Source organism: Ursus maritimus, unplaced genomic scaffold, assembly GCF_017311325.1.
Source record: "Ursus maritimus isolate PB19 unplaced genomic scaffold, ASM1731132v1 scaffold_24, whole genome shotgun sequence".
Taxonomy (NCBI): domain Eukaryota; kingdom Metazoa; phylum Chordata; class Mammalia; order Carnivora; family Ursidae; genus Ursus; species Ursus maritimus.
Genome location: NW_024424897.1, coordinates 4,669,832 through 4,771,342, shown reverse-complemented (window position 1 = coordinate 4,771,342; position 101,511 = coordinate 4,669,832). Strand labels below are relative to the sequence as shown.

General features: G+C 52.4%; 1 protein-coding gene and 1 long non-coding RNA gene across 4 annotated transcripts; both read left to right on the top strand.

Annotated features, from left to right (window-relative positions):
- Positions 1–17,388: 17,388 nt before the first annotated feature.
- SEC14L1 (SEC14 like lipid binding 1) lies at positions 17,389–75,392 on the top strand. 3 transcript variants are annotated; one of them, XM_040640152.1, is made up of 18 exons: positions 17,390–17,544; positions 18,668–18,772; positions 19,566–19,658; positions 45,210–45,359; positions 45,478–45,609; positions 47,418–47,546; positions 48,607–48,841; positions 50,109–50,218; positions 51,800–51,989; positions 53,702–53,790; positions 54,423–54,493; positions 55,412–55,583; positions 55,894–56,028; positions 58,021–58,155; positions 60,212–60,463; positions 61,548–61,726; positions 61,977–62,078; positions 75,156–75,392. In XM_040640152.1, the coding sequence occupies exons 3-18, from the start codon at positions 19,596–19,598 to the stop codon at positions 75,259–75,261; spliced, it is 2,250 nt and encodes a 749-aa protein (XP_040496086.1). In that variant the 5' UTR covers positions 17,390–17,544; positions 18,668–18,772; positions 19,566–19,595; the 3' UTR covers positions 75,262–75,392. The 3 variants fall into 3 exon arrangements, with proteins under 3 accessions (XP_040496085.1, XP_040496086.1, XP_040496084.1); XM_040640150.1 differs by lacking the exon at positions 75,156–75,392 and adding an exon at positions 70,432–72,457; XM_040640151.1 differs by lacking the exons at positions 18,668–18,772; positions 75,156–75,392 and adding an exon at positions 70,432–72,457 and having other exon boundaries at positions 17,389–17,544.
- Positions 75,393–98,392: 23,000 nt separating this feature from the next.
- Positions 98,393–99,909, top strand: LOC121104919. Its single transcript, XR_005837267.1, has 2 exons — positions 98,393–99,069; positions 99,522–99,909. It is a non-coding gene; the product is annotated as an uncharacterized LOC121104919 (long non-coding RNA).
- The last annotated feature ends 1,602 nt before the right edge of the window (positions 99,910–101,511 follow it).

Genomic DNA, 101,511 nt, shown 5'->3' with positions numbered 1-101,511 from the left:
GGGGCGGAGGCGCTTGCGGGACCCGGTCCTTATCCTTACCTTCTCAGGGCGGCAAATCAGTGTGTGCAAATGTGCAAACACGCCTAGGGTTGGTTCCTCGCTGTGTGTGAGTGACAGGTCCGTAAAAGAGGAGCGCGCGCTGCGTGCAGACGGTGCGATTCCATCTGTGAAGGTCGCGGACGGCAACACCAGGCTGCGGTGCAGAAGAAGACGTTCGCTCTGGGATGTGGGTGATGGGAGGAGGGTGAGGGGCTTCTGGCGGGCGGCCATGGCAGAGCTCTTGGCCGGGGCTGTGGTCACCCATGTGCATCTCTTCGTGGTATCCATCCACCTGTTTGCTGAGGGTCTGTGATTCTGCTTGAATGCTACACTTCGATAAAAGATTACTTAAAAGTATTATGTACAGGGCCGCCTGGCGGGCTCAGTCATTAAGCGTCTGCCTTCGGCTCAGGGCGTGATCCCAGAGTCCTGGGATCGAGCCCCGCATCAGGCTCCCTGCTTGTCGGGAAGCCTGCTTCTCCCTCTCCCACTCCCCTTGCTTGTGTTCCCTCTCTCACGATCTCTATCAAATAAATAAATTAAAAAGAAAAAAAATATCATGTACAGTATGGTCCTGTCTCCTCAGTTGAAGATACGTGTGCAGGGGCTCCTGGGTAGCTTAGTTGGTTAAGCGTCAGACTTTTGGTTTCGGCTCAGGTCCCGATCTCAGGGTCGTGGCATTGAGCCCTGTGTTGAGCACCTGGTGGGGTACGTTCAAAAAGATGAATTAAAAGCGCTAAAGGGGCATCTGGGTGGCTCAGTTGGTTGGGTTTCTGCCTTCTGCTCGGGTCATGGTCTAGGAGTCCTGGGATCCAGCCCCAGGTCGGGCTCTCTGCTTAGTGGGGAGTCTGCTTCTCCCTCTGTCCCTCCCCCTACTCATGCGCTCTCTCTCTCTCTCTTTCTCTCAAATCTTTAAAAAAAAAAAAAAAAAGCACTTAAGCCTTGAGCAGACCACCACCTGTTGTCCCTCCCCTTGGAAACTCACGTGCTCCTTCCAGGCATGCAGAACAATCTTCTTTTTATCCAGGAAAACAGATTTTTCTGCTTAAAATTTTGATCCAACCGTATTTTTTTTTAAAGATTTTATTTATTTATTTGACAGAGAGAGAGCACAAGCAGGGGGAGCAGCAGGCAGAGGGAGAAGCAGGCTCCCCGTTGAGCTGGGAGCCCGACACGGGGCTCGATCCCAGGATCCTGGGATCATGACCTGAACTGAAGGCAGACGCCCAACCAACTGAGCCACCCAGGCGCCCCAAGTGGGACCTTTTTTACAATACCGTGTGGCCCACCTGGATATCTGTGATAAATGGCATTATCGTGGAGGTTGTGGGAGCCGCTCCCTCCACCCCACCTCGGGATTCAGGAGTCAGGCACAAACTTCAAACCAGTGAGTCCCAGCGGGCTCCCAGTTTCTGGAGGCTCATATCCATCAACAGCTGCAGCAAAGCTCTTCTCGGCTCCTAACTTCAGAGCTGTTTTCTTGTTTTGTCTGTAATCATTCACTCCGGAAAACGGTCCCCTTCCGGCTCTTTCCTGGGTCTGACGTCCACCAGCAGCTACCACTAAACTGCTAGACGCGAATGTGGGCTCTTCGCACGGGGAATGTCAGCCGGAGCGTCTCCTCAAGGACCCCACCCGTTTCAGACCCTTTTGGGAACCAGACCCTCGTTCTCGGCTCTGTGTACAGCGTGTGGGTGGGAGTGGCTCTCGGGGCCCTCACCCTCAGTGGCTACAGCCCCTCTGGGATGCTGCCCACCTCCCCAGGAGAGGGACGTTGTGAGCTCGGACTACCCTGGGAGTTGTCACCAAAGCAGCGTGTTCTCTCGCTTTTCAAAACCCAGAAAGCAAGTCACTGTTTCCCAAATGAAAAGGAACAAACTTAGCACTGGGAGAGGTCGTGGGAGATGTTTTCCAAGTATCTGAGAGTGCTTGGCAGAACAAAGCAGGAGCACTTACATGTAAAATCCTCTCCATCAAGGCCTGTTTTGAAGTCGGTTCATTGTGCAGGAAAGAAAACTAAAAGGAAGAAATGAAAGAGTTTGACTCTTACGTCTTTATAAACCCTACAAAAACCCACATAGCTGTAAAGATGCCAAAGAGCCCATGGGGGGGGGGGGTGGTTCTTGCTGCTGGAGGGCCTGAGAGATCACCGCCTGAGGCAGAAGCTTGTGAGAGCTTGAATAACAGTATGAGCAAAACCCGACCCAGAATCCGGAGGAAGGGGGATTAATTCTGACCTTTGCATCTAGGTGTTTCGTGGGGGAACTGAGCCGTGAGGGACGGGGTGGGATTTCATAGAGTAGCTCCTAGGACAAAAGCCCTTCCAGGTGGGAGAGGCTCAAAGTTCTAGAGGGGGTGAGAGGGAAAGAGACACAGGACGGCGCGTCCTCCAGCAGCAGCATGATGGACTCGGCTCTTGGGGCAGAGTTAAACCGAAATCAGGTATTTTTATTGCTGTTTTTGGATCGTGCTTTACAAGTCTGAGAACTAACACGAACATAAATTTGCTACAAGCTTAGGGTTTTTTTGTTTGAAATTCAAAGACATTTTTATCAGCGACAGCACATTCGAACAACCGTGGAACGCCACAGACTTTTCCACGACCTCCCCTCCCGTTCCTCCAAGGAGCTACCAGGCAGGATACTCGGTCTTCCACTGTAGAATTCACCCCTCTTCGTGGACAGTGTGGTTGTGAGAAGGGTTGAGGCTGCGGGTAGGGGGAGTTTTGGGACTGTGATTTCAGGCCAACACCCCGTCTTTACAAAATTAAATACTCAGCATCCTTTTTATGCCATAATTGGTGATCTCGGGGTCTGTTAAGCACCACCTACCCCACTGTTTCCAGCCTCTCTCTCTTCTTTGCAGTAAATGCTGGTGAACTAATCTGTGTGCAAAGACACTTTGTGGGTGTGTGCAGAAGCCCAACCAACATCTTTGCAAGATTGATATTTTTAAAAGCCCTAATAAGCTCTTCTCATCGGCTGAATGAATGTTTTGACAGCCTAATGGCGATCGATGTTTTCTACAGCTTTCAGACAGAGCTGCTGAATTATAGAGTAACTTCACGGATCAAGCCCTAGATGAGAATTTTCTCCATAGAGTTGGCCCGTCCCCAGTGATTGCTCAGGAAAACCCATCCCCCTGTTGGCCCTGGCCATCTCCTGCGGGAAGAAACATCGTAGGGCTGAGGGGTTAGACAGGCCTTCAGTACCATGGAGCTGGAGGCAAAGGGTTAAGTTTGGGGGTGTCAGATCTCTGAGACTCCCTAAGACCCCTGCTCGGCCCCTCCCTCTTATTCCCAACTCTTGAGAATCTACATAGAATGGTGGAATGGGCCTCGCTAGGACCAGAAGACCAGCCGTTGTACCAGCCTGGCGCTGACGTTCTCTGGAACCTACGACCAGAAGGCCTGAGGTTTGGAGGCCAAGGAGCAAGACCAGTCTTCATCTTGGTCAGCCGCAGGGTCAACTGGATGGCAGGGATAATGCGATGTTTCCAATCTGGGCATACTGAGAAGGCCCACAGGTCCACCTGGCGTAGGTAGGGCTCCCCGGTGCCTCGGGAGCTGGGGGTACGTGGCTGCTCAGAGCCATAAAGAGTGGGTGCGGCAGACAGCACTTTGGGAGGGTCTGTAAAGGCTGCTTCTTTCTTCGACCTAATGCCTCTGACCCAGGCATGCTCTCAAGGGGTCCATCCCTACAGAGAGGCCTTGTCTCCCTCTCTCTCCTCAATAATTACAAATTGATTATCTTAAAATTTACCATCCAACCAGGTCACTTCTGCGAGTGACAGGGGGGCATTATGAATAATGACCTTGAGTCAACAGGCGTCCACGGACATCGTCTCCAACCGGGCCGTCTGTCACCCTAATTAGAAGGGAAGAAGAAGGGGCGCCTGGGTGGCACAGCGGTTAAGCGTCTGCCTTTGGCTCAGGGCGTGATCCCGGCGTTATGGGATCGAGCCCCACATCAGGCTCCTCTGCTATGAGCCTGCTTCTTCCTCTCCCACTCCCCCTGCTTGTGTTCCCTCTCTCGTTGGCTGTCTCTATCTCTGTCGAATGAATAAATAAATAAAATCTTTAAAAAAAAAAAAAAGAAGGGAAGAAGAGGGAAGGAATGTGAATGAGGCCCATTCATCTGTACCCATGTCGGGCTGTCCTTTGAGCCCCACACGTTCCAAGTGACAATGGACACTTCTCTGTTATGGAGGACGATCCCCGGCGCCACTGAGTCCAATGGTAACAAAGGACAGGCATTTCCAGCTGCTGTTCCAGAAATGGCATTTACCCAAGGAGAGCCCTGGCCCCAGCCAGAGCAGGTCATCTTTCCTACGTCAAGGTTATGATTGCACAGCCATGCGAACTTCTTCCACCTCATTGTTCTAACGTGCATGTGGGCGGTGTGCCTAGAAGCTGTGGTCCCTGATTCCTGCCATCCGCATCGCCTCTGTCCCAGCACACAAGGAGCACAGGCTTTGATGGACAAGGTAATCCCAGGGGGTTTAGAACAGGAAAGAAATAACTAGTACCTTCCAGTAACCATCCCATCCCCTTCAACAAGAGGAAGCCTGCGCTGGCGGTGCTGTCTTCCCACGCAGATCCCGAGAGCCAGATTAACATCCCGGAGAACGAGCCTGTGCGTGCAGTGATGGCAGAAGGAAAAGAGAGTGTACGAGATCACGTGGCCACCTCTCCTTAGGGGTTCTGGGTGAATTGCAGGCTTCTGTCCCACCCTGAGACAAACAGCTTCCCTTCTTTTTTTTAAGATTATTTATTTATTTGTCAAGAGACAGAGAGAGAGGGAGAGAGAGTGCAAGAGTTGGGGAGGGGCAGAGGGAGAGAGAATCTCAAGCAGACTCTAGCTGAGTGCGGAACCCGACACCCCAAGCTCATGGCCTGAGCCAAAATCAAGAGTCGGTTGCTTAACCGACTGAGCCACGCAGACGCCCCAAACAGCTGCTGCTTTCAGGAGTTGAAATGATGAGGCTCGCATCAGTGCATTAGCTGGAGAAAAAGCTCGCGACGGAGCCTGTACCCTGTGGGAGAGCAGATAGGGCTGTTGCATGGCATGCCAGCTCTCCGGCCGGACCCAAAGCAGGCTTTCTTGCATCCACCTGCAGCATGAAGGGGTATTTGGTGAAATCATTCATGCTGACTGATTGCAAAATAGCATCTACAAGAGCAGGTAATTAACAACCTCGTCTGTAAGGAGAGGGCCAGTCTGGCTTGTGCTGAAGGGCCCTTCCACGGTAACGGTTCGTACTGGACATCAGCCAACTGTGCTCACACCTGCTGGGCCCCCTCGCTCCGCTGCAAAGGCAGGATTATTAGACAGATTCGAGCCCGTGCAGACACGTTCTGATCCCAAGCCAGCGAGGAGGCGACAGCTTTGAAAAACAGGAACAGTGTCAAGAACGTGACTGTGGAGACTTTTCCCAGGCCTCACTGACCCTCGGGCTACATTTGCCCCTTACTGACAATATTTCCTTTTATTGCACCGAAAACAATTTCGGCTCATTTGTTACACTTTCCGAGAGTTCATCAACTGAAGATTAGAGTGGACAAGCACAGGGAGGAGGAAGTTTTTCTGGACTCCCTTAGGGTCCCCGGCTAGGTCTGAAAATGAAACTGACAAAGACAGTCACAGGAGAAAACATACATGATTATTTAATAGCAGTTTTATGGGACATGGGAGCTGTCATAAGGGAGTGAAGACTTGAAGAAGCAGTTAAATCTGAGTTGCTGTTTTTAAGATTTGATTTTTAAGTAATCTCTACCCCCAACGTGGGGCTCGATCTCACGACCCTGAGATCAAGAGTTGCACGCTCCACCCACCTAGCCAGCTGGGCGCCCCAAACCTGAGCATTTTTGTGCGGGCTTTGATGCTAAGTGGATGGTCGTGGAGGAATGTGATAGGTCAAAGAATCTGAGGTAAGGGGCGGTAAACTGGGGTAGGCTCAGCAAGGCCTGTTGGCTGGGATTCCTCCCCGCATCCCCCCGTCATCGGAGGTAAGGAGGCTCCTTTGCCCTGGGTGTATGGAGGGCAGCTCTCATGGCAGGATTTTATGACCTGTGTCAGGGGAGAAGTGGGGAAAGGTCGGAATGAACGTCCTGTTCTGTGTTCTCGAATCCCTTCCGCGTGCAATATTTAATGTGGTAAGGTGCTATATTTGGGGGCAGTATGTCCTGAACCCCATCCTGAGCATACTCTTAAAAGTGTGAATGTGCAGGACCCATCAAAACATGTGCCTCTAGGAATGGCCTGATCGATCTCCTGGCTTTGCCTCAAGCATCTGAGCTCAGCTAGGGTCTAACTGGGTCATGTTGCGATGCCATTTCCGGTGGACCAGGACACAGAGGCATGACTTCCAAGCGTGTATCTTTGATCTACTCCCCACTGTACTCTGAGGCTGCCCCAGGGGTTTTGAACCTTCTCTCCACACTCTGCTTGTACTCAGATTTCCAGATTGTAGGTATCCCCTTTCCAGTGTAGACACGTAAAACCCGCTGGGGCTCCGAGGTGTGATTTAGAGTCAACTAATTGCATGCTCCTGTAGGAGGCTTTGATTCGGAACTGACTTATGTGGAGGCAGGGGACAGGGCATCGTGTTGTTGGCATGGGTTGTTGGCAGAGCCAGCCCACTTCTGGAGGCGGGAGCCAAGGCAGCAACATCCTGACTTGGCAGCTTCCTAACCCCGGGGAGGTGCAGCCGGGAGCTGGTCCTTCAGTGTGACTCGGGGGTTGGTTGTTCCTGGAAGCCCGCCCAGTGCCTGCCTCTCTGGCGGTCTCGACAGTTCTGCGAGCTCCCTGCCCCTTCAGAAGTCCCTTTGGCTTGAACACCTGAAGGAGATTCTATTGTCGAACCCCCGGCTGATACAAAAGGAGCAAGGACAGCAGAGGGCAGGGAAAACGATGTTCAGCATATGGTAGAAGAGTCAAGAAAGAGGTTTAGGAAATTGACAAATACTTTGAATAATGGTCATACCCCGCGCACCACCTCCAACCCTTATAAAAACTCTGTTAGGTATTACTATTCCTGTTTTACAGACGAGCAATAGTCTCAGAATGGTTAAGGGACCTGCCCCAGGCCACACAGCCTTCAACCTTGACTCAGGAATTTGAACCCAGATCCTTTTGCTCAAAACCCAGGATCTCTCACTCTGTTCTGCCCCGGCCAGCCCTGCGTGCAGAAGGGAGTGGAAACTCCCGTCCCGTTGTTTCCTCCTCTCGACTTCCCCTTCTCCCACCCCCGTCTGAGGCACACGACAGTTCATGTGTGCATGGGCTCCACAGGCTTGCGGGCCTTCATCAGTCAGGAGCAGAACATGCTTCAGAAAACACCGCAAAGGGTCCGCCACTGTGGGGGAGGCGGGGGAGGGGGGAGGCGGGGCGGGGAAGGGGGTTCCCAGCAGCTTTTTCCTTTCTGCATAAGGCAGTTGCACTGTTGGAATTTTTTACAGGAAGCAAGTGTATCACTTATGTAATCAGACATCAAAATTAGCACTGCCGAAGAGTGATGGAAAAGCACCAAGACATAAATTGTGCTTCTTATGGCGTGGTGGGATTATAGGTGATTTTTATTTTCTTCTTTATGTATTTCTGCATTTAAACATGTTTCAAAAATGAGGATGTGCTCAGGTTGCTTTTAGCCACAAGGAACAGAAAACCCATCATCAAACCGGATTGCCCAATGAGGACGCGGATGGGTCGCAGGACTCAATGTCTAGCAGACCGAGGAGGGCCCCCGCACGTGACCAGGGCATGTCACCGAAGACTCCCTCTGCTTCTTCCTCCTCTCGTCTCTGTGGCCCCAGCATCCTCCCCAGCAAACGCTGGCTCCCCTCGTGCACACAGCACCCCTGGAGCCATCCCAGGAATGAGAGCAGGCACAACGGTGTCCACACACAGAAATAGGGGACTTCTGTTTAGGTGTCTCCTTTGTCCAAGTGCAGGGACTCTTCCGGAACCCCCGGCAGACTCCGCTGCAGGTCTCACCGGTCAGAAACGGCTGACGCGCTCACTCCTGAACCAGCCCCTGGCGGAAGGGTTGCTTTAGCCTCGCCTGCTGTACCTGGCTGGAGCTGGGGCAGCACCCCGCTTTCCCGGGAGCCCCGGAATGCGGACGAGGGCAAATGCCTGAATAAAGGCGGGCTTTAGGAGCCAAGACATGGGGACGCGGATGCCGTGTGGAGAGTCTCCTATGGCAGATATTGTTTTATTATTTAAAACACTACACTAATTTTTAAAAATTTAAAATTACCCTTGTGTGGTTGGACCCGCGTTGAGGGCGTTGGTGGGAACTGTGTGGCTGGGTCTACTCTGTTTATGTAACCTGTTGCTCCTAAGAGAAGGTAATCATGGCCTTAGCAGCAACAAAAGCCCTGTGCTGCTTCTGCTCCAGGATATTGTATTCTCTCTGGGGACATCAGGAACTGAACGGGACCCACCTGGCAGTCGTGGGGCCCGCAATTCTGTAGGTCCATCTGTCACTTGGGTCACGTGAGCCAGACCACCAACGGGGGGTCCCCAGGCTCAGCTAAGAAGGTCTCTGACTCAGGGTGTCAAGGCTCAAAATTACGTTTTGTCCTTGGCCATGAAGAGTGCTAAGCTTTGCCGGACATTACTTGCTGCAGCCTTCTTCAGTGTTAAAGGCTTGGCCAAGATGAATGAGGGGTCTTGGATGTGCTCCAGGTCCCAGCGTTGCAAATCTGAGAGTCGAGGTAGCAGAAGCCACTTGGAGGCCCCTTGGGTTTTCCTGAGTCCATAAACTTCCTCAAGGTTGTTTTTTTGTTTTTGTTTTTTTCAACTGAGTCTCAACCAGCTGCCGGGAAATCATTGTTTCCTTTCTACTCGCAGAGTTGCTCAACTGTTTAAGGCAAGAGATGCAGAAGTTAAGACAGTGGGTTCAAAGTCTTCCGTCAGCGAGGAAGCTGTACTCCGCACGGAGATTCGAATTGTCCTCAGTCTTGGCTGCTAGGACATAAGAATAAGTGGGTTTATTTTTTTATTTTTCTGTAAGTTAGAAAAAATTTTTTTAAAGTAATCTCTACACCCAACATGGGGCTGGAACTTACAACCCCGAGATCAAGAGTTGCACGCTCTCCCGACTGAGCCAGCTGGGCACCCCACTTTTCTTTTTCTTTAAATCCACGTATTCTTGGGGTGCCCGGCTGACTCAGTCGGGAGAGCACGCGACTCGATCTCGGGGTTGTGAGTTCGAGCCCCACGCTGGGTAGAGATTACTTAAAAAAAAAAAAAAAAGAATGAAAGGAAAAGAAAGAAAGTTTCCTATTATTTTTGCCAAGTTAAGGGTACCTTTAATTTCACTCAGTATTCTAACGACTGAGCCACCCAGGCGCCCCTCACTCAGCATTTTAAAACTTGAACGTAATCCCTCGCTTGCAAATTGTGAAGTTTTTTCCCTCCATTATGTCACGTGCTAGGCACCCGAGGATCCCCATGATTATAAATCTCAGAACGACAGATGGTTGGAAGAATAGACGGAACCTGAAAAAGTCATACAGGATCCTGCCAGTTGTTATTTGAAGAATTTATAAGTCAAGACCATTCGAACTGCTACTCAGGGCCCATGTGGAAAGGCTTGAAGGCCAGAGATGTTCCTGGTTCGCTCGCTCGGCAGAATGTCCGAGGATGTCCGGGCGCCCACAGCCACCAGGGGTTCGCGCACAGCCAGGTGGACACCACCTGCTGTCTCACACGCCTTATGTGCTTATGGCTGATGGGCTTTTCACCATGACACCTGGGCATACAAATCTCGAAGCTGGGGAACTGGAAGAAAGAACAAAGTGCAAAGAAACTGAGTGAAGCAGAGAGAAGTGAATGCAACGGAAATACCCCTGTGAGCACTGGAGTCAGTGTTGGGTTCAGATTCTCTGCCCTGGAAATTACTTACCCTGGGTGTACCTCGGTGTCCCCATCTGTAAAATGGGCTCTCCTGAGGATCGGTGATGAGGCGTGTTAAGCGCTTAGCACTGGCCCAATATAGTTGGTCGGTGGCAGAGGAGCTGTTTTTGTTGTCCCCCAGAGCTCTTCATTTAACTAAATTAAATAGGGCACCGTATTTAGATGTCATTTGGGGGGAGAGGCACGGTCAGCTGGCTCCAAAGTTCTGAACTCTCTGGAGGGATTCAACAACCTGGCCTCCTTGTGCCTTGATTTCCCTGAGTATGGAATAAACTCAGGTTGCCAGCGTCACGAGGGTTCCCGGAAGACTCTCCGGAGCTGCCAGGAGGCTGGTCCCCAGAGAAGTCCTTGGTGTGACTGCCTGTGACAGGTGCATGTGCCAAACCTCTGAATAAGGCCAGCCCGGATGCAGAGGCCAGCCTTGGTCACCAAGGACAGTGATGTCTTTGTCCTCAGGCTGCGGGGGCTTCCTGAGCCTGGTGGTAAAAAGTCCCCTCTCCCTGCTGTGTAAAGTTCAAAGGTATACCTTGTGTCCCTGGGGGTGTGGAGGAAAGATGCACGGGTCTTGGTTTTGCGTCAGCGTGCTTTCTGGGAAACAGTAGAACACCCCCCCCCCCGCACCCCGCCAATGTCCTGGAGGCAGCTACAGGCCATGCCTTGGCAAGAGCACCGAGGCAGGCCTGGGAGGCACGGTCCCTTTTAGGGATGGTTATGCATTCACACGTTAGCATTTTAGAGTCAGGTGGGCTCTCCGAACTTGGAGGGTGGCAGGGGCTCTCGTGCCCAGCTAAGGAAGACAACTGTCTCTGCGTGCGCTCCCTGACACCTTCAAGTCCTCTGTGGCTTATACTTATGGAAGGTGGTTTACTAAGAAAGAGGTAACGTCTGTGCTCACAGCCATTCACGTGAGGACTGGTCTTTTGATCAGCACTCTTCGTATTATTTTTCTGTTTGGGAGAAATTTCAGACGGGGAAGGACTTAGGTAAATAAATAGAGGATGATACTAGTAACCAACCAAAGGGGTAGGCAGAGCGATAATAATCTATGGTTACAGAATGTTTCGGAGGCAGAGATGTGAGATGCCTGGCTATGAAGCGTTTACATGGAGCCTAACCATTTACAGCGATTTCACGAACATTTTCTTATCTAAGCTTTACAACCCAGTGAGATACATTTTCTGACACCAAATTGCATCAACATCCAATTAAAAAAAAATTTTTTTTTTCCTTTGGAAGAGAAAGATCTTAAAAGCAGCTCTGGGCTACAGAGATGGTTCCGTCAGGCACTGCCAAGGTGGAAAGGGCTGAGAAATGGAATTTTCAGCGAGGTGTGAAATGAGCGGATGTGTGGTTCTCAGCGGGAGGTCACAGAACATTCTGGAGGCAGAGCTGTGGGATGCCTGGCTGTGGGTTGCACTCCAAATGAGGAATTGAACAGAAACACCCCGCCCCCCCCACACCAAAAGCCAAAAGCCTTGGGGGGACAGGAGATTTCGGGGTCTGAGGTGACCCTCTCTTTCACCCATGTCAAAGAGAAAGTGGGAGAGGTCTGGGCCCTCTCTGTCTCTTCTCTGGGAGGTCCTCTCTGCCCACAGGACTGAAAGTGGAGCAAGCTGTTCTCTTCCCTGTGTGGCCTTGGGGAAAATGGACCATTGCTCCAACTTAGGGTGCTCTGCTTCTTATCCTTCACTCGGTGTCGTCTCGTTGTGTGACCTCTGGTCTGTCCCTTGTTGGCATTCTGTTGCTCCTGCCAGGCCAACTCCTCCTCCATCTTGTGTGACCAGCAGAGGAGCTGCCCGGGGAGCATTTGCTGACCAGCTAAGTCCTGATCTAGCCTACCAGAGAAGCGCCACACAGCTGCATCGGGGTCGCAGAAGCGAGGACTCTATTTTGTGAAACAAACAAACCCAAAAGAAGTATAATGGGGTTGGCTATTTTTAGGTCTCTGAGCTGCAAGCCGGAAGGCCTTGGGTCATCCTTTGTTGTCCTAAATCTCATTGGATGAGTGCTGTGCTTCCTTTCACGCTGGGCTGCTTCCCTAGGCTCGGGGTCCTAGCTTGGTGACACAGAGGGCAGAATAGTGTGGGGAGAGTGGGGCGCCTGGGTGGCGCAGTCGTTAAACGTCTGCCTTCAGCTCAGGGCGTGATCCCAGGGCTCTGGGATCGAGTCCCACATCAGGCTCCTCCCCTGGGAGCCTGCTTCTTCCTCTCCCACTCCCCCCTGCTGTGTTCCCTCTCTCGCTGGCTGTTTCTCTGTCAAATAAATAAATAAAATCTTAAAAAAAAAAAAAAAAGAATAGTGTGGGGAGAGCACTACCCCCAAGGATGCTTCCGCTCAGTCCACGGGATGGAGGGATGTGTTTAATGCACTCAGAATAAAGATCTCATGTCCGGGTCATGACTTCCACCCATCCGATATTTAATAGGGTTCTGGAAAATGGTGGGTGCCATGACAAGGAGAAGAAAATGAGTAGATATGGTCCTAGGACCCAAGCAACCTACAATTTGATGACACACAGACCGATTCTTCTGCAATCCCATTGAAGGCAGTAGGCCTTAAACGGAAGTGCCAAGTTCGTAGGCATATAGAAAAAGAAGAGGTGACAGGAAAGGCTTTAGGGAGGGCGACTGAACTTCCAGCTACGTCTTCACTGTTTCCACGTCTCCCTGTGCAGCAGGCTGAGCCCCTGGAAGGCATATCTGCTTCTGTATAGTGTATCTTCCCGCACTCCTGGGCTTGGTGTGGCGTCTGAATACATTAAGGAGATGAAAAAATGTTTGCCTAGTTAACAAAGGGACGAATAAATGAACAGAGTGGAGGTGGAAAAAAAAATCATTCTGGACAAAGGAAAGCTGGGGGCAAGATTTATAGAAGATCTCAGATGGTAGGCTCTGAGGCTTCAATTTATTTCTGTCGTCAATGTAGTTTTTGAGCCAAGGTGTGAGTCTGTGTTTGTGTTTTTTGGAAAGAGAATTCTGCCAGCGGCATTAAGAGAGCCCGGGCAGAAGGAAGACTTTTTGGCAGCAAACCCAACTAAGGAAAGGGGAGCTTCGCCTCTCCGGATTGAAATGAGGTATTTTAGAAATGTGTAAGGTCAGATGGTAACTTTTGCAGAACTGCCTTCCTGGCCTGAAGTTTTCCCAGGTTGGGAATGAGGCAAGGGTGTGAGCTCAGGCCACTGCATGACCGCCAGAGCTCAATTAGGAAGTGGCCCTGGGAGTAAGCTACATTTTCCATACTTTTCCGGGCTGGAAACTTTGCCAGACGGCCCGTGTCAGGGGAAACTGTCATGTTTTGCAAGGCTGTCTTGCACCATCAAATGAGAAGGTAATCTCTTCCAGGCGTGGAAGAGAGCGGACACGTCCCTGGGACTGACCGACGTGCAAGGGGCAAATGCCGGGGTGGTTCGGGCCACCGGAGAATAAGATTAAGTACCACTGTGCCTCTCACACAGCCTAGATGCTTAATTGACGCTCTTAGTTACATTCGAAGGGATCATTCAGACCTTATTTCCTGTTTCTTTGGTGGTGGGGAAGAGGTTGGGCTCTGCAGGCTGAAGTTTGAGCTAAGACTGTCACTTGCCTCCCAGGGTCTCTCCTGCAGTGACCCTCCCCTGAATCTATACCCACAATCTTCTCGGTGTCACCAACTTCCCATGCTTCCCTTGGGATGACTCCTGAGAGCGCTAAGAGCAATGGAGAAGATGTGGCCGAAGGGACAAGGACGGTGTCCCCAGCTCCGGTTAATCCTGTTGAGGAAGATGTAACCGCCACAGCGTCGGCGGCCAGGCAGGCGTGAGCAGGCCATTGATACCACGTCCTGACCACATCAGCCCGCGGTGGCCCCGTGGAATGGCAGCTTCAGCTGCCAGCTCCTAGTGGTGACTCAGCTGAGCAGCCCAAAGGAGCCAGAGGGTGTCTCCGTGGATGCCAGAACCTGGGAATCTTCGGTCTCCATCCCAGGGCACCCGTCAAGGCTTCCAGCCACCAAAGGAGAGGTGACAACAGATAGGTGAGGAGTTTACGAGGAAAAATGCTCATCGAGCTGGGGCCTCACTCAGGGTGTCTTAGGATACTCTCACAGTATGACTTTCAAGAGAGTCTTGGGGTGCCTGGGTGGCACAGTGGTTAAGCGTCTGCCTTCGGCTCAGGGCGTGATCCTGGCATTCTGGGATCGAGCCCCACATCAGGCTCTTCCGCTATGAGCCTGCTTCTTCCTCTCCCACTCCCCCTGCTTGTGTTCCCTCTCTCGCTGGCTGTCTCTCTCTGTCAAATAAATAAATAAAATCTTTAAAAAAAAAAGAGAGAGAGTCTGAGGAAGAGAGCAGGGATGCTGTCGCAGACGAGGGAGGCCACATCGTGTCATCCCCACCAGTGTTTCGAGGACCCCCAGTCCTGCCCTTTGCTCTGCTTGTTATGCACACACACATCGCATAGACGAAGTGTCGTTCAGGGAGGGGTGTTTGATCCTCTTTGCCCTCTCCTCCTACCTGCTGGCTGGGGGTCGAGCTGACGTTGAGATAAGGGCGTAGCAGCAAGACAGAAGGAACCCATGGCCCTGATGATGAGAAATGAGACGACCTGAATCCTCATAGCTTTACTGTCAGGACTCCCGTGTCAACATGACTGACTATTTATCTAGAGAATTCTTGCCCGGGGATGATAAGACTATAAACCAATAAAAACCTTCACTGTTTGCTTCAGGATACTCATGAAAAATAATGTCTTCTAACAAAAGATGGCTCATCTTGGCAAACAACCCCCTCTCAGGAGGACAGATTGCTCACCTGGCCAAACAGCTTGTTTATCAGACAACTGTTTACTTATCAAGACTAGAATCTTCAAGAACTTCTGCTTGTTGTGTCCACCAGGCCTCAACAACTACATCACAAATTGGCCTGGCCCTTTTTGGGCCTCAGCTTTGAGAGACCTGCCTTGAACACTTAAGCTGAGACCTGTACACCCTGAAATGTCTCCCTGACCTCGCCCAGCTGACGCACCAAGAGTGTCTCCAGGCTGACTCTGGTCCAGGTGGAGCTCTCCCCTGCTGTTGTTGCTTCGACCACCTTAGCCTTGGTTCATCAGCACATTATTCTGATGGTCCTTTGGGGAAGCTGGCAATTGATATTGGTGATGGAGGTGCCATACCAGCCGTCAACCTTGTTCACGGGTGAGGGACATACACTTCAGTTTTGTCATGACACTTTGACTTTGGGGTTCTGGTCACTGGCCGCCAAACCTGATCCCCTTTCTTCTCTGCTTTCCCCTCTACACCGTACTCATCTTTATGCCTCACGCGGGGTCTGCCATATAGTCAGAGCTCCGCATGCGTGTGCTCACAGGACGGAGACTGCTTCTTTTTATTTAACTCTGTAGTATGTCGCTCAGTGGAGTTTCTTGTAGGTGTTGGACACTTGTGCAATAAAACTGATTTAAAACCAATCAAACAGTACCATAATTTATACATCTAAACAAGTGTTGTTTCCTTCAAGTTAGATTCCTTGGGAGTCTGTTCTTGTATCTCAATGATACTACTATTGCTTGAGACGTTTTCAAATACCTCTTTTGTAAGTATGTCTTGATCTGACAGCCTCAGTGGTGACAGACCATCTTTTTTTCTCTGAAAAATGTTTTATTATTGGTAATTACAAACATAGACAAAAGTGGACACAATCATACAATGAACAATTATCAACTTAGGACCAGTCTTATTTCATCTAAGTCCTTACTCCCTCTTCTCCCCACCTGGCTTATTTTGAAGGTAATCCTAGACAGCACAGCATTTCACTCCAAAATATTTCAGTGTGTCCCTAAAAGACAGGGCTTCTTTCAAAAATGTTAGCCATAATACCATATCCCGCTTAAAGAATTAGTAACTTTTTAGTATTATTGTATGTTGAAAGTGTTTAAGCTCCCTGGTTTCATAACACTTTATTTTATTTGCGAAAATCAGGATGGGATAAGTTCGTATACTGCAATTGGTCGATGTCTCAGGTCTGTTTTTCCCGAAAAGTTTCAATTGAAGTGTGCTGTATACAGACAAAAGTTCAGGAGTCCTCAGTGTATGGCTCAGTGATTTCCCAACTTCTTTTAGGCCTTCCCCCCTTTTTTTCCTTTGGAATTTATCTGATAAAGAATGTGTTTGTCATGCAGGGTTTCCCACAGCTGATGCTTGGGCAATTGTTTCCCCATGGTATCATTTGCCATGTTCCTCTGTTCTCTGTCCCCTGTAAATGGGTGGTTACACCTACAGGCTTATCAGATCAGGTCAGTTTTCACCAAGACCGTTTCATAGGTGCTGCTGTTTACACCTACCAGGAGGCTCATCATTCCTGGGATGTCTCTTTTTGAAAGCATCTTTCGAAGGTGGGTGTGATTTTTACAAACAGGCAAAAGCCAGTCGGAGCTGAGAGTAGTGAGCAGTGTGGGTGCTCAAGCTGGAAAATGATGGTTTGCGAAGAACAAGGTGTGATCAAGTTATCAATGATGTTCTTGTGTGGCTGCTGAACTGGCCCTGAAGGAAATTCCAAAGCAGTTCCGAAAATGGGCTGTGCGATGGCAGAGCATCCAATGTGCATCCACCCAGGTGACTAATGCAAAGGGCACAGCAGTGACACCGCCGGAGAAATTGCGTGTGGGCTGTAAAGCCAGCCTCGCTGTGTGGGTGGACGTGCGCGATGGCCTTCTCCAGTCCTTCACCCCCCTTAAAGACCCGCGTCTCAGCGTGCATCACACTCGTGCTTCAGAGCTGGCGCTGGAACCGCGCTGTCCCGCTGGAACGCAGCCCTCCTGGTCTCGAGGGGCTGACCTGGCCCCACGTCAGTTGCACCGCGGGGTCCGGACGTGTTGACAAGATGATGCTCGGTTCCACCCAGCCCCTCCCAAGCCCTGGCACTCGCCTCAGCTGCATTACTCGGCGAGAATGTGGTCAGGGCACTGCAGGGGGAGGCCTACCGCTCCTGAGCAGTGCGCAAAAAATGAGGAGGCACTGGACCTCCGGCGCCGGTCAGACCTCGGGGCAGCGCCCTGGCTCCGGCCCCGGGCAGCCACAAAACCAGAAGGCCGGGCCGGGACCCGCCAGCTCCAACTCAGCGAAACTCTCCGCCAGACTCGCGGCCCTCTTTGGCGTCTCGCTCCGCCCCCCACCCTAGCCCCGCCCCGTGACGCAACAGGGCGGAGCCAGCGGCCTCCGTGAGACCAGCCCGTGCGTCAGGGCCGGCGCCAGCGCCGAGCTCCTCCCACGCCTGCCGGCCCCCGAGATGGCGCCTGCGCAGCGCGGCTCCGCCCGGGTTGTGTCCCCCTCCCCCTCCCCTAGCAACGGTCGTCGCGCCCGCCTCCGTCCTTCGGCCGCACTCGCGCACGCGCGCTCCTTCCGGCCGCCGGGCCCCGCCCTCCCCGTCACCCGTAACAACCACTCGAGCCTCGCCGCGCCCCTCCCGCTCCCGCCCCCCCACCCCGTCCACTCCCCGGAACCGGCGGCGGAGCTGCGGCCGCCGGCAGTGGAACGGCGACGGCACCACGGAGCCGCCGGGATGAGCGCCCCCCCCCGCCCCGCGTCCCGGGCCCGGCCTTTCTGACAAGAGGTAGGCACGCGTTGTCGCGGCGGGCTCCGAGCGCGCCCCCGGCCCGGCCCCTCCCAGCGCCGCGGGGCTCTTCGCGGCCCCTCGGCTTCCTTGGCCCCGGCGGGAGCGAGCCCCGCCGCCCCTGCCGCCGTCGCTGTCCCGGTAGCCCCCGTAGACCCCTCTTTCGCACTCCGGGAGCCCTCCCTGCGGGTAGTAGAGTTTGGGGTCCAAGCCCGCCCTCGGTTCCCCACCTCCGGGCCGGCCGGGGCGGGGGGCCCGCGGGGGCCGCCGCGCTGGACCTCCCACCCCCGCCGACCGGCCCGAGGGCCCGGCCGCCCCTCCGCCTGCGCGCGGTGGACTCTCTAGGTCTGGCCATTGGCTAATTTTTAAGCACCAATTGTCATGCAATAGAGGCTGCCCTGGTCCAGGATGCCACTTGGCCGTTGTTAACTCCGGATTCCCACTTAGGACGTTTCTCTGGACCTGAGCATCCGAAGCTGGGCAGTGGCAGGAGTTCAGAAGCTCGTGAATTAGCAGGTTCCCAGAGTAGTCACTCTGGGTTCTTCCGGGCAGTGGAATCCTGAATGGGTGTTAGAGTATCTTCACCGAGCATTCTGCTTTTTAAGTCTCCCCCAACCCCCGCATCCCTTTTTATACCCTGTAACCAGCCTCTCCGTCTCTGGGAGATGCTCTAAAGTTAATTTCCCAGTTTTAAAATTGTGCACCAGCATTGTCAGGTTTGCAGAACGAAATAGAACGCGGTCCCCGCGCATCAGGACCTGCCGGTCCCAGAATCAATATTAATGCCGGCTTCCAGGGCAGTGAGGTAGGAGGACTCCGGAGTTTGGCTCTGAGTGTCATGATTTCAGAGTTGGAAGTCCTTCGAGATTATCTCACCCAAAACCTCATTTCACAGAGGTGAAACTGAGTCCGAGGGAAGTCAAATGACTGGTTTGAGGTCACGGGGAGTAATTCTGTAGCAGCTTTCAGACTGCCAGTGCTGTTGTCCAAGGTAACCTGTTCTTACAGAGAGATATGCTAAACAAATACACCAGAGAGAGTTCCAGACCTGGTTAAATGTAATAATATAGATAGGAATCTTCTGAAATAAAATATATCTCCATATATTTTTTTTAAATTACAGCTAGACTTTGGGCTCCTTGAGGATATTCCATTTTGTACATTTGGACATCCTCTGACCATATTCAGCATGAAGTAACATTCTTAATGATTATTCTCAGCAGGACAGGTAGGCTCTTTGGATTTATTTTTCTTCCTCACTTTTAAATAGGGAAGTACAGTCAGGCAGAGGACTCCAAAAAAAAAAAAATGTGTTTTTCAGAAAAATGCGTGTAGGTTGGCACTGGAGTGGGAGTAGGTACCTTGCAGGAGGATTCCTTCCTCTGGGAAGTAGGGTCCAGCATTTAGTGGATTATTGACAGATCTCACAGCTGTTTGAGGCTGGAGGTTCCACCCCACCAGAGTGTGTGGTGTTGCTGCCATTCGGAAACAGGTCTCTGCAATTGTAGTCTACGCAGTTAGAAAACCAGGATTGACAAGTTTACTTTGAAGCTAGCTTTTGAGGAGTATTCCATAATTTGAGATACAATAGTATTTTTTTTTCCGTTGTAATTTTTGTGTGTCTCCAGACTTAGGTGCCATCATTTTTATTTGGCTTCTTGTAGAAGTTGTGGAAGAGAAAATGATTCAAGAACTAATAATTGGATCATAACATTTCAGCGCTGGGAAGAACTGGGATCCTGCACCCAGCCCAGCCCCTGGAGAGGCCCCAGGAGGCAGAGCAGAGCTGTTTCCCTCATGACACTTGGACTTCCTTCACCTTTTCTTACTGTCTTATTTCCTTCTCTCTCCTTGTATAGTCCAAATGTCATCTTTGGGTTTTTGTGTGTAGAGAATTACGTGACCTATTGAGGTCCCTTTCTACAGTTAGACTGTGGTATGATGAGTAAATGCAGACTTAATTTTTCCCAGGCTTAATCATGGGTTTTTTTTTTTTAATCATATATATTTGTGTTTTGCAGGTGTGAGAGGGTTGCTATTGTGTTACAATCATGGTGCAGAAATACCAGTCACCAGTGAGGGTGTATAAACACCCCTTTGAATTAATTATGGCTGTAAGTACTTTCCATTTTAATTTAGTCTTTGGCTTCTTTTTTTTTTAAGTATTCAAATTTGATGATCTGTAAACGGATGTTTATTTTATAATTTTGTCTCCGTTGCTCCGCTTTTACTTATTCTGTTTTTATGCTTATGATCTGGATCTAGAGTTCGTGAAATGTTTTTAAACCGTAAATCTCTCAAAATCAAAAGGTGCATGTTTGTTTTTTAAAAATGCACCTCAGGTTAATATGTGAGTTTGAGTTAATTCTCTCTTTGAAAACACAGAAGTGGGATTCTGACTAAATACTTCTGGATTTTGCTCTTTTTGTTTGGTGAAGTCGAAAAGGGACGTGGAGAGTGGTTTTCCCCTCTGCTGCTGCTTTGGAAGCGCAGTCCGGTAGCCCGTGGATTCCCTTGCACAGCAGTGAGCACTACGGAATGGAGTTTGATTTAGATTATTCTAAGGCCTCTGCCGAATGAGTTTTTTCCCCCTGACATCAAGTTCATGAGGCATAGTAGAATTCCACAAATGGGGTAACCAAAGTCTTCATTTTCTTTGTTATTTATCTGAAGAGTTTGGCTGAAAATAAGCGTTTCATTAGATTGTAAAACAAATCTTTCCTAATCACTTTCAGAATATTCTTGGGTATTCCTTCTTTTCCTTTCTTTTCTGTGTTACTGTTAAGGTATAATATAAGCTATGTACAGGAAATGCTTTTGCGTGGACATAGCGATGAAAATGCCAAACTGGACCAAGGTCAAGATCCAGAACATACCAGCCCAGCCAGAAATCCCACTTGCCCCCTCCCTCCCAGCTCAGAGTTGGCCGCTGCTCTGACTTCGAACACTGTTGACGAGTGTTGGCTGTTTCTGTTCTATGTTTAACTAGAACCTCAGGTGTTTTTGCATCTGGCTGCTTCTGTGCAGCCTTGTTTGTGAGATTTATCCAGAGCAATATAGTTTTGAAAAATAACCCCCAAAATGCAAGTCCTCTCGAGAAAACGATTTAGATTTAGGGAGATTTTAAAAATTGGGCTCTAATTTACACACAGTGAGCTGGTCCCGTTAGGTGTGCAGTTGGATCAGTGTGGATGACAGAGTGACCCGGATCGCTGTCAGGACGCAGGACCTTTCCACCCAGTACCTCAGGAAGTCCCCTGTGCCTCTTCTCGGTCAGTGTGAGGTGTTGCGGGTTTTCCTTTTGGCATGGGGGTGGTGTTTTTAGTTCTGTGTTTCCCTTTTTTTTTTTTTTTTTTGGAAGATTTTAAGTATTCTGTACACTCTGTGCGGGGCTCGAACTTACAACCCCTAGATCGAGAGTCGCGTGTTTGACCGATGGAGCCAGCCAGGCACCGCCGCGTTTCCCTTAAATACTAAGACTGTTTGTTAATGGTTTATCAGAAAGGCTTGTTTCCTGTCTGCATGTTATGCGCGCTGCCTTGGCTTTTGGTCTCTGCAGCAGAGAGCCACTCCAGAGGGCTTGAGAGGGGGTATTGTCCGCGGGAGCACGTGTGGTGTGCTGGGGCGATGTGCATCGCACAGAAACGCAGGAATGCGAGCTGCCTGGGCTGAGCTCCAAGAACCTGGCATTGGAAGGTGGTTCCCGGCAGCTCTGGGGAACCTCGGCTGCCGTGTCCCTGGAACTTCACCCCGTGGGACTCTGCCTCACTCCGGAGGGGGGAGCCTCTCTTCCCCTTCTCCTCCTGGTCCGCCGCTTTGCTCCCTCCTGGTTTTCCCTCCCCTGTGGCTTCAGCTCTTGTGCGGTTTTAGCTATTCAAAGCCCCTCCAGCCCTAGTTCAACTTTGTGGCGTTTCTTGTTGAATTCTTTCAGTTTCTAAGTGACCGAGTCTTGTCATGTTTCCCGGGTCAGATTCTAGAGAGACTCCATCTGGGCATCTCTCCCCTGGAGTGAGGATGTAGGTTATTGGCCTCTGTGGATTATTTGCCCAGGGTTGGTGGCCCAACCCTTTCAGTTGGCAGAGGCTGGTGGGGTTGGGGGAGAGGTGTGGGGAGCAGTGGAGCCCAGTGGCCTCCCGTGGCCCCCTGTGAGGCTGAGAAGTGCCCCAGGGGCTGGGCCAGGCTGGGTCGGCTCGGCTCGGGAGCACAGGAGCCGGGAGAGGTGCGTTCTGTTTTCTAAAACATTAAGTTCGATCTTAAAAGCTCAGTGCAACCCTGATTGTGTGAGGCAAAGGTTTTTTGGTCTCTTCTGCGGACACTAGATTAATAAAGAGGAGTTTTAATTGTCTAATGATCAGCTTCCTTATTTTTCTTACTTGACTGTTTTCAAAATGGTGAAGTTTGTCCTGCCCATTTTATGTGTGGATTTCCAGGAGAATTTGAGATTCAAGTTCTGAACACACCCCCCCCCCAGGCTTTTAAAATTAACTGTTTTAAATTGCTTTTGTTTTGAGGCAAGTAGTCATTTTCTTTTGGGTTGTGGAAAATATTTTTTAATCTGAAAATGAAATATGTTCTCCTTCCAGAATTAGATAGAAGCTAGAATGTTTTAAGTCCTTAGTGATTTTTGTGTGGTGTCATTGGCCACTTTTCAGACTGAAATTGTACATCATGAAATTCTCTTTATTTACCTTGCTTTATTATTATTTTTTTCATTGAGGAGAAACAGTAGTATAATAGACTTAGGCTGGAAATATTCTTTGCAGTTCTTCAGAGTGAGGAGAGACAGTTAAAGCAGGAACAGAACTATAGCTTCAAGGGTTTTTTTTTTTTTTTTAAGATTTTATTTTTAAGTGCGCTCCACACTCAGTTTGGGGCTCAAACCCACATGGATCCAAGAGTCCCATGCCCTATGGACTGAGCCAGCCAGGTGCCCCTCAAGGGCAAGGGTTTTGAGAGAGCACCACAGTGAGGGCTGGGTAGTGGTGGGAGTGCTGGGTGGGTGGTCGGCCTGGGGAATGGGTATGAGGCTCCAAGTCCTGCTTCACGGGAGTCGGGGGTCAGAGGGGGAGGAGACTGTTGGGGGAAATGCCACTCAGTGAACACATGCCCTTGTCTGTCAGCCAGGCGTGTGACTGAGTTTAGTATGGCCAGAAAATGGCTTAGGTGGAGAATGCCTAGTGTAAATAGCGACATCACAGTGGGCATCAAATTTGTTCATTGCACTTGATCGATTTAGTGAAAATTTATCATTTGTTTTGGGATCTGTATACCCGTAGCATGAAGAAATCACATCGATGTTCTCATTGACTCATTTGAGTTAAATGGCACACGAGCAAGATGGAGGTGGAGTTTTCCAGCAGGCCCTTGTGGCATTTTAAGGGCTTGCTTTTGTGAGACATTTGCCCAGAAACAGCATGTTGGAGCTTCGGTGAAGTGGAGAAACGGCCTGAAAGCCCCTCTCTCCCCTTGGAGGGTGAGGAGCCCGAGGCGCACTTAGTGGCAGAGATCTGCTTCCCCAGTCCTTCCTCATGCCCTGCAGGGGCTTCCGAAGGTTCTTGTTCCCCAGGATGCCTCTGCCTTGTCCAGTCTCTGCACGTTGGGAGGGGTAGTGAATCCCTGCAGGACACTTAAAAGATCTGGGGTCTTGCCTGGGCGGAGCAAGGGGAATCCCACAAAGCAGGAGCTTGGCATGGGAGGGAGGACCCTGTCGTGCTTGTGGGAGTGTTTCATGTTGACATTTCTGGGAGAAAACACAGTTTTAAAAGACGAAACTTTTTTTTTAAAGATTTTATTTATTTATTCGACAGAGATAGAGACAGCCAGCGAGAGAGGGAACACAAGCAGGGGGAGTGGGAGAGGAAGAAGCAGGCTCATAGCAGAAGAGCCTGATGTGGGGCTCGATCCCAGAACGCCGGGATCACGCCCTGAGCCGAAGGCAGACGCTTAACCGCTGTGCCACCCAGGCGCCCCAAGACGAAGCATTTTTAAGCACAGCTTTCCCCCTTCTGACCTCACAGGCCTCTTAGTACCAGCCCGAGGAGGGGCGAAGGAGCTAGTGAGCGGGTGGTAGAGATGTGCAGCAGGGCGCCCGGGAGAGGGTCTGGTCTGGTACCTCCGGGTGCGGGGAGGGGGCCGCCCGCCGTGCTCTGTGGCCCGGAGAGCTCGGCGCCAGCGCGTACAAGTGGGGCGAGGACTGGCCTCTCCTCCCTTTCGGCCCCAGGACAGCTGTCGTTTTGACCCGCTGGAGCGCGTGATGGGAGAGGCCCTGCTGCGTGCCCTGCTGCCCCCCAGCTGCCCCCCGCACTAGCACCGTGCGCCTGGGCTCTGCTCTCAGGAGCACCGGCCTCCTTCCAGGGCTCCCGCCTCCCCCGCCATCTGCGGCCCAGCAGGCAGAGATTGTGCCCTCGGGTCCGCATTTCTGATCCTTTCTGTCCTGGCACTCCCCGAGTGAGTTTTCTTGTTTGGTCTTTTACGCCTTCGGGTCATCCCGCGTTCTGCTGCCAGACGCCCTGTCCACTTGGCAGTCCTGTTTGAGTGACCTCTATATCGGTGTCACCCGCTGTGCTCTTCCTCGAGGCTCTTCCTGTCCTCCCCTCTCTGTTTAACCTTACTTCACAAACATGAATTTTTAAATCTATTCCGTGCTGTTCTGCCACGCAGTGTTTTTCCGGCCCTTCTACCCTTTCGACACTTCCTTCCTCACCGTGGCTGCCTGCTTTTCCCCGTCTGTTTCTTTGAGTCTCGGTCCTGCTGACCTAGCCCGCTTCCCCAGGCCTCTGCGGGGCCGCTCGCCTCTCTTTCCCTTGCCTCCGACTCCTTTCCATCAGGGTCGTCAGGGTTAGCTACTTCCGCTGCTGACCGCAGTTCCTTGTATTCTCAGGGCTCCAGACAGTATGGCCAATGTTCCCCGGGGCGGTGACTTTGCGGATTCTTTCCCGTTCCCTCAAGTGTTGCTGCCGAGCGTGGAGTAGCCTCTCGGATTGCACTTGGTCCGCTGACGTCTGTGCGCAGGAGCTTTGCGTGTGAGGACTTGGGAAGTGGGTCTGATGGGAACTCCGATCTAAAATGTAACTCTGTGGTCTGTTTTCAGACAAGAGATTTACGTTTTCTCCATGAAAAAGAAGTAACGCACTGTGATCCTTCAATTAACCAATACTTCCCTTAGGAGCAGAGCCCTTTCGTGATGAATTTGACTTTTTTTTTTTTTACATCTTCCTAAATCACGCGAAGGTCTGTTGACAGGCACCTGCCTGGCGGTTGAGGCAGTGTGCTTTCGGAGGTTGACCAAACGCAGAAGCTACTGGCCACTGTACAGTCGTCGGTTAAATGGCCCACCGCCATGAAATTTGCTTTTGCTCTCCTCTCTCTCTTACTTTTGTTTGTTTCATTCTTTGTGTTTTTAGCCCCTTTTCCCCTTCCTCAGGTGTCTCCCGGCTTCCCGCTAAGACCAGATGATGAAGGCAGGAGGGAGGGATTTGCTGTGAGTTGGGTACACATCTAGTCCCTGCCACAAACTGCTGGGTGACCCAGTGACTAGGCCAGTCACCTAGGAGTAAGGCCGTGGTGAGGAGGTGCTGGAATTAGCCCGCAGATAGGGAAGTAGGGAGGACAGGGCCTAGCGATGTCCGCGCCCTCCCCTCTTCCTTCTTTACCTCCAGCCCTTTGCCTACCTCCAAATACTAGGTGAAATGAATCAGTAAGTAAATGACTTCTCTGCATGTGTGTATTTCTTTTATTTTTAAGATTTCTTTTAGGTTAAACAGGCATTTGTACTTTTATTAGGCTTTAGTCCATCCATTCAAATTTCCTCTATCAAAACAGGAGGGGACACCTTTGGGGACCCCAGGTAGACTTGTGTGTATGACTGCAGTGTGAGAAGAGCCCCACGTTGAGTTGAACCGAGCCTGGTCTTTCTGGGGTGAGAGCGAGGTGTGCAGAAATCCGAGAAATAGAGTGCTTTCTGAGGAGGAGGCCTGGCACACAAGCCACCCCACTTCCAGATTTTTCCTCGGGTTGGTTGGGGCGGAAGAGCATAAGTCCTGCTGGAACCCGGACTTGCTTTGTCCTTGTTCACTCTTTCTGGCAACTGGCTGCCTCCTCCCAAAGAAATTTTGAGCCCCTGTCCCACTTTCACCGTTCCCCTCTGACCCAAGTTGCGTGCATGTCCCCCGTCCCACTTTCACAGTTCCCCTCTGACCCAAGTCGCGTGCACGTCCCCCGTCCCACTTTCACCGTTCCCCTCTGACCCAAGTCGCGTGCACGTCCCTCGTCCCACTTTCACCGTCCACCTCTGACCCAAGTCGCGTGCACATTGGGTTTTGAGCAGCGTTTTAGTTTGAAGTGTTGTCATCCTGTCTCTCATTGTTCTTCTCGAAGCACGTCTTCTTCCTCTCATCCTAGATTCGTCCCTGGGCCTTTTGGCGTCCCCGACTCTGGTTTCTTAGTTTCTCGTGGTGATATTGAAATACATCCTCTTGTTGATCGAGGCGGCATTAGATCTTCAGGCAGCCTAGTAGGCAGTAAGATTTGTTTTTACTCAGAGGGGAATAAGCAGTGTTCCTGTGTTTTGGGTAGCCGACTTTAAACAATTTATTCAAGTCTAGGAAAGGAGGGAAATGATCCAATTTCTCTGATGGGGTCTTAAATCCTGGTCAATTTTCAGTGGGGTGACGTTGTAGTCTTCTCCTTTATGGGGTGTTTGACTGCCATAGTGTGAGTCCTATTGCATTTCATACAAGCTGGGGTGTGATTAGTCAGGCTTACTTGGTTTTGGAAATGGACAATTATAGTACACTTTCATTACATGCTGCTTTGTATAGAACTAGGCATTTTCCCTTCTTTTACACCCACTTGCCAACACATTATGCATTCTGAATTATTTTTAATGTGCTAGGGTGAAGACAGTTGTGGTGCAGTAGGAAATATTCAAAGGAGAAATAAAGCAGGATCTGACTCAGCTCCTTGCCTCTTTGATTTACCTGTTTTTGTGTAAACAGAAAATACCAGACAAAAACCCCAAAACCTTGTATTATGGACATTTTCAAGCATAGAGAGGGTGCAGTGTCCAGTCAATGCCACGGGCCTATCACCCTGCTCCGGCAGGAACAGCGCTTACCACTAACTATTGTGTCATCTGTCACACACACACACACACACACACAGGCACACACTTTTTTCTTTTCCTGCTGTATTTAGAACAGCTTTCAGGCATCTTGTGAACTCATCCATAACCCCTTCAGCATGTCTCTCTAACCAGTAAACACGATTGCCATGTCATCATCACATTTCACGAAAACACTGTGTTCAGACTTCTCTCGACTGTCTAGAACGATGTCTTTTCAGAAGTTGTTTGGTTCCCGCTCTTGGTTTTTGTGTCTTTAGTCTCCACGCTTCTCCCATATTCTCCCTTCCCTTTGTTTCCTTTCATGCCCTCGCTTTGTTAGAGAAACTGGGTCATCGTCCAGTCCCGTCCCCTTAACCTTTGGCTGACTTAATTGTTCACGGTGGCAGATAGGAGCAGGTGCAGCCTCGAATCAGTTCAGCGACTCGGAGCAGCTCTGTTGAAATGCTTGGTGATGGAGACGGGCTTTATTTGTTTAGTGGTGAAAACCTGCTGCTCCTCTCCGGTCCCAGTGACCCTCTTCAAGAATGTTGAATTGCAAATAAGATGCAGAATATTCTTTCCCAAATTAAACTGGGTCTATTTACAGTTACTTTTTAACCCACTTCATTGGTCCTAATGTTTTACACAGAAAGCAGGTGAAAGGAGTTCACGTTTTGGCAGGTCTGATCGAGAGGTTTTGGGTACAGCGCGAGCAGCAGTGCTGCTGGAGGCCGGGCTGGGGGTTAGTGGGGGGGCAGTGGTCTGGGGGGTCTGGCTCTTGGTGCTTCATCCTTTTGAGCCCTGGGTAGGGATATCAGGCTGGTTGGAGAAGCGTCCACAGAAAAGTTCACTGAAGAGAGGACTTGGCTTGCCTGGTGTCGTAACTGATTCTTCTTTCTTGATTTTAACCTATACAAGAGGGAAACAGTTTTGTGTATTTCTAGGGAGTGATTTTACATGAGATCATATACTGCGTTCAAATTTTTTTGCAAGGTACAATTTGATGTTAGAAGAGCTAGCTTTTTTTTTTTTTTGGAGAAGTTTATGTATATATGGTTATCACTCTGTATAAGGTAACCGCTTTGTGTGTCTTGCTGTGTACTGAATCCTTTTTCCATTCAGAAATCTTGCCATCTGTGTCCTGGCTCCCCTGCACGTTTTCACACTAGAGTATTGGGAGCGCACTTGGCATTATTGATAAGCGTCCAGTGTGTGAGTGTCTTGCATATTTGATTAGAGATTAGAGGCTGCATGTGGAACTCTCCAGCCTGCCCTTCTGACCGACCTTGTCTCTCTCTCCCCACTTCCATGCCTTCGGGGGCAGATGGACTCCTCTTTCTCCTCTAACGATACTCGTTTTGCTATTTTGGGACCGCCGGTTGTATATACTGTGTTTTCTGGTCTCATAAACATCATGGTGTTTTAAGTGGTAGTTAATGCTAGTTTAGAACTATCCAGTTCTCTCTCACCTGACATCTTTTCCTGGGCAGCCTCATTTAAACCCATGGCTTCAACTGTTACTTTATAAACAGAAGATCTCAAAGTTTATCTTCAGCCTAGACCCCCACTCAGGAGCTTCCAGATTCCTAGCCAGCTGCCTGCCAGGACATCTCCACTTGACTACGTACAAATTTAGCATCACTGAAACAGAATCCGCTCCCTCCTCCTGTCCGCGCCAAGAACACAGCCTAACAGAAAACAAATACACAAAAAACAAACCAAAAAAACCCCAATTAAGTGCTGCTCTGAAGCTCTGCCTTTTCCTGTGATCTGCTGCTTCTGACAAGTGCCACCGCCATGTGGCCTGCCCTGCCCTCAGACCAGAGCCCTTGGCGTCCCTGGCTGCCTTCCCTGCTCACCCCTTAGGCTCAGTGATGACCAGACCCTCCCCTGTCCAGAATGTCCCCCGAACCATTCCGTTTTCCTCCCTCCCTCTCTTTCTTTCTTTTCTTTCTTTCTTTTCTTTCTTTCTTTCTTTCTTTCTTTCTTTCTTTCTTTCTTCTTTTTTTTTAAAGTATTATGTATTTAAGTCATCTCTACACCCCATGCGGGGCTTGAACTCACAACCCTGAGGTCAAGAGTCTCGTACATGCTCCTCCGACCGAGCCAGCCAGGCGCCCCACTCGAGCTGTTTCTGAATCTCCGATTGTGTTGGCTTCTCTCCGATGACAGGTCCTGGCATCCTGTTCCAGGCCTCTGGACTCGGACTCCTGACCCCATCTCACCACCTAGTCTTCTCTGGGCTGCTGCCAGGGGCTCTGATTGTAAATCGGAACGCGTACCGTGTTGGAGTTCTTAGGTGTCTGTCCCGCACCTTCAAAGTGAGGCTCGAGTTGGTACCCAGCTTGGTACCCGGGGCCCTTCCCCATCTCCTCCTGCCTCTCTCCCCAGCCTCGTCTCCCCATGAGCCCCCCAGGTTTGCTGCGCATCCAGTTATATTGGACCAGTTGGAGTTTCATCAGTCTGCTGTTATTTCCCATGGCCTCTGTGCCTTTCTGCAGACTGCCTGGAATGCCTCCCTCCCTCCTTCCCACCTGGCTGACTCTAACTGGTCAGACTCACTTCTTCTAGGTGGGGTTCTCGCTCTGTGCTTCCATGGCCCACTGTCATCTCACTGGTCTCTCCACCTTCAGCTTGTAACCTGAGCGTAGAGTAAGCTCTCAGAAATAGATTTGTCTAAAGAATAAGTCAGTCTTGGAATACATGCTTGTGTTCCTGCGATACTCCTGCTTCTGGTAATGAAAATTTTGACAAAAGGTCACATGGGATCATATTCGGAGGTATTTACTTGGAGGTATTTACTACTTATACTTGAATCTTATTTTGAAGGGATCTGACTCAAATCATCTTTTGTGGTTAAAACAGAGTCCATATTCAGTGAACTGAAGTTTATAATCACTATAGTTGACTAAAAAATGTGTTCTGGTTTATGTGTCATTTGGTGTTTTGGGTGGCTTTTCTCCCATAGTGATGAATACCAGGTATAAAAGAATTTCATTTCCGTGGTTCCCCTATAGAGCATAAAATTCACTTAAAAATTATTGACTCTGATAATATGGCATTCTAATTTTTTTTTTGAGATATCTTCAGGTTTAAACCTGAAAGGTCAATTATTATATGACTCTTTTTTTTTTCCTTAATGAGTAAGTTATTCTGTAACATTGGGTTGTCCTCATCATAAATGTGTGTTCTCTTTCTTTTTCCTAACTTAATCCCCATATATGTCTTAAAAACCAGGCCCAGAACTAAGAGCTGTAAGGCACAGATTTTAAGTAGTAAATTCATTGACGAGATCATTGGTCGTGTTGCAGGATTTATGCTATTAATATTTAGAACTCTTCCACAAACACCTGTTACCTTCGTTTTACTTTTAACACCAAGTTGGTTTAGAATGCAAATTCTAGCAATTCTAAGTTGTGATTCTCTCCCGACTGGGGCTGTTCTGCGAGTGGGCTCCGCGGCGTGGCATCACAGCCCTGCAGGTGCTTCTGGTACGGCTCAGGCTTGAGGACCGCCGGTGTAGCTCTGCTTCAGTAGCATTTATAGCCAAGGGATGGGAGGAAGGAAGGTTGATTTCAGTTATAACTTTGAAATGTTTTGAAAGGACTAGCTGCTTGAGCAGGCTGTGTCGTAGAGACTCTTACTACATGGTGTGCTCTCTCGAAGGCTCTAGCGTGCCGATGGGGAGACCATCGATTGGCTCTATAGGCTTCTTCAGACCGTGCTGCAGTTTGTTTAGTGGTAGCGAAGTTACGAGCGTGTGTTTCTTTGAATGTACCTTAATTTAATTATTTGTATGACTTTGCTCATTTTCAGGTAGAGTTGATTTGTACTATATTTTATTGTGGTGAAATATACAATAATATCGGATCTACCGTTTTAACCCTTTCCAAGTGGACAATTCAGTGTGCTAAGTTGTTCGTGTCGTGGTGCGACCCATCACTGCCGTCCCTCCCCAGAACTTTTTTACCTTCCCACACAGGAACTTTGTACCCATTAAACACCAGCTCCCCATCCCCCATCCCCTGGCAAACACCCTGCCCCTTTTTACTTTCTGTTTCCGACTAGAGCTATGACTGTTCCTTACGTGAGTGGAATCCTACGACATTTGTCCTTTTGTGATTTGTTTATTTTCCTCAGCATCGTGTCTTCACGGGTCGTGCATGTTGCAGCAGGTGTCAGAATTCCTTTCCTTTTTAAGGCGGAATAATCTGTTGGACGTACATACCGCGTTTTGTCTCTCTGTTGACCCAGCAGTGAGCACTCGGGTTGCTTCCACTTTTTGGCTATTGTGTTTACTGTACACTCTGAAGATCTAGTTTTTGACTCTAATATCAACCAAAAAAATGCATATCTCTCTAGGTTTCTTTTTTTGTCCTTTATATTGTTAGATTCTAGATCCAAAAGACAACTTCCTTGAAGAATTCTACCACTGAATTTGGCTCCGTCTGTTCGAAGTGTATCTGTAATTTACATCTCACGGTTGCTGTTGCTGTTGGTTTCTGAGGAAGAACAGCATCTAACAGCAGGTGTAGAGCCACTGAAATACAACGGTGGGCTCCTGCCGTACGGGCAGAGAAGCAGCAGAGAGAATAGGGGAGCAGGCGCTGGAAGGTCTAGGAGGTGCGACTTGTAGCACAGACCTCTGATAAATAGTGCACGACAGTTGTGTTCCTGACGGACTGAAACAGCTCCTCCTTTCAGCCTACTGATGATGGAGTTTTTATTCTGGTTCATGAAACCGGATAATATTTCCATAGCTCATTACATTCTTTTATGTGGGCAAACACATGGCATCTTTCAAAGCTGACAGCTGCATTTCCCTGGAACACCAGATGCTTTTCTGAAGTCCACGGATTTATTTTTTACACTCTGGAAAGTAAAACAGTACTCTGCCAAATCCAACTTGATTTGAACAGGAATATGCAAAACTGCTATTTTTGTTGCCACCTATACTCTGTTTGCTGTTTATTAGACCAAACAGTTTATGGATTAGGAATGGTTTTGGTAAGTCATGGTGTGTCCTGGATGCCATTGGATCACGCATGGATCCGTCATGTGATTGCACATGAAAACCTGAGAGAAGAGAAACCTTCATAGCACTCCAGACACTCTTGTTTGCCTGGGGCTTGAGTAATTGCGGCCTGTGAAACATTTGACCTTCAAGATTTATTGACAGAGGTATCTTAAGTATAATACAAAATCTACTTAAAAGATGTGTATACCTCTGTTTTTTCTTTTTTTTCTTTTTTTTTTTTTTTAAAGATTTTATTTATTTATTTATTCAACAGAGATAGAGACAGCCAGCGAGAGAGGGAACACAAGCAGGGGGAGTGGGAGAGGAAGAAGCAGGCTCCTAGCGGAGGAGCCTGATGTGGGGCTCGATCCCGTAACGCCGGGATCACGCCCTGAGCCGAGGCAGACGCTTAACCGCTGTGCCACCCAGGCGCCCCACCTCTGTTTTTTCTAACCACAATTGACCCTTGAACACAGGGGTTAGGGGCACAGACCCCCCCCCCACGATGCAGTTAAAAAGCTGCATATAACTTTTGATTGTCCAAAAACTGAACTACTAATAGCCCACTGCTGACCGAAGCCTTACTGACCACATAAGCAGTTGATTAATGCAGCTTTTGTGTATGTATCATATACCATATTCCTACAATCAAATAAGGTAAAGAAAAAATGTTAAGAAAGTCATAAGAAAAATACATTTACCATACTGTACTGTATTTATTGAAAAAAATCTGTGTACATATGGACCTGCACAGTTCCAACTTGTGTTCAAGGGTCAACTGTAGTGTCCTTTAATTCTCTAATAGGGATTGGTTAATGTTGTGCTTTTTATTTTGACAGTCAAAAAAAAAATTAAAAAACCACACTGAGATCATCTCGATGCCTGACATAGCTAAGTGCTATCGAACAGAACAGGGTTTGCTTTTACGTTTATTTGGGGGTGCCAGATAATACTGTTTTAATGGTTGAAAGCAAATAGAAACAGAATTGAGGTGGAATTAATACGTAGAAGATGTCTTTGAGCCAAGTATAGGCAAAGGTACCTTGCAGACGGGGCCGTACAGATACAGGTTTGACTAAAGAAAGCGGTGGGCCTGGTGGGTCACCTGCAGCCTCTCCCAGCGGGCCTTCAGGTCTGAGAGCGCTGTGCCCTGGCCACCGGTTTGTGTCTTCGCTGAAGGAGAAATGGGCTCCAACAAGTTGTCACCCTTCCTGGTAAACGTATGTCGTGGGTTTTATAATTGTATGAGCTTTTACCTAGTTTGTACGTATTTAAGTAACATAATCTGTTACTTAATATACATATAATATATATATGGTATATATAAATACTATACTAATATATATTATGTGTATGTAGTATTTTAGTGTACATTATATATATACTTAAATATATACTTATATTATAATATATTTAATACGTAACTGGTCAACACCAAAGGTCCAAAGAAACTTCTCTCTCTTATTAAAAGGGGTTTGTACATTATTCAAGCTCTGTACGCAGTTACTAGGAGTTAGATTTTGCTCTACTTGCATGGACCTGTGTCAGCCAAGTCCTTAAGGGGGGTTTTGTTGGAAACCCAAACTGAGGTTGAAAACAACTAGAGGTTGTGGGGAAGGGGTGCTTCACTTGATGGCTCATTGGCCCAATTGTTTTATTTTTTTATTGTTATTTTTTAAAGATTTTATTTATTTATTTGACAGAGAGAGCCAGCCAGGGAGAGAGGGAACACAGGCAGGGGGAGTGGGAGAGGGAGAAGCAGGCTCCCAGCGGAGAAGCCCGATGTGGGGCTCAATATCCCAGAACGCCGGGATCACGCCCTGAGCCAAAGGCAGACGCTTAAGGACTGAGCCACCCAGGCGCCCCTGGCCCAATTGTTTTAAATAACAGTGGGCAACCGGTCTACACAATGAACCCATAGTGGTAATTTGTTTGACTGTCCTTTGACTTGATTGGTGAGACTGAGAATGGAAAAGATGGATGGTGCTGCTCTCCACTGCTGGGTCTGACTTAGAGCTGTGGAAATTCACACAGTGTACACATTTTGATTGTGTCACCTTAAGTGGGAAGTGTGTGTGTGTGGATCCTTTTATATTTATGATTCTTAAAATCATGTTTCCTTTTCATGAAAGGAATTTTTGAGTGTTTTGTAAACGGTCCTCAAATACAACTGTATCGTATTTTTAACTTTAAAAGTTTAAAACTTTGGGGCATCTGACCGGCTCAGTTGGAAGGGCATGTGACTCTTGATCTTGGGGTTGTAAGTTCAAGCCCCACAGTGGGTATAGAGATTACTTAAAAATAAAATCTTAAAAAATAATGGATACACTGTGTTAATTTCCACGGATGTAAGTTAAACCCAGAAGAAGTTGAGGATGCTGCCAGTATCTCATATTGCTTACACTTACTTTGTGGGTAGGGCCCCCACCAGCTTTGTTTGGATATAATTGACATTTAACATTTTTTCTTGTGATAATTTTTAAGATGTACTCTTAGTAGCTTTCAAATATGCAGTACAGTATTATTAATTATAATCACTGTGCTGGACATTACATCCCCAGGACTTATCTGTTTTTTTTTCTTTTTAAAGATTATTTATTTGAGAGAGAACGCACGTGCCCTTGAGCAGGGGGTAGGGCAGAGGGGGAGACAGAGAGAGAGAATCCCCAGGCAGACTCCCCACTGAGCAAGGAGCCAGCTTGGGGCTTGATCTCATGACCCTGAGATCCTGACCTGGACACTTAACTGACTGACTGACTGAGCCACCAAGGGGCCCTCCCCCCTTTAAGTAAACTCTATATCCTACGTGGGACTTTAACTCATGGCCCTGAGGTCAGGGGTCACACGTTCCACCAACTGACACCTGAAGTGTGTACTTTTTGGAGTAGGTCTTCTCTTATTCCACTGTACAAATGAGAAAACAGAGGTGGAGATTGCTAGTCCAGTGGTGGTCCTTGACCTGGCCGTCTCGCCCAGTGACCTTGGTGCCGCCTGTAGTTCAGAGCTGGCCAGCAGGCAGCCGGCTCACCTCCAGACGAACCCGGATCTTACCGGCCAGCCGCTGACCCTCGGCCCTTGCCTCTCCTGATTCTGGACAGGGCCGGTTTGTGGTCTTTGCTTTAAAATTCCTCTCCCTTCCTCCTCCTGGTCCTCCCTCTGATCCGTCTGTGTCTGACCCGGTTTCCTGCGGGGCAATAAAACTTCGCCCTCCAGTGCCCTATCTCCCAGTCTTTTCTCTTTTCTTTAACAGAAGCCTCTTGCTCTCATAGGTGGGCGCCGCTGGCTTTCAGATCAAGGCCTGTTGACTCCAGAGCCAAAGCTCCGCATAGGGTCTGTGGTGTGCCTGCCTGGTTTGTGTCTTAGTCGTGAGGGGACAGTGCTGCAAGAGTGGAGGGCAGGGACACCGTGGGGTAGCCGAGTCGAATACCTGGTAGTTGGCGGGGTCGGGGCTCGGGGTGGATCGAAAGTTGCTAGCACTCTGCATTTAAAATAGTCCATTTGAAAAATAAATGTGAATAAAATAAAACCGTCCATCTGAGGCCGTAAGTGCTCGTGCAGCATCGTGTGTTCGGTCAACGGTCGTGCGCGATGAGCCGGGGCAGGCTCTGGCGCCCGGTGGACGGTTCTCGGCTCTCGGAGCCGGAGACGGTGGGAGCAGCAGATTCGTGTTTACGTTTCCTCAGGTCACAGTGGGAGCTGAGCGATTCGTTTCCCGACGTGAGTTCTTTCCCTTCCAGGTATATTGTATTTCCTCATTCTGTGGAAAACGTTAATGCCGTTAACATCAGGCCTGATTCAGGGCTGCCAGTAACCGAAACCTTTTCAGAGAGCACCTTGTTCCCCGGCACCTCCCCGCCAGCCCCCCGTGCATTTCATGAAAGTTCTCTTCCCAGCTCCGGTTCTGTTTATCTTCAGGGCCATATTTTCTGCTCCCAGTAACTGAGTATTGTATATAGCTAATAATCAGTTATTTCACCAGCTAAATCCATTGATTTCTTGTATTTATTTCATATTACAGAGGGAATATTTTATCTGCAATGCCTAAAGTGAAATAAAGATGATTTCTATCTTTATCTTCTGTTTGCCTTTTCTTTTCCTTATAGAAAGAGGGAGACCTGTATGGTAGTATTTATACCAAGTTTTTTGTTTTAATTGACTATTTATAAACTTAACATTGTTTGTTTTTTAAAGATTTTATTTATTTATTTGAGAGAGATCGCGCGTGCACACAATTGGGGGGATGGGCAAGAGGCAGAGGGAGAAGCAGACTCCCCACTGAGCTGGGAGCCCGCCGTGGGGCTCCATCCCCGGGATCATGACCTGAGCCGAAGGCGGCCGCCCAGCCGACTGAGCTGCCCAGGCGCCCTTGCATTTTTTAATGGTGAATGGTGTCGCATCTTTGCGGAGCCGGGTTTTCGCTGGTAGCTACGCTAAAAAGCCATTGCCACATGAGAATCCGTGAGCCACAGGAAACCAGAGTAGGGGTGTCCACTGTGATTCCAAGCCTCCGTAGTACCCAAGTACACGCTCACAAGTAATCCTGGGTATTTAGGAGGGAAACGAAAACATGTTTTCCCTCAACTTAGATGTGTTATTGTTTCGGATGGTTACCAAGTTATTAGGACACAAATGCTTTTTAGGTTGTTTGGACCTAATAATAAATGGTATTTCTTTTGGCTTTGGGGCACCGTGGAAAAGTTACTGAGTATCAAGGGTGCTGTGAAGGGAAATTTGGAAAAATCTCTCACATAGGGCCCCCTGTGACCATGCCTAAGGACGAATAGTCAGAAATGTCATCAGTGATTATCTTTAAACAGTAAACAAACTGAAATCATCCCCAGGCTATTGCATGAGATGTCAGTCTTGAGCTCCTTTCAGAAATCGGACGCAGTTGAACCAGTGCGGGCCCTAGCTTTCTAGTCTAGGCGAAAAAGCAGAGGGTGCAGTTAGTCAAGCACGCTAGATCTACTTGGAACTTTATCTGAAAGCTCAAGAGCTCTGTATCAGTCTCTTAAATTGTGTTAACAAAAGTGTCCAGGTAGTCTTTTTTTTTTTTTTTTTTAAGATTTTATTTATTTATTTGACAGAGAGAGACAGCCAGCGAAAGGGGGAACACAAGCAGGGGGAGTGGGAGAGGAAGAAGCAGGCTCCTAGCAGAGAAGCCTGATGTGGGGCTCGATCTCAGAACACTGGGATCACGCCCCGAGCCGAAGGCAGACGCTTAACGACTGAGCCACCAGGCGCCCCAGAAGTTTCCAGGTAGTCTTGACCGGAAATTCTTAAAAGGAATACGTTACAAGTACTGTAAGAGTATTCTAGAAGACCTTACTAAATCAAGGCTTTAGCTGGCCAGTTGGCTGCATACCTCAAGGAGAGAAGGAAATGGTTTGATGTTTGTCTTTAACCAGGAACAACTGAAACGATCCTGCTGTTCTGAGTTGGTAGCCTTGCACCAGCCAAGTGTAAACATGCTGGGGTTTTTTTTTTAAGATTTTATTTATTTCTTTGAGAGAGAGAGCACGTGCACAAGCTGGGGGAGGGGCAGAGGGACGGGAAAAGCGGACTTCCCACTGAGCAGGTGCCTGCCTGCTCCATCCCAGGACTCCAGGATCATGACCTGAGCCGAAAGCAGTCACTTCACCGACTGAGCCACCCAGAAGCCCCTCTATTTTTTTTTTTTTTAATTACGTAAGCTCTACATTGAACGTGGAGCTTAACTCATGACCCTGAGATCAGGAGTCACACGCTCTACCGACTGAGCCAGCCAGGCGCCCCACACAGGCTAAGTTTTTATAGAGTTAGATGATTATTTTTCTTCTAGGGACAGTTCTTTGTTTTCCTGCATATTCTGTTCTTACAGCAATGGTTCAGATACTGAGAAGTCCAGGGACTCTGCTGCCTGTTGTGTAATAGTGACTTACAGTCACTCCTCTGCTGTGAACCAGGAACGGTTTGGTAGGGGGACCGTACTGCTGGATGCGCAGGATAAAATCCAGCCTCGGGCTCGCGGGCCTTTGTGGGGAGGGGGCAGGGCGGGGGCACTTTGTGGGGGTGCCCGGCTCTTTTGCTGGGGTTTGCCTGCTGCTCCTTGTTCCTGCTCCTTGCTCCTTTGCTTTTTTTTTTTTTTTTTTTGGTCACGTACTAGAGTTTATTTCTAGGACCCAGAGTGTTAGGAAAATTTGTGGTGGGGAATCTTGAAGCGGGCAGAGCTTCATGTAGCGCTAACTCGTGTCGCGCTTCGGGAGAGACCTTCGCCAGGCACGTGGGCGGAGGGCCCTCCCATCCCCCCTTGCGTTCAGGTCGTGAGAACACTGCCTTTTGGAGCGGAGTCAAGCACAGTTTGGGTCTCACTGGCCCCAATTATTTTAAGACGACAGAAAATACCGTACTATTAGGTGTTTTTTTGGGGACACTATTTAAAATTATCATAGTATGGGTAAATAAGATTAACGATTTCTCTGGAACGAAAACTTCTTACATGTGAAGTCTTTTAATAACGTGGGTAATTCTTACCTGGCCGTGTAGAATTGTGCTGCTGTTGCTGGCTGCTAGTCGTCGGAAGGCCAGTGAAAGGCCAGGCGGCAGAGGAGTCCGGTGTGGGCTGAGGGTAGGGGACACAGATGGCCACTGCGTGCAGTGACCCCGCTGTGATGGAGGCCCGGCACACCAGTGGCCCCAGATCCTGCGTCCGTGTGCTGTTTTCTAACTGCACATATGTGGATTTTAGAAGAAATTCTGAAGGTTTTCTGTCCTTTCACAAGACTGTTCCTGTTGAGAACTCTTGGAGCGCAGGAGTGGACATGTGAGTGAGGGCAGCAGGGACACTCACGTGCACGCCCTCCCAGTATTTGCGCACTCCCTCTCCGAGTGGCGCCTACGTTATCACAGCAAATGTGGCCCATTTCCGTCCCGGTGTGGTGGCTGAGAGGGCGGCTGTTGGAGAGAGGCATGGCACAAAGAAGGTGTTCCTGGTGCACGCTGCCTCCAGTGTTTGCAGATGGCAGCGTGTCGCCGTGTGGCGTGTGAGCGGCGCGTCCGCCACCCGCTCTTCCACAGCGCGCGCACTCCTACCCCAACGGGGAGGCCCTAGGAGAGACCCCGAGCCCTTTCCCTGGATTACCGTGGCGTCCAGCACCCCGCCCTCCTTGTCCTTAGAGCTCACAGCACCGGAGGCTGAAGTCACACCTTCCTGGAAAGAGTGTGTGGTCAGAACCAGGGGTTTGAGGTTTTCCAAGATGAAATTCATAATTGAAACTTCAAATGTGTTTGATCTCAGAGGGAGATGGCTTGGGATCGATCAGGTTTTTACAGATTTCTTTTTAGCTTTAGTAGAGCCATTGTATGTTCTTGTTTGAACTTCCCAGTCGGTGTTCCCGTCTGCTGTGGCTTGACACGTGGGTCTCACTGAGGACACTGATGGAGGACGAGGACTTGGCTGTGAACGCAGCACTTCCCTCGCGTGGTGGTGCGCGCCGTGCTCCCCCTGCGCCTTTGCTCATGCTCATGCGCTCCTTTGAAAATCGCTCATCTGATCGGGTTGTCATGAAGTATTTGGATGAAGGAAGTATAACGGAACTAACTGCATTATGACTTGTCTTTAAAAGGGCTCACATTTTCAAGAATTTAAGTTTATAAATATCTTGTTAAGTGTGAACGCTTGCATTCCCAAGTAGCCTGTAACTCGGAACCCCTTACCAGTGGACGAAACAGAAGGCACAGCGGAGGTAGGATTCATGTTCTTAACATGAGGCCTTCTCTGGTAGGCCCTCCATATGTCCCTGTCACTTTGATAGTCTGTGAATTATGGAATCCTAACTCGGAGGGACTTTGGTCAGTTTGCCCTATTGTCTTGATCGATTTTATGTTTGTTTCCTGGAGCACTGGCGACTTCTGAGACACACGTAAGCCATGTTTAGTTTTTTCACTGATGGATTCCTTCTGGGGTAAAACCAGATCTGTGTCTAAGTGAGTTTGACGGTCACGTCCAGTGTCACAGAATATCCAAGTCGTTATGCGGAAAGCAGCTGGCCTAGTTTGTTGGCTAAATTGTGTATGAACATAGTTCAATTTAAAGGTAGATTCTTTAAATGGAATTTTTTTTCAATGGTTTTTCCTGGCAGAATGCACTGTTAAGCTCATTAATTCTCAAGTTGAAATATCTTCACTAAAATACGGTTTTCCTTAGCGCAGTACGAGTTTCTGACGTCTCAAAATTGCACTCAAAGGTTGGTTAAAAACTGGAAGTACTGTTGCCAGGCTCCCGAATTGCAGGCTCAGAAATCCCTTTTGAAAGAGGAAGAGTGGGAGTAGGAAGGTAGGAGGAAGCTAAGTTACCCAGAAGGCAGCTTTCTTCCCGGGGCAAATGGATCAGGCCCTGGTTTTGTTTTTATTATTGAAACAATTGCTATGTTAAACAAAAAGAGTGAGCAAATGATTATAATAGTTATTTTTCTTGCGAAAGCAACTTTTCCTTTTAAGAGACATTGAAGAACATTTCTCTCTCTCTGGAGAAGTTCCTTCTGGAAGAGTTAATTTTATTCAGCCTTTCTTGATTATTTAACACGGACAGAATGATATTATTTAATGTGTGATGCATGGTCACATTTCCTGAAATATTCTGTGTAGCTGTTTTTATTCTAATCAAAGTGCCAGTCATTCGATGGTCCTGTCTCTTTAATTGGCTTTATTCTAGATCGTTCTCTGCTTTTTCTGTTCATCTTTCAAAAGGCACTAGCGTTTTTCATTTATTTTTAAGAGCCCAGGCTTCTAGTTTGGTACAGTGCTCTGTAACTTGGGCCTGTTTCCTCGCCGTGAGCTTCAGGCTCACATTTTCTTGGGAGGATTGTGTGGGTTGTGTTGCTTCCATTGTGTCCCACGAGCTTGTCAGGCTGTCCCGTTGTTGGTCGTGATTGAATCATTTGGTCCGGGTGATGTCTACTAGATCTTTCCATCGTAAAGGCACCGTTGTCCCCTTGTAACTGGATGATAGTGTGAGACCGTGATGCCTCCCCCGACAGCCCCCCCAGCAGTGTCCTTTGGTGGAACCTGGCCGAACCCGTGACAGGATTGCTGCTGGCACGACTGGGATTCTCTAATTGTGTCGGTCGCTCTTGTGGTTATTACGTGACATTTTCCTGTAAGATTTCCTCCCCTGTCCATTTTTCTTGAATATCACTCTATGGCTTACAAAACTTTACCGTCTTTTCTCTTTCTAGTGCTCAAATGACCCCAGAGTTGGGGAGGGGAACCCCTTTGGGCTGGTTTCTGTGTCCTTTTGACATGTCCCCATCAGTCACTGAGCACATCCTTGATTTCTGATAAGTACTTCAAATTCACCTTGACCTTTCCTTCCTCCAGACCTGTCATCAGCCACTTCCTCACGGTGCGTGCATTCCTTTGTGGTAGGGAGTGGTATTTAGAAACCAAGATCTAGACACCAAGTTTCTTGTGACTGCTGAGATGTCATTACTTCTAGGCCCTTCCTGTGGATAAACTAGAACATGTATTAATGTTTTTAATTAAATTGGAATGCCTGAAAGGCTGTAGCAACTTTATAGATTGTCGTTTGTGCTGAAAACCTGGCATCTAGTATCTGTGAGCAATTTCAGAGACTAAGGCTTTCTGCAGTCTTCCTTTTCCACAACCCTCTAGAAAGTTAGGATTTTCTGTGCCAACAGTATGCAGAATTCATTAACCTTACATATCTCTGAAAGATTGGCCCAGGTAAGTGAGCACAGAAACAAAAAGCTGGATTCGTTGGTTTATTTAGTAAGGCTTTATTCCATAATGCAAAAAGTGTTTATCGAACAGTGACATTGTTTTGGGCAATGCAGAAGAAATGGGACTTGGTGTCTGCGCTGTGGCCGAGTAACACGTGTGGGGCAGGGTGACGGATGCGGACCAGTGTGTGGAGGGAGGAAGGTAGATGCTTCCCAGCCTGGGTACCTGAAGTGCCGCCTGGCTGCGGTACGAGTGGATGTCTGTGCACAGGCGTCTGCACAGCTGGATGACTTCACGGGGAGTGGAAAGTTTGTACTGGGTTTTGAATTAAAGGCTAGGCTGTGTGGGAAATGCCCGATGCTGACCATTCTATTTCCAAAGTTTAAAAGATGATGTGGGTATTTTCAAAATGATCTAATAGGTCCTTTGATAGGAGAGGCCCTAGCTTATGTTGTTTCTTGGTGAGTGCTTACTTTACTCTTTATGTAACGTAAAAAGAATTGTTTTGTTTGAAGCCCTAGTGTTCTCAGTTTTTTTGTACGTCATAGTGCTGGAATGTACAAGTTTTGTTTTTTTGGTTTTTTGGTTTTTTTTAATGTATTACAATTTAAAAGTCAGTTTAGATGGTTTTCAGTTTGGAACAAATGATAGCAAATTTTTCCTAGAATTGTTCATGTGTGTAGTGCTTAATACAAATTTTAGGGCCTCCTTGAGACTTATCTGTGGTATTGTCTGAGCAGTTGGATAAACTTCTTAAGTGTTTATTTAAAACGCATTAAGAGAGAAATATTGTGTGATTTATCAAGATAGTAGCAGTAATGGGATTCAGAATATATTTGAATGGAGGAGGGGAGTAGATAAATATGAAGAATATGTTTTCGATTCCCAAAGTAAAAACATTTAAAAAAGCAAATATAACTGGTGGCCACATAAATTTTGCCTCCTTTCCAGACTGCCCCGTGCAAGACTGTCATTAATTTCTTTTTTTTTTTTAAAGACTATATTTATTTATTCGACAGAGATAGAGACAGCCAGCGAGAGAGGGAACACAAGCAGGGGGAGTGGGAGAGGAAGAAGCAGACTCATAGTGGAGGAGCCTGATGTGGGGCTCGATCCCAGAACGCTGGGATCACGCCCTGAGCCGAAGGCAGACGCTTAACCGCTGTGCCACCCAGGCGCCCCAAGACTGTCATTAATTTCTGAAAAGGCAACTCTGGTCACACGGTAGAGTTCCCTCCTTCTCCATCCCCTGTGGAGGAGGTCAGCCCTAGGGCGGCCTGCACCACGCCCCCAGGGCCTGGTCATGTGGTCAGTGCTCAGTAGAGACCTGATTTGTCATAGTGCCACTGCAGCCCACCGTTCCCTCCTCTGCCAGCTTTGGGTGCCTGTTTGCACCCTAACGTTCCCTTGAGGCTGTGCTGCTGGGTTCTCTTCCTGGAAATCTCTCCCCTCCTTGCAGACCATAAACAGACCTTCCCACACATTGAGGCCCAGTGTCAGTGCTTCCTCTTCCATGAAGCCTTCCCAAACCACCAACTCTCCAAAGCTGAGGGTGTTCTCTTTCTCCTCAAGCCTTTATATACTTATTCTTAGGACATGCTTTTATATTCCTGACTCCCTTTCCTGAACTGTCTACTTCGTTTTCCCCTCCCTCCCATTGCCTAGCATGGGATCTTGTAAATATGTAGACGGCAGGGGCACAGCCTGAGGTTTTCAGATCGGCGTGACCGGGCGATGTTATGGAGAGGAGGTGAGATGTGTACGGAGAGTGGGGGATCACTTGGAGTGGGATTGGTGAAAACCAGGTGGAGAGGTTAATAGGTGGCTCTGGTGCTTTAGGGGTTTTCAGTGCAGCTCTTGTGATCTGAGTATTACTTCTTTTTTTTTTTTTTTAAAGATTTTATTTATTTATTCGACAGAGACAGAGACAGCAAGTGAGAGAGGGAACACAAGCAGGGGGAGTGGGAGAGGAAGAAGCAGGCTCCCAGCAGAGGAGCCTGATGTGGGACTCGATCCCATAACGCCGGGATCACACCCTGAGCCGAAGGCAGACGCTTAACCGCTGTGCCACCCAGGCGCCCCTGAGTATTACTTCTGTTCAGACTTCACGCCTGTTCACAGGGAACATCAGGAAACTTCTCCGCGAAAGGCGGCGTTTTTAGTATGGTGGTGCCCCAGAACCCCTAGCACCCTGCCGGAGGTAAAATCAGAGCAGTCTGCACTGCTTTCAGATCTCCATTAATCTTTTTAACACCATACATTTCTTTTTAAATCTGTGCTTGGTTGTGATTAAGGCAGGAAGTCAGTCCCCCCCCGCCCCGTTTTTAGGACAACCTGACGGAGGAATGATATCCCTCACTTTATTAGGGGCATCAGCCCAGCCCTTGGGCTTCTTTTTACCGCCTCCTTACAGCCCAGGACTTGTCATCCCGAGTCCCGTGGTTTCCTGCTCCCGCACCCCTGTGAGCTGCCGGGTAGCTTAGGGTTGTAGTGTGAACGTAGCAAGATCTTCGGCGAAGCTGTCTTCACAGATCACCACACACAACACAGCAGACTCCGTCGGGCGCCTGAGTGCAGTTCTAAAAGTTTGGATGAATTATATAGCAAGTGAAACTTTCTTTTTTTAATTAAGTGTTTTATTTTGAGGTATTTGAAGATTCATGATATATTAGTAAGACATATTCACAAGGAATAATATGGAGAGATGCCATGTGTTCTTTAACCATTTTCCCCCAGTGGTAGCATTTTGGGAAACCGTAGTACGTCATCTGAACCAGGGTATGGGTGTTGATGCGGTAAAGATACAGCACGTTTTCCAGGGATCTTTCTGTGTTACCCTGTTACAGTCACACCCACCTCCCCTGCCCTACCGCACAGCAACCACTCATCTGTCCTGCCTTTCTATAGTGGGGTCATTTCTTTCTTTCTTTCTTTTTAATTAAGAGTTTATTCATTGATTTTAGAGGGGGGAGAAGCAGAGGGGGAGAGAGAAAGAGAATCTCAAGCAGAACCACTGCTGAGCATGGAACCCAACACGGGGCTCAGTCGCATGACCCTGAGATCATGACCTGAGCTGAGACCAAGAGGTGGACGCTCAACCAGCTGAGCCCCCCAGGCGCCCCTGTAGTGGTGTCCTTTCAGGAAGGTTACAGAAATGGTTAAGTCCTTGATCCCTGTTAATTTTTATATAAGGCATGTGGTTCAGGTCGAGGTCCTTTTTTTTTTTTTCCTGTTGGCGTGCAATTTCTCCAGTAATATTTATTGGAAAAAAAGGCTATACTTCTTCCATTGAATTGCTTTTGCACCTTTGTCGAAAATCAGTTGGGCATATATGTGTGGGTCAGTTTACGGCTCTCTACTCTGTCCATTGATCTCTGTGTCTATCCCTCTGCCAGTACCAATAGCCTGGATCACTGTAGCTGTGTAGTCAGCGCTAATACCATACCGTGTAGAGTGATGCCTCCCAATTTAGTCTTCTTTCTCATAATTGTAGCTATTTGAGTTCTTCTGCCTTTCCATATCAATTTTAAACCAATCTTGTCTGTAGCTTAAAAAAAATAAACCTTGCTGGGATTTTGTAGGAGTTATGTTAAACCTCTATATCCATATGGGGAGAGTTGACATCATTACTTCGTTGAGTCTTCCAATCCATGAACATAGGATGTCTTTTTCTTTTTATTGAAAGCTTATGATGTAAAGAGAAAGATGACTGTGATGTAACATGTTGACATGTATTAAGAGATGCTTTTTTCCCAGGGACACTATCAATGACAAACTGTCAGATCGCATCTTTGTTCAATTTCTTTTTTAAAAAATTTTTTGTAGGCCTATGAAAGGAGGTTTCCTACATGTCCTTTGATTCCAATGTTTGTGGACAGTGACACTGTGAGTGAGTTCAAGAGTGAAGACGGGGCTATTCACGTTATAGAAAGGCGCTGTAAGCTGGACATAGACGCCCCGAGGCTGCTGAAAAAGGTACCTGCGGGGACACCTTAGAAAGGCCGTCCCCAAACTAGATGAACGTATGGTCACAGCTTCTGTTGCATTCGGTGTTATTAATAAGCCCTTTTTCTCTTTATTTTGTTTTCTAAAGATTGCAGGAGTTGATTATGTTTATTTTGTCCAGAAAAACTCACTGAATTCTCGGGAACGTACTTTGCACATTGAGGCCCACAATGAAACCTTTTCTAATCGGGTCATCATCAATGAGCACTGCTGCTACACCGTGAGTAACCAGCATTTGGGGGAAGACGCGAGTGGGGGCGCCGTGTTGCGTTGGGGAGTTGCTTGGCCACCGCTTTACGCAGTCCACTGCCTTGTCTCAGAGGGCAGCCCTTCAGAGGTCACTCATTTCTCATTGGTGGGATCGGCACGGTGGCAGGTGTGGTTTACTGCAGAATGGATTACATTGTTGTAGCAGTTAAGGGAGCCTAGTGATGCCTTGATTTGTCTTTAAATGTTACCTTAATATGTCCCTTCCTCTCTGGTGCCACTCTAACACTTTAGAAGTATATATGGAGGGACCCGAGTTACAGTTTTCCTCTGCTGTCTGCAAGTAGAGCGTTCCGTGAACTCTTTCGTATGCCGAAATGGGGCAAAGCAAAACAGCAAATTAGTATGAATTTATATGGAAAATTTTTTTAGTGTTCCTAGACTCAAAAAATAACCTCTTTCGGCTTTTCTGAGACCTTAGGACACATCTTGCTAACAGATGCACAGTATAAATGCAGACAAAGCCCAGATGCTCACAGACACAGTTCTAGGCTCCGGAGTCCTGACCCTGAGATGTTGAGTGTGGCTCTCTGGGAGGGGGCTTGGTGCCACTGTCACGGCTTGGGCTTGGGGTACGAGCTGCCTCTGTAATGGCTTTTCCAAAATAAGTGGTGAATGCTGTTTTCGCTTTTTGCCTTTTTTCCTAAAAGCGGAAATCCTCTCTGGATTTCTTTTGGTTATCAAAACCAGGTACAAATGTAGATCTTTCATGAAAGCAAAGTGGTGGAACGTAGACTTTGGGAAAGGGGGGGATACATGTAACGCATCCCTTTAAGACCAGGCTGAGTGCTTTTATCTGCTGCACAATCTTCAGTAACTTCTGTTACCAGATTCTTAGAAGAATCTAATAGGGTCTCTCTTCTTCTCCCTTACCTTCCTACAACACATCCTCAGTGCTGAATCCGAAATGATCCTTTTAAAGTCTATCAGATTGTGTCATACTTTGCACAGTGCTCCTGCATTTCACTCAGAGGAGGTGCCCAGAGGCCTTCCAGTGGCTTACAAGGCTCTGCATTTTCTCTTAATCTCACATCTGCTGTCCTGCCTTCCTTGCGCACAAACCTACGCACCTTCTTGCTGTTCCTGATCACGTAGGCGTGCTTCCCCTTAAGGACCTTTGCTCCAAGCGCGCCCTCTGCCGGGAACACTCTGCCCCCATCTCTGCTTGACTCCCGCCCTCACCTCCTTCAGTCTGTGCTCACATCTGCCCTTCGGGATGAAGCCGGTCTGAACACCCTGTTTAATTCTGCTTCCTGCCCCCTCCCCAACACACACACACACACACACACACACACACACACACACACACACACACTGGTCCTTTTAACCTGCTTCACCATTCCTTTCTCCTTTGGCACTTGTCTTCCAACAACGACAGAATTTCTTACCTCTTATGTTTGTGGCTAATTGCCATTCTCCCCCTCCAGACTGTATGCTCCATGAGGCAGGGGTCTTCCTTTTGTTTATGATGGAGAACACTGCTCAGTCAATATGGCGAATGAATGAACCAAGAATGAAAATGAAGCTCTCCTTTTAACAGTCCTTTTTAGAATTTTTTTTTGGAGTATTTTAGAAATAATATTTAGGTCTTTTCATGATTCTGAACCCCTCTGTGTAATTTCTCCATCTGGTGCTTTCATGATGATAACATTATTACTCAAATAAAATGTTCCCTTTCGGTGATCAGTCGGTCGAGGAGCAGACAAGTGACCTTGTCCGTTGTCAGCATAGTTAATGGAACGATTTCTCATTTATCTGCAGGTTCACCCTGAAAATGAAGATTGGACTTGTTTTGAACAGTCTGCAAGTTTAGATATTAAATCTTTCTTTGGTTTCGAAAGCACAGTGGAAAAAATTGCAATGAAACAATATACCAGCAACATTAAAAAAGTGAGTCCAGCTTGGGAGTTTATGGAAGAGGGGAGGCAGGAGCCTCCGAGCTGCTCCGAGCCGGCGGTGTTTTCAGAAGGCTGGAAATGGCTAGTCAGGGATCCCAGCCATTTCAAGACAAGGCCGTACTTCGGCTTTCCCCAAGCCTTGTGTTCCGGGTGGCGTAGGGTTGGATGGGGTTCAGGTGGCCCTGGTGGCCGGTGGAGGGAGGGAGGGACGCGTAGCCACCGGCCATGGCACCCTCCGCTTGAATCACTGGGAGATTGGGGTGGGGGCTGAGGCGGGAGCAGCTGGCTTACAGCACCCCCGCTGCCACCTCAGGGTCTGTGGGCAGGAGATGCTGCATGAGGAGACACTTGCTGGCAGTCTCTCAGGCGTCCCCAGGCTTTGCATTATTAGGTTCATCTTCCGTGGAGAAGCTTTCCTTCTCATTTTTTTTTTTTTAATTTATTTATTTGAGAGGGCTGGAGGCGGGGAGAGAGAGAGCAAGCACGGTGGGAAGATGCAGAGGGAGAAGGAGAGAGACTCTCAAGCAGATTCCCTGCTGAGTGTGAAGCCTAATGTGGGGCTCGATCTCACAACGCTGAGATCGTGACTTGAGCTAAAATCAAGAGTCAGACGCTTAACCGACTGAGCCACCCAGGCGTCCCCCCTTTTCCTTCCGATTTTTATGCAGCTGCTCAGTGTTGGTGTAGAATATGGTTGTGAAGTGTATCCGTGCGGGGTTCCGAGTGCTTTCCGAAGGCTTGTTTTCTATTCAGGGTGTTAGAAAGAATTCGGATTGAGGCACAAAGCATATATCGAGTACAAGTGTGGTAAATCGGTGCTTGTAATTAGTCATAAAAAGAAAAATCCGTCTCTTTAGATATTATTTCCTAGACCTTTGGAGAAGAGGAAGTAAAATAATTATGAAAAACAAAAACACAAAGGCATTTCACTTTTGTTTTTACAGATTTATTCTGTAGCAATTCAGGTTTTATTGGTGTTTTAAAAACCTGAGGGAGATGAATCATTTGAATGATGAATATATTCTAACCTTAAAATTGGTTTTGTTTTAAAGGGAAAAGAAATAATTGAATACTATCTTCATCAGCTGGAAGAAGAAGGCATAACGTTCGTGCCCCGCTGGACTCCACCTTCCATCGCTCCCTCCTCAGAGACCTCCTCATCGTGCAAGAAACAGTCCATGTCCTTGGCTGTCGTGGTTCCAGACGCTGCCCAGGCAGAGGGGCTGGGCAGTGAGGCCCTCGGCAGCCCCAGCGGGCCACCCGAGCCCGTGGCGGGGACCCCTGACGGTGGGTCGGAAAGAGGGTTGTCCCGCCAACAAGGCTAGGGGGCTCCGTGGTGTCCTTTCCCTCCGCTTCCTCCATCCATTCTTTTTTCCGGGGACATGTGGAGATAATATTGTTACTGTCCCTTTTCCACATTTTTTTTCTTAGAATGAAGAAACATTTAATTTTTTTAATGGGCAGGAAGGGTTATATCAAGTTATTCTTTTCTGGAAACCAGGAAATGTGTTTCATTTATTTTGATTGAAGGCCTCTTTAGTGAATGAAAGGTAGCAGCTCACCCTTTTTAACCCAGTTGTGTCACCATCAGACCCGTTGTGCTCACTCTGTGCTAGGCCCTGTTACGAGCACTTGATGAATATTTACTCACGTAACAGGGGTTCCTTTTTGGTACGAAGTGCTTGTTACCCGCCCTTTATGTATGAGTGAACTGAGGCCAGAGGAGCTGAGTAACTTGTGTGGAGTCACACAGCCGGCCCGTGGCGGTGCTGGGACTGAGCAGGGGTGGCTGGTTCCAGGGTCTGCACATGACCGCTATGCTGTGCTGCCTTGCACGTGTGTTAAACACACATGTGCGCACACGTGCACACACACACACACACGCACCTCTTTTTTATTTCTCCGAGTGATGCCCATTGTAAAACCATGCAAGAAAATTCTACCACTTGTAAGTTTTGTTCAAGTATTGCCGTTTCTCTTCCCATGCTTGCTTCTCTGCAGCTAACCTGTGCCATTTGTTTGCCATTCAGTAGGTAGCAGGTGGCAGACACTTTAATTGGTTTGGGGACACGTTTGGTTTTTCCACCTCTTGAGTGTTGGCTGTATTCATGGTCCCCGATCATGGAGACTTCTTGTATTCCTGAGTACAGCGGCTCTGTTCAGAATAGGGTTAAGTCCACGTACTTGTTTCAATTCACTGTTTTATGGCATGTGGGTCCTCTTTATATAAAGTTTGAATTAAAAGAGTCACTCAGTGTCTAACTGTTACAGATTTTCTTCTGTCGTAAATACTATTGAGATTTTGCAAATAGAGCTGACCACAGGGTGATCAGGGAATATCATTGAATCAGTAGCCTGACTTGGGGCTTGGTCAGTGATTTCATCTTACAGACTGTCGCTGAGGGTCTCGAGGGGGCCGGCTTAGCTCTGCTGTCCCTGGGCCGTCTTTGAGTTCTACGACTCGGGGAGCACACTTAACTGAGCAGGATGACTTTGGAAACCGTCATGTTCCAGTGTTCTTTGTGTAAATATCGTCCTGTAACTTCTGTTCCAGACAAACTAGATGCGGACTACATCAAGAGATACCTGGGTGACTTGACCCCGCTGCAGGAGAGCTGCCTGATCCGGCTTCGCCAGTGGCTCCAGGAAACCCACAAGGGCAAAGTGAGAACCCGCGCCCCCTGTCAGTGGTGCTGTCTGTGGCCTCTGAGCCTGGTCCTGCTCGTAGTTACTCAGAGCAGATGTTCCCGATTGCCATAGCTGGGGGCATCCCTGTCGGTCCCAGCGTCCTTGGATCTGTGTTTCTGGGTGTGGCATCGGAGTCCCTCATGGCGAGTCGTGATCCCCATCTACGGATGATCAGCTGTGCTTTTCTAGGTTTCCCAGAGGAGGGTCCCTTAAAAACAACTACAGGTCAAGTTACAAAGCAATATTCTATTCCAAGAATTCAGACTTTTTTTTTTAAGATATTTTTTTTTAGAGAGCAGGGGGAGGGGTAGAGGGAGAAGGAGAGGGAGAGAATATCCAGCAGACTCCCGCTGAGCGAGGAGCCTGACATGGGGCTCGAACTCATGACCCCGAGGTCACAATCTGAGCCAACTGAGCCATCCAGGCGCCCCTAAGTATTCAGACATTTTAATTTTCAGAAGCTTTGGAAAGAGTTCACAGGTTATTCCAAGACCAGAAGTGTTTGAGCTTTCATTTTGAGGTTTTTGGTAGAATTTTAGCCTTGTTAAGGAGTCAGGTTTTTCCGATAAGCCTCATACTAATGGGGGGCTGGTAGTGAGCACAGGCAGCGTCCAGCTGGTTGCTGGCGTCACCTCCTAGAAGGAAGCTGGGATTGTATGGAGTCGGCCCGCTCTCGAATTCCGTCAGCCGGGTTACTGCGACCACATCCTGAGGACTGTTGCGTGTCCCTTGTCGAGAGCACGACCCCTGTAGTAACGCTGTCGTTTGTTGTGCTCTCACCGCGTACCGGACGCTCTTAGGAGCTTTCTAAGGTCCTCCCAGCGGCCCTCTGAGGTGGTGATGTTTTTATTCTATGAGGGAACTGAGGCACAGAGCAGTGAAGTCACTTGCCTGAGGCCTTCCAGCGAGCGAGCGCTGGGCTGAGGGTTTGAAGCCAGGTTTTGGTTCCAGCACCCACGTCCTTTCTGAGCGGCAGCAACGCCATCTCAGTGTCTTGAGTTGCTCTCCCAGCGGGGGGGTCGTTGGCAGGCTCCCCTCCCGCCGCCCTCCTGCCCCCTGTGGACCAGCAGCGTGCATCGGCGAGCGCGTGGCCGCAGACGAAGACGACCGAGCCAGATGAGACTCAGATGTGGTTTTGGTCTTTTTCACTCAGAGAAGTTGACTTACCCTTTTAGAGGAAGTGTGTGTTAGGAACACCACCACCCCTACCCAAGCCAACAAGACTGTGTATTCTAACTTTTGTTCTGGTGTGGTGTAAATATAGAGCAGTGCGCCCAGACCACGGTCCTAAATCAGCCCAGTGAGCTGGAGCAACTGATGTTTAACAGATTAGTTATGCCTTTGCTCTCCTTGGCTGGAGTTGAAATGGAATACTATAAAGGTTATTCAAACTAATGATACCAATTTTCTAAAGCATTGAGGAAGGTTTTTTTTTAGTAATGGCTAATTTTAAATAGTGCAATAATGCAGCTCCCTCTGGATGAGAAGTGCCGGTTTTAGAGCTCTGTTCCCTTAGAACTTTCAACATTGCTTAGAAACATCTTTTTCTCTTAATAGATCCCAAAAGATGAGCATATTCTTCGGTTCTTACGTGCCCGGGACTTCAATATCGACAAAGCCAGAGAGATCATGTGTCAGTCTTTGACTTGGCGAAAGCAGCACCAGGTGGACTACCTTCTTGAGACCTGGAGTCCTCCCCAGGTCCTTCAGGACTACTACGCGGGAGGCTGGCACCATCATGACAAAGGTGGGCTGGGCATCCTGGACGTGCTTCGAGGCCACATTGCTCAGAGTCGAAGGGGGCCGTGAATGCCTGAGCCCTCCTTCTCCCGGCCTGAGCAAAGTGGTGCCCCTTCATCATGGCCAGCCACGCACCACTCCACCCGCTCAGAAGCCCTCTGATAGCCCCCGTAGAGCAGCAGGGGCGGGCTGTCTGCTCCTTCCCTCGGCTTATGGCCCTTTGGCCGCCAAATTTCTTCACCTCTCTTAGTCACAGAGACTTTGTTTCAAAAAACCCACAAGTTTGAGGGCAGTGTTTTCAGGAGCACAATGCTAGTAAGGGAACTTTTAATAACTTAAATCCCTCCAAGATCTATAAAAATATACAGCCAGGTTTTCTACATCAAAACAGTGAAGAACTTCAGCTCTGTTTTGGGCAGGAAGCAAAACATAAGCCAAGGAAGTGGTACCCCTAAAATGAAGGGTGAGTCAGGTGAGCACAGTTCTCTTGGACCGCTTTCCATAGCACGCCTTGCAGGAAAGCCGGCATTGCCAGAGGCGTGCTCACCGTTTCCTGATTCGGAGTTGGACAGTGGACAGAACGGAATCGCAGACGTGGAGCGGCACAGGGATGGCCCTGCAACTCCCTCCCCCTCTAAGCAGATTCCTCCAGAACGGAACAGCTCAGATTTGTCCGTTTTCCAGACTTCATCTTTCATACTTTTCCAGATTAATTGTAGCTCTGTTCTTTTTTACTAGCAATATACATTTGTTCTGCTTTCCCACCCTTGAAATATTAGAGTTTAGTAGTGAAACATTAACCAATGTATGTTATACATGTTGGGAGACACTTCTTATAAATCTTCTTTCAATAAGATTTGGGAGTACAAAGACCTTTTTGTTTTAAGTAGAACAGATCTAGACCCAGACCGGCTGAGAAGTATAAGGAAAATTGGGACGTCTGTCAAGATGACAGTGCTGACCCTGCATTAACAAAAGCCAAGTCTTAGTTGCTGGTGAGCAGCAGGTCCGTTCCTGTCCTTTCTGCTGCTCCCGTGTGGCACCAGGTGTCAGGAGTCCAGAATCTAGAGAACCTGCTAACTCAAGGGGACACTGTGGCCACCGAGCTCTTTTTCCCCCTATGTAGCTGGCCTGTGACGACAGCATTCATATAGTGAGTGAGGTTCCTCTCGGGTTCCATCCATCAGAACTTTGGGCTGTAAACAAGAGCCAGCATGTGCTGGATGGTACGGAAACTTCCTGAAAGTCCTCATTTATCCTGATCTTTGGATGGGAATCAAGGGAAGCTGGCTTTTAAAAAAATCTAGGTATTCACTTTTTAATAACTCATGAAATGAAAGAAAATGTTTTCCCTAAGAAAGAAAATTTTAAAATACTCCGTATTCACGGAAAAAAGTGTCTCTGGATCTTCTGAGGTACCCCCCCCCCCGTCCCCGGCTGTTGAAAGTCAGTTCTGCTAACCCCCTGGTGGTTTAAGGGAGGGGCCGAGCCTAGCGATGGCCCCGGTCAGTACCCATGGTTGGAGCCAGATGAGAGGTTGAGTGGTGCCTGGGGCCTCTCCTCCTGGGCCAAGGGGCAGCGGCTGGGGGTGTCCTGCAACACACGGCCAGCTGCGGCTTCTAAGTGGGAAAGCACGCTCCTTGTTAAGGTTCCTAGAATTGTACTGTCAGCTGCTCATCAGGGACGGTGCTGACCATACCTTTCCTTCCCCTCCTGCAGACGGGCGGCCGCTGTACGTGCTCAGGCTGGGACAGATGGACACCAAGGGCTTGGTGAGAGCCCTCGGGGAGGAGGCTCTGCTGCGATACGTAAGTGCGTCCTTTGCTAGCAGGAGGTGGCCTTACAGCTGGTACAGCAAGCAGGGAGTGCTTTTGTCATTAGGAAGGCCACTCTAGTAATATATATTTAAAATTTCAAAAGAGGGCACGGAAGTTATAAAAATGTCTTTCACAGGGAAGTGTCAATAAAAAATCTATATAGCCACTCAGATGACTTCGTGGGGACTGGTTTTGGGTCGTCTTGTTCCATTGGCTTGGTCCCAGCCCCCCTCTCCCTTTGAGCCACGTCTAGGATCAGACCTCTTCCTAGTGTTCTTTGCCCAACACTTGCTTACCTGCAGGTCCTCACAGCTCTTACCTGGACAGTTATAAATGCTCCCTTCCTGCCCCCCGGACTCCAGGCTCCCCATCCACTTCAGCCTCCACAGTGTGGACAGTTAGGAAGAGAAGAGTGTGCATAAATTATAAACCAAACGCGTCTGGGGGGCTCAGTCGGTGAAGCATCTGCCTTTGGCTCAGGTTGCGGTCCCGGGGTCCTGGGATCAAGTCCCGCATCAGACTCCCTGCTCAGAGGGCTGTATCATTGTCACTTTGGTTCATAGCTTGACACAGTGGTGTTACTTAGACTAATCATGGGCTTTTTATGGCCATTTTACACATAGGTTCTCTCCATAAACGAAGAAGGGCTGAGACGGTGTGAAGAAAATACAAAAGTCTTCGGTCGACCTATCAGGTAGATGTTGATTTTGTTTTTCCTTCCAGCTTATTGAGAATGTGAGGTAAATATTTCTAGTTGACTTTTAGGACCAAAATCTGGTTTGATTTTTAGGCTTTGAGATTTCGAGAACCAGATCTAAATCTCTTCCCATTTTCTGCAGTGTTCCGGAAGGTGGAAGATAGATAACCGTGTAATTCGGTCAGAAGATAGATAGCCGTGTAATTCGGTCAGTTGGGAGGGATAGGTGCTGGATTTTGGTATTTCTAACCCCGAGTGAGACATTGCTATCACCTCAGTCTTAGTGGGTCGGCCCGTCTGGTTAGTCCGCATGGTCCTTGGGAGCCCAGGGTCGCAGGTTGGTGTGGTTGGTTTGTTTTAGTTGCAGGGGCACAAGGAAATTGTTCTGTATTTCTCAGCCATACTTGTAGTTATGGTAAACTATTTGGAAAATGTGCTGTGGTTCGGAGGTGGGCACTAGAAAGGCACAGCAGGTTAACGGGGACGGAAGTTCCTCCATGACAGGAAGGGGTTGCGAGGCTTTTCCGTCCCTGCTGTATTGTCGGCTCCTGAGACACTGCTGGCTTCAGTAGGTATTTGTGGAAGAAGAGCTGCTCGCAGTCGGTCACACCGTGCGTTAAAAAGCCAGATTCGTGTCCTGCCGGGTCACAAATGTGTCCAAATGAGGTTGTTATTAATTGTCAATTAGCCATTGAGGTTTTGCTATTTCAGGTATTGGTCCCACCACACTGATCCCGTATGTGTCATACAAGTAGATAGAAATATGGTTCATAACACTTTAATTTTTAGAAACTGGTCTATTTTTGGAAACGGATATAAATGAGTGTTTCGTAATATCAAGAAGAAGATAGCTTAGGACCTGGTTTGCACGCATGCCGTCTCTAGTGAGTAGCTCACCCGTCTGCACCCCTGCAGTTCGTGGACCTGCCTGGTGGACCTGGAGGGACTGAACATGCGCCACCTATGGAGACCCGGCGTCAAGGCCCTGCTGCGCATCATAGAGGTGGTGGAGGCCAACTACCCCGAGACGCTCGGCCGCCTCCTCATCCTCCGCGCTCCCCGCGTGTTCCCTGTCCTCTGGACACTGGTGGGTTCGGGGTTCGTGCTGTAGAGACAGTCATGAAGAAGGCGGATAGGCGTGCATTCGTATCCCTGTGTCTGTCTTAACTAATCAGGAAATCACAAATGTGGAAAGATACATACTTTCTCAAATTGTTTAAAGGAAGAAAGAATTCGTGAGAATCCTTTTGTCACGAAAATAGACTTTATGGAAAAAGTGTATCAGACTCCCTGCCTCTACCCGCCCCCGCCCACTCATACTGTCACACTGTATTTTAATCTTTGGAAGTCAGACAGCAAAGCAAAATGACTACAGGGTCTTTTCTCATTACTTACAGGTTAGTCCATTCATTGATGACAACACCAGAAGGAAATTCCTGATTTATGCAGGAAATGACTACCAGGGTCCTGGAGGCCTGCTGGACTACATTGATAAAGAGATTATTCCAGATTTCCTGAGCGGGGAGTGCATGGTATGTATTTAGGCAGGCAGCGGTACGCTTGGCTGCTTTACAGGGGTGGCTAGGAAAGGTGGGTGTTGGTTGGTACAAATGATTTTCAGAACTTTTAGTTTGGATTATTGTGTTTTTTAGTTTTTCTTTATTTGGCTGACATCTCTGACCCAGGGTTAAATTACAGAGAACCGTTTAGGTAATTGTTGACAATATGCACATTTCTTCATTGTTAGATACTAATGACAATTTGTTTCAAGCCTAATATAATTGTAGCTTGCTTTATTCTCTCAGCTTTGTGCAGATCAGATTTCTTATAACTGTTTTGAGGAGCTGTGCATTTTATAGAAATACTTTATTTTTTATTTTTTTTTAAAGATTTTATTTATTTATTTGACAGAGACAGCCAGCGAGAGAGGGAACACAAGCAGGGGGAGTGGGAGGGAAAGAACCAGGCTCCTAGCGGAGGAGCCTGATGAGGGGCTCGATCCCACAACGCTGGGATCACGCCCTGAGCCGAAGGCAGACGCTTAACCGCTGCGCCACCCAGGCGCCCCTCTAGAAGTACTTTAAAACTCAAAATGATTCTGCAAGATCTCCCCCTTGACAATAAGTAAGGGTGACATTTTGACGGGGACACATTAAGGGAACTACTTCTGCAGTCTGGGGTTTTGGGTACATGGCATTGCTAGGTTATCAGGCAGCCACATCCACTTCTGTGCCCTGAACTGTGATGAGGGGTCCTTGAGGACGTTACAGCCCCTGGGGTGCGCCCGGCTGACGAGCGTGAGGGAGACCGAAGGCTGCAGAGGCCCAGGTGGCTTCCTGAAGTAACAGCTGAAGCCAGAGGGGAGTCTGGTTCTCTTCAGAGAGGATCTGTGTCATCTCACAGAAAGTAAAGTCCCTTCGAGATGTGTACACGCTGGACTTGATGCACGTATTTAGCCAACGAGCTGGGTTTTCAGGGGAGTCGTTGGGGTTGGTTAGAGGAGTTGAACAGCACCCAGATTCAGCTTTCAGGGCCTCGGTCCTACTGTCAGGAATTGCAGGCGTCAGTGCGGTGCGGGGGGCAGGGTGTCCCAGGACCCTCCCTTACCGAGGGCCGTGAGATTAAACTGGGGGGGTGGCCGTGTAGCGGCCCACAGACCACTCATGTCACGAATGGTCCCGAGTGGCTGGTTCTTCTGATGGTGAGCTGGGGCAGAGGGAGACCTGACCCACGGCACACCGGACCGACCACGATACGTCCCCCACGGTGAGAGTCCTCCTTCGTCCACGGGTCCAGGCTCTGGCGCCGAGGCTGTCGTCTCTCCTGCGCTCCCTGCTTCCCTGCGCCGGGTCCGTCGGAGGTCTCCTGACCTGCTGCGCGTGCTCCGGGGTCATCGCTTCCCAGGGCCGCTAGTGCAGGACGTGCTGGGACTCCGTGAGCTTCAGTGTTGGGTCACTAGGTCAAGGTCAACTAGGAAATGCGTGAGGTATATGGATTCTGATTCAACCTCGCCTGTTTCAGGCGGATTCAGAAGGGGCTCTCCTTAATTACTTTTTGTCTGGTGGTGTGGACTGATCTGACTCGGGTTAGATAACGCAGCTTTCATCGTTGGTTATTTATATATTAACTGTCACAGCTTATAATAAAACCTGCCTGTAGTTGCTGAGAATAAAACTTTTCTGAACATCGTGTTTTCTCTTTACAGTGCAGCGTAACTGCTTATAATTCTTCCACGAACCGGTGTTAGTCATGGAGTCCGGTACCTCATACGTAGTAGTGTAAATTCTGTGGTAAATTAGCTTCAGCGTGTTCTCATTTAGTTAACAGTAAGACATGTATATTTAGGAGGTTTTAACAATTTACGTTACTAAGTCCTGCAGGAGGTGTTTCGACGTTGCCAGTGTGTTCCATTCCCAGGCGGCCGGGGGCATCGCGCCAGCCGGGGCCTGGCCCTTGACGGAGTCTTGGTTTTCAGAGGGTCCCTTGCGTGGGCACAGCTTTTACTGCCGTGTTTGTGTTTCCAGTGTGAGGTGCCCGAGGGCGGACTGGTCCCCAAGTCCCTGTACAGGACCGCGGAGGAGCTGGAGAACGAAGACCTCCGGCTCTGGACCGAGACCATCTACCAGTCTGCAAGCGTCTTCAAAGGAGCCCCGCACGAGGTGCGCCGTCCGCGCCCAGGGCCCGGGGTGGCGGGGCCCCTTCTCCCCGCAGAGCCCTTCTTCGGCGGGTCTTCCCAATAAGATTTACTTTAGAAGAATCAGATCCTTTTTCTGGTCTTTGTCTTTAGATTTTTTTTTTTTAAACCTTTAGTTGAAGTAGAAAGTCTGCGTTGAAGGACAGGCATCTCTCAGGGGTCCGCGCCCGGAAGGAGGTTAGGCCCCCCGACCTCTGCTTTACCAGAGACCCCTGAGCACAGGGAGGAGTGGCATGTGGAAGGGCTTTCCCGTGGGACATTGTTGACTCTCAAGTTTAGTTTATCCAACAATTCTGTAGGGCTGGTTTCATTTTCTGTTTTTTTGTGACCGGGCCTCGGTTATTTATATTTGTTAAGGAATTTGCCCATTTTTGTAAGTCAAGTGGAGTGAGGAGAAAGCAGCACATCTCCGTTTTCCTTTCTCGCCGTCGCATTCGGTGTGGAGGCAAGGGCATTCCTGCGTTTTGCAAACACTGCGTGTCCTGTGACGTGGTGAGCGGCCTGAGCTGTGAGGGCTCACGACCAAGTCACCTTTCCTGGGCTCGCGCAGCTTTGTGCCTCGGGGTGGTTGCTGAGGACGGCGGCACCGGGCACCGAGCCGGCGTTCAGTGCGCGGGGCCGTGGGCTCAGGCCGATGGCGGTGGCCGGGAGCCGACCCCTCACTGCCGTCCGCCGCTCGTCCCCGCCGGCGTGTGTGCTAGCGTGGCCGGCCCGCCGCGTGCGGGGCAGGTGCGGGCTGTCGCCGTGTGAACGCGTAGAGGCGGGCTTGGTCTGCCCCGTTCGGAGATTCCGTAGGGAAGTCAGATTGTCAACGACGGGGCCTTGAGGATTATTTATGTTAATTCCTTATTTGGAGACCAGGCGCGAGGAGGTGGAGTTCCCGTTTCTCATGGGGAGCGCGCTCTTGGCTGTGGTAGAGGATTCCGTGGCATAGGACGTTTCTCGTGCTCCCAGGGTGTCTGTGAAACGTGGGTTTCCTACATCAGGACGCTGACCTCGCTTGGGGGTTCAGTAAAACACAAATCAAGGACATGAGACCCTTGAAATAAAGGCTGAATTCAGTGTCCCCACGGTGAGTGCGGGAAGGAGGGTGCTTGTCAGCGCAGGGGCTGCGTCTCTGCAGAGCTCTGCCCCTGGGGAGCCACTTTGCTGCAGAAGGACTGTCGCCGTTCCCAGACAGGACTCTTGTGCTCTGTGGGATCTGCTCTTTAGGGAGATTCCGAGGCGGTATTTGTGTGGTGAGAAGCCGCAGTGGTGGACCCTGACGACGGGCGCAGCGCCGAAGAGCAAGCAGACGGGTGTCGCAGGGAGGAGGGGGCACAGCTGGCCTCGGCTGACCTCGCACAGCTGGGTTCCGTTCTCACATCCCTCCCCCAGTAATGTTTGAAACCCTACGACTTTGATTGTTCCCTGCTGGGAACCTTTCTAGGGCGCCGCTTGGAAGTTGGGGTTTTAGGTTGGCACTCAGTCCTCGCGGTCCCTTCCCCTGCCCCATGCCACGTAGCTCTTTTCTCCCCACCCTGCCCCAGCTGCCTCTGTTCCTTGGGAGTCTCTGTCCCCTCCCCCTGCCTGGATCGCTTCCTTCTGTTCCTCCTTGTGCCCTTTATGTAGCTCCCACCTTCTCTGGGACTGTCCTTGTGCTCACCAGCCTAGAACAATCCATGGAACCACTTCGGTACCATCTTGAGTCACTTCTGCTCTCTGTCGTTAAGGCATTTTTACGGCTAGGAGTCTGTGTGTCAGAGTGCTAAGGCTCGTGCAGTGGGAAATCTGGGCTGCAGGGGTAGCTAAGGGAGAGCCTGGAGCTTGGCACGTGACACGGAGCAGGAAGGTTGGGAGGTGGGAGAGCAGGAAAAGCTGGGTGCGGGTGAAGCGATGGCTGACAGGACATGTCTCCCTCCCTCGCACAACACGCACGGCTGGGCCCAGAAGCTCGCCCAGGGATGAAGCTGCCACGGTGTCAGCACAGGCCCCGGGAGCTCGTGCTTACCTTGGTTGCTTAATGCAGTCTCTTTCTCCAGATCCTCATTCAGATTGTGGACGCCTCTTCAGTGATCACTTGGGATTTTGACGTGTGCAAAGGGGACATCGTCTTCAACATCTACCACTCCAAAAGGTCACCCCAGCCTCCCAAAAAGGACTCCCTGGGGGCACACAGCATCACCTCCCCAGGAGGGAACAACGTGCAGCTAATAGACAGAGTGTGGCAGCTGGGCCGTGACTACAGCATGGTGGAGTCACCGCTGATCTGCAGGGAAGGGGAGAGCGTGCAGGTACAGCCGTCTGTGCCTCGCCACAGCTTGGGTATTTTGTCTTCCAAAGGAAGGTCTTTTGCTTCGTTGCCGTCCTGCGTGGCTGGCACCGTCTGTCTGCGGGGGAGCCCGCAGGCGTGTCCCATGTTAGTTACGGGTCAGACGCACGAAGCCCGTGAGACTCCAAAGAGAAGGAACTCAGACCTGAGCAGGGGTTTTGGAATGAATCCATGACTTTTATCTAAAGTGCGTGAGTTTTCTTCAGAAGTTAGTTCCACAAAAGTGACGTGGAAGGAAGGGAAGGGCATTCTGGGCACGTGGACAGCTGGGATCCAGACTTCCACCGAGAGGACAGTCACCCTGAGTAGCAGGGAGCCAAGCATGTGCTGGGGAACTATTAACCGTCATTACTGAGCATTCTCACTCATTGAAAGATGCTCTGTCAGTTCGTTTTTAAAATTTTGGCCGGTTATTTTGAGTGCTTGTACTCAGAACGGTGGTTCTTGGGTGCTCCTGGCCTGCATAATAGATGCATAATTTTGCTGTCTTTACAGTTTTCAGGGGAGAGTCTGTCAGTGTTTGATGGTCGGAGAAGTAGAATAAACGAGAGTGTTTTATTTAATTTTAAAAGTAATGAATGACTTAAGCTCCAGAATAAATGAAGAAGGTAATTGTCACAGGTTGACATTCTACTTTAGGTTGCCATCCCTTTCACCAGAATGCTCTAGTAGGATCGCTGGAAGCAGGTCCAAGAGGGTACTGCCTGGTCAGATGATCATTTTTGGCCCCCTTAAGGCTGAATGAAGGGCCCCCTGAGCTCTCTCACCCCCCGCCCCACCAGGAGCCTGCTTCTATTGTGGCCTTTCTTCCCCCAAGGCCTGCGCAGCACCTGGGAGGGGCCGTGCTGCGGGGCCGGCGGGCCGGGGAGGCGGCGTGGGCCTGGCCCCGGAGCAGGGAGTCGACTGGTCCTGCAGCCACTGAGATGGCCGGCCGTCGCTGCTGGATCCGAGTGGGCTTGGGGAAGGTGCGGGCGGTGTCCGCCGGGGCAGGGGAAGGGCAGGCACTTGGAAGTCCGTCCTCATCGGCGGTGCCTGACTCGTTCCAGGGCTCCCACGTGACGAGGTGGCCGGGCTTCTACATCCTGCAGTGGCGGTTCCACAGCATGCCTGCGTGCGCCGCCACCAACCTGCCCCGCGTGGACGACGTGCTGGCCTCCCTGCAGGTGTCGTCCCACAAGTGCAAAGTGATGTACTACACCGAAGTGATCGGCTCCGAGGATTTCCGGTACGGGCTCCCTGCCCCCCCGGCCCGCAGCACCACGGGCGGTTGGGGGGGGGGCTCTGCAAGTCCACGGGGCTCAGGGGCCGGTGGAACGGCCTCTGGGCCTTTCGTTGTGGCCGGTTGATGACGTCATCCGCGGGCTGGGCCAGCAGGGAGCCGCGGTTCTGGGGGAGCCTGCTTTGTGGGTGTGGTGGGGGCTGAGTGGGCCCTCGGTGGGGTCCTCACGCCTCGCCCCTCCCTGTGCTGTTTGCAGAGGCTCTATGACCAGCCTGGAGTCCAGCCACAGCGGGTTCTCCCAGCTGAGCGCCGCCACCACCTCGTCCAGCCAGTCTCAGTCCAGCTCCATGATTTCCAGGTAGTGCCGCAGCGCCCGTGCCCAGGGCGCGGAGGGGACAGCGCGCCTTCTCGGACAGCCCGCCGCGCTCCGCCGCCCGCCCGGCGGCCACACTGTGCAGACTCCTCACCCTCTAGGTAGCAGATAGCTGTCCAGATGGCAGATGTAGTCCTTGATCCCAGACTATCTCGACAGGTAGTTCTAACTCTAACTCCGTAGCCATAGATTTTGTATACAGCGTGCACAGAATCAACCCAGAGCACAAGGGCTCTCGTGAAAGAAAAGCAGTTTATATACAGTTAAGAGGTTGACTTCGTCTCAGATGTTGATGCAAAAAATGTTTCCAGCAACCTCCACACCCTGTCCATTAGCGGATGAATTCCTCCACCGTCCTTCAGAGGTGACCCACCTTCCTACACGGAGCAGGAACTGCCAGCTCGTCCCCACACCACGTCACAGTGTCACCCTCTGCTGTTAGCCGGCACGGCCCACGGATTGAGGGGCTGCCCTCTAGGCACCTGTCCTCCGGGCAGTGCTGCTTCCGTGGGGAGCATCCCGCTCGGGCCCCCCGGGCAGGTGATCCGCTGTCCTGCAGTGGGTGCGATTAGGCCCAGGGGCTCTCGGGGTCCCCCCACGGCAGCAGGAGAGCACCGCCACCATTAAACACAGCTTCTCTTTCCTCCTTTCCACATCTTTTTGGTACTTTCAGAGCAGGGTTTTTCTGTATGTGAACTCGTGCGGAAGGGATTCTTTCCCTTTTCCTTCCGGTGTGGTGTTCTTACCTGCAAATGCTAGTTTTGAACTCACTCTAGACTTACGTCCCCTGTGCCTCCTCTTAGCTTGATAGTGTCAGAGCCCACGTGGTCTTTCCAGTCACTAGAAGGCTATTGTGAAGACTCCGTCACGTTTGCCGTTCTGAAGTTGTGCGCTGCTCCTTTGTGCTGATGAGTGTTCTTGCCGTGTGGCCGCTCCAGGAGCGCGTGTGGCTTACAGGGGCCCCGCTGCTTCATAGCAGGAAATTGCGGATGTGTGGGGCTGTGTTTGCGTGTGCAGACATGCGGGGTGGGTGAGGCAGTGGTGGGGGTGTGCGTGTGAGTGTGGCAGTGGGTTTGTGTGTGTGTGAGTGTGGCAATGTGTGTGGGGTGTGTGCGCGCGAGTGTGGCAGTGGGGTGCACATCTGTGGGGGGTGTGCTTGTGCATGTGACTGTAGCCGTGGGGGGCACATGCATGTGAGCGAGGCAGTGCACGGGGTGGGTGTTTGGAATGGGTGGCGATGGGGGGGGCACACGTGGGTGGGTGTGGCAATGTGTGTGGGGCGTGTGAGTGTGGCAATGGGCACATGCACAGAGTGCGGCAGTGTGGGGTACATGTGTGAATGTGGCAGTGCGTGGGGGGCACACGTGGGTGAGTGTGGCAGTGTATGGGGGTGGGGGTGTTGTGGGGTGGGCGTCAGTGTGGCGTTGGTGAGAAACGAGGCAAGTAGAAAGTGACATCAAGTCACAAGGGATTCTTCCTAGAAGCAAATCAGAGTATGAGCTTGGTTTGCCTTTTGTGTTTTGTTTTTGATTCCCGATTACAAAGCGTGGCGTTCTTGTGTTGGCCCATGTTTTTTTCCGCTTTTTATGGGAAAAGCAGATCATTTGCGAATCTGTCTGGATGTTGCACTGGGTTAGCGTTTGTGATAAGGATGTGATGTGTGGTGTCGTGTGTTGGAAGAGGCTGTGTTTTTAAGATTTGTGCCAAAACCCACGTGGCCGTGAGGGGCACGGAAGCCCTGGGCCGCGTTGCTTCCCGTCTGCGGAGTGGGCAAGCGTGTGGAGGGCGTGTGTGCTCCGCGGGCGAGCCCTAGCGGACTTGGGGGAACGCCCGGTCAGTGAGGGCCCCGCTTCTCCGCGGTTGCCGGCCTTCCCGGAGTGCATTCCCTTTGAAGAGATACGTTCACCGTTGGCACCTAAAGCCTTGTTTCCAGAAAGCACCGTAGGGTTAGTTAGTGCACCTGTGCTGCTCTGATCAGTGCTTCCTGCTTCTAAATTATAAGGACCTGAAGGTGGTCCCTTCCTTCTCTTTCTTTCTCTCTTTCTTTGTGTCTCAGATGGCGATTTTGCTGACAGCTGCCAAGAAAACGCTTCCCTCCACAGTCCACCTCAGCCCAGGGATGTTTGTAGAACTGTTTGAGTTGCAGCCATCCCCCCCTCCCCCAGTCCGAAGACGTGTTCCTTTTAAGTTGACTCAGAAGTGGCACTGTCTTGTCCCCAGAGAGCTGAACGGGTCTCTGAGTTCAAAGCACATCACTGCGCAGGCGCCTGCAGGGTTGCTCACGAGCGACACGCGCCTGCTTCTCCCTGGAGGGGCCGCGGGCACGCAGACCGGACTGCGCGCCTGCTTCCAGTGCCCTCACTTTTCACACTCCACCTTTTTCTGTACTAAGGGTTCTTTTGGTTTCCCCTCTATTACTAGTGTCTTAACTCACTTTTTTTCTTAAATTCATTATTTGCATATCAAATTCTGTAAATGTTTTGTAAACATATTACCTCACTCTTGGTAATACAATACTGATAGTCTTTAAAAGATTTTTTTACTGTTACCAATAATAAATGTGAACTGTTTAAAGAAGAGAATGTCTCTTTCTTCCTGTGAGATGTGAAGCGGCAGCCTCCCTTGGAGAGGGTGACATTCTTAGGAGATTTTAGAGGTTGCGGACGGAATCTGAAGCCAGGGCTCTGGGATTCTAGAAGTCCCAGCGCAGAGCGTCTCTTGTGTGGGACCGTTTTGCAGGAGCGCGGGCGATCCTGCAGGCAGATCGCAGCTCTGAGCGGCTGACCCACAGAGGACACCCAGCGCTCACAGTTCGCTCGCTGCCGCAGGAAGTGTTCCTTGGACTCCATGAGGCCAAACACGGCTCGTGGCATATGCTGCCTGAGACACTTTCTTCAGGAATAAAACGGATCCTTGAATCACGTGGCTTCAGAAAAAAAGAAAATGGGCAGGTGTAGACCTTCAGAAACTCGGGCCACCTTGTCGCCGGCTGCCTGCCAGTGGTGTGCAGGGCTGGCAGGGCCCAGGAGGGCAGAGCAGGCCAGGACAGACTCACCGCCTGCGTGCCTCCGGCCAGGAGCTGTTTGCTTTCCTGGTCAGGGTCTGTGGGAGCTGCCTGAGGGGACGGACCAGGATGTGGGGTGGCGGGAAGGTGCGTGAATGTCCGCACTTCCGTAGCCCCGTCTGAGTTTTGAGCTTGTCAGCAGTCAAGGGAGGTAACGCGTCATTCCCACCTCAGCACCAGCTGCGTGCCTTCCTGACGCCTTAGCGTGTTGCTGGAGGAAGGGCAGGGCTTATGCCAGTTCCCTTCCTGCTCTGAGTTCTCTGCCAGCCCTCGAGTCAGGCCTGCTTTTACCAAGCTGTTGGTTTAGCATCAGCTTCTCACCGTGACAACGGGAGAAACAGGCGAGCAGCTGTTGCCCGCAGTCCCTCAGCCGTCTCAGAGCGTGGCAACGTGGGATGTCCCAAACCACAGTCACACCGTTCTGTTGGCCCACCAGACCTTGACTGTGTATTTCTCCTTAAACATGTCACTTCATTTCATACCTGAACACAAGCGTAGGGCACCTGTCAGTTCTCTGGTCCAGGCAGAGGTGTTCTCATAAAATGTCATGACAAACCAATGAATCAGTTTTTGTTTTTTAAGATTTTATTTGAGAGACAGCAAGTGAGAGAGCACAAGCAGGGGCAGCAGCAGAGGGAGAGGGAGAAGCAGACCCCCAGCTCAGCAGGGAGCCCGACATGGGACACTATTCCAGGACCCCGGGATCCTGACCTGAGCCGAAGGCAGACGCCCAACTGACTGAGCCACCCAGGCGCCCCCCAGTGAATCAGTTTTGTTTGAAAGGGCTTTGGAAAGCAGGTTAGCAGCATCCTGTGTAAAAATAGCAGCTAGACTGCAGAGCCTTAAACCTGTGGCCATCTGAATTGTGGGCTTGAAAAGAGTTAAAATGGCAACGTTTGTTACTTATTTTCTACCACGATGAAAACCCGCACGGACCACATTCGCAGCCAAACTAGGTGATGCGGTTCTGCACAAAGCCCGAACAGAGGCCCAGACCCGCAACAGTCATAAGCCGCAGGGTCCAACAGTGGTCAGCCTCATGGACAGGAGCAGGGCCCCAGGGAAGCCCTCCTGATGGCCGTGAGGGGTCTGTGGGGCGGTCGGGTCGGCCCTTGGAGCCGCCAGCACGGCCTGACGGGGCTCCCTGCTAGGAGGGGTCCCACGCTGAGGGAAGCCTCCAGGAGTGGAATGAAAGCTAAGCAAGACGGGGCCTGCGGGAAGGAGAGAAGGCTGAGGCAGGGCAGGGGCCGGAAAAGCTCTGGAAGCAAAAGGACGCATTTGTTAAACTTCCCAAAAACAGAAGAGGGAGCTCTGTAGAATTAGAAATGCTTTCTTGAAGCCCCTTTCATCTGAACGTTTTGGACAGCCTTTCACATAAAAATAAGCATCAGAAAAGCACCCAAGTCAAGTCCATATGAAGCTGAGAACGAGGAGAGCATCCTACAGACGAGGAAAGGCAGAAAGATGCGCCTTCAAAGCCGGCAATGTAAACGGTTTCTTTTTTTAATTGAAGTGTCGTGAACGCACAGTGTTGTATTCGTTTCGGGGCACGGCTACGGATTCAATGGTTCTGTGCGTGGCTCCGTGCTCGCCACGACCAGTGTGGCTGCCGCCTGTCGCGGTGCAACGCTGCCATGGTGTCGTTGACATCCCTGCGCCCAGCCTCTCATCTCCGTGGCCGACCGGCTTTATGACTGGAAGCTTGTGCCTCGTCCTCCCCGGCCCCTCGTGACCACCAGCCCTCTGGGGGTGAGAGTCTGTGTTTTGGGTTTTTTCAAGAGAGTAGACATGACATGAACGCATGAGAAAAGTTCAGAAACGAAGTGACAAGAATTAGAAATGAATGAAATCACTTCAGAAATTGCGATGGAGTTAGAAGGACCCAAAGTGAAAAATGCCACAGTTAAGTATCTAAGAGAAGAGCCCGAAAGGGGAAAATCGTACAAATCAGGAAGGACAGGTGAAGAGAAGGGGACACGGCCTGAAGGCGAGCAAAGTGGGAAGCCCAGTACCGAGAAGTACTTTGGTGAGACAGGCATCCGGGGGGAGATCAGGTTTTCCAGAAACTGAGCTTTATGGGGGAAGAAATGGAATCATCGAGATTTTCAAGGAAAGAAAGAGGGAGCCCGGGAATTTCTATCCAGCAACACTGCATGCGGTGTCCACGCAGCACGTCGAGGTCAGGTGGCCGCACGCCCTCCTGCCAAGTCCGGGGAGGCTGAGCCTCAGGGTGCAGGGGGACGCCGAGGACGGGGGGCTTTCGGGCTGTGTCGTCTGTAGGCCCGAGGCCAGCAAGGCCGCAGACGGGGAGAGGCTGGTGCGTTGGCTACTGCTCTGTGTCTGTATCAGGTGACTTTTTAAACATGAGGCAGGGAACAGGGGCAGCGAACGCAAAAGGCTCTGGGTTCTGTAATCGCATGAGTGGCAGCGATCGCCTGGTGAATCTGAGAGGCTTGGTCTGTGATACGGACGCGTCTGTGCGGGACCAGCCCCGTGGTGGTCTTGACATGCCGTCGTCACGAGAAGCCCCGTGGGTGTGGGGGACTGCGGCAGCTCCGAGCGTGAGTCACTGTTTGGACTCGTGCGCTTTTCTGGATCCGTGTTTTATTTTATGACACGCAGGTCTGTGGGGGGTGGTGTCTTTAGTTAGGGCTTCAGACACGTAGTTTGCCTGTGTCACACGACTCTCTTGCTGGGACCTGGCCTGCGCTCCGACCTTGCCTATGGGTTTAGGAACCCAGTCTCCGGGACCCGTGTTGACACGTGTTGACCCACGGAGAGACAGTCACGAGCCCTCGGATATGCAAATACTGAGCCCGTGTGCCCCAGCCCCGCTGCCCTGCGTCCTGTGACCCAGGAAGGAGAGAGCCTTCTGCTGCCTGCCCTCTGGGCTATTTCTGGGAACCAGCGAGGGCCAAGCGGCCGGCCGCAGGGAGGAGGACGCTCCCAGCATCCTCTGTAGAGCAGTGTGGGTGTCGGTGGAGTTGAACCGAGTCCACACCCACAGTCCGACAGTCCTGGCGCTCCAGCCAGAGTGAAACCCAGGCTCAGCCCCCGGGGGAGCCTTGCCGTCCAGCTGAAGCGGAAGGTAGTCTCGGCTCTGGCCCGGGAAGGCCCTCCCCTGGCGCCACCTTGTGGCCACACGGGAGACAAGCATCCCCCGTCCCCAGCTGGGGTGGTGATGCCGTCCTTTCTCCAGCTCCGCCCTGCAAGTCAGAGCCCCGGGTGGACATTCTCCAGCCCCCGTGTCTCCCGAAATCTCTCAGAAGGGGTGCCCTAGTTAATGTGTCCGTTTGGCCGGGCCTCACGGTCCCCAGAGACTTGGTCAAACATTGTCCTGGGTGTTTCTGTGGAGGGGCTTTTTTGGATGAGATGAACAGTCAGATGGGTAGCCTGAGTGAAGCAGATCGGTCTCCCTAATGCAGGTGGGCCTTATCCAATCAGTTGAAGGCCTGAATAGACCAAAAGGCTGCCCTCCCCAAAGGAAGAGAGGAGTCCTCCTGCCTAATGGTCTTCAAACTGGGATACCAGCTTTTTCTTGCCTTTGGACTACAAAGTCGTCTCCTTGTGGGTCTCAAACCTGCTGGCCTTTGGACCAGAAAATACCCTCAAGCCTTCCAGAGTCTGCAGCTTGCCAGCTGCAGATCTTGGGACCTGTCAGCCTCCATAATCCTGCGAGCCTATTCCCTGCATCAGCTCTCCTTCTGTATATGTGTTCCCTTGATTCCAGCTCTCTGGAGAACCCTGACTAATACATAATTCAGAAGTGTGCTCCAGGACCCCGGAATTGCAAAGCCTTTGACTTTTACCAAAAAACCTGGTTAATCTGGAATCATCTTTCTCTGGTTTCTGTGTATGTGTTTTGGTTTGGGTTTTTTTTCCATCAATAGGTTTATTTTTCTGAATGTAGAATAATATTATGGACTGTCAAAGCCGAGTTGGGAAAGTCTAGAATGGTCTAGTTACGGCTCTTATGGCTTGAGGATGGTCAAGCCCGGAGGGGGGAGGGGGCTGTACATGAGCAGGTGGCTGCGAGTCCAGCAGGCTGGGGACGTTGGGCCAGCCACTTCGCCTCCCCGAGCCCTGCTTCTCCCTGTGAAGGCCAAGTCGGGAGACCTCCAAAGTCCCTTCCATCTTGTTGCTGTCGCTGATCATGAAATGGGACGAGGCAGGTCATCTCGTTGGGGTCATTGTCAGGATACAACCCGCAAATGATGATTAGCCAGTGTTCACTTCCAAGTGCTCTGCAAACGTGAGGCATTCCGTGCAGTTGTGGTCTTGCCTAGGCCATGGGAGCAGAGTGCTGTGCCCGGGCCGAGGACACACCAGTGCCTGCCGTGCCTACAGGGCCCCTCTGGGAAGAGAGCACGCTGGACATCGGACGGAGGACACGCCACTAAAGGAGAGGCCAGAAAGAACAGCTCGAAGTTAGAAGCAAAACAAGGAAGCTTAATGGCACACGCTTCTCCCTCTTCCTGAGAGGGAGTGAGATGGCCACAGGGCTGCAGGGGGTCGTGGGGGTAACATGGCACCCGACTGCCCCTCCGCCCCAGTGCCCGCGGAATGGGACAGATAGCTTGTTGGATTGGACACCTGTTGGAGCTGGGGGCCGTGGAGGGGGCCAGCGGGCCCTGGAGAGCTGTACCCAGTCTTTCTGGCACTTTTTCTCTTCCCCACGCATCACCCTCTGGGGGGGGGGGCTTGACCAGCCAGAAGACAAGGGGGGCACAGCTCCGCGGGGTCATGAGGTGGGGTGTTTGCTGTGCTCATGCCTCTGTCCCCATCAGGGCCTCGGACAGTGCCTGACACGGGGCACACCCCCCAGAGCATCTGTGGAGTGAACGTGGGATGAGTTCTTGTAGGTTCTGGTCTTGCGGACACCAGCCCCACAGGCCCTTGCACCTTTGCCCCATTTCACTAAAAAATGTTGACGAGTATACTTCACAAGCGGGTTGGTATAAAGATGGGTGTCATCCAGCCTGAATCCATTATATACTGAGCATTAAGATACTCATTTTTTTCTTTTTGTTTTATTATTATTTTTAAAGACTTTATTTATTATTTGACAGAAAGAGATAGAGAGAGCACAAGCAGGGAGAACAGCAGACAGAAGGAGTGGGAGAAACAGATTCCCCACTAAGCAGGGAGCCTGACACGGGGCTTGATCCCAGGACCCCCGGGTCATGACCAGAGCCAAAGGCAGACGCTTCACCCACTGAGCCACCAGGCGCCCCGGGGGTCACTGTTTCTAAATCATACGCTGTGTGTCCGTAGGAGTGTCTCCATTCTCACGGAAGGATTTCTGCAGGACGATATCACCCCTCGCAAACTACAGACACCGGGTATGTTCAGGGGGCAAGTGGCCCGGCTGGAGACGGGACTTAAAGCCTGGACACGAGAAGGACGCTTGAAGTGACTGAACCTGACGGCCCTGCGGAGGACAGCCTCTGCGATGACAGAGCTGCCTCCAGATAGCCCGTCCTCTGCAGTGGGCCTGGAGAGACACCGGACGACAGCCAGCGGGGTGAGCGCCGCAGGGTTCTCGGCCCATGGAGTCGAAGAACAAAACCTGGGGACACAGGAGGGTGGAGTGATAGTTTATGAAGTGAAGGCAAGAACAGATAGAAAGCTCTAGAGTGAGAGGGGGCCCGAATGGGTTGCCCTTTCTCTTCTTATTTTAAAAGAAACTAAAGCATTTTTATGGACCCCTCAAAGAATCGTGGCCCTGGGCCCTGCTCCCAGAGGCTGGAACGCCTCTGAGAACCCGCCCTGCCCCACTGCGCTAATCCTTGAGCCCTGCCAGGGGCGCCCTGGGAGCCGTGCCCACGAGCTCTTCCTGCAGGGATGTCACTGCCCTCTTGTGCCCCCGGCGTTGGTGTTGGTGTTGGCGTCCGCATGGCGGTGTGCTGGGTCTGTGCTGACCCTCTGCGCACCAGGACAGGTGTAAAGCTCAGCACCCTTCGGTGGTTTGTGGAAGGGATGTCCCTGTCGGGACTCCCTGCTTCATGCCGGGAGCTGCTGCTTCCTTGGGCCTGGGGGCTCTGGCCAGTCTGCGGGGTGCTTGCCCCTCAGATTACACTCGCTGTCTGAGGTGCCAGCCCTCAGCTCAGCCCGAGCTTCAGAGGAGCATGGTACGCTCTGCTTCTAGAAGCCTGCATGGCTATGTGGGGAGAGGCCCCTGGAGGTCTTTAGTGAGTCAGAGTCTGTTCCCAACGCTTCAACGTGCCTGCCTTGGCTTAACTTGCTGAGGCTAGGAGCTGGGGGGTGTCAGGCATTGTGACAGCCCCTGCTTGACCGGCCCACACCCTCTGCCCCGGGGAAGCATCTGGCAGAGGGGTCCCTGTGCTGATGCGAGGGAGGTGCCCAGGGATTGTGCTCAGGCCATACTGTTCCTGAGCTGCCCCGTTGTCCTTTGGGGGGGGGGGGGTCTTCCTCTCCATACCCTTCTACCTCCAGTGAATCTCTCCTAACCTTACCTTTCTGCCTAAGTAACACTCACCACGTGCCACAGAGTCTCTGGCTTAGCCCTCCCTGTGGCCCCCAGCCTGAGGAGGGCTTGGAGGGAGCGCCTAGAGGCTGGGCGAAAAGACCAGGCTGGCCCAGGGAAAGCAGGCTCATGATGGCGGCAGCCTCCCCACCTGGTCCTGGGGGTGCAGAGGGCAGACCTACGGGCCAGACCCTCACTTGTTCCCTTTACTCATGGCCTCCGACTGGGCCCAGGCGCGTGAGTGTTCTCTGATGGAGTGGATGGATAAATTAATTTATTCTTTGTTGACTCTGAAAGTCAAGTCTAAAGCTCCCCAGCGGAATCCATGCGAATCCCTTTTCCCGGAGGCGTGTTGTTTGTCAAAGGAGCTGAGCTGAGCCTCGACTGGCAGTGGACTTGGGCCTCCTTGGCCCCACACGGCTCCATTCTCCTTCCTGGGCCCCACACTTGCCTGGGCCCCAGGCCTTTGTCCCTGCTGTTCCCGGCACCTGGAACCCTGACTCCCCCAGAAAGGAGACCCCAGAAAGCTCTTCGTGCTCCTATGAACCCTGGACGGACTCTGTGCAACCCCAAGACCTTCGTGGAACTGACTTGTTGCCCTGTTCTAGACTAGAAGCTTCTTCATGGGGTCAGGGTGGGGGTGGCTTGGTGGTGTGACCCTCAGACTGCACCCCCCCCAAGCCCCGCGGCTGCTCATGTGTCCCACTCTGTAGCCCCAGCTTGCAGAAACCCCACTGCTGCCGGCTGAGTGCCTTTCTTCTTCTAAACCTGAGTAGCCCGCTTCCTATATTAAATCCTTTTGTTTGGAACAGCTAAGATGATCTCCGTTCTCCTGACTGTTGTCCCACGTGGTGACGTGCGCCCAGAGGAAAGTAAGTGTGGCGAGGGACAGGGTAATGGGGTGGACATGGGGGGTCGCAGTCTTCAACCGGGTGAGCAGGAAAGGCCTCACTTGAAGGAGGTGAGGGAGCCAGCCTTGTGGATTTCCAGGAGAACATTCTAGAAGGAGGGAGGCACTAACGGAGCGGCCATGGGACAGGCATCTGTTCAGCAGGAGGGCTGTGGTAGAGAAACCAGTTCACCAGGCACCGGGACCGCCTGTACCTCCCAGGGGCCCATGTGCTCTGCTCCGGCCAATGGGTGATGTCACCTCTGGGGGTGCGGGAAGCACTTCCCCAGGGCGGCCTGGGTCGGTGTCACCGCGTGGTGTGGCTGCTGCCTTGGAGAGCTGCATGACCCTCAGGGACCTTGTGCGAGTGGGAAGTAAATGCCTCTGTGACATCAGGGTTTGCTGTCACCTCTGTGGAAAGGAGCTTATCCTGACAGAGGCGTGGAGGCCAGCGGTGGGGGGCGGGGCGGCCAGGCCCCAAAAGGCCTTGTGGCTCCTGCAAGGCCACCAGCTTGCGGCTCCAACTCTGAATGAGATGGGAGCAGCGGTCTTCTCTGTCATGTGGCTTGGGCTCTTTGTTTTTGAGTAGAAAATTTTAATCTTATGACATCAAATTTCTTTTCCTTTCCTTCAGAGCGTCTGGGTTTTACATGTTATTCAGAAGGGACTTCACCATGTGAAATTCTCCTGTTTTCTTCAGGTGCTTTCGTGGTTTTATTTTTTACATGTACGTCTCTGATGCATCTGATGTTGGTGTTTGTGTAAAGAGTGACGTAATGACGTAATGAACCTAAATGGTTCTCCAGGTTTGGTGGCTGTAGGACAAAACCCACTTCCAGCTCTTCAGAACCCTCTTGGGGGCGCCGGGCGGGCTCAGTCAGCGGAACACGTGACTCTTGATCTTGGGGTTGTGGGTTCGAGCCCCCTGTTGGGTATGGAGATGACTTAAAAATAAGATCTTAAAGCACAAAAACCCGCTTGAGAAATGCGTAGGGACCAGCCGGTCAGGGCAGGAGGGCCGGGGTGGACGGCCGCAGGTAGCCAGGAGAGGCAGGGCCAGCTGGGCAGCCATCTGTGGACAACGAGACAGTTGTAAGTGTTGAACTCGTGCAGGAATAGATTGTAGCGTGAATGCCCGCGAGCCCCGGCCTCCTCCCTGGACACCTTCCACGATGGCCGAGGGCGCCCTCGTGGGGACCGCGTCCGGGGCCGCCTGCCGTCTGTGCATGTGGCGTGCAGCCCTGGGCCTGCCGCCCGCGGTCCCGGTCAGCATTCACTCAGCAGAAACGCGCAGCCTAGGACCCAACAGGCTGTCTTCCGAGAACACTGATTTATTTTATTGCCTCAGTTTTAAACACTTGAGCGTGTCTCCCAAGAAGCTGTTTGGTTCTGTTTGGAGGAGACACAAACTGCAAGCGGGGCCACTTCTCTGCACTTGTCTGGACGCCAGCCTGCTCGGCTGGGGATGGGCGTCGGGACGTCAGGACGTGGCCATCCTTCGCCGGCTCTGGCTCCCAGTACACGTGTGAACGAGGCACCGGGTTGTCGTTAGAGGAAGACGGGTCTCTCTGCCTCTGGGAATACGAAGTGAACACGGATCGCTGTCAAGGGCGTTGCGGTCGTCGCCTGCAGGGGCCCCGTCCTGTCAGGTAGCCTGGCCGGTCGCCACTGTTAAGGAAATGAACAGAGGCAGGATGGACTGGGCCGCGGTCGCCGACACTCTGAGGATCTCCAAATGGGACATGCTGCCCTCTTGGCCGTCAGCCCTCACCTGTTCTCTGCTCTTCCCAGAGCGCAGGAAGCTCCTGAGAGAGGTCACCAGGCTCTCTGGAAGGCCTCAAGGACCGTGGAGGAAGGGCAGCGAACCTTCTCCACTTTCCCAGTTTGCATCCTGCCCAGGAAGGCATGTCCTGTCCCATCGTCCCAAGAGCCCGGTCTTGACTTGGAATGGGCGGGGGTTTGTCTACTCCAGGGCCTCTCGGCCTCAGCACTGTTGACACTGTGGGCTGATAATCCTTTGCTGTGCGAGCTGTCTAGTTCACTGTAGGATGTCCAGTGGTATCCCTGGCCTCTCCCCTCTAGATGCCAGAGGCATCCCCTACTTGTGACACATGTCTCCAGACATTGCTCACTGCCCCCTGGGGGGTAAGCCATCCCTGGTGAGAATCACGGTTCTAATCCAACACTCTTAGGCCTGGGAGGAAGAAACTGAGGCCCAGAGAAGTTAAGGCATTTGCTCAAAGTAACACAGTGAGTCCATGGTGGTGGAACTGGGGCTTGACCTCTTGCCCTGGCTCCCAGATTGGTGCTCGGTCCATTGCACGCGCAGCAGCAGATGTGACGAGCATGATTTTAACAAAAGGTGTAACGACTTCATCTAGGGTCCAGTTCTCCCCTGGAAATCACAGAGATCATGAAAGCGTAGGCAGGACAGAAAGCTAACCTCGTGGGGGTGCAGAAAGCCGAGAGCGTTTGAACGCCAGGCCCCGACCCGGACCCTCTCCCGCCTGCTCCTGCACAGAGAACACAGCCTTCCAGTCGGGGAGCCTGGACATTTGGACGACATCGTGAATAGCTCCCCTCCCAGCGATGCCAGCGTTCATACTGGCTGTTTTGTTTCAGCTTCACGGTGGTGCCTTCGTCATCATTGTCATCGAGAAATACAGCAAACTCCAGGTGCATGACGAGCCCCTCTTGTGACCCCAGTGGCCCACAGTCTGCTCAGTGAGCACCTTCCCAGGATATCGGAGAGTGTGTTCAGCTGCGTTCGGGGAAAGGCTGTTGAAAGGAACCCCCAGTAAGAATCCTTTCGTGATGCCAGATTGTCCTGATTTTGGGTTTAATAAATGAAATTCAGCACGGTGTGGAATTTTCTTAAAGCACCAACACGTTTATCTGGAGGTGGGGATAGAAGCGGGGTGTGTGTGTGTGTGTATGTGGGTGGGTGGGTGGGTGTGTGTGGTGTTTGGCAGGGGGAGGGCCAGCACACCCTAAGGACTGAGTTTGTCTGTATTAGAACAGGACACATAGATTCACTCACGCATTTGATTTTCCAGGCCTCGAGTTAGCGGCGCTGGCCCACGACGTGCGAGTCGGAGGGACGTTACCCTCAAAGGAGCAAACTGGTTCTATTTTCAGCCTGGTTTCCTGCCTCCCCTGGATGCCATCTGGCAGAGCCACGTGGGCGGGGGGTGGTCTTGAATCTGTCCCAGCTCCTCCGGGAGCCCCGGGCTCTGCGGTGTGGGACCCGCCTCCTGACCGCAGGCTGACCGCACGCCGGGCTGCACATCTGGCGACCGAGATGCAGGCGGCCCCGGTGCGGCTGATTTTCCTGCCAGGAGCCAGCGAGCGCCCGGGGTCTCCAGTCCTCAGCTCTGGGGGGGCTCTCAGACCTAAAGCTAAGTCTCAGGAGGGTTATTCTCTGGGTGAATCAAGCTCGCATGCGTCGGGCCTGGCACGTCCATGGAAGAGTTCTAGCACCGTCCGCCGCGGTGAGGACACAGAGCGCGACAGTGATGCCAGGCTGGCTGGGGGCCTTGCAGGCACACCCTCGGAGCTGATCACAGCTGGCTGGAAACTCCAGCGCGCTCGCTGCGGCTGGGACCCCGCGGCCGCTGCCCTGGCCCAGCCCCAGCCCCGCTGGGCACGCTCGCGGGCTCTCTGCAGGGCCGTGCTGCCCGCCAGCATCCTTTCACATCCAGTGGAGACGGGTTTGGTGTCAGGGGAAGACAGAGAGGTGGGGGAGCAAACCCCGGCCTGCCCATGCACCCAGTGAGAGCCGGCGGCCGGGGCTCCTCCCGACAAGGGGCTCAGGCTGCCTCGAGGGTCACCGGATATTTGAGAGACCAGCTAATGAACACAGGCACCGTGGAGAGGTCGGCCCTCCACGATGTCTATCGCTGAATTACGTTAGATCGGTACAAATCAGTGACCCTGGCCCCGTAGACCGGCACTCCCTCCTGAGACACAGCCCTTGACTGGGGATTTCGCGTTATGCCCTGGCCAGCGCCAGGCGTGCTCACTCCCCAGCACCTTTGGGCCTCCAGGTAGATGCACGGCCCCCGTGTTGAGCTTGGGCTAACAGTTGCACCCACGATCCTCCGTCCTTACGTCTGGTTTCAGGGATGGCTGTCACGGGGACAGCTCACTGTGCCTCCTTTTGTGGACAAGGACGCCGTGGTGGCCGAGGAGCACCCACAGACCGAGCAGGCCGCTACGCTGGTCACTGTCACTGGGAACCTCCCAATCCAGTGACTTCTGTCAGAGGCAACAGCTTATCAACACTTCCTGGCAAGGCTCCCACACCTCCAGACCTTTGGGAACCGACTGAGAGGCTCTGCGACAGAAATGGCTCAGGGGGGAGCCCACACTGCATGGCGCTGTGCCCCAGAAGACTCTGCCAGCCTTAAATGACAGCTTCCTTCCAGAAACAGAGAAAATCCTCCCCAGGAGACTGGAGGTGAGTCAGGGCCCAGGCCCGGTCTGCAGGGGCATGTGATTGAAGGAACGCCTTGAACTTGGCCGGAAGCCTCAGCAGGTGGATGGCAGCCTGGCCTTCCAGCAGGTGCAGTAAAGGGACGAAGACAGCTGAGGTCCTGGGGTGGGGCGCTCTTGCCCAGGGACAGTGTCCCCCGGAATCCTCTGGGCCGGTCCAGGGCCTGGGCCCTGTCTGTGTCATCCCAGGTCACCCCAGGAAGGTTCTGCGGTGGGACGCGTGCATCTGAGAAGGTGCCCCCCAGGGTCCTCAAGGGCTCTGTCCTCTGACGAGCACCCACGTGGAATTTCTAAGCCAGCCACTCCCCTTCCCCCTGGGGGAGAGCCACAAATTGCTTTTTATTGTTGCTGTTGTGCATTTATTCTGGGCCCCACGTCCTCTGCGTGATCTGTACTTGGTTTTCATTAAGTTTGAAAGCTATTATGTGAAATTTCAAACACAAGGAAAGGTACAGAGTAACATTATGAATGCCTCCATATTCATCACCTGTTTTTAACAGTCACTAACACTCTGACATACTTGCTTCATTCTGGAAAAATCTAAATCATTTTAAAGTAAATTACTGTCTTTGTGACATTTCCACCTAAAGTATATCTTCAAAACAGGGATGTTTTTCTACTTCATGTAAGGCCATTATCACAACCAACAAAACTGACCATAATTCCCGGATGTCATTTAATGCCCAGTCCATATTCGGGTCCGTCAGTTACCCCCAAATGTCTCTTACAGCTGGCTGTTCAAACCAGGACCTGATGAAGGACAGGGCCTTGCCCTTGATCAAGTGTCTCATGTCACTTGTCGTCTAGAGCAAGAACACCCCCCTTTGGTTTTTATGACATGGACCTTCGAAGAGACTGGGCCGGGTGACTTGGGGAGTGTCCCCCTTTGAGATTTGTCTGATCCTTTCTGCTTGCTGTCCCTTGCTTTGTCACTGTGTGTTGCCAGGAATAGGACGTTAGATCTGAACGAGGTGTGAGTAGACCTTTGGCGGGAGGGTCTGACGGCTGATGCGTCGCACGTTGGGAGGATTCCAGACCTCAGGCCAACCTGTTTACGATGTCCTATCAACTTGGTTCTTTAGGAACCCACTTCAGGCGTTTGTGTCCCTGGGGGTTTGACCTAATCAGAACAGTGAGACTGGACGGTGGCAGGGCAGGGAACCCAGCCAGACCATCAAGATCCAGCGTGGAGTGCTGGGGGCAAGGGGAGAGGCGGCGCCCAGGAGGGACTGTGGAGGGCCCAAGGCCAGAGGGATCTGTGCAAGGGAGGGACGGGCGGCTAAGCTCTGCAGAGTTCAGGGCAGGTGGGGAGGTGGGGGCTGAGACAGCACATCACAGGGAGGAGAACAGGTTTTCCAGTCAGCCCATCCCAGGTCATGATTTTCTAGCTGTGAGGTCTCAGGGAGACAAATTTCTCGGAAGCTCATGCCCCTTCTCTGCAAAATGGAGAGAACAGTACTCCCGGCCCAGCGCTGAGGTGGGAGATCACCCCTGCCAATGCCCAGTCTCTTGTACAGAGCGGGCTTGTGACCACCTACACACACCTGCCCATCGGTTTAATCTCCTTGAACGCCGTCTCTCCTGCCCCCCCCAGAGCAAGTCAGGCTGGTCCCTGCCCCAGGGCCTTTGCACCTGCCACCTCCCCATCTGCGGTATTCTCTCCCAGGTCTTGGCGTTGCTGTCCCTTCTCTGACTACCTGATCTAAATGGCACTGCCCATCCAGGCACTTTGGCGCTCTCCTCCTAAGTGACCCAGGTGTCTGTCCCCACCAAACTCACGCCGCATGAGAGCAGGAGCCTTAGGTGCTGTGTTCAGTGCTATGGCTCCAGAGTCCAGAAGAACGTCCGACAGGTGGGAGCAGCTAAATGAGGGAACGGCTACAGGTAGATGGTCGAGGTCCTTAGGTGCGTGAGAAGGCTGTGGGGGCAGGGGGCTGGGTCTTCAGGCCTTCCGGGGGTCTTGGGGCTGCAGACCGTGTGGTCCAGAGGGCTGGCTTGGGTAGGTGAGGTCAGAGTCCCAGCCCGCCGCCCGGCCGTGGGCCCCGAGTGAGCCTCTCGCGGGCCCGTGAAGCCCTGCAGTGCAGGGCGTCTTGCTCTGAAGGTGAAGCCCGGAAGACACTTCAGCCGCAGGGGTGCACGCAGAGGACAAGGCACGGCAGCCTCTGTGTCCCCGCCCGACCTGCCGCGCGCCAGGATACTGACCGATGCAGCATGTTCCCCATGGTGTTGACGTGCCAGCTCCTGCAATGAGCGGGGGTGCAGATCTGCTTCTGTCTCTGGGACCCCTGACAGAGGGCCGTGCCGGCCACGAGGAGAAGAGGCTTGGGGACCCCCAATCGGCTGGCTGCTCACGCCGGGCCTGGGCCCCGGACCCCCCCACCCCCGCGCTTCTGTCGCCAGCGCTTGGCAAGGCAGGGCGGGAAGGACGTTTGGTGGGGGCAACGGCCAGTCGGGGCTGGGAGGTGACTCACCATGTGACACTGGAGCCTGTAGGACGGGTGGCTGCAGGATGTAGAAACGAAAAGCCCAGAAACAGCATATCTGGGTGGTGTCTGGAGAAAGGATACTTCTTCGAGGCCAGCATCTGGAGTGTGAGGGCTTCCAGCTAAGCCCTGCACACCCTGACCCCCAGGATGGCACGAGACGGTGTGTATGGAAGGGACACACGTGGAACCTCCAGGGGCCGCAGCTTCTCTGCGCCCATTCGAGCCATGAAGTGTAGACTGCGGGCCGCCGGCGCCGGTGGAGCCCTGGTGTGAGGAGCCGGCCTGGTGGCCCCTGGGGGCTAGGCCTCTCCTGGCACCTACTGCGTTTGGGGGCGGCTAAGGATGAATGAATGCCTCTCAGGGTCCAGTGAGATCCTGCAGGCAATGCTGCCCCTTAGGCGTCATCGTCAGGGCTGGGACGCAGGGGGAGGCAGTGGTGAGAGCACCTGTGGTCCCAGGAGCCCCTAGACCGCACTGCCCTGGGCTGGGCAGGGCTGAGAGCCTCCCGACCGCCAGCAAGGCTCTGGTCGGCAGGGCGCAGCGGCTGGCCCACGACCCAGGCAGGACTGGAGGGTGGCAGGGGCAACTCACCTGTGGCTCCCTGTCTGCAGAGGCCAAGATTGCAGCCCCCAAGCCGAACCGGGGTGGAAGGGACCCCCAGGGCGTCTGACTCCGTCCCAAGTTCCCCTCTCCAGCCCTGGTCTCAAGCTGCTCTCAGACGTAGGTACAGCACTCTCCTCCCCGTGTGCACGGCACAGGAGCCAGCCAGCGTGCACTTGCACGCCCAGAGCCCTCGCTTCTCCTCCCCGGCCTTCCCTGCCTCCACCACCAGCCTTCAGGCTGGGGCGCATGTATCTGTACGTGTGCACATGTATGCACGCGTGTGTGCATGTGTCTGTGCATGTGCGTGCATGCATGCGTCTATACGTGTGTGCACATGTGCACGTGTCTGCATGTGTGTGCGTGCATGTGTGTCTCCACCCCGTCCCAGCCGCCTGAGTGTTCCAGCACCACCACCCCCCCCCCAGCTGCCCGGCCAAGTTCCCATGGACCACAGCGCCACCTGGTGGAATGCAGGCAGTGGGCCGTCCAGACCTGGCCTGACGGAGGGCGAGGGGCAACACCCGGTCCTTCCCCCTGGGCTTGTGACATCCCAGGAATCCCCGAAGGAGGGACTGAGGCCGGGAGACGGGGCAGCATGGGTAGGGGTCTAACACCTGGAGCTGGGCTTGGGATGTTCAGTGGACGCTCCCTCCAGGACCGGTCCTTACTGAGCCTCATTCCATCAGGTGGAGGGTTGCTGCCCTGCAGCCCTCACACAGTCAGGCAGTCAGGGCTGTTCCTTCTCTGGCTTAAAGATGGGAAACAGGCCCAAAGAGTTGCAGCCGGTAGGTGGAGGGCCTGGCATTCTGGCCCAGGCTGGTTGTCTCCAGTCACCTGTGGCTCTCTCTGCTTTAGCTAACCTGAGGAACTTCACTTAGACACCACCTCCTCCAGGAAGCCTTCCCTGACCCCTCCACATTAGGGTGGGTGCTCCTGCTCCGTGCTCAGCTAGCAACCTGTATTCCTCATTTTAGTTCTTGCCAGGTTGGTTACCTGGCTTGGGTTCACCTCCCCCTTCCCCAGTCCGTGAGCTCCTTAAGGGGTCATTTGTGCCTTGTTCACCTGCCTTGTGTAATGACCTAAACCTTTACCTGCACAACTTTTAGTTAGTTATGACGGTCAGAGAAGAAGGGGCGAGGTCAGAGGGTGCACCAAAAGCCCATCTTGGCTCCGCCAGCCTGGATTCGATGCCACCTGTGCTCTCCCGGGACCCTGTCGCCACCCCCGACGTAAGCCCCAAACCGCGCTGTCGTCTTTGTGTCCCTGTTTCTGGGCCCATCCGGGCTGGATGGGGCAGGGAGGCCGTCACCATGGTCACCTCTGCGCCCCGCGCCGTGTCCGCCCGCGTCTCTGCTTGACGTGAGGCCTCCTCCTCCACGTTCGCGGGCGGTGGCGCGCGGTTCCCTCTGGACGCCCCACGCTTCAGCGCGCCGTACATTTATTTTCACTCGGCTCCATGCTTATTCCGTCAAGCCTCCCTCTTTGACCCCAGATTATCTACAAGTGTGTTGTTTAATTTCCGAGTGTTTAGAGATTTCCTCGTCTCTATGTTGGTGATTTTCAGTTCGATACTGTTATGGTCAGAGAACGCGTTCTGCGTGATTTCAGTGGTAAGAAGCGTGTCGAGGTTTATTTGGGCGCCCAGGACAGGTGGATCTTGGTGAGTGTTCCTTGGGCACTTGATAAAAATGTGTCTTGGCTCCGCCGGTGAAGCGTCTGCCTTTGGCTCAGGTCACGATCTCCGGGTCCTGAGATCGAGCCCCGCCTGGGGCTCCCTGCTCAGTGGGGAGCCTGCTTCTCCCTCTCCCTCTGCTCGTGCTCTCTCTGTCTGTCAAATAGACAAATAAAATCTTTAGGGAAAAAATGTGTCTTCTCCTGTCGGTTGGAATCTTCTGGATCTGCAGGTGGGATCCCCAGGGGGATTGGGCCGTCAGACCCAACACAGCCTTGCCGATTTTCGGTCGGGTCCCTCCATCAGTTGCTGGCGGGTGTGTGTTGAGGTCCCCAGATGGACCCGTGGGTCCGTTTCTCCTCTCAGCTCTGCTGTTTTCTGCCTCGTGAATCTTGAGGCCATGCTGCGCGGTGCGCACGCGGACTTGGGATTACCGTGTCCCTGGTGAATTCATCTTTTTATCATCATGTAACGTCCCTCTTGGTGTCTGGTAATTCGCTCTGCTCTGAAGCCGACTTTATTTCATATGAATGTAGCCACTCATGCTTTAAAAAAAATCGTTGGCATGCATGTCTTTTTTCCATTCTTCTTACTTTCAGTCCTCCGGTGTCACTGGGTTTGAGGTGAGGGTTGTAAGCAGCGTCGGGCTGGGTCCAGTTTTTTTCCGCCCTGACAGTCCCTGCCTTTCGCGAGCGGCCCGGGACCGCGCACTTGCAGGTAAGGCTTACGGCGCCGTCTTAGTACGTGAGGGGTTTTTGGTGTCTCAGCCTCTCTTCCTCTGCTTCTCTTTCCTTGTGCACCGGTGGCAATATTTTCGGACCCGCGTCGATGGTTTATGGTGTGTCTGAGAGTTTTGCGTGCGTTCCCGTGCAAACCCGGGGATGGCCACATGCGCCACGTGTCACCAGTGCCCTAGCGTTTCAGGGGGAACGTACGCACCTCCATCCATGGGGTCCCGCTCCCCTCTCCCCCTGTCAAGTGTCCAGAGCGTCAGACCCTATAACTTTGGTGCCACCACACCCGATTCAGAAAACCCACGAGGAGGGAAGTCTGTTGTTCGTAGCGCGTTTCTGCTCTTTGCCTTGTTCCTGATTCCTTCCTGAGGCTCGAGATTCCTTCTTTTATTATTTCCCTTCTGTTTGAAGAACTTCCTCTCACCGTTCTTTAAGGCTATGTCTACTCGCAAACATTCCTTTCGTTTTCCTCCATCAGAGGATGTCTTGGTTTCCCCGTCGTTCCTGAAGGTGCTTCCGCCAGGTTGAAGGCTCCGGGTTCGCAGCTCTGTTTCCTTCAGCACCCTTGCGGGCCGCGCTCCCAGGCCCGGGCTGATCCAGAGCCAGGCGTCAGGCCAGGCGCTGCTGAGGGCACCGAAGGCCCGGGTGCCTGGTGCCACTCGGTGGGAGGGGACCTCTGGCTCGCGGGGCCAGAGAGCACCCCCTGGGCCCATGCGTCCGGTGGGGGGCCTTCCCTTGGCCCTGGGTGTCTCTGGGTGAGTAAGGGAGCCCTTGCCTGGTCACTTCTTGTCGGGGGACCCCCAGTCCATCCTCCAGCTGGTTCTGCCTGGCAGGCCTGGTGTTTTGTGAGCCTCTTGTTCAGACAAGAAGAGAATGAGCCTATTTGGCGTCCTTCCGTTGCTGGGTCAAGGCTTGGGAAGTGCGTGCCCGGGTCTGGGGGTGCGGGGAGGGGGGAAGGGGGCTCCCACAATGCCTTGCGGCTAATTGTTCCTGACTCGGTCTTGGGGTCCCAACCACCTCACTTTCTCTCTGCTCTTCAGGATCCCCTTTGGGTTACCTCTTGCATCATCCCCAGGGCGTGGAGCTGCTCTTAGCAGAGAGGGGTGGGAAGAGACGCTTCGACACCATCTTTTCCAGACCTGAAGTCCCCGATTATGTGACTGAGTGACTGTCTGTTTGAAGGAAAGCAGTGAACACAGGGCCCTGCGAAAAGCAGGGTAAGTGCCTCACTCTGGAGCCGTGAGGTCCGGGCTGGACGACAGGGCCAGCCAGCTCCCATGACAGCCCCTCAGCCCGACAGCCCCACAGCCAGGGTGGTCAGGAGCGCGGTTGGGAGCGGCTGCCCCGGCCACCCCCCTTCCCACGGCGTCCGGAGGGCCCACCGTGCATCTACCCTCCACTGAAAGGCGTGGGCCGGGGGACCGACAGCCAACCGCTGCCCAGCTACGGGACGCCGTGAGACGGGGAGAGGGGAGAAGCCCCAGCGGAGGCGCCTAGAAAACAGACCCCGCGGGGGGACCGCTGCCACCCCCGCTGCCGGTCACCCCTGGGACTGGAGGGGTTTGTAGGGGTGGACGTGCCAGCCCTTCGGAGTGGCCTCCTGAGACAAAAGGTCCTTCTTCTCTGCCCCAGACAGCCATTCCCTGCTGCCCCGGGGCCGAGCCTGGTGACTTGGCAGCAAACGGGGGCGGGGGCCGCACACCTCCAGAGGGCTCTGTGGGCATCCTGGGCCGCTGTCTTCCGGGCCGTAGGCTGGAGGCCTAGGAAATTCGGAGCTCTGCGTGCTTCTCTGTTCCAGAGGAGAGGGCTGCTATCTTTCCGAATCCGTCAGGCCCCCCTTCCTTCTCTCCCCACCACTGATCCGTGTGTAAGCCCTTCTGTGGGGGCAGCCAGGGAGGCTCGCAGGACAACTTTTGGGGGATGAGGGCAAGACGAAAGGGAGACTGCAAGAGGCCCATTCTTTTCCTTTCTATTCCATCTATTTCCATAGAAAGCGCCTTTCTGCAGTGGCTCTGTGCTGCCAGTAAGGTGGGAGTGGGATGGGGGGCGCACAGGGGAGTCGGACCCGCTCAGCCCTGGAAGAGCTCCGCCGGCCCGGGGCAAGGTGGGCCCGGCTTCCGGTCCTGCCCCAGGCGGCGGCTGTAGGAGGCTGGAAGGTTTCAGACACCGCCCGGGTCTCAGCACAGGGCCAGCCTCTCTCTCAGTCGGCACCTGCCCAGGCCAGGAGGGCTGGCCCACCCCCAGGCCTGTCGGCTGCCCCCTCCAGCGTCTTTCCTGCTGGGGCCTGTCTGTGGCTCCCCAGGCAGAGGCCGTGTTCCTGCCCCAGGCCTCTGGCATTGTCGGAGGCTCTGCTCTGCTCCCCTTCTTCAGCATGGGTAGCCTTCCCCGCCAGGCACCCACCGTTCCACGGAAGCCTGTAATTTCCGAGGGCTGAGTCACCGCTGGCTGGCTAGACGGGTCAGCATGCCGCCGGCCCAGGGCACTGAAGTGAGCTACCCGGGCCTGTGCCCTGAGGTTAGATGCCCAGGGACCGATTTCCAGGAAGCCTTGCCTGTGAATAAGTCTTAAAATGCAAAGGGCAAGGCGGAGAATAACCACACCTTGATTCCCTCACCCCACCTGTGTCAGGAGCCTCTGGGCTCCCTCTGACTAGGTTCCAGCATGTCCAACGGGCTCTCCCTGATGCTCTGGGGTTTTGGAGGAAGCCTACACATTTCAGAGAGGGTGCTGGACGTACCCATGCAGAACAGTGCAGCAGAGGGCTACAAGAGAGCCAGAGAGAGGTGTGCTGCCTGGCATGGAGTTTAGGCTAACCCACTGAGCGGCTGTGTGACCTTGAACAGGTGGCTTCACCTCTCTGTGCTTACATGCCTCATCTGTGGATGGGACTGTGATGGGGCTTCAGTGAGTCAGTGCAGGGAAAGCACATGGGGCAGGCTGGAGAGGATGCTAGAATCTGGAAGTGGGGTTGGCGGGGGGCAAGGTTTCAGACCAGAGGTGGGGAGCGGGATGGGGAGGAGTGTGGACGGGAGCTTTGAATGGGGTGTGACACTGAAGTTTTGGTTTAGGTCAGTCTGGTTATTTTATTTTATTTTATTTTTTAAAGATTTTATTTATTTATTTGACAGAGAGAGACAGCCAGCGAGAGAGGGAACACAAGCAGGGGGAGTGGGAGAGGAAGAAGCAGGCTCCCAGCGGAGGAGCCTGACGTGGGGCTCGATCCCAGGACTCCAGAATCATGCCCTGAGCCGAAGGCAGACACTTAATGACTGAGCCACCCAGGTGCCCCTGGTCTGGTTATTTTAATATGTGACAGTGAGAGCTGACGAGCAAAGATGAGGTGGTTCTCAGGGCTGAGGATGAATGAAGCTGGTGAAGCGCCTGACTTGTTAACGAGGGTGGGGGGGGTGCCAGAGGGGGACAAAAATGACCCACTGAGCTTGGCCCTTGCAGGGAGCTGGTTGCACTCCCCACGGCATGAACTCCAGCCTACAGAGGAGGCCGCCATCCCTCCGGTACCCTCCCTCTCCCACTTCCCCATCCCCATCTCCCCACCCCATCCCCTCCTGCCCCCATCCCCTCCCCATCCCACCACCTCCATCCCCTCCCCTCCACCTCCATCCCCTCCGTCCCCTCCCCTCCTCTGTCTCTACCTCCACATCCTGTACCACCGCTGCCCAGTTTCATTTCCTGCAGCAGCCTCCGTTCACCACCCCAGCTGTTTCCTGACCTTGCCGTGCTGCTCCCTGAAAGGCTCCCGTCCCAACCATCTCCTCACTGGAAAAGTCAGAGCAGCCCCAGTGCCTGCCCCGGCCACACCCGGCATCCCGGAAAAGGGCCCTCAGCTCCTCTTTGCCCCGCTGGGGGCTCCTGACCCGAGGTGGGGGGTGCGCTGTTGACGAGCAACTGGTTGCGATGCCAGGCGGGAGGGTGTCCCCCAGAAGGCGCACCTTTCCCTGGGAGCCAGGCCCAGTGCTGGGTCCTTTCTCAGTTCTCGAGGCCGCCTTGCCGGGCAGGATTGCCATCCCATTGGATGGATGAAGCACGGAGACGCAGAGACGTCAGCAGCCCCTCTGAGCTCCGGGGTCCCCTGTGCAGAGGCCCGGACGGGGACTGTTCTTCACTGGCACTCAGCCTCTGTCCCCGAGCAACCACAGCCCACCGAGCTATCGGCACCCCCGAAGCCGGCGGCCGAGCCACGGGAAGAAGGTGGCCATCCCGGGTCTGGGGCGGTATTGCGCTAACCTGCACATCGCGTCTGAGTGCTGGGAGCTGAACCTCAGCCCACGCACGCGGGAGGCCCAGAGCAAGCCCACCGCCTCAGGGTCTTCAGAGCTGTCCCCAAGCCCCCAACTTGCTTTCGCAGGAAATCGTCTGTCATTTGGGATTCCTGCCTTTCCCCCCGCCCTCCCTCGCTGCACCGCCACGGTGGGTTGGGCCGAGGTCCCAGGCCTCCCACCTAGGCCCCTGGTCACGGCTGTGCCTTGGTCCCGCCAAGATGCCCACTATGGCAACCTCGGGGTCCTTTCTGACTCTTGGCTCTGCATCTGAGCCTCACTGGGGCACGGGGATCCCCAAGGACCCCAGGACACCTTCCCAGGGTACCCTACAGCTGTTCCCTCCAGGTGCGTCAGGCCAGCCCCTGCTGACCTCCCACCGACCTCCATCCTCTTGGGTGTCCTGTTTCTCTCTCACTCTCTCTCAAGGCACCCCTCCCTCCTGCACTCCCGCCCCCCACCACGCAGCCAGCAGAACTCTTCTTGACGGGCAGGAGGGAGCACCGTCTTCCATCAGCATCTGTTTGACGCCCTGCCCCCAATCCCTGACACCTTAGAATTGGGGTTTGGGGAACTACAGGGAGAAGGTGTGTAAATTAAGGTCTTAGACTGTCTTCCCCACGCAGGGGCCCTTCAGCAGCCCTGGTGGTCTCTGGGGGCTGTTGGAATGTTCCCTCTTGGGGGATGGTAAGGCGATTTAGTCCAGTTACAGGATTGCCCAGATTGGTCCGTCTGGGGCCCTTCAGCCTCTGGTGCGTTCGGTATTTGCCCGGGTGCTGGAAGGGGCCGCCCGGGGCTGGGAGGGAAGGCGCGGGGTAAACTTGGGAATGGAGGGAAAGCAGATCTCAGCTCATTTACCGTTAAATGGGCGTTTATGGAAACGAACCGCCACCGAGAGGACAGCCTGCACGAGCATCTCTTTTCTTTTTCTTTCTTTTTTTTTTAAAAGATTTTATTTATTTATTTGACAGAGAGAGAGACAGCCAGCGAGAGAGGGAACACAAGCAGGGGGAGTGGGAGAGGAAGAAGCAGGCTCCCAGCGGAGGAGCCCGATGCGGGGCTCGATCCAGAATGCCGGGATCACGCCCTGAGCCGAAGGCAGACGCTTAACGACTGAGCCCCCCAGGCGCCCCACGAGCATCTTTTTCTATCTAGAAGGAGCATCCCGCCCCGTGCTTGGTCCTGACCCACCGTCGGCGAGTTTGCAGGACATCCTGGGAGCCGCGGAAGCTGGTGCGAGATGAGGATGGGGCTACCAGCTCCGAGTGCTCACCGGGTGGATGGTGAATCGGGGTCCTTTTTTTTTATTGTGGCAAAATACACATAACACAAAATTTACCGCCTTAACCCCCCTTCCCAGCGTCCTGTTCCGGGGCAGCGACACTGTGGTGTAGCCCTCACCACCGTCCGTCTCCAGAGCCCTTCCATCTTGCAAAACTGCGACTGTCCCGAAGGAAATCCTCACCCCCCAGCCCCTGGCCCCCACCGCCCCACTGTCTCAAGGAATCCGACTGCTCTAGGGACTTCAGTCTTGCGGGGTCTGTCCTTGTGGTCCTTTTAAAGGTGGGCTTCCTGTGTGTGGTTCCCAAATCCATCTTCCCGACTCTTCACTCACCTGCTCAGAGCCAGGAAGGACTCTGGCTCCTGGGCCCCAGACCAGAGCCTGGCAGGATCACTGAATTGCACAGGTAGGACTTGGGAAGAGGGTGTATTTCGGGGCCCCTGAATGTACACAGGAAGGATGATTTACTTTGGGGCACCTGGGGGGCTCAGTTGGTGAAGCGTCTGACTCTTGATTTCAGCTCAGGTCCTGATCTCAGGGTCATGGGATCGAGCCCTGCATGGGGCTCAGCGCTCAGTGGGGAGCCTGCTTGAGATTCTCTCCCTCTGCCCCTCCCCCTGCGTGCTCTCTTTCTAAAATAAATAAATAAATCTTAAAAACAGATGAAATATTTCAAACATCAGAAAAATGGAGAGCCGTACAACAAACACCTGTCTACACTGCCTGGCGCTAGCAAAGGTGAGCATCCCGCCGCATGTGATTCCGACCCCCCTTCCCTCTCTCCCAATAGACGCTAACAACACAATGTTACACATAAAATTGAAAGCCCCTCTGTACCCCGGGGACCCCATTCTCCCTCCTTCCCCAGAGCTAACTGCTGTCCTAATGTCTTTGTATTTATAATTTTATACTTTCTTTTTTACTTGTATAAATATCTGTAAGCAACACCTAGAATTGCGTGCGCTAACCTTCCTGTTCACATCATTCTATGTAACTGGCTTATTTGGACTTTCCTCTGCCATTCGATTTTATGGTTTTATTTACCACGTCTCTCTGTCTCCTCTTCCTCTCTCCTGTTGGACTGAGAAGGGTTTCCGCATCTTTTACTTTTTCTTTTTTTTTTAAAGATTTTCTTAAAAAAAAAAAAGATCTTATTTATTCATTTGACAGAGAGCACAAGCAGGGGGAGCAGCAGGCAGAGGGAGAGGGAGAAGCAGGCTCCCCAGGGATCCCAGGACCTGAGCCGAAGGCAGACGCTTCACTGACTGAGCCACCCAGGCGCCCCTGCCTTCACCCTGGTTTCTTGCAGCCTCTCTTCCCTCCTGACCTGACTTTCCTTTTTGCTAAAGTTCACCCTGTGGTACATTTTCAGGGATGGTTTGTGGGAAGGGAGCTCTTTCTTAGACTTTGCGTGTTGGGAATGTGCTTTGTTCTCCTGTTGAGCAAGAACTCAGCTGGCTCTAGGATGGTAGGATGGCAGCTGGTTCCCTCAGCCCTTGGACGGGTTGCTCCAGACTACGAGAGACCTGCTCAATTCTCCTTTCTCTGTGCATGATCTTTTTGTCTCTGATAGCATTTCACGCTCGACTCCGTGCCCGCGGCTATGCCACAGGTGTGCCGTGAAGTCTCTGATTGCGAATGGGTGTTCATCTCTCACGGCGCGTCTCGTTTTAGTCTTTGAGAGTTCGCAGCGGTTATGTCTCAGGACATTATTTTTTGTAACATTGCTTCTCTTCTCTTCTTCTGAAGCCCCCGTGAGATACATCCTGGAACTCCTTGATCCGCACGCTGTGTTTCTTACCCGTAACCTCTTGTTCTCATCTGCTTCATTTGTTTATTTCTGGGCCACATCCTCGGTGATATCTGCCACTACCTTGTTCCTCAGCGTGTCCAACAACATATATTCTGTCTGTTGAGCTTCAGTTTCAGTAACCATCCTTCTCACTTCCGGGGTCGCCAGCTGATTCCTTATCACGACCGTGTGGCTTTGTTTCATTTAAGCTGATTTTGCTTTCATAATTTTTTATTTTCTTTGATGTTTCTTTGATGTTCCTAAACTCTTTTATTGGAAAATCATTTTCAGGGGCATCTGGGTGGCTCAGTTGGTTAAGCATCTGACTCTTGCTTTCGGCTCGGGTCATGATTTCGGGGCCTCAGCGTGGAGCCTGCTTGGGATTCTCTCTCTCCCTCTCCCTGTGCCGCCCCCCGCCACATGTGCTCACTATCAATCAATCAATCAATCAATAAGATGTTTGAAGATCATTTTCAGACTCCGCTATTATTTCCACTTCACCGGGAGTGATTTCACATCTACTTGGTTGACCTTCCTGATTGCCTTTATCAGCATTAGCTTTGCCCGTGTTTTGGGGATCGGTTTGCAGGTTCGGTGTTTCTGTCTCTCTCTGTTGAGTCGATGTTTCTGTCTCTCCAGTCTCTTCCCCTGTGCAGAACGATGAAGCCGTTTGTTGTTGGCTCGGAGTGGCCATCTCCTGGAGGGGTGTTGGGGACCCAGCTGCTGCGTCCCTGGGTGTCATGGCTCAGAAACTACAGTTGCTCCCTTGCACTTCTCCAGGCACATGGTTGGGAGCCCTGCCCCAGGCCCCGCACGGCACAGCCCCAGCCCCCGTCTCCTTTCAGTGTCTGTTACGTGGACATGGGGATCTTAGGTTTTCTTCCAGCTGTGACTTTTATGTTTCTCTTTTTATAGTTTGTCTGCCTTTGCTATATGAGATGACTTGGAAAATGAACGTAAAGTGCCATCTATTTTTTTAAGCTTTAAATATTTCCTTTTATTGTAAATCCATTAAAAATAGAAAACCAGTGTAAATTTTCAGTTTCCTGGAATGTAATGGGATTGAAGGTTAACCCCTCATCAAGCTGACCCAACTGTGAGCTCAGCCACACAGTTTTTCCTCCGTAGCGGCGGGCTCCGCCAGCTTTGTGCAGGCCACGGGTAATAAACTGGTGTGCCCCTGTCAAAGCTGGAGGCAGTAATATCGCCTTGCAAGATAAATGGGATAAGCGTCTCTCTATTGGAAGCCTCTTTGCTAATTGAACTTAATTTTTTTAGAAACTATTTTATTGAACTACAGCATGACACGGCAAAGGGCACACATCCTAAGTGAGCCACGTGACGAGTGTCTGCACGTGGATGGACCAGGGTGGCCACCATCCAATCCTGAGCAAGCCTGTGGCCTTGGGGAGGTCATGCTCTCCATTCCATGGGTAAGGAAATGAAAGAGCAGAGAGGGTACGTGCTTTTTCCAAGGTTCCCAGCTAGGAAGAGACAGAACAGGGAGGGCACAGCCAGGCCTCAGGGTCCCACATTCGGGGACAGCTCTGAGAGGCCAACGCCACCGCGCCAGTGACGGGGTTGGGGGCGGGGAGCATTTGCACAGGAAAGGAAAATTTCAGAAGGAAGACCAGTCCTTTGAACATCTTAGACTTTTACAAAAGAGAAAAAAGCGAACAAAAACAAGAAACCCACCTCTTTGCATTCTTCTCATTTGTCTCATTTTTCTTCTGAGTGGAGGCCTGGTATCTGGGCACCCCGACTTGGAGGGGGGCGTCAAAGCTCCTCTCCAGGACTGCCCGCCTGGGTCCGGGGGCTGAGGCCAGAGTTTCCAGATTTAGCAAGTAAAAATATAGGATGCACAGTTACATGCTAATTTCAGATAAACAATAATTTTTTTAAAGTATACCTTCATGTCTTAAATACTACGTGGGACATCGTCATACTACAAAAATTATTTGCTGCTTACCTGGAAGTTCAAGTCTCACCAGGCATTCTGTGTTCGGGCCTGCAACTTTGCCAAGGGACGTTTGCAGAGCATGAGGCTGAGCGGAGTGTGGCCAGAGCGCCAAAGGGTGCCCCCGCCACCTGCTCGGTGACCCGCGGCACCTGCAGCCGCAGCCCCTGGCAGGCCCTGTATTTATTTATGCTTTTGATGAAAGCAAATCCAGACTCACTGACTCTGGAGAACTGTAACATGATGGCTCTTGTGAGAAGTGGACACACCTGGCTTTTCCCAGCCCGCCGGCCCCGCGGGCCGCTTCGCACGCCGCTGTCGGATGTTCATGGAGCCCCCCTCTGCACACGGCACCGAGGGAGGGAAGGCCGCCCCTGCCCCCACTCACTCACCGTCCACCCGGGGGTGTGGGAGCGCCACTGTTCTACCCCAGCCCCACAACAGCCCAGGGGAGGTGCTGTTCTCGCCATGGGACAGGTGAGGAAACTGAGGCATGGAGATTTAGGATCGTGCAGAAGCTCATGAGGCTGATACGTAGCAGCGCTGGGATGGCCACCTGGGGTTTCCCTCCACCAGACGGGTGGTTTGAGCCCAGGGGGCACTTTAGAAAGCTCCACCGCCAGGCCTCCTGAGCGAACAGGACTGGTGCGGGGCCCAGTGGGAGCTCTGAAAACTGCCCGTGGGCAGAGGCGATCTGGCTTCTCCCTGCAGCAAAAGTCAGGGGAAACCACTGCACCCCCACCCCCTGCACAGGAGCAGGAGGGGGAGGGGGAGGGGGGAGAAGGAGGAGGAACAACTTGGGGTCCACAGGCCGCAGGGCGTGCTGGGGGCATGGGGGGGCATGAGCAGAAGTGCAGAGGTGGGATGTGCTCCTGGGTCAATAGAGGGCTGAGCTCCAAATGGGGGCTTGCCTCGGGCTTTCCTATCCACGCTGCTGGGGATACCCCTTCCCCTGAGCCAAAAGCACGGGCGCGATGTCCACGAGGATGCCAGTCCCTTTCCCTCCTCAGCCCGGGGCCTGGCGGTTTTCCCATCAGAAAGCTTCTCCTGGCTCCTCCTCCTGGAGGGCAGTGGAGGGAAGAGAGGAGCGGGCAAGGCCAGCAGGAAGCAACAAGGGCAAAGGGGAGCAGGCCAGGGTCGAGGAGCCTTCATTTGCGGCTGACCTTGGAGCCTGGCGGACTTGCCTTGCTGTTGGATGGGCGCCCCTCCCCGCCCCCACCGAGCTACAAGCATCCTTTCCCAGAGAATGTCTCACGGAACCGCAAGGCACTTGTCACCAAAGAGTCCTGGTTTTCTAAGTTGGGGAAAGTGCTGTGTACTCTAACTCTTGTGGGAGCCTCCCAGCATCTACGAGCACGTTAAAGGCTCTGAGAAGTCCCACAGCAAAATGCTCCCCAGTTAGTTTTGTCTGATGTAAGTGTGGTCGCTTTGTGACCTCAGAGCCCTTCTCCGTATAACGAGGAACCCTGAGATCATCGTGGAACGTGTCCTGGAGACAGACAGTGGCTGCAGAGGGATCGTGGCTGCTCCCTGGTGTCCCGAGAATGTTTCCCGAGAGAGGTGTGGGGAGTGGAAGTGTCACTGGGATCCTCGGTGCTCAGGCTAATCTTCCAGAAGGGCCCCCTCCCTCAGAGCGCCTTCTCTGAGGAAGCGCTCGGCCTGAGCCCAGGACGGATCTCTCCCTCGCCGACGCTCATCCCCTGTTTGAGGCCCGACCTGGAAGAACAGCAGATTCGGACTCAGGATTTTGTGGCCTCGGGAGCAGCTGGGCTTCGTGGGGAGGGAGATCCTAGCGTGCGGGCACTGGGTGACCTCGGACTCCGTGTCCCGTAGTCTGTAGAATGGGCTCACGGGAAAACCACCCACTGAAGCGAAGGTTAAAGTCACTCTGAAAGTCGGCAGTCCGGACTGCCCAACGGGAGAGAAAACCTTGCTCGAGGTCCTGATAACGATGAGTTTGATCGTACAAGAACCGAACACCGGACAAAGAACCTGGGAAAGCATACCAGCATCGGCCGCAAAGACAGGTGTCTACGCATGGAGATGAGACTGACCATTGACGCGAGCCCGTCCGAGGAGAGCAACGTACGTTTATCAAGGAAAACACAGAAAAATACAAAGAAGAAACCAACTCACCCATAATCCCATGACAGGTGGGCACTGCTGTTAGCTTCCGGAATAGCATTTCCTATATTTTAATATTTTTCTTTTACTATATGCGTCACGTTTGTTTTCCAGACAAGATCTCTGTGTACACACGGCCCTTGCAGCCTTCTTTTTGTTTTTTTAATAAAGTCTGTGCCCCATGAGGGACTCGAACTCACAACCCTGAAATCAAGAGTCGCACATGCCACTGCACCGACTGAGCCCAGCCCACATCCTTCATTTCTCAAAAAAACTTACTGAGGTGAAAATCACATAAAATAAAATAACCATTTAAGGCGAGCAAGTCGGGGGCATTTAACGCATTCACGGTGTGTAACCAGCACCCCATCTAATTCCAGAACTTTTCCAGAGTCTTCCTTTGGCACCCGCCGAAGCTGGGTGTACTCTTCCACCAAAGAAAGGGGCTGTTACTTTTTGTTAACGGTGTTACTGAATACTGGCTTTAGTTCCCTGCGCTGCTGGCAGGCTGCCGAGAAGGTCCAGGGCACACCTGTTGTCCGTGTGTCTGTCTGTTCCCCTCCCGCCGCCCAGCGGACTCTGGGAGGGATCCTGACAGCAAGATCCGCCCCTGATGCCCAACGCAGACGCCACCGCCCAGCCGATGGCCCCCCGTGGATGCTCGGAAGCCTCCCCCACACGACAACGGCCTGCAGCCCAGCCTGTCCTCTGTCCCTCCTTTGTCTCTCTGAGCCATTCCTGTTGCAGCCAATCCCCAGGCCCAGGTGACTTTACTCCGAGGCTCCTTTCTGTTGCTCTGCAATTCCTTTCTTCGCATCTCACCCCCGCCCCCCACCATCATCCTGGCCTGGAACACTGCCTTAGGCTCCCCCTGGACTCTGGCCCCCTGTCGCTTGCAGTCCATCTAGAGCTGCGGTTTCAGAGTGCCAGTCTGCTCATGCCAGCCCCACTCCTCCCTCTTGCAACCTTTCCATGACCTCCCATTTTTTTTAGGATAAAGTTCTGATGTGCCTGTAAGGCCTGCCTCCTCCACCATCTCTCCAGCTTCTCTGGGCTCAAGCCTCCTGCATCCTCCTCCGGTTCCTTGCAGGGACCACATTTCCTGCCACCACAGGGCCTTTGCACAGGCTGTTCTCTGCCTGTCGTCTCCTTCCCTTCCATTTCTCCTGGCTAATCCTTGCTCATCTTTCTGGCCTCAGCCGAATCTCCCCCTCCGACAAGAAGCCCTCCCTGACCCCAGACCAGATGTGGAGCTCTTAGTGTATACTCTGATCGCACCTTCTTCTATGCTGGTTTGGTTAATGTCTGTTTTCCCAACCCTGCTGGAAGCATTAGAGGGAAGGGGCCGTAATGAGTAATCAAGAAATATATGTTGAATCAGCCCATGGACAACAATGTAATTAAGAGGACAAAGCTCCTGACACATATTTGCTAAAGTGCTTTCTGGACAGGCGGGAACAGCGTACACGCCCACATTGCCTATGCGGGTGTCAGAGTAGCCACACCTTTACCGTAAATTCTGCCCACGCAGCAAGGCCTCCGTCATCTGACAAGTTCAAGCTCAGGGACAGCACAAGCTGGAGAACAGTCAGCAGCGGACATGCTGAGCCCAGCTGAAGAAGCAAAGATAGTCGACCAGTGTGACCAGGCTCTGCTCGGGACGGAGGACAGGAGCAATCCCCCTGGAACTGAGTCTGACCCCTCGGGCCTGGGAACCTGGGTGGCATGCCCAGGGAAAGGACTAGCAAGATGTTGACAGAAGACAGAGAAGAAAAGGGGAGCAGAGGCGGCAGAGCTCAGAAGCGGAGGCACAGGTGGTGGCTGGAGCCGAGGCCTCAGGCCTGCAGACGACGCGGGAGGCGCAGCGTGGGCAGCACGCGAAGGCTCACCTCGCTGCACCTGGGCTGGGAAGACCCAGAGCCCAGGACTGCCGACCGGATCTCCACCGGTGCCTCCCTGGGCCAGGCTGCGTCTCTGATGGTCCCAAAGACGTCTGCCTCCCAGTGTTCGGGCAGCCACCTCCGTGATCCGGTCGCGAGATCACGGTTTCTGCCTTTCCAGTGGACTGTCTTCCCTTGATGGACACGTTGCCATGTGGGGAGTCCCACGTGTCAGGAAGCTCGGTTCGACCTGGCGCGGAGCTGAGGCCTTCCGTCTAAGAGCCTCCGAGGAGCTAAATTCTGACAACCACACGGACTTGGATGTGGCCCTTCCCTGTTGGACCTTCAGGGGAACCCCCACCCCAGCCGCCCCTTGACGACCAGCTACGGCCCAGAGCCCAGCCGAGCCACGCACATATTCCTGACCCACAGAAGCCACGGGATGTTAAACCCGTGTCATTTTAAGCCACGACGTTTGTGACAATTGGTTACGCTGTTAACCAATACACTCCCGTGTGCCTTGGCTTCGGCACCACACAGAAGTCTGGAGTGGCTCAAGTGGGAGGGTTACAGTTCAACAACAAGCCCTCCCACGTTCAAGGGGAGGGGACGCCGGGAGGAACACCAAGGTCACAGCGTGGAAGGGGGACGGAGACAGCGCCGTGGCCGTTTTTGGGAAATACGCTCAGACACAGCCCGTCCTTGGGCCACAGCCACTCACAGGCTCACACGTGCAAAGTACACTCACCCACCCCCGCGACCCCTGCCATCTGCCCACGTGTGCTGGGCCCAGGCTCCAGGTGCTGGATGCCACCTAGTCATTGAGGCCACCTGGTGTAGATGGGGGAGGGCGCCTCCAGTCCTAGGCCCCCTGCCTGGGGCTGTTCTCTGAGTCATGCTTCCTCTTTCCTAAGAAAACAGAGTTTGCAACTGAATAGCTTTCTCAGCGCGCTTCCTCCTTTAAAGGGCTGAGTCCAAAAGCCTCTTTTTCATGTTGCCGGATCTTTATTCCGTCTGGTCCAAGCCCAATTCCTTTAAAAGCTTGGGGGCTGCCTATGTGTTCATTTAAAATCCACTCCTTGCATTAAAAACCCTACCCCCCAAACTTTTAAAAAGATGCGTAGACTTGGTGTGTGAAGAGTCGTTTTAGGGTTAGAGGAAAGGGGAGCAGAAGGCACAGAGCGTTCCCATGGACCCCACCCCGCCCCCGGCATCCCCTCTTCTTCACATCTTGCGTTAGAGTGCACCTGTGTTACAACGGATGCGCCGATATCGATACGTGATTATTAACTGAAGTCACAGTTCCCGTTAGGGCTCACTCTTGGTGCCCACACCAGGGGTTTGGACAAATTTGCGATGACAAGGATCGGCCACGGCGGTATCCCACGCAACCCTAAAAATCCCCTGTGTTCCACCTGTCCGCCCTCCCTCCCTCCTGTCTACCCCACGGCAGCCCCTGATTACTGTCGCCATAATTCGGCCTCTTCCAGAATGTCCTTTGGCTGGAATCATACCGTGTGGAGCCTTTTCAGATGGCTGCCTTCACTCCGCACCACAGAACTTCTTGAGATAAGCCCATCTCTGCCTCGTGCGAGGATGGGAAAAGCCCCCGGAAGGCCACCCCTTTAACAGAGAGGGTCTGCAAGGCAAGACCCTCAGAGCGCCTGTCTGTCCGAAACAGTTCACGAAGCACCTTCACGTTTTTCCCTGAGGTCTTCCCAAGGATCTCACAGTCACAGTCTGGACTCTTTGTTCTCAGGCCCTTTCTTACTTTGAGAACCCTTTGCTGGCTGCAGAGACGGTTCTGGCTTTTCCCATTTCCTCCCAATTCCATTTGAAACTCAGATGTAGTTCATCTTTCTCCTTGTCCATTTTATGATAGGCAGAGACTTCTGGCTCCACCGGGAAAGCCCCTTAGCTAGACGTCAGGTTCGGTCTGTTTGCTACGCCACTGCAGGCACCAGCTTTGCTAAGCTTTCTGCCACGGCTCAGTGAAGGCTTCCTGTCCCCAGGGGCAATGGCACGCTTTTTTTTTTTTTTTAAGATTTTATTTATGTATTTGAGAGAGATAGAGCATGCCGGAGTGAGAGGGGGAGAGGCAGAGGCAGAGGGAGAAGCAGGCTTCCGCTGGGCAGGGAGCCTGATGTAGGACTTGATCTCAGGACCCTGGGATCACGACCTGAGCCAAAGGCAGACGCTTCATGGACGGAGCCACCCAGGTGCCCCCAATAGCACTTTCTTTACCCCCTGCCCCACCGGGGTCTCACCAACCTCCTGCAAGGCTCTCAGGCTTCTGCCCACTGCCCACTCCCTGCCAGGGCTGCACCTCTCAGGTTTTAGTGACAGAAACAAGTGAGGCACTTAATATACTTTGTTTTTCTTTCTTTTATTTTTTATGGGAGAGGGGCAGAGGAAAAGGGAGAATCTTAAGTGGGTTCCCGCCCGACACGGGGCTCGATCTCAGGACCCTGAGATCATGACCTGAGCCGAAATCAAGAGTCGGTGGCTTAATCCACTTAGCCCCCCAGGCGCCCCTGTATGTTGCTTTTCTAATCCATACATTTGCCTCACAAGCTACATAAGATACTGTCATTACATTTACAGGAGCGGAAACCGAGACTCAGAGACGTCCTATGGCTTGTCACAAGCCACACAATAAGTGAGGGAGCTGAGTGTTGAAAAGGATTTTTAAAAGGTGGCCAGGGGCCTGGGGACATTGTGTGAAGAAGCAACACGGCAGTGTATGAGTCGGGAACCCTTAAAGGTGTCATTTAGGAAGATCTTGAGCCATGAGACAGTTTGGCACATTCTATTAAGGCAGGTGATTTTGTGGTACGTTTTACCAGAGAGCTGTCCGTATAAAGAATGAAAATAAAAGTTTTGTGCTTAGACGATGAACCTTCATGCATCTCGAAAGCCATGCACTTGTACAGAACACCTCACTGCCCCTCCTTCCCTCCCTCCCTCTCTCGCCCTCCCTCCAGAGTCACGAGAATGCTAGATGTCCAACGTCACCACAACACAGGTGTTCCCGGCTCCTGGGTGCTCGGGTACATGTGGATTATGACCCACAGGCAGAAAGGTGAGCGTCGAGCGAGCGGCCGACCAACCGAGAACATCCCGCGGTCCTCGGCGACTCCAGGGTCCATCTGCTGCAGCGTGATCGGCACCGGGGCGTCTCTGACCTGAGCGGGATCAAAGGAACAAAGCCCACAGTTCGACAGGCTCTTGAGAGGTAGTTGGGCTCTGGGAACCGGAGGCTTCGGTGTCAGGACCGTACCGTGCGTACTGGCACAATCCGAGCAAAGCTTGACCAGAGTGGAATCTGCACACGCGGCAATTAGGGGTGTTGTGCTAGTGCAAGTGACGACTGCGGGTGTGTGTAGGGTGCGCGGCCATCCGGGAATCTACCGACAGCTGCTCATGATTCATTTATAGTCCCAGGCCTGGGGCTGCTCCCCTCCTTCACACCCCTGCCCTGCCTCGGCCTCCCATCCCTAGATAAGCAGCGGGAGGCTGGCCGGGGCAGAGTCCAATGTCTCCTCTGGTCCAGCTGACTCTAACTAGGGGTTGGGGAAGGTCACCTGGCCGGGCAGATTTCTTAAGAAGGGGAGCAGGTGGCAAGGACTCAGCCACCGAGCCACACGTACCTCAGTTCTCATTGACACGAGTTTCCCACTCTGGCAGGAAATAAAAATGCTTCTTGGACCCCTATGGAAAGTAAAGGACGAGAGGGAAAGAGAGCGTTGGAGAAGCTAAGCCTACTTTCTCCTGTGTGCTGTTTGGGACGGCGGCCAGGAGCAGGCAGCGTTGAGCCCTGGCTGAGAAGCTGCGTGGAGCTCCTCCCCCACAGCCGTCTTCACCTGGGGGCCTGGGCGGGCAAATCTGGCAGGGCTGGCCGGGTGCGTCTCTGAGCGCTCGTGATACATCGCGCCTCCGGCTTCACCACGCCCTTCCCTCTGCCTGGAACAGCCTGCCTCCCCCAACCTTGGCTACCTGGTAGATTCCTACTCATTCTTTAAAACCTTGCTTTGGCACCACCTTAATAAAACTCTGGCATCACCCTCTAGACAAAATGCATCACTTTCTCCTCTGTACGTTAAAAAAAAAGTTTTATTACGGAAAATTTCCTTAAGGATACAAAAGCAGAGAGAACTCTGAACTTTTGCCGGAGAATGCACACTCTCATCGCTGCCTGTATTACGCAGGCTGGAAAGGCGCGTGTCCCTGCGTCTGCTCTTCAGAGCCGCGCACAGTACCTGGCACATAGCGGATAAATGTTTCTCAGATGGAACAGAAATGAGCTGATACAACGCGCCCATTTTACAGATGCGGAAACAGAGCCTCCCCCACCCCCGCTCATCAGAGGAGTCGAGGCCGTCTGTTCTTTTTGACTACTAGACAGGCAGACAGGTACCCGGCCCACCCAGTCCTGCCCTGGGCAACTAAGCAGGAGTCGGGCTCCGGCCCCCTCCCCCGGGGCTGGCCCGCTGTGCCACCGCCTCCCGCCGTGGCCCGCGCGCGGCCGCTCCCCGCGCTCCCTCCTCCCCCGCCGCTGCCACCTGGGCCCTGGCGCCCGGACTCAGACAGGAAAGGGGCTGCGACGCCCCGGGACCAGCCCTTCGCGCTGGGGGTGGGGGGGTGGGGGCGGTGCGGGCCGCGAGGGCGCCCCCTCCCTCGGACGTGGGGGTGCAGAGCCGGGGCCGCGGGGCCGCGCCAGGTGCAGCGCGGGGCGGGGCCGGGCGCGCACCTCCACGGGCGGGGGCGGGGCCGGGGGCGGGCCGGGGCCGCCCCTCCTCCCGCCCCACCCCGCGCACTCCGGGCCCGGGATTAGCGACCCGGGAGCCCGCGCCCCGCGGCCTCGCCGCCACACTTTCCTGGGAGCGGCGGCCGCGGCGGCACCATGAAGAAGTCGTACTCAGGTGGGCGCCGCGGCCGGAGCGGGGAGGGGTCGGTGTCCCGGGACGAGCCCTTCTTACCTGAGCCGAGGTGGTGGTGGGTGGGGACGGCGCGGGCCGTTGCACTCCCGCGCAGGCTCCCGCGCGTGGGCCGTTCGCTCCCGGCCGGCGTTCGCAGCCCCCTCCCCCGGACCGGGATGCAGGGCCCTCCGGGCGGTGAGCCCCTCGACGGACTTGGCGCTGCCCTTTGCTCCCAGGCCGCGGGGCCCGCGCGCCCATCAGGGACCACCCGGGCGGGGGTCGGGGTCGGGGGGGGTCGGGGTCGGGGGAGTCCTGGCGCTCGAGGCCTCTGACCCCCGCACGGCTGGCTGGGCTCCCGACCTTGCCCAGGGTCCCCCGCCGCCGTCAGCCACTGCTTGCTCAGGTGCCCGGGGGGGCCGCCGGGGGGGGGGCGCTGCCCTAGGCTGGCCAAACGTACTTCCTGCTCGCCCTCCTTGCCCCTTGCGTCCTCTCGGGCTCTCCGGCCGCCGCCGGTCCCGGTGTGCGGAGACGTGTGTTTGCAGGGGGTGGTGGGCTGGAGGATTTCCTGGGGCTCGGCCTCCAGGGCTGGTGGTCCAGGCCGCAGCATCCTTTCTTCAGATGAACTGTTCGTTAGCCCTCTAACCCGGTGGGGCACGGGAAGTTCGCCAAATGGGACCATTCAGCAAGGCCCGGGCTTAGTACCACGGGTTTATGCGGTGGGTCTCCGAGTGCGCTCCCCCCCCCCCCCCCCCCCCCCC

Excerpts from the sequence above, each read along its gene's own strand:
- SEC14L1 (XM_040640151.1), top strand. The coding sequence starts at position 19,596 with ATGGTGCAGAAATACCAGTCACCAGTGAGGGTGTATAAACACCCCTTT. Across the intron at positions 48,842-50,108 it reads CGTGGCGGGGACCCCTGACG|ACAAACTAGATGCGGACTAC; the intron begins GTGGGTCGGAAA and ends CTTCTGTTCCAG. Across the intron at positions 55,584-55,893 it reads TCCCTGTCCTCTGGACACTG|GTTAGTCCATTCATTGATGA; the intron begins GTGGGTTCGGGG and ends CATTACTTACAG.